The sequence below is a fragment of the Phyllobates terribilis genome, unplaced genomic scaffold (assembly GCF_046119375.1).
Source record: "Phyllobates terribilis strain yellow unplaced genomic scaffold, ASM4611937v1 Scaffold_2__4_contigs__length_985480577, whole genome shotgun sequence".
In the NCBI taxonomy this organism is placed as follows: domain Eukaryota; kingdom Metazoa; phylum Chordata; class Amphibia; order Anura; family Dendrobatidae; genus Phyllobates; species Phyllobates terribilis.
This window is the reverse complement of record NW_027362762.1, coordinates 885,447,044-885,591,222: the sequence shown is the minus strand read 5'-3', so window position 1 is coordinate 885,591,222 and position 144,179 is coordinate 885,447,044. Positions and strand designations below refer to the sequence as shown.

At 44.7% G+C, this 144,179-nt stretch overlaps 1 protein-coding gene across 1 annotated transcript; it reads right to left on the bottom strand.

Moving 5' to 3' along the window:
* Positions 1-55,250: 55,250 nt before the first annotated feature.
* Positions 55,251-138,672, bottom strand: PROS1 (protein S). Its single transcript, XM_073668180.1, has 15 exons — positions 138,419-138,672; positions 133,244-133,401; positions 131,686-131,710; positions 131,160-131,246; positions 128,087-128,209; positions 124,265-124,396; positions 94,223-94,348; positions 91,799-91,920; positions 68,931-69,049; positions 64,568-64,757; positions 63,102-63,266; positions 61,233-61,401; positions 60,985-61,136; positions 58,243-58,474; positions 55,251-55,628 (listed from the first exon to the last, which is right to left on the bottom strand). The coding sequence occupies exons 1-15, from the start codon at positions 138,495-138,497 to the stop codon at positions 55,486-55,488; spliced, it is 2,022 nt and encodes a 673-aa protein (XP_073524281.1). The 5' UTR covers positions 138,498-138,672; the 3' UTR covers positions 55,251-55,485.
* Positions 138,673-144,179: the final 5,507 nt, after the last annotated feature.

Sequence of the window (144,179 nt, the reverse complement as noted above, 5' to 3'; positions counted from 1 at the left end):
CAGCAAGGGCGGCGGAAGCTGTAGCCGACTTGCGAAAATGAGCTGACAGGCGGCGTACTTTCACGAGCAGATCTGGCAACTCGGGGTACGATTTAAGAAACCGCTGAACCACGAGGTTAAGCACATGAGCCAGGCATGGTACGCGTGTGATCTCACCTCGCCTCAGAGCCGCCACCAGGTTACGGCCATTGTCACACACGACCATGCTGGGATGTAGGTTCAGCGGTCTCAGCCACAGATCTGCCTGCTCTTTCACAGCTGTCCACAACTCACAAGCAGTGTGAGGTTTATCACCTAAGCTTATGAGTTTCAGCACAGCCTGTTGCCGCTTGGCGGAGGCAGTACTGCAATGCTTCCAGCTTGTAACTGATGTGGTGATATCTGAGATGGAGGCTGAACATGAGGAGGAGGATGCGCAGGAGCTGTACACTGTGGGGGCAACTCTGACTGACATAGGGCCCGCAATCCTCGGTATGGGGAGGATGTGTTCCGTCCCAAGGTCCGACTGGGTCCCGGCTTCCACTATGTTTACCCAGTGTGCCGTCAGAGAGATATACCGTCCCTGGCTACAAGCACTTGTCCACGTGTCCGTTGTCAGGTGGACTCTCCCAGTAACTGCGTTGTTGAGGGCACGGCAGATGCTTTGGGACACGTGCTTGTGTAGTGCGGGGATGGCACACCGGGCAAAATAGTGTCGGCTGGGGACCGAGTACCGAGGGACGGCCACCGCCATAAGATTGCGGAAGGATTCCGTCTCCACCAGCCTAAAATGCAGCATTTCCAACGCAAGCAGTCGTGAAATGTGCGAATTTAGGACTGTGGCCTGTGGGGCGTTAGCTGCAAATTTCCGCTTTCGTTCAAAGGTCTGGGATATGGACAAATGAACGCTGCGGTGGGACGTGGACATGGACGTTGATGCTGTTTCTTGAGAAACTGCCATAACAAGTGAAGACTGAGAGGAGGGGGCATCTTTACATGCAGTATGGACAGGGGATTGCCTTGCACACACAACAGGGGATTCTATTGCACGCACAACAGTGGAAGAAGCAGTGGTGACACCCGCTGACACTGGTCGTGGACCCTGGGTTTCGCCCCACAAAGTCGGGTGCTTTGCTGCCATGTGCCTGATCATGCTGGTGGTGGTCAGGCTGGTAGTTTTGTCACCCCTGCTGATGCTGGCATGGCAGGTGGAACATATGGCCTTTTTGGGGCTATCAGCAGAGTCTTTAAAAAAATTCCAGACTCTGGAAGACCTACCGCTTGTACTGGCAACGTCCCTCGTGTTGGTGTTACAGGGAACGGTTGCCTGCCTTCTGTCTACGGCCACCACACTGCTTCTTCCTGCTTGTTGGGGTACTCTGCCTCCCTCCCCCTGTGTGCTGCTGGCCTCACTCTGCATGTCCTCCTTCCACGTTGGGTCAGTTACTAGATCATCCACCACCTCCTCCTCTTCCACTTGCGCACCACGATCCTCCTCCTCACTTCCTGGCAATTGTGTCTCGTCATCGTCCACCTCTTGTGACAGATTGCCAACGTCGACTTCCTGTGGCCGTGGCTGTTCAAATATTTGGGCATCGCAACATGGGATCTCCTCTTCCACCACTTTAAGCGTATCAGGCGAGGGGCCCAAATATGGAAATGGACCAGTGAACAGCTCTTCAGAGTGTCCAAGTGTGGGATCACTTGCTGTCTGACGACACTCGGCATGGTGGGAGGAAGGAGCATCAGGGTGAGGAGGAGTATGCGGTCGAGACTCACGGCTACTAAGAGTTGACCGTGTGGAAGACAGACCGGAGGTGGTGATGCCCAGGTAACTGGAAGTATTATCTGCTATCCAATTAATAACCTGTTCACACTGATCAGTTCTCAATACTGGTGTTGTTCTGTGCTTCCCTAGTAATTCGGTCAAGAAGTGGGAGCGAGAAGATGTGGCTGTTGGTTGTGGCACATTTTCACCTTGGCCACGGCCCCGTCCTCTGCACGAACCATCACCAGAACGTCCACTTCCACGTCCCTTGCCACGCGCCTTGCCCATTGTAAATGAAGTAAAATAGCTTACACTTGCACTATCAATGGAAAAAGGGTAATAAAGAGTAGATTAGAACCGTGGAAGAGGAAAACCACAGTTATTGTTTACTGGGGTATAGCACACTTTTTTAAATAGAGATATTTGCGGCTGAACAGTGAGCGACACACTCAAACTGCTTTTTTTTTAGATACCAAAGGCCCAAAACTGGATAGTACAGCGATTTGACCCGTGGAACTGCGAAACCACACTGGGATGTCGGGCCTACACAAGACTATTTTCAACAGATATATTTTTGTGTCACAACAGTCAGGAGACACTACTGTTTTTCTTTACGGAAAAAACTACCAAAAGCTGAATAATAGAGATTTTTTACCGTGGGATGGCAAAACCACAGTTATTGTTTACTGGGGTATACCACACTTTTTTAAATAGAGATATTTGCGGCTGAACAGTGAGCGACACACTCAAACTGCTTTTTTTTTAGATACTAAAGGCCCAAAACTGGATAGTACAGCGATTTGACCCGTGGAACTGCGAAACCACACTGGGATGTCGGGCCTACACAAGACTATTTTCAACAGATATATTTTTGTGTCACAACAGTCAGGAGACACTACTGTTTTTCTTTACGGAAAAAACTACCAAAAGCTGAATAATAGAGATTTTTTACCGTGGGATGGCAAAACCACAGTTATTGTTTACTGGGGTATACCACACTTTTTTAAATAGAGATATTTGTGGCTGAACAGTGAGCGACACACTCAAACTGCTTTTTTTTTAGATACCAAAGGCCCAAAACTGGATAGTACAGCGATTTGACCCGCGGAACTGCGAAACCACACTGGGATGTCGGGCCTACACAAGACTATTTTCAACAGATATATTTTTGTGTCACAACAGTCAGGAGACACTACTGTTTTTCTTTACGGAAAAAACTACCAAAAGCTGAATAATAGAGATTTTTTACCGTGGGATGGCAAAACCTCAGTTATTGTTTACTGGGGTATACCACACTTTTTTAAATAGAGATATTTGCGGCTGAACAGTGAGCGACACACTCAAACTGTTTTTTTTTTAGATACAAATGGCCCAAAATGGATAATACAGAGGGTTGAACCGTGGAAGTGCAAAACAACACTTCTGTTTCTCTAGCCTACACCAGACTATTTTCAACAGTTATATTTGTGTCTGAAAAATCAGAGACACGCTTTCTTTTTGGGGGGGGGGACACACCAAAAGGTTAATAAGACGGGTATTTGTACAGTGTGAAGGAGGAAAAAAAAGGAGGATTTAGATGAAAAAAAAAGGATTTTTCCTTGCCCCCGACACCTGGTGCTAAGTCCAGCAATTTCAGCAACCGGAGCACACAGGACTGTAATGCAGCGTTTGCTGGTATAACCACTGTGTCTCCTATACAGCCTGCCTGCCTGGTATCTGGGATGTATATTAGTCCTGAAAAGGACTGTTTGTTTGCTCTGGAAGCCTTTACAGACCCTACACTAACTATTTTGCAGTTTATATCTCTCCCTAAATCAGCAGCGCTGTCCCTACACTGTCTAATCCGGAGCGACTGTGTCCAAGATGGCGGCGCCCGGTTTTAAATACTCGAGGTGATGCTGTGCGGCCAGCCAATCACTGTAATGCCAACAACCAACATGGCTGCAGCATTACAGTGACTGGCTGGCAATCCCTGCATGTTCATTGGCTCTGTAAAGAGCGCCAAACATGCAGGGCGGAGACCCAAGCTCCCGCCCGAGTAACCCGGAAATGCTCGGTGCTCGCCGAACATCCTGAGTAGCGTGATGCTCGGGCGAGTACCGAGCAGTGTCGAGCATGTTCGCTCAACACTAGTGATATGTCATAGCACCATTCTTCTAAAAATGTATTACACTGCAGCCTTGTATTGTTACAGAAGAAGCTTTGGACCCGTCCTTGGTGCTGCAAATACAAATTTGACTTACTATTTTTCTCTATTGTCATCAAGGTAAAAAAGGAGATGACAATTAGTAAATTGGGTTATTGGGTGGATACTATCACTGAGGATAATGGAATTGTCCATAAATAATAATAATTTTTATTTATATAGCGCCAACATATTTCGCAGCACTTTACAAGTACTTTAAGATAGTAGACGAGATATAGGCAGAAATCTAGTATCAGGGTCATAACTGGAATCTATAGGGTCCTACACCAATAGCCAGATAATGGGATGCCCACTTCATTTTCAGGAAACATTTTTGTCCAGCCAAAAAAAACATTTTAATTGAATCTGTTTTTTTTTAACATTGAAGTCTATGGAAAACGGATCTGTTAAATAGCCAACCGTTTTTCTTTTATTTGAAAGGAATCCATTTTTTGCTTACCGGATCAGTTTCAAATGGAACAATACGGATGGCTATTTGACAGATTTTTTTCCATAGACTTCAATGTTAAAAAAATAGATCCAGTTGAAATCATTTTTTTTTAACCAGGGCCAAAAAATTTTGTCTACACAACTTTTTTTGTCAACGGATGGCTGCTGGATCTGTCCTAATGGATGATTACCGGACGTATGGCAAATAGCAAAAGGTACTTGTTTGTGCAGTAATCAAATATAGAGTAGTTTCACTTAAAAGGTCTATGGAGATGTGGGCACTTTCATCATTTGCATTTTTTTCAAGTCACTTTCTTTTTTTGTCGTGTGGTATTAGTTGCCGTTTTTGGTGGCAAATTCATCAAAATGCCGCATGCGATGTATGAATCTGGCGCAAAGTCAAAAATAGGCTTACTTACTGGCTTCAACTGTATTTTGACTTCTGGAGCCAAAAGTCTAAAGCAATATGCCAAAATGTTGTGGTACTCAAAAATATGCCAGCAGAGACTTGGAGTGAAGTTGCTCCAAATAAATCAGAATAAATCATCTGGAATTGCTAGACTCCGCCCACAAAACAGAAAAAAAAGAGAGCGCCTATAAAATAGACTTCAAACAAGGTGCAAATAGAATAATGAATTAGGTGCAAGCAAAAAAAAAAAGGTGCAAAGCTTACAAAACTGGAGAAAAAACAGGTGTAAAGACAATGATGAAGTGGGACCTTTGTAATCCTATGTGGTAATTTGTAGGGCAACAATTTTGGGATATTCCACACTAGAAGCAATGATATCTGCATTCAGGCTCGGACTGGCCCACAGGAGAGCAGGAAAATCATCCGGTGGGCCCCTGTGCAGGAGTGGGCGACCACCCTCTTATATGAAGATAGGAATGATTTGTGGATACCTCCAGCGCAGCTGTGTATGGAAGAAGTCAATTTTCAGGGATTTATTCAAACATGTGGTTTTTATTCAATGCGTTCCAAATTGTCTAGCACTTCTTCTTCAGGAAATAACCACATACCAATCAAGTAAGTATAATCTGATAAATAACTAAAATTGTATGTCAGATAAGACCCTATTTGCGCTACTTTCTCCCTAGTGTTATCTTGGATTCACCCTCTTATATGAGCAGCACTTGGCACAATACACTAGATTCGCTATGTACAGACTAGTGATGGGCGAGCACTAAAATGCTCGGGTGCTCGATGCTCGGGTCGAGCAAATTGGAAAGCTCGGGTGCTCGACCCGAGCAACAAGCCCAATGTAAGTCTATGGGAAACGCGAGCATTTTTCAGGTGGCTCCCCCCGGTGGTCTGCAGAGGGCCTATTAATTGCCCAAATCGATGGGAACAGTGGTCAAATCACATGAGAACAGCATGGGGAAGACCCCTGGAAGCATCTCTGACTCCCAGATCACTGCTGTCAACAACGTTGTCAGAGTATTATGCCACTTTTACGGACTCACAATAAAACATACAAAAACTAAACCAAAATGGATTTTCCTGGGAAATATGTTAAGGAACATCCTTTCCAGGGTAATGACTTGTATATAAGGCAAAATAAATAACCAAAACCAAAAATACTCCTCCACACCTTGGGCTATGCTCACACGTTGTGTTTTTGATGCGTTTTTGCACTTTTGCATTGCTTTCAACCATGACAAATGCATTCACCGGGAAATGTCATTTTTTCACATTTTACAACTTTATCTGGCAATATGGTGTGTGACACATCATCAGACACATCCTATTTCATTTATGAAGGAGGGACTCTGAAAGTCACAAAGCCTATTTTTTTAGGGCCATCAGGCGGCCTTTACTATTCTTAAAGGGCCAGCAGTCGGCCCTCGCTATTCTTAGAAAGCCATCAGCCGGCTATGCTTTGTTGTTCCCATTACTAAAGATTGGGTCTCCTATACTGTTATTGCGTATGCAGTGAGTGGCAGGTCTGCCCAAAATTGGGACGCACCCCAATACCCCTTTGAAAATTTGGACGCACCCCAATACCCTTTGAAAAGACTTAGAAGAGGGCCTCCTGAAAACAATGTTCCCATTATTAGGAAGTGGGTCTCCCATACTGTTTACCTATGCAGTGAATACAAGGGTTGCCAAAAATTTGAAGACACTCCAATGCCGCTTGGAAGAGACGTGGAGGTCAGAGGACCTCCTGAAAACAATGTTCCCATTATTAGGAAGTGGGTCTCCCATAGTGTTGGCCTATGCAGTGAATTCAAGGGCTGCCAAAAATTGGGAGGTACTCCAATGCACCTTGGAAAAGACGTGGAGGAGGGCCTCATAAAAAAATGTTCCCATTAGAAACTAGTGGGTCTCCTATACTTGTAATGCCCATGCACTAAGTGTATGGGCTGACAAACATTTACCCCTGGGGGATATACATGAACATACTGTATAAAAAAAAAAATTTTTAAGGCCATCATAAACACCCTTTAAAAAATTATGTGGGTGTTGCATCACGGACCACGGTCACCCTGGTGATATAGTGGTAGAGGATGAGGAGAAGGAGGAGGACAAGAGCAAATTGCCAAAATCAGGAAGCGTATTCCCATGTGTGGGTGTGAAAAGGTGCATGGGAATACACCTCCCAAAAAAGAACCTGGATTTGAGTTTATGTTACGCTGCTATCATTCGGTGGTGTTGAGAAGTCTGGCCCAATCCAGCCCTTGGTCATTTTTATAAGAGTCAGCCTGTCAGCATTTTCAGTTGACAGGCGGATGCGCTTATCAGTTATAATTCCACCAGCAGCACTAAAAACCCGCTCTGATAAAACGATAGCGGCAGGGCAGGCCGGGACCTCCAAGGCGTAGAGAGCCAGTGTTACGGATCCGGGTGGTGGAACCTCTGTGCTGCGGTGCAAGGAGGGACCAGAGGGGCGTGACTAAGTATCTACTTGGCCCGACCAAGGTCGCACGGAGGATCAGTCGACTCTGTGAACCAGGGAGGAACCGAGCAGAGGGACCAGGTGCCACTCTGGGACCGACCTTGTATGAGAGCAGGTGACTCCCACGGGTCAGAAGGCAGGAACTGACCGGTACAGCGGATGAGCACAGCAGGCAGGCTGACGGGTGGTCCGAGTAGACAAACAGGCTGATTCGGCTGATAGCCAGATGGGTGCTCCGGGTAAGCAGGCAGGCGGGCACAACAGGTAACAGGCAGGTGCTTCCAAGTAAGCAGGCTGGCGGGCACAACAGGTAACAGGCAGGTGCTTCCAGGTAAGCGGGCTGGTGGGCACGGCAGGTAACAGGCAGGTGCTTCCAAGTAAGCAGGCGGGCAGAGCCCATAGACAGACTGGCGGACTGAACTGTAAACAGACTGTGGGGCTGGAGGGCAGTCAGACTGGCAGACTGGACTGAATATCAGACTGGCGGACAGGACTGACTTGCAGAGGACCTGAGGGCTGAAGCAAAGTAAGTTTCACAGAGCAACAACCTTGCACGGGCACCTCCATATTGGAGGAGGTGCCCTTTATAGAGAAAGTCCTCCGGCCATTGGCTGGGGACTTTTTAGGAAGGCGCGCGCGGCCCCTTTAAGAGGGAGGGAGCGCGCACGCGCCCTAAGCACAGAGCCAGGGAAGCTGCATGCACCATCAACAGCTGCAGGGAGGCCGGAAGACACCGGAGCAGGACAGTGGTGGTAAGGGGGACGGCGTCTCTGCCTGGCAGGGGGCAGAGACACCGATGCTACAGTCCCCCCCCACTTTACGCCCCCTCTTTTTGAGGCCAGCAAGAAATTCTTTAAGAAGAAGAGGGGCATGGATGTTCTCCCTGAGTTACAAGACCTCTCCTCCGGGCCAAACCCCTTCCAATCCACCAGAAAAAAAGGGTTTTCCTCTTACCCTTTTGGTGGCCTAAATGTTCTCTACCTTAAAGATGTCCTCAGCGGAGACTGGAGCTGGAGTGGTTCCTGGATCATCAGAAAAATAATTAAGAACAACTGGTTTGAGGAGAGATACGTGGAAGGAGTTGGGAATCCGTAAGGTAGCCGGGAGTTTTAGCTTGTAAGCCACGGGATTGATTTGCTTGAGAATCTCAAACTGGCCGATGAACAGCGGACCCAACTTATACGATGGTATTTTGAGCCGAACATGTTTGGAGGAGAGCCAGACACTGTCTCCCGGATGAAATAGAGGCGGATCCAGATGTCTCTTATCGGCATGTTTCTTCATCCGCTCAGAGGACTGAAGAAGTGCGGATCTAGTGTCTTCCCAAATAGTAGAAAATTCGCTGACCAGAGACTCCGCGGCAGGATTGTCCACAGAAGCGGAGACGGGAAACGGAATCCGGGGGTGTTGGGCGTAGACCACAAAGAACGGGGATTTGGAAGAAGACTCACTCTCATGGTTGTTACATAGTTACATAGTTTATAAGGCCGAAAAAAGACAAGCGTCCATCCAGTTCAGCCTATTTCTTGTGCACTGCAGCTATTCCGCAGCGTTGATCCAGGGGAAGGCAACAAAAAACCATGAGGTATAGGCCAATTTACATCACTGAGGAAAAATTCACTTCCCGACACCAATCTGGCAGTAAGATTAAATCCCTGGATTAATTAACTAAGCATAAGATGTAATTTTATTGTTCTCAAGAAAGGCGTCCAGGCCTCTCTTGAACTCTTTAAGTGAGTTGGACATCACCACTTCCTCTCCCAGAGAGTTCCAGAGTCTCACAGCTCTGACCGTAAAGAATCCCCTTCTATGCTGGTGCAGGAACCTCCTTTCCTCCAGACGCATAGTGTGCCCCCTCATCTTTGTCACCATCCTTGGTATAAACAGGTCATGGGAGAGATCTCTGTACTGCCCCCTGATGTATTTATACATGTTTATGAGGTCTCCCCTAAGCCTTCTCTTTTCCAATGTAAATAGGCCTAATTTTGACAACCTCTCTGGGTATTCTAGTCCCTCCATTCCCTTTATTACCTTAGTCGCCCTCCTTTGTACCCTCTCTAGCTCCAATATGTCTTTCCTGAGCACCGGAGCCCAGAACTGTGCACAATATTCTAAGTGCGGCCTTACCAGCGCTTTATACAGAGGAAGAACAATGTTCTCATCATATGCCCCTATTCCTCTTCTGATGCATGCCATGACTCTATTTGCCTTCGCAGCTGCTGCCTGACACTGGTCACTCCAATTTAATTTGCTGTTAACCAAGACGCCCAGGTCCTTCTCCATGTCAGATTTCCCCAACGGTTTCCCATTTAATATGTATGGGTGACTGCTGTTTTTCTTTCCCATGTGCATGACCTTACATTTATCGGCATTGAACCCCATTTGCCATTTTTTGGCCCAACTCCCCAATTTATCTAAATCCTCCTGTAGCTGTGCCCTGTCCTCATCTGTATTAACTACTTTACAAAGTTTAGTATCATCTGCAAATATTGCTATTTTACTATGCAACCCTTCCACTAGATCATTAATAAATATATTAAATAATATAGGGCCCAAGACAGACCCTTGAGGCACCCCGCTAGTAACCCTGACACACCCTGAGCTTACTCCATTGATAACCACCCTCTGCTTTCTATCACTCAGCCAGCTATTTACCCACTTGCACACATTATCCCCCAGACCAAGCATTCTCATTTTATATACCAACCTTTTGTGTGGCACGGTATCAAACGCTTTGGAGAAGTCAAGGTATACAACATCCACTGACTCTCCCCGGTCCAGCTGTGAGCTCACCTCCTCGTAGAAGGCGATCAGGTTTGTTTGGCAGGAGCGATCCCTCATGAATCCATGTTGATATGGAGTCAGACAGTTATTATCATTAAGATATTCTATAATAGCATCTCTAAGAAATTCTTCAAACAATTTACCCACAACAGACGTTAAGCTGACTGGTCTATAGTTCCCAGGGTCACTTTTAGACCCCTTTTTGAATATTGGTACCACATTTGCTTGGCGCCAGTCTAGTGGGACAGTCCCTGTCCATAAAGAGTGCTTGAATATAATATACAGCGGCCTGTCTATCACATTACTTAATTCTTTTAGTACCCGGGGGTGTATGTCATCTGGGCCTGGTGACTTGTCTATTTTGATATTATTTAGGCGTTTCTGAACTTCCCCCTGGGTTAGGTGGGTGATATTTAGCGGAGGATTTACTTTATCACTCTGCATTTCCTCCGATAAATTGTTTTCTTTTGTGAAAACAGTGGAGAAGAAGCTATTGAGTAGGTTTGCTTTACCCTCATCGCCCTCTATGATTTTACCCAGGTTATTTTTCAATGGGCCAACGCCATCAGTTTTAATCCTTTTACTGTTTATATAGTTAAAGAACAGTTTGGGATTCGTTTTACTTTCCTTGGCAATTAGTCTCTCTGTCTCCTCTTTTGCTATTCTTATTTGTTTCTTACAGATTTTGTTTTTTTCCCTATAAGATATTAGCGCTTCCTCGCTGCCTTCTTGTTTAAGTTTACCGAAAGCCCTTTTTTTGTTTTTCATTGCCCTCTTGACTTCCTTATTTAGCCACATTGGCTTCCTCCTATTCCTAGCCCTTTTATTCCCATAAGGTATGTACCTTCTACAGTGACTATGTAGGACTGTTTTGAAAATGTCCCATTTTCTATCCGTGCTCCTATTACTAAAGATACTATCCCAGTCTATAAGGTGAAGGGCATCTCTTAGCTGATCAAACTTTGCCCTCCTAAAGTTCAGTGTTTTTGTGACTCCCTTGCTGGGCACCCTACTGAAGCACATGTGGAATTGTATAATGTTGTGGTCACTATTTCCCAGGTGCCCCCCGACCTGCACCTCAGTTATTCTGTCTGGCCTGTTAGTTAATATTAAGTCTAAAAGGGCCGTCCCTCTAGTTGGTTCCTGCACAAGTTGTGACAAATAATTGTCTTTGATAATTGACAGAAACCTGTTTCCTTTCTGAGATCTACAGCTTTCGGTTTCCCAGTCTATATCGGGGTAGTTGAAGTCCCCCATAATAAGCACCTCATTATTTTTTGCTACTTCGTCTATTTGTCTCATTAATAGACTTTCCGTGGCTTCTGCTATATTTGGTGGTTTATAACAGACTCCTATGATAATTTTATTATTGTTTTTTGCCCCATGTATCTCCACCCATAAGGACTCGACCTCCTCATTTCCCTCCCATACATCCTCCCGTATTGTAGGCTTTAGACACGTCTTTACATATAGACAGACTCCACCCCCTTTCCGACTTCTTCGATCCCTTCTAAACAGACTGTAACCCTGTAAGTTAACTGCCCAGTCATAGCTTTCATCTAACCATGTCTCGGTTATTCCCACTATGTCATAGTTACCTGTAGATATTTCTGCTTCCAGTTCATCCATCTTGTTTGTCAGGCTCCTGGCATTTGCTAGCACGCAGTTTACACGATTTTGTTTTGTTCCAATCTTCTCCCTGTGGATTGTATTAGAAATTTTCTTACCTCCCTTCCAAGTATCTTGTCTTGGACCTTCTTTGTCGCACTTCATATCTTTCATTAGTATGTTCTCTGGTTGCATGATCGTGTCCGGCGTTTTTCTTCCCATCCCCTCTTCTTCTAGTTTAACGCCCTCCTGATGAGTGTTGCGAGTCTCCTGGCGAATGTGTGTTTCCCGGGTTTGTTGAGGTGTAGTCCGTCTCTGGCAAGGAGTCCGTCATAGAGGTAATTCACACCGTGGTCCAGGAATCCAAATCCTTGTTGTCTGCACCATCGTCTCAGCCAGTTGTTCACCTCAAGGATCCTGTTCCATCTCCTGACGCCATGCCCGTCTACTGGAAGGATAGAAGAAAAAACTACCTGCGCATCCAGTTCTTTTACTTTCTTCCCCAATGCTTCAAAGTCCTTGCAGATTGTCGGTAGGTCCTTCTTTGCCGTGTCATTGGTGCCAACATGTATCAGAAGAAATGGGTGGACATCCTTGGAACTGATGAGCTTCGGTATCCTATCGGTAACATCCTTGATCTTCGCCCCTGGGAGGCAGCATACTTCTCTTGCGGTTATGTCCGGTCTGCAGAAAGCTGCTTCTGTTCCTCTCAGTAGTGAGTCTCCCACCACCACCACTCTTCTTCCCTTCTTGGCTGTCCTTTTTCTTGTCGCTTCTGGGTGTTTCTGGGTGCTCTTTCCTTTTTTGCTTGCTGGTAGTTCCTCATCCTTAGGTGTGCCATCTTCGTCCTCCACTAGTCCTTGGAATCTGTTTCTCAGTTGTGTGGTTGGTGGTGTCTCCATGGTCTTCTTGCTTCTTTTGGTCACTTGCCTCCACTTGTCTGCCTCTGGAGGTTCTCTGATGCTTCCTTGACTTTCCGTGACCAGTAGTGACGCTTCTGTTCTGTCCAGGAAGTCTTCATTTTCCTTGATGAGTTTTAATGTCGCAATTCTTTCTTCCAGTCCCCGCACCTTTTCTTCTAAAAGAGCCAGTAGTCTACACTTCTGGCAGGTGAAGTTGGTTTCAGCTTCTGGTCGATCTGTGAACATGTAGCACATGTTGCAGCTCACCATGTAGGTTGTCACATCTGCCATGCTGCTCCTTGTCCCTGCTGACTTGATGTCTGTCTTCTTTCTTGTGATACCCTAGGACAAACAAATTAAACAAATTCGCGCGCCGTCAGGCGTGCGGTTTGGCGATGCTTTCCAAGCAGCTGGTCCCGGCTGTACCCAACGATCTTCTAGCTGAAGGAGACTCTTCGCTTTTCCCAGAAGGCACCTGGAATATGCAAATTGTCCTCTTTAAGCTTCAATCCCTGGTTTGGCGATGCTTTCTAAGCAGCTGGTCCCGGCTGTACCCAACGATCTTCTAGCTGAAGGAGACTCTTCGCTTTTCCCAGAAGGCACCTGGAATATGCAAATTGTCCTCTTCAAGCTTCAATCCCTGGTTTGGCGATGCTTTCCAAGCAGCTGGTCCCGGCTGTACCCAACGATCTTCTAGCTGAAGGAGACTCTTCGCTTTTCCCAGAAGGCACCTGGAATATGCAAATTGTCCACTTCAAGCTTCAATCCCTGGTTGTTATAGGAGGTCAACCCAATTGTTATGGTGAGCATTGACGAAATGCCGGAGAAAGCTGGTAAGGACCTGGTTGATACGTTCCACTTGACCATTGGACTGAGGATTATAAGCAGAGGAGAAATCCAGGGTGGACATCCAGCATCTTACACGTAGCTCTCCAGAAGCGCGAAGTGAACTGGACCCCGCGATCAGACTCAATGTGGAGGGGTAGGCCGTGGAGACGAAAAATGAGATGGATGAAGTCCTTAGCCAGCACAGATGAGGACGGGAGACCGGGCAGAGGGATGAAGTGGGCCATTTTAGCAAAGAGGTCAGCGACCACCCAAATGACAGTACAACCGGCAGAATCAGGGAGATCTGTAATAAAGTCCATAACAATGTGTTGCCACGGAGCGGAAGGTACGGGTAGAGGCAGGAGACGGCCAGCGGGAAGATGCCTGGGAACTTTGTTACGGGCACAGGAGGAACAAGCCGAAATGAAATCCGCAGCATCCTTGTGTAGAGAAGGCCACCAGTAATGCAGGGCGATGAGCAGGAAGGTCTTCCTCTGGCCAGCATGGCCGGCTAGTTTGGACGAATGACCCCAGAGAAGAACCTTCTTACGATCCGGAACAGCTACAAAAAGTCTTACCGGGTGGAAGACGAGACAGGTCAAACGGGGCCACAGTCATTACACTGGTGGGGTCGATGATATGCAGAGGCTGCTCCTCTTGGTCGGAGGACAGGAATGAGCAGGATAGAGCATCGGCTTTAACGTTCTTGTCCGCAGGGCGATAATGTAGAGAAAAGCTGAATCGGGCAAAGAAGAGAGACCACCGGGCCTGATGCGGATTGAGTCTCTGGGCGTTTTGTAAATAGGCCAGGTTTTTGTGATCTGTGTAGATGATCACCGGGTGCAGAGACCCTTCCAGCAGGTAGCACCACTCCTTCAGCGCCAATTTGATGGCAAGCAGCTCACGATCTCCTATGGAGTAGTTGCGCTCGGACGAGGAGAAGAGCATGGAGAAGAAGCTGCAGGTTACCATTCTCCCGGATGGGGATTTCTGGGTGAGCACCACTCCAGCTCCGGATGAAGAAGCATCAACCTCCAGGAAGAACTTCTTGTTGCAATCCGGACGGTGCAGCACTGGGGCGGAAGAGAAAGCTTGTTTTAGGGAGATGAAGGCCTCCTCCGCTTCGGAAGTCCATTCCTTGGGATTTGCTCCCTTACGGGTGAGCGAGGAGATGGAAGTAGTCCGGGAAGAGAAATGAGGAATGAAGAGGCGGTAATAATTTGCGAAACCCAGGAATCGCTGAATCGCCTTCAACCCTCCGGTCGGGGCCATTTTAAGACGGCAGAAACCTTCTCAGGGTCCATCCGAAGACCAGTCTCGGAGATAATATATCCCAGGAATGGAAGGGAAGTCTGCTCGAAGAGACGTTTTTCAAATTTTGTGTAGAGAAGATTCGGCCAGAGCCTTAGCAGAACCTGACGAACATTCCTCCAGTGTGAGGGCAGATCCGGAGAGAAGACAAAGATATCGTCCAGGTACATCACTACGCAAGAATACAAGAGGTCAAGGAAAATGTCATTAACTAGCTCCTGGAAGACGGCTGGGGCATTACAGAGACCAAAGGGCATCACGCGGTATTCATAGTGACCGTCCCTGGTGTTGAATGCCGTCTTCCACTCGTCTCCCTGGCGGATCCGGACCAAATTGTACGCCCCACGTAGATCGAGCTTGGTGAAGACCCTCGCGCCTTTAAGGTGGTCAAACAGCTCCGAGATGAGAGGCAGGGGGTACTTATTCTTGATGGTAATTTGGTTAAGCCCCCTGTAATCGATACATGGCCGTAGCGAGCAGTCTTTCTTTTTAACGAAGAAGAATCCTGCTCCAGCCGGGGAAGTAGATTTCTGAATGAATCCCCTAGCAAGATTCTCCTCGATGTACTCAGACATGGCCTGGGTTTCAGCCAGCGACAAGGGGTAGATACGCCCGCGGGGAGGTGAAGCGCCAGGTACCAGGTCGATGGGGCAATCATACGGCCTATGAGGTGGTAGTGTCTTGGCTTCCTTCTTGTCGAAGACATCCGCATAGGACCAGTAGGGTGCCGGCAGACCAGGTAGATTAGCTGGAGTAGACGGAGGTCGAGCCGGGCGAACCAGAGCCAGGCAGGTCTCATGGCAATCCTGCCCTCAACGGAGCAACTCACCAGATCGCCAATTCAGGACGGGTTCATGTTTCTGTAACCAGGGTAGACCTAGCAAAAGGGAGTGAGAGAGTCCGGATAGCACATGGAAGGAGATCCTCTCCAAGTGCAGCATTCCCTGAAGGGTTACAGGCTCTGTGATGAGCAAAATGGTCACCGAAAGGAGTTTCCCATCCATGGAAGTGACTGCCAATGGTTCGGCCAGATGTTTGGTGGGTATCTGATACTGCTCCACAAGGTACTGAGAAATGAGATTCCCAGCGGCTCTGGAATCCAGGTGGGCGGTCTCAAAGAAGCGGGTCACACCACTGGAGATAGAAATGGATAGAATCAAGGACAGAGAGGATTTACTCTTGCCTAGGATGACCTCTCCGAGCGGTCCTAGACACTGGAGTTTCCCGACTTCACCGGACAGGAACGGATCAGATGCTCCTTACTGCCACAGTAGAAGCAGCTCCCTTCGGCTCGGCGCGTCACTTGGCGAGACTTGATCATCTTGGTCTGGTCAATCTCCATGGGTTCGGGCGAGCGTGCCCGGGGAATTGCTGGTTGGGAGGCAGGTTTCTGGAATACAGGAGCGAGACGAGGAAATCTTCTCTCCCGGGTAGTCTCCTTAACTGGTTCCAAGAAACGGATGTCAATCCAGGTAGCTAGTGACACCAGGTCGTCCAGGGTGGAAGGAATGTCCCGACCGGCTAGCTCGTCCTTGACCCTCCCAGAAGGTGGATACTAGGGCCTCGTTGTTCCAGGCAAGCTCAGATGCGAGAGTGCGGAAATGTATGGCATACTGGCCCACGGTGAGACTCCCTTGGCGGAGACGGAGAAGAGAGAAGGCAGTAGAAGTTTTTCATCCGGACTCATCGAAGACCTTCTGGAAGGCAGTGAGGAAAGCCGAAAGATCGGACACCAGGGGATCCCCTCTCTCCCATAGAGGGTTTAGCCCTGCCAATGCTGCCCCGATGAGGTGAGACATGATGTGCCAGAAGTTCAAAGTGCAGCGTGCACTGGTTTAGAAAACCCCGACATAAGACGGGGTCTCCGCCAAAACGTGGGGTGCAGAGAGCCGGGGACCAGGGCCGGATACCATGGCACTAGCAGGCTGAGGCGCCCCCGAAGCGGGTGCCGCTCGGCTCAAGCCGGACACAGGTGGGATGGACAGCGTGTCCAAGTGGAAGTTGACAGACCGCAGGTAGGTCAGGATAGTTTCCTGTTGCAATCTCTGATGAGAAACCTCCTGGTACAGGTCAGCAAGCGAAGGAGCCTGGGGGCCACCGGGTTCCATGGCCCGTGCAAACAATAACGTATCCGGGTGGTGGAACCTCTGTGCTGCGGTGCAAGGAGGGACCAGAGGGGCGTGACTAAGTATCTACTCGGCCCGACCAAGGTCGCACGGCGGCTCAGTCGACTCCGTGAACCAGGGAGGAACCGAGCAGAGGGACCAGGTGCCACTCTGGGACCGACTTTGTATGAGAGCAGGTGACTCCCACGGGTCAGAAGGCAGAAACTGACCGGTACAGCGGATGAGCACGGCAGGCAGGCTGACGAGTGGTCCGGGTAGACAAACAGGCTGATTCGGCTGATAGCCAGACGTGTGCTCCGGGTAAGAAGGCAGGCGGACACAACAGATAACAGGCAGGTGCTTCCAGGTAAGCAGGCTGGCGGGCACGGCAGGTAACAGGCAGGTGCTTCCAGGTAAGCAGGCGGGCAGAGCCCATAGACAGACTGGCAGACAGGACTGTAGACAGACTGTCGGGCTGGAGGGCAGACAAACTGGCGGACTGGACTGAAGATCAGACTGGCGGACAGGACTGACTTGCAGAGGACCTGAGGGCTGAAGCAAAGTAAGTTTCACAGAGCAACAACCTTGCACGGGCACCTCCATATTGGAGGAGGTGCCCTTTATAGAGAAAGTCCTCCGGCCATTGGCTGGGGACTTTTTAGGAAGGCGCGCGCGGCCCCTTTAAGAGGGAGGGAGCGCGCACGCGCCCTAAGCACAGAGCCAGGGAAGCTGCGTGCACCAGCAACAGCTGCAGGGAGGCCGGAAGACACCGGAGCAGGACAGTGGTGGTAAGGGGGACGGCGTCTCTGCCTGGCAGGGGGCAGAGACACCGATGCTACAGTCCCCCCCCCCCTTTACACCCCCTCTTTTTGAGGCCAGCAAGAAATTCTTTAAGAAGAAGAGGGGCATGGATGTTCTCCCTGAGTTACAAGACCTCTCCTCCGGGCCAAACCCCTTCCAATCCACCAGAAAAAAAGGGTTTTCCTCTTACCCTTTTGGTGGCCTAAATGTTCTCTACCTTAAAGATGTCCTCAGCGGAGACTGGAGCTGGAGTGGTTCCTGGATCATCAGAAAAATAATTAAGAACAACTGGTTTGAGGAGAGATACGTGGAAGGAGTTGGGAATCCGTAAGGTAGCCGGGAGTTTTAACTTGTAAGCCACGGGATTGATTTGCTTGAGAATCTCAAACTGGCCGATGAACAGCGGACCCAACTTATACGATGGTATTTTGAGCCGAACATATTGGAGGAGGTGCCCTTTATAGAGAAAGTCCTCCGGCCATTGGCCGGGGACTTTTTAGGATGGCGCGTGCGGCCCCTTTAAGAGGGAGGGAGCGCACGCGCCCTAGACACAGAGCCGTGGAAGCTGCGTGCACCAGCAGCTGCTGCAGGGAGGCCGGAAGATGCCGGAGCAGGACCGTGGCGGTAAGGGGGACGGCGTCTCTGCCTGGCAGGGGGCGGAGACGCCGATGATACAGCCGGTTTATTCCACGTGTCCAGCTTGTATACCCAGTAATTATAAGGCACAGAGGAATCACAGAGGACGTTGGTACGGTCGGCAAGGTACTCCCTCAGCATCTTCCCAAACTTTGCACTCCTTGTGAGAGTACCCTACGCCTCAGGGCCTGTGTGATGGGAGGGGCTGAGAAAACTCTCCCAGAACTTTGACAGTGTTCCCCTGCCTCTGCTGGATTCAATTTGTGTCTCTCTAGGCTGTACTCCTTGATTGTCCAAAGAACTGTGACCTCAGCCGCCAGCTTTTTCAGATGGGAATTTTTTTTAATAGTTCCGCAACAAGGGCCTTCTGGTACTGCCCCATTTTTGTAGACCAGTCCGCCTCAGGAATAAGAGATATAAAGTTCTCCTTATAGCGTGGGTCTAGAAGTGTCACCAACCAGTAATGACTGTCACCCAAAATTTTGAGAACGCGAGGGTCATGGGAAAGGCAGCGTAACATAAACTCAGCCATGCGTGCCAGACTGCTAACAGGCAAGACTTCCGTGTCCTCACCAAGAGGATGACTGACCATGCTCTCCTCCTCCTCCCTGTGTTCAGGCCATCCACGCTGAACAAACGGTATGACAGTTGTGCAGGTAGTACCGCCTATAGTACATGAAACTAGCTCCTGTTCTTACTCCTCCTCCTCCTCATTGTCACCCAATCCATGTTGGGATGAGATGAGGCTGGGCTGGGCTGTGTGTAATCACCTTGTATGGTTCCTTGCTCCTTCTCATCATGCTCCGCCTGCAATGCATCCTCTTTGATTGTGAGCAGAGAGCATTTCAGAAGGCAGAGAAGGTGACGCTAATTATGGCGTCATCGCTGCCCACCATCTTGGTGGAGTCCTCAAAGTTTTGGAGGATGGTACAGATGTCTGACATCCATGTCCACTCCTGAGGTCTAATGTGTGAAGTCTGAACTGAATATCGACGGCTTTGTTGATGCTGGCAGTCAACTACTGCCCTCTTCTGCTCACAAATTCTTCCCAACATCTACAGTGTAGAGTTCCAATGCGTGGGGACATCACACACCAGTCTGTGAGCCGGAAGCTGCAAACACTGCTGAAGCACGGCAAGGGCGGCGGAAGCTGTAGCTGACTTACTAAAATGGGCACACAGGCAGCGTACTTTGACAAGCAGATCCGTGTAGCTTTTGAGAAACCGCTGAACCCACGAGGTTAAGCACACCTGCCAGGCATGCTACATGTGTGAGCTCACCTCGCCTCAGAGCTGCCACCAGGTTCCGGCCATTGTCACACACGGCCATGCCTGGCTGTAGGTTCAGTGGTGTCAGCTACAGATCTGCCTGCTCTTTCAGAGCTGTCCTCAACTCTTTAGCATTGTGCGGTTTGTAACCTAAGCATATTAGCTTCAGCACAGCCTATTGCCGCTTGGCCGAGGCAATGCTGCAGTGCTTCCAGCTTGTGACTAATGTGGTCATTTCGGAGATGGAGGCTGAAGAGGAGGGGGAGGCTGAGGAGGATGAGGTGCAGGAGCTGTAGACTGTGGGGGCAGCCCTAATTGACCTAGGGCCTGCAATCGTCAGCATCGGGAGGATGTGTTCCGTCCCAAGGTCCGACTGGGTCCCAGCTTCCACTATGTTAACCCAGTGTGCCGTCAGCTAGATGTACCATCCTTGCCCACAAGCACTTGTCCACGTGTCCGTGGTTAGGTGGACTTTCCCTGTAACTGTATTGTTGAGGGCACGGCTAATGTTGTGGGACATGTGCTTGTGTAATGCGGGGACGGCACACTGGGAGAAATAGTGGTGGCTGGTGACCGAGTACTGAGGGACGGCCACCGCCAATCAGCAGAGCGGTGTTTAAATTTGGAGCCAAAATCGCTGATTGGTCACGACCAATCAGCGAACCGTATTACTGAGGACTGGGCAGCGGCGCCAACCCTCCCTACACACTTGCCATCGGGAGATCAGCGGCCCAAGCAATCAACACATCGTATTTCTGAGGACCGGGCAGCGGCGTTGCCTGTGCGGGTACTTCCGCTGCGAAGAGCCGGGAGATCGTCGGCTGCTCGCAGCTGAAGTATCCCGACCGGCGGCGCCGCTCACCGGTCCTCCCTTCACACTTGCCGTCGGGAGATCAGTGGGCCAAGCCGCTGATCTCCCGACGGTAGCCGCATGGAGGTGAGCGTCGCCCTCCGTCCGGCAGATGAGCCGCTAACGGCCGCCATCTTTTTCTGAAATCCCGCGTCGCTGATTAGCCGCGGCCGGACCAATCAGCGACGCGGGATTTCCTGGACAGACGGACAGACAGACAGACAGACAGACGGGATAAGACGATTATATATATTAGATCCGTGTGATGGACAAAGCACAGTTTTAAATAGCTGGTCTGTAGGTAACTATTTTTAACAGCAAACCGGTGTCAATAGCTTCACTGACACACTGAAACAAAATTTTAATGGAGGCCAGAAATGGCAATATTTTCAGTGCAATTATATGTGATCCGTGTGACGGACAAACCACAGTTTTAAATAGCTGGCCTGTAGATAACTATTTTTAACAGCAAACTAGTGTCAATAGGTTCACTGACACACTGCAACAAAATTTCAATGGAGGCCAGAAATGGCAATATTTTCAGCGCAATTATATGTGATCCGTGTGACGGACAAACCACGGTTTTAAATAGCTGGATTTTTAGCGCTGTAATATGGAAAGGACCTGGCTGTATTCTGCACTGCCAACAAGCAAATGGCACAGATAAACGGTGTTCTCTGGCTTGCTTTTTAAGCAAATAATCAGGATTAAGATAAAAAAAATATATATTTCTGGCCCCTGATACCTGCGCCTCTTTCTACAAATATCTGTAAAAGCACCGGCAGACAGAACTGCAATGGACCCTCTTGCTATGTGCACTGCAGTCTGCTATATACACTGCCTGCCTGCCTAGCACTGATATCTCTGCAGATGGATTAGTCCTCAGAAGGACTGTTAGTTGAGATGGATATGTGTCTCTAATATAGTCTGGTATACCTACACTAACTAGAAACAAGCAAATCTCTCCCTAGCTCAGTAGCACCTCTCCCTACACTGTCTGATTCCGGAGTGACTGTGACGAGCATGGCGGCGCCAGGTCTGATACAGACCTGATGACGCTGTGCAGCCAGCCAATCACTGTAATGCCACAACCAACATGGCTGCAGCATTACAGTGTGTGGCAGACAATCCCTGCATGTTGATTGGTGCTCTAAAGAACGCCAAACTTGCAGGGAGTGGACCGTAACTCCCGCCGAGCAACCCCGGAAATACTCGACGCGCGCCGAAAAGTAGCGAGCATGCTCGCTCATCACTAGTAGAGACGAAGGCAGCATCTTATTTATTTAACAATCAATCTAGTTTATTGCTATAGGAATTTGTAAATGAGGATAAAGTCATATTTGCATGTAGCTGAAACATGGTGCCCTTGAGCTGATGTTACTGGTGGATCCTTGGTACCTGATTTAGACACTGGATTTATATGCATTCTAGGACCCTATAGAAGTCAGCTCTGTGCGTCTTTGAGGCTGCAAGAATTCAGCCAACCTTCAGTAAACAGCTTCCCGTTCACAAATAGTAATTTGATGTCCTGTGATTCAGGTTTTCTCAATGACCATGGAGTCAGGATGATTGTAAACTCAAGGCCCAGCACTGAGGGAGGTGAGAAAGTTTTCATGATCAGGGTTCACATCTGTCAGCCTGCTTGATTCAGAGCTCAGTATCGTGCCAAGACCAGGTGAGAACAGCATGCCGTACAGAGGAATCACACTGCTCCAGTATGTTGTCAGTCACATTTACATATCTTAATTTGTACTTTAATTAGGTGTTGGAAGATAAAAGTAGACTGAGAATAGCAACAGAGAAAAGAAGTCTCTTATGCCAAACCAGCCAATAATCAAACGCATGATCCCAACGATCAGCCTAACTAATCAGGCTGCCAATCACCCAACGAGCGAGCGTTTATACCACCTTACAATTATCATTATCGGCAGCACATAGACCCGTGATAACAAGAGATGTCCGGTGACTACATGATGCTCTATGTACACAGAACAATTGTAAGGTCTCTCTCACACTGGCGTATACGTTGGACGAGTGCTATGCAATGTTTTATCAGATAGCACTCGGCCCAATGTTATTCTATGGGGCACTGCAGATCTGCGTTTTTTTTCTCAGGCATGCTGCAAGTAACTCTGCAAATCGAATCATGCACACCCATAAAAAATTATGGGTGCATTTAAAACATTGGACTTGGATCCTAGTGCAGTCCGACATAGACAATGGAGAAAATGGAGAAATTAAGTTCTCTGTCTTCTCTGCACCTGTGATATTATTATCTCATGCGATAGAATCGGATCAGAATAAGATGACACTTAGATCAAACTCTGATAGAGTTTGTGCCACAAGTCATTACCTAATCAATCCAATTCTCTCGCATGAGAGAATCAACGCTTGTGTGACACCGGCCAAGTAGTGATCGTTCTGTGCACATAGATTGGTCGTCCTCAGGTCTAAACTGCCCAGGAAGCGAGTGTTGATTAGCTTGTATATAGCTGATTGCTAGTCATTTAATTGACTGGATCGGCTGGTGTAAGGCTACGTTCCAACGAGGAGCTTTTGGTGAGTTTTTGATGTTACAGATTTTCTGCACCTATTAGGTAAATTAGGTTACTTGCATTTTTTCATTGCATTTTTGAGAGAGTTTTATTGCATGCGTTTTTATCGCATACTTGACACTGTGTTATGTCTCTTATTGGGCTGCCATGTTTTAAACAAAGTTGCTTTGTTTTTGATACTTCTTGGTATTTGGCTTTGACAAAACTTTATTGGACCACAATGAGCTTTTGGTGAGTTTTTGATGTTACATATTTTCTGCACCATTTCTGCACCCATTAAGTAAAATAGGTTACTTGCATTTTTTCTAAAATACACAGCGTAAAAAACTCACCAAAAACTCATGGTGGGAACATAGCCTTGATGTGCAGATTACATTTGCTTTTTATATGTTTCCACCACGGAAAAAAAAAACACACAGAAAACTTAGCATACCCGGAAGCAAGATTGACTTGTTGCGGACTTGAAACACGCACTGCAGGTCAGTTTACACTGAGTAAAAAAAACGCAATGAATGAGATTTCTATAAATCCCATACACTTTGCTGGAACTGTAAGACGCTGCGCTTTCGAAACAGCGGAAATACGCAGGGTTAAAGACTCCCCAAAAATTCATCGTGGGTGCACAGAATAAAAGAACCATTTTAGGAGAAAATAAGCAATTCTGTCCAGTCCTCTAACTGAATACTGACCGGCTAGCTACTTCATTAAGAGCCAGCTCAGATGAGAGTCAATTTGTTCCCTGTGCTGTCCAAAAACACAATGAGCCAATTTAATTTGCAATGGACTTCACAGTGAAGTATATAAGTCAATGGGCCAGTTCACATGAACGATTTCCCACAAGGGTCTTTAATGCAGATATAACTGGTCCGAGAATTCACACATTCATAGGATCTTGGAATAAGAAGCATCCAGGCAGGTGCTGGGCAGTGACGTCACCTACTTTCTCTATTTATATAAACTGTGCTGATGTCTATTACAGACATTGTGCATTATATATTAGAAAGTTCTGAAGCTTTTGTAAAGGAGTGGAGAAGATGCCAACACTACTTGAAGATCTTAAGTTTATATAACGCATTGCTATGTTTTGAATGTTGTTTTATCTGGTTTGTGGTCTGCTACAGTGAGTTAGTTATTGGGACACACACAGGATGGGAGGAGTTAAGGGGGCAATAGGAACCTAGTTCCTGTTGTTAGTCAGATAGGGAAAAGTATTGAGAACTGAAAAATTCTATGGTTGTGCTTCTCGCAGACTTGAATTGAAAGAGGTGTTTGAATGTCAAGAAAGGGAGACCATAATCAGATAACATGTTCTAAAGGAAACAAGGACTTAAGCCCCCGTCTCACATAGCGAGATCGCTAGCGAGATCGCTGCTGTGTCACGGTTTTGGTGACGCAACAGCGACCTCACCAGCGATGTCGCTATGTGTGACACTTTGCAGCGATCAGGCCCCTGCTGTGAGGTCGCTGATTGCTGCAAAGTGTCCTGGACCATTTTTTGGTCGTTGCTCTCCCGCTGGTCAGCACACATCGCTGTGTGTGACCAGCGGGAGCAGCGATCAGGCTGGTAACTATGGTAAACATCGGGTTACTAGGGGCACACGCGCACTTAGTAACCCACTGTTTATCATGGTTACGAGCCTGCTAAAGTGAGCGTTAACCTCCCGCTCACCGTAGCAGAGTGGTAACCATGATAAAGAACGGGTTACTAGGAGCCCGTGTGCCCCTAGTAACCCGATGTTTACCATAGTTACCAGCCTGCTCCTGCTTCAGCAGGCTGGTAACCAGGAGCAGGACATCGTGGAAAGATTCTTTCCACGATGTCGCTGCTCCCCTGATCGTTGGTGAGCCTGCCTGCTTGACAGCTCACCAGCGACCACATAGCGACGCAGCAATGATCCCTGACAGGTCGTATCGTTGTCGGGATCGTTGCAGCGTCGCTAAGTGTGACGGGGCCTTAAGTGGCAGAAGGATTCCATATTTCTATGAGCAGGTCTCCAGGTCTTAAGCAAACATTATCTATACTAGATAAGAAGAGTATGTCATCCACACAGTCTTCTTCTGTGCAGGCATACTTCTCTGCCCTGTCAAGGACAGAGCAAAATACTGCAGTGTGCATGTGCTAGAAAAGGTCAAAGAGCCCCGGCGCATGCACACTACAGTACTTTACTCTGCCCTGCTCAGGGCAGAGAAGTACGTCTGCGCAGGAGCATGATGGCCGGGGAGATTGTGTGGATGACGTACGACGTGTCATCCACACGAAGCAAGAAGGAGGATGGTATTGCAAGGAGAAGGGAGGCGCCGGACCAAGACAGGCGACCGCCCCGCATGTGATTATAATAAAACGTCTCTTTATTGTCTTGCAGGCCAGTTTGGGGGCACATATACAGCATTTTCTAATGCTGTATATCAGGGCTGGAAGGTGGTAGTCTTACCTCATATGGTAAAAACCTAATGACAGGTTCGCTTTAACACAAACACCTGTTTTTAACAATAGGTCATTTTATGACGATATCTTCCCTTTGAGGTAAAAATGACTTTGTAAATCTGGCACAGGGCATTTTTCTTGGTTCTGGAATGAACTAATTATTTTATATGTGAAATGTGAATCATTTCTTACCCCACTTTATACTGTATATGATATATATTGCTCTCTATGAACGGGAGACAATATTAATGATGAAGAGGGGCAGCTTGTGAAGGTCACCCCCTTACCTACAGAAACAAAGGGCATCAATAGCATAGTGACCGTGGCGGGTAGAGGTTGCTCCAGGCTCCGTGCTCAGAGGGGCCCACCCAGAGCTATCGTTACTCTTGAGTGTATAAGGGTAGCCACGCATGCCAGTACAGTTACACTCTGTGGTAGAGCACGGAGACATGATCTCCCTGCACTACCACTTTCCGTTCTGTAGACCATAGGTCGCTTTAAGCCTTTAAGCCTGCAGTCTATAGAATGGCAGAGTTACGCAGAGAAAGAAGCACAGGCGCACAGACAGGACATCAAAGTCCTGGCGCAGTGACTTCAAAACGTTAGTCCGCCCGGTGGACTTACCAGGTTCCTGGATTAGGAGAGTATATGAAGTTTTTATTTTACTTAAAACTTTTCTGTTCGTGTGACTGTGGGTGCATCATACAGTGTGGTAGATACTTATACAGTAGGGAGTGGAGTCCACATACGTTATAGGGACTACTGTGGGAGCCATCCAACAGTATGGGAGCTAATGTGGTGGCAATCATACAGTATGGAGGGCTAATGTGGGGGTCTTCATACATTGAAGGAGCTAATGTGAGGTCCCTGATACAGTGTGTGGACTACCGTGAGGGGACCTTCATAAAGTGTGGGAGCTAATGTGGGGGCCTTCATACAGTGTGAGGGCCCTCAATGTCTTGGGACTATTGTGGGGGCCATCATAAAGTGTGGGGGGGCATTATACAGTGTAGGAGCTAAAGTGAGGGCCATTATACAGTTTGGGGACTACCGTGGGGGGGGCCTCAAACAGTGTGGGGACTACCATGGGGGGCTTCATACAGTATGGGAGCTAATATGAGGGCCCTCTGACAGTGTGGGGGCCAACATAAAGTGTAGGGCCCACAAAGTGTGGAAACTACTGTGGGGGCCATCATAACATGTGTGGACTATTGTGGGGGCCATCATATAGTGTTGAAGCCATTATACAGTGTGGGAGCTAATGTAAGAGCCATTATACAGTTTGGGGACTACTGTGTAGGCAATGATACAGTTTGGAATCCTCAAAGTATATGGAATACTGAGTGTTCCATCATACAGTGTGGGGGCTACTGTATGGGTCATTATACAGTGTGTGAGCTAATTTGGTGGCCATTATACAGTTTGGGAGCTAATGTGAGGGCCATTATATGGTTTGGAGAATACTGTGAGGGTCATTATCAGGGCTGTGGAGTCAGTAAGCCAAACCTCCGACTTCAACTCCGACTCCTCAATTTCCAGAACACCGACTCCAACTCCCACTCCCACTCTGACTCAACAACTCCGACTCCGACTCCCTCATACATGGCTCATGTTTAAGTGATAAATTTACTATAGCACAGATTCATCTCAGCTAAAAGTCTAGACCCTTAGATCACGAATAGGACAGATATTTATAGAACATTTCATAACTTTCCCAAATTCTTATGAAAAAAATATTCCCCACAAACTGCATTGAGCTACTGTACCCAATTTATTATATATTTTAGGAGTCAGAGTTGGTCCATTTAATACCGACTCCGATTCCACGACTCTGACTCCACAGCCCTGGTCATTATACTGTGTTTTGGGGAGTAGTGAGGAAATCATGCTATGTATAGGGGAGTTGTAGAACCATCACGATATGTATAGGGAAATTGTGGTCAAATCATACTGTGCATACGGGAGCTGTGGGCTTATCATACTCTGTATAAGGGAGCTTTGGGTCCATCATATTATGTATAGGAGAGCTGCGGGCCCATCTTACTGTGTTTAGGGGAAATGTGGGCCCATCATACTGTGTAAAGGGGAGCTGTGGGGGCATTATACTGTATATAGGGGAGCTGTGGGTCCATCACACTGTGTATAGGGGAGCTGTACATGAGGGGACTCAGGTGACATTATTAACTGTTAAGTGGGGACTTAAGCATTATTGTTGTAAGGGCACTCGTTATAATTACCGTAAAAGGTGCATACGGGAGCATTACTCTCTAGGGGCAAAATGTGGACACTTTTCTACAGCACTTGCGCACTTGCACAGGGCACTAATAGTTTCTAGGGGGCAATCTTACCACCTAGAGGGCACAAAGAGGGTATTTTACTTTGTAAGGGGCACAGTGGTGGGCATTATTATGTGGGGTACTAAGAGGACCCCTACTTTTGTGCCAAACAAGTGCAGTAATAGGGACACATATGGCAGCAGCATTGGAGTATCAGAAGGATGAGGGGGTTGTGCAGGCTGGGAAAAGATGGGGATGGGGCTAAAAATTTGAGAAGTCAAATTTTTCTTTGTTGTAATCTCTGTTGACGAATCTTGGGTGGAAGAAGATGTTATGGTGGCCTGGGCCAGATGCAAAAAGACGGGAAAAGTAGACGAAGTCACAATCTGTAACTGTATTGGAATTTCTTATATGTTCTGCCGGACTGATATCTGCAACTGTATGGTCACCACATGGGGTAATACTGGTGCTTGTCTTTGTATAGAGAATAATTTTCAGTAATGGCCTGGTCATCTGCTGAGGTTCACCTATACCCACGATTAGGGTGCGCCACTGAAGCTGTAATCAGGGTTACCGATTAGGGGCCTGCTCAGATGTCGTCCCCCACCCCCTGGAGCTGAACCACTATTTACGCCACTGAAAGGCATAGATTTTGGAAGCATTGCCTCATTCCTATCCCCAACTACAAAATGTTGGCGCAGATGTGAGGGGTGTGTGGAGAATATCTGCTTCACTCCCCTATGGAACTGTACTGTTTTAATAACCTTTATGGTAGTTGGGGGCACATAGAGGGTTAGCTTAGGATGGGCCGGGCTCAGTGACAAGGGGGAACTGAGGGATCTCTGGGAGTTTAGTTTGGGCCATCTGAGTTCAGTAGTTGTTCAGGGACAGTGAAGAGTGGAGACGTGTCAGGAGGACACAGGAACATGTACAACAGAGGGTGTGTGTGTGGTTCAGTGAAAAAGGAAGCAAGTGTTCTCAGCAAAACCACAGAGTGACAGTGTTCTCCCGGACACAGGCAAGTTGGGGGACCTACAGTGAGGAAGAGACGTTTTTTGGAACCTTTCTAAGAGAGCTGGTGGGAACGGCCCTAGTGCTGGATAGGCCCAAGAGCTGCAGTCAAATGGACGCAGACAGCGAGGTCTGGGCACGTATTGGAAGAAGATAGTGGGAGAAGCCCCCTTACTTCTGTTCCCTAGGAAAGATTGGTCTGAGTGCAGTTCCACGGCGAAACACATCGACCAGGGTGGCGCTGCATTAGTAATATGGAGGTCCTCTGCCTGAACTGTGAATTGCCAGTAACGTTTGCCACAAGTATTGTGCCGTCGCCGCCAGTAACCGCCAAGAACGTGCCTCTGTTTGGTGCAGAAGTGAGTAAGTGTGATTCCTGCTATCCTTTGTATGCTGATTGTTTGACAAGTAAAATGGACTTGGTTTTTATCAAACTGTCCGGTCTCCTCCTTCTGAAGGCTGAAAGAGTCGACACCCGGGATGGCGGGTCAGAAGTGAGTATGGAGGTTCCCTCCACAGAATCACCACAGTACACACACACCCAGGGAATCTCAGAGTCCCCATCATCTGTAGCGGGCCAGGGTGAAGATCCAAACACTGAAACTGACATGCAACTCGCCACCGACTGCCACCCGTTACATTTGGCGTAGTCGGCAGGATGCGAGTACCTCGCATGAAGAGAGCGGGGTAGAGAAGACCTGTGGCTCAGATGAGAGGGCACCTGAATACATGTGGCCCAAGATGGTGGCCAAAAGCATGGACTCCAAGATGGCGACGGCGGCGGTGAGGAGAAGAAGAAAGACCGCCTATCAGCCCCGGACTGGGGTGTCTGGGGCCCACCAGGGAAATTGACTGCAGGGGCCCACCCACCCGGGCCAACCCACCCGGGCCAACCCACCCGGGCAAACCCAACCTTCAGCTATTTGCAAATACCTGTTAGCCATTATACCCATTACATTATATTGGCGGCTCCTGCCCATCACTGTGCGCTCACCAGAAATGCGATGTACAATTACTGTAGTTTGCATTAAAGGGTTTTTATTGGTGAAAACAAGTTATCAGCGATGCACAGGTTGGGAAGGTGATCACTTATTTATTGGTGGAATCCGCACTGTCAGAAGATTGTGGCACTTTGAGTATTTGGTGAGATTTTTACCTCAGTATTTATAAGACAAAACCAGGAGTGGAGCAATCCGAGGTAATGTTTTATGCATTTCTCACCCACTACTGGTTTTGTCTTATAAATACAGAGGTGAAAATTCTCACCAAATGCCAACTTGCTTTCTCTGGTGAACCTCTGTAACTGCATCTCTGCTGCTGTGTAATAGTCACAAGACATGGAGGGGTTAAACATCCAAGTATTTAATATCTATTGGAAATAAAGAGGTTTCCCCTTATTGATATCAGATAAAACAAATGACCAACCACAATCCACTCTACCAAGACCAATATTACTAGATAGAAGGCAGAAATACTACCACACCGTGACCAGATCACATATTATCACCACATAGTGCCCAAATAATGCCACATACAAGGCACAAATACCGCCACACCATGACCAAAGCACATAATACCACCACATAGTGATCAAATGCTACCAGATACAAGGTATAAATACTGACACACCATGAGACCACATATTACCACCACATAGTGACCGAATAATACCACATACAAGGGACAAATATCGTTATGTCATGACCAAAGCACATAATGCCACCACATAGTGACAAATAATACTAAAATAATAAAAATGTAAAAAAGCTCTGTATATTGGGTCAGTGTACAGGTTATACAGTGATCACCAGTGACATTATACACAGGAGCTCTGTATATAGTGTACAGGTTATACAGTCATCACCAGTGACATTATACACAGAAGCTCTGTATATAGTGTCAGTGTACAGGTAATGCAATGATCACCATTGATATTATACACAGGAGCTCTGTATATAGTGTCAGTGTGTGTGTATAGGTACTACACATACTCACAAGTTCTTTATCTGTCGCAGACCGATATCACATCTTCTATACAGGACTTATCTCTGCAGAAAATAACATAGTTAACTATAACTGATCACTTCCAGAGCACAATCCACACTTTTCCCAAGACTTCTACACTACATGAAATGACAAAAAAGCAGCATAGTGCGGCACTACACAGTAACAGTGCTCCAGGGTCATTCTGTGCCTGCTCATCTGTCAGCAGACATATTTGTCTGATGGCAAAGATGTAGCAGAGCTGAAGACAGAAGACCTATGGATTACGTTGGAGTGAGGATTTTTCTTTATTAAAGATGGAGTCCCTAAATGTGTTTTATTTTTAATAAAAAAAAATATTTCTGTCTTTTTTTTTTCTGTTTACTAGAAATTCATGGTGGCTATGTCTAATTTGGCATGACACCATGAATTTCGGGCTTAGTACCAGCTGATAATACATAGCTTGCCTGGTACTAACCCTATTATTACCCAGGGTGCCACTCACCACCAGGGCCGCTGGAAGAGCCGGGTAAAGCACCTGGAAATGGTGCTATGATGAATGTGCCATTTTCAGGGGTGGCTGCGGGCTGTGATTTTCAGCGTGGGGGGCCAAGAACGCTTGGGCCTTACCATGCTGCGAATTCCAGCCCCCCGCTGCCTTGTTTTATCTGGCTGGCGATCAACATATGGCGGGAGCCCACGCATTTTTTTAAAAAAAAGTTAAATAAGTTTAAAACAAATATTCGGCTTCTCTGTCTTTTGATCGCCAGCCAAGGTAAAGCCAGGCAGCTGGGGGTTGCAGGCCGTAGCTGTCTGCTTTATCTGCGATGAGAATCAAAAATTCTGCGGAGCGCTACACCTTTTTAAAAATTTATTTTCACACTTCTATATGTGACAGACCCAACAGCCAATCGCAGATGCTGTCAAAGAGGATGGGCGTTTGTGATTGGCTGTTCGAGTAATGTACAATCAGCCCATACATTCTAGTATGGTACTATGTATGGGCTGCTTTCAGGTTACTCAAGCAGCCAATCACAGACGCCCATTCTCTGTGTCAGCGTCTGTGATTAGCTGTTGGGACTGTCACACATATATAAGTGCGAAAATAAATAAATAATAAAACAAAAATGACATAGCGCTCCGCAGAATTTTGGATTTTCAGCGCAGATAAAGCAGACAGCTACGGGCTGCCACCTCTAGCTGCCTGGCTTTACCGTGGCTGCTGATCAAAAGTCAGGAAAGCCCAATGTTTTTTTAAAATTATTTTAAAAAATAATTTAAAAAAAAAATGCGTGGGCTCTCGCCATATTTTGATCGCCAGCCAGGTAAAACCAGGCAGCTGGGGGCTGGGATTCTCAGCATGGTAAGGCCCAAGCATTCTGGGCCCCCCAAGGTGAAAACGGCAGCCCGCAGCCACCCCTGGAATTGGCGCATTCATCGTAGCGCCATTTCCAGGCGCTTTATCCGGCTCTTCCAACAGCCCTGGTGCGGGGTGGCATGCTGGGTAATAATGGGGTTAGTACCAGCTTTGTATTATCAGCAGATACTAAGCCTGAAATTCATGGCGTCACGCCAAATTAGACATGGCCACCATGAATTTCTAGTAAACAGAAGAAAAAAAAACACAACACAGAGAAATTTATTTTTTAATAAAAATAAAACACAAAACACTTGTAGGGACTCCATCTTTAATAAAAAACAAAATGAGCAATGGGCATGCATGATGGTACCACCAGTGGCTGGCAGGACATGCTGGGCATGATAGTACCACACAGGCTGACAGGACATACTAGGCATGATTCATGCCTTGTATGTCTTGCCAGCCTCTGTGGTACTATCATGCCCACCCGGCATGTCCTGCCAGCCAGCCACTGGTGGTAGTAGTACTAGCATGATAGTACCACACCACCACCAGTGGCTGGCAGGACATGCCAGGTGGGCATGATAGTACCACAGAGGCTGGCAAGACATACTAGGCAGGCATGATTCATGCCTAGTATGTCCTGCCAGCCTCTGTGGTACTATCATGCCCACCCAGCATGTCCTGCCAGCCACTGGTGGTAGTACATGTTGCTGGGCATAGTACCAGTAACCAGAGGCTGGCAACAGGACATGCTGGGCAATGGGCATGATAATAATCATGCCCATTGCCCAGTAGTATTTACTGCCAGCCTCAGCCAGGGGTCCTCCCAGTCACTCCCCCCCCCCCCGCTTTCCATACTCACGCTTCGAGATGAGCTGAAGGCCTGCAGCCGCTGCCTGGGGCGACGCCGAGTCCGTCCTCCACAGTGCGCACAGGACACATGATGTCATCGCCATGAGACTGACCTGCGCACGCGCCGGCAGTGTCGCGCTGTGCAGAGGAGGCAGAGGGGCACTGCGGCAGCAGGCAGAGCAGGGAGATCGCTCTCCCTGCTTTGCCGCTGCAGAGGACCCATCACTAATCATATCGGCAGTGCTGCCGATATGATTAGCGAACCGGGGGGACCCTCTGTTCTCTGCACAGGGCACAGGGGGTAGGGGGCTGGTCTTTGGGGCATGGCCATCGGGACCCGGGGCCCACCGGGGGTTTTCCCGATCCTCCGGTGGGCCTGTCCGCCCCTGCCGCCTATCGTGGGCGTGGACGGCACCTGAGAGCGCAAAAACGTGTCTAGCCCTTAAGTGTGTCGGCCAGAAGGATATGCCCTGCAGCTAGTATCCAGCCCGGAGTGGGAGGTGCGTATCTAAGGAGGGAGCAGCGCAGTGCGAGGCGCAGCCTGCCAGGTGGAATATGGCGGATGCAGGAGGCGTGGCCGAAAGCAGAGTCGCCAGGAGTGAAGTGTGACGCAGCAGATGCGTCAAAAATCCAGCCAAGGAATCGGCAGAGGCAAACTCACAGGAAGCATGTGTGGAGGAAGGAGCTTATGAGAGGAGCTCTGGCAAAGATGGCTGATATTGATCAAGAGGCAGTTGAGCAAGTCAAGGCCAGCAATGAGGTGAAGGGGTCAGTGGTCCTGTGCAAGGAGATGGGGCATGAGGACGTGATCCGGATCGAAGCCCCAAAAGTCGCAGCAGCAACGAAGGCTAGGAAGGCGGTGGGAAGAGGCCATGGAGAGAAGATGCAGACGGCATAGTGGTCCGTGAGTACTGCATCTACTACTGGGGTGATCAGAATGTGCTGGAGGAGGAGCAAATAAGGATTCATAAGACTGATGAGCTGAGCAATGGAGAGTTTGGGGGGATCCTCTCAATCCGAGACCCAAGAGGCCTGTGAGGGGGAAAACAGAAAGTTCCATAGGCAATAGTTCCTCTACAGTTTCCCCAAGTTGGCTGAATAGCCAGGAAAATTGGTCCAGTTGGAGAGACCAGTCGGGTCTTAAGGACTCAAGTTTGAGGTGTCCCGCCTCTATTTGATTGCAAGAAGAAGAAAAAAAGGACTGATGGAACCTTTTTGGCCAGAAGGCCTGTGTGTTTGTTTGTTTTTTTCCTAAAAGGAATCGGAAGAACTGTTTGAGATACCCTCTAGGCCAGGTGGGCCTGTGTTAGCCGCGGATGACTGATGTTGTTTGTTTTACTTCCTTACTGATTGGAGGATGTTGCAGCTGCGAGAGGGTTGCACACCCTTCACCGAGGACTGTGCCCAATCCCATAAAAGGACGTTGCCCCCCAAGCGACTGTGTGCTTGCCACGTAGGCAGGTCTGTACGGTGAAAGTACCGAGACACTGGTCCTAACGACTGTTGTTGGGGGAGGTGTGAGGGACAAACTGATGTTCCAGCCAGGTCAGGAACTTTGAGGACTGTGCCCTTGGACAGGAAGGGCTGCTACAAGTCTCGTCAGCCAAATATGGACTGCATATTTGTTTCCAGGGTCCTCACCAAGGAGGACCGGTTCCAGCTCTACTTTAAAAGGGACTGTGTGACCTGCTGGAAGACAAATGTGCTGTTTCTTGTTTACAGGTTCCAGGGCCCTTAACCGAGAAGGGCCGACGTCGGAGAGGAGAAGACGTCGAAGACGTCAAAATAGTCACCTGTAGTTTTAAGATGTTTTAAAACTGTTCTAACCCTCCATTCTTTTTATAGGTCCGTATTGCTGGGGATGGCAATGTTTAAGAGTGGGAGGATGTGAGGGGTGTGTGGAGAATGTCTGCTCCACTCCCCTATGGAACTGTACTGTTATAATAATCTCGTGTATGTTTCAGTCATCGGAAAAACTGAGGGGGCACATAGAGGTTTAACTTAGGATGGGCCTGGCTCAGTGACAAGGGGGAACTGAGGGATCTCTGGGAGTTTAGTTTGGGCCATCTGAGTTCAGTAGTTGTTCAGGGACAGTGAAGAGTGGAGACGTGTCAGGAGGACACAGGAACAAGTACAACAGAGGGTGTGTGTGTGGTTCAGTGAAAAAGGAAGGAAGTGTTCTCAGCAAAACCACAGAGCGACAGTGTTCTCCCGGACACAGGCAAGTTGGGGGACCTACAGTGAGGAAGAGACGTTTTTAGGAACCTTTCTAAGAGAGGTGGTGGGAACGGCCCTAGTGCTGGATAGGCCCGAGAGCTGCAGTCAGATGGATGGAGACTGCGAGGTCTGGGCATGTATTGGAAGAAGATAGTGGGAGAAGCCCCCTTACTGCTGTTCCCTAGGAAAGATTGGTCTGAGTGCAGTTCCACGGCGAAACACATCGTCCTGGGTGGCGCTGCATTAGTAATATGAAGGTCCTCTGCCTAAACTGTGAATTGTAATGTTTGCCACAAGTATTGTGCCGTCACCAGTAACCGCCAAGAACATGCCTCTGTTTGGTGCATAAGTGAATAAGTGTAATTCCTGCTATCCTTTGTATGCTGATTGTTTGACAAGTAAAATGGACTTGGTTTTTATCAAACTGTCCGGTCTCCTCCTTCTGAAGGCTGAAAGAGTCGACACCCGGGATGGCGGGTCAGAAGTGAGTATGGAGGTTCCCTCCACAGAATCACCACAGTACACAGACACCCAGGGAATCTCAGAGTCCCCATCATCTGTAGCGGGCCAGGGTGAACATCCAAACACTGAAACTGACATGCCACTCGCCACCGACTGCCACCCTGCCCCCCGTTACACAGGAACCAGGGACTCCTGAATTACAGCATATTTCGTATATTTCCCAGCTCATAAACCACTATATAATATAGAACACAGTACATAACATTACATATATCTTTCCAGTATTGGTGGAATGGGCCTGATTCGGTGTTGTCTCTCATAGCTCCCCTTTCACATATTATACTCCTCATTCTCCCCTGTGTTTGCCCCTGTGGCTCATTGCTTACTCCTGGAAATAAGAAACAAGAACTGTCTTGGAAATATCTCACACAAGACCCATTTATTATATAGAAATATTTCTATTCCCGTATTCATCATCAGTGGAGGAGATCAGGAGCCGGAGAGTGATTCTCGTCCTGTGTTACATGTTCTGTTAAGGGCTATTACATCAGTGCACTGATACTTTTCTTTTATTACATTCAGCTATAACATGTTTACATTTCTTATTCCATGGCATGCGAAGTTCAGGCCTTTTGGTGGGAAAATGAGGAGGCAAAACTTCCGACACAGTGCTATAAAAGAGAGACAGATATGAGATCAATCCATAGATAGATAATTAGCTGCAGTCGTTGCAGCTTGCACCTGTTCACACTTGCTTAATTCTGTTTGAAGGTGCTGATCAGTTTTTTTGTTTTTGTAGTTTACTATTGGAGGTTTTGACTGCCTCCTTTTCTGACTGAGCCCTTCTCTCGTCAGCCAAAAGGCTCGTGCAGACGACCGTACTTTCGATCTGAGTGCAATCCGACAAATCATCGGTTCGGACTCGGACCAATGTTATTCTATGGGGCCGTGCACATTACCGATTTTTTCCTCAGACCGAGTCTGTCAAAGGAAAACATTGCAGCATTCACAATTTGCATCCGATATTCTTATCACACTTGGCCACGCCAGTCAAAGAGTCCATGGAAAACATCGGACCGCACTCGGATGACATGGAGAAGATGGAGAATTTTTTTTCCATCTTCTTCTTATCCGAGAAAATCGGATCAAACTCTGGTCACAGTGTGATTAGCATAATCAAAGCAATTTTCTCGGCTGAGAGAAAATATGGTGGTGTGACACTAGTGTATGGCTGTTTTTCATCAGTGCTGGATCCTACCTGCCCTTTCCATTTGTAGGCTTCTAGCCCGGAATATTTGTAGACGGACGAAAGGATGGATGGACAGAAAGATTTGTAGATAGATTCTGAAATTCCTTTTCTTTTTCTCATGTAAATTCTATTAAAAAACCACAAGCAAACAGAAGCCAAACAAGATGGAGCATACAGTTACATTTCTTTCATACATAAATTACAGGGATCATCTCTTTTGTGCATATGGTTATTGGGAAAAGTCAAAGAACGTACGGAACAATTCATCATAGGTGATGGCACTGCATTACTGTCTCGTCCTAATCACATTGGTCCCCTCGGCGGGGTGAGGTGATGTATAGGTTGACGTATGACAAACACATTCTGATGGATGTCTCTCTGCCATAATGTAATAATAATGGGGCTTTATATGCTGTAAATAGGTTATATGGATAAGTAATTCACTGAGAGGATTATTGACAGGTGAGATGGATGGATGTGGTCCGAGTCTGGCTCGCTCCCTGACATACATCTCCTGCTGCTTCCTGTGAGCTTGTAAAGTCATTTTGTCACCTTTGTTTAGCATTATGATTAACTGAAGACAGATACGAGACCACGATATATACCAGCAGGACGAGATGTCTTTCCTGGATTTATATTCACCCATGTGCACCATCTAACCATCTTCAGTGCTTGACTGTACAAAGCCCAACTGTTAATTCTAAATATGTCTAATATCAGAGGAAGGGGGATTGCACCATGTGCAAAGGTCTGCAGCACGCCAACAAATCATGACAGCGCGCGCTCCTCATGCGGTCACGATTCCACGGTATTCCCAGCAGTCACGACATCACATGCATATGATTTGCATATTTGTAGTCACATGCCAACTAGAATAGAAGAGAACTGAAAGAAGCCAGATGAGTCTAGTTGGCAAGTGACAGCAAGTATGCAAATTGAATGACCGTCGACTACTAAAGGGAATACTGGGGAATCACGATAGCGTGCGCCTTGATTCGGCAGTCTGCTGTCACTTAGAGTGGCTGTAGTAGACTTTTGCCTCAAGCCAAGACAAACCTTTTCAAACTTGCTGAATACCACAGGGGCACTCACAGGTAGCATTGTTTATGGAGCCACTATTTGGCTGCACTGTGTTATGGGGGAACTCTCTACCTGTGGTCTTTCTTGGGGCACTATTTCTTTGGCACTTTATTGTGAGGTGATTGACTGTGATGTTTTATATGAGCACTATGTCTAGGACTGTATTGAATAGTGTGTGCACTCTCAGGCTGGAGCTGTGTTATGGAGTCACTGACTGTGTTCTTTTTATAGTGACATTTACTGGCTGCACTGTTTTTTGAGAGCACTACGGCTGGCACTCTGATATGGAGTCATTGGTTGGACTATATTATGCTGGCATTGTGGTTACATACTTAGGCCTCAATTCATCAAAGTGATTATACCAGAATACTGGAGTAAATCGCTTTGAAAAGCCGCAACATTTTCAAGCAATGTGGAATTGCACAAAAAGTTTGCTACTTTTGTCGTTTTAACATCTGCTTCCCGAAGCTCTGCCAAAATGGGAAGACCGGGGTGAGATGGGTGCATGACGCTATAGCTCGTATAATTTTTGATGAGTTGTTGCGTTCCTTACTCCAGAAATCCTACTCCAGTCCCTGCCTGGAATAACATTTGTGGCAAGGTGCACAGAGCCTCACGCCTACTTGTCAGACTCTCCTGGTTCATTAAAAGGCATGCGCCTCTTAATGAATCAGGAGCATCTGGCTCCAGCACACCCCATCATCAATACTGACGTGAACATCACCAGTCATGATGAATCTGAGTCGGTGTTTTAGTTGTAGTTCTGGGAAACAGAAGGGTGAACAAAGATGAGTGGGCACCACCTAAAATATAAATTGGGAGTGCAAGTAAAGCATACAACACAGCAGATAAAAGCATCTAAAATCCCCAAATGATGTGCACAGCTGAACATACCAAAGTCCAATGTAATGTATCACAACCATGTCCCCTAAACTATACCCCTGGATCCAGATACTGATTCATCCCAAAATGGCCAATAATTGATGCAATACGCATATAAAGTAGTGAAAAGTTTGATATAAATCTACAAGCAGTGAGCAATACACATACTATGTCAAATTGTAGTGTAAACCTGCAAGGGATGAACAATGCAGTAGAATATGGTATAAAAAGAAATGCTATAAGGTTCCCAAACAAGGTAGTTGTGGGCGAGCTGTAGCCCATGCTTTGGCACCCTACAGACAAAGTGTGTCCTCGTCCTGGTGTGCTGCTGTGTATCTGGTGCTTTCCACTTACTTCTGGCCTGCAGGCCTCTTCTGACTCCAGGAATCCCTCTTCTGGAACCAGGGCAGCAATCAACCCACAGGACACAGGGTTCATAAAAACAACCAGAACCCGATCTAGGTGAAGCATCTCTGTTGCTTTCTTCTCTAACCCTAGAGAATCTTCCTCACCAATGACAGTATATTGGGATACCATCTCACTCCGCCTCTGAGTACTTGAGTCCTGACTTCTTCTCAGCCTCGCAGGCAGAATAAGCCCCCAGGCCCCTGATGACTATTTCGAGGATCCTATGCTGGATAAGGGGTCTCTTGCAGAGGGATTCTTTGGCAATCCACTCTCTGGGATACTAGGCCCACGTCTACCCTAGCAGCCCCTATAGAGCCTGCTCGTTTCTGCAGTACTGCACACTACTGACTGTGGTCATTTACTGCACTTGACTCTAACACTCAGTTACAGGCCAAACTGCAGCCCCAGAGGGTTCTAACTTCAGGAACGCACTTTTAACCGTTTTTAGTATCAGGGGCAGACTATTACCTCCACCACTACTACACTAGATAGAAAAATAAATGAACAAATGTGACATCCACCATATGCAGGGCAGGCAGTGGTAAACAGAATATGTACAGGCCAACCATATCTGGAAAAGGGGAGCACGTGTTGTCATACACAGTGGCTGTGTCAGGAAGTGTGGGACAAGCTGTGTCGTTATATCTACCCAATAGTAAGAGACAAAAGAAATAAAACATGATGGAGGGCAGCAAAAGCGGAATTGGAGAGGCAAGGTATACACAATGGTTGTAAAAGATGAAACAACCGATAAAGTAGATTAAGCCACATAGTACCTGCAATCAGATTCAAGAAATTGAGAGACGTGCGCAACAATAACTGACATAATAGGCCAGCAACCCATGTAATTCAGCAAACACAACACATATAAGCATGTGTTCACTGCATTGCAGCACATCCCAAGGCATTGAGGAGCAGACGTCGTCGTTGTGCAAGAAAAGTCATAAGAGAATGGTCCATCCACATGCAATAACATGAATATATGCAGTATGTATACAGTAGCTTAAGAAATAATGAATGTGCATGCGTCATACAAAAAAGACATCAGCAAAGCCAATGGGAACGGCGCAAGCGCACAAATCGAGGTTTGAAGTATGGGCAAAGAAACATAAGCAAATTTGTCTAAAGTAATTGTAATAAGTTTGTCATATATAATGCTGAAATAAGAAAGTACCGCATGCACATAAGTGCAGCAAAGCTATAGTATGTATCAAACCGAAACCACGCATGCGCCAAAATATGCAGGAAAGACAAGAATCATAGGCATAGAAAGCGTAAATGCAAAGTGAGGCTGGAAAAATAGGAGCATATTTATTATGACATGTAACATAGAGAGATATTTGATACAGAGGCCACGTCAATTAGATGGTACGCATGTACCCAATTAGGAGCATTGTGATCACACGCAAATAAAAGGATACAGGGTATATTCACATGTAAAGCTCCATGGAATTAATGGCACAATAATAATAAATAATAATATAGCTCAAGCCGCAGGATGATGTGCATGCACTCAAGAAACAAGGAGGAATGCCATCTCAAAGAAAACAGAAAACAAACAGAAAATTAATATCATAGAAGTTGGAAGTGATGAGTGGTGGGGGGACTAAGTGTTTTTTAACTTATTTTGAAAAGTCAAAAACTATTACAAGTCTTACAGGGGGATGCAGCTCTCTTGAAATTGCTAAGATATCGGGACGTGATCTCCGAACCATCAAAAGTTTTGTTGCAAATAGTCAACAGGGTCACAAAAAAATGTTGAGAAAAAAAAGCAAAAGATTTGAGAAGAATCAAACATGACGAGACCAGGAAGCCCTGCAACCTCCCTGGAGGCCCAGAAGTGCAAGGTGATCAGTGCTCAGAGACATGACCGAGGGAAGGAAGGCTCAAACCCATCCACCACTGAGCAAGAAGGTGAAATGTCAAGAAATATCTGAAGATGAGATGAGAGTGACGCTTCATGACTAGATGGATGGGCCCGTGACTGGATCGGTAATGGGCACAGACTTCCACTTTAGCTCAGATGCCAGCAAGGTGGAGGTGGGGTACTGCTGCGGGCTGGTATTAATAAAGATGAGCTAGTTGAACTTTTTCGCTTTGAAGATGGACTCAAAATCAACTCCAAACTTATTGCCAGTTTTTAGAAGACACTTTCTTCAAGGAAAAAGTCTGCATCTTTCAAGAAAACCATGATTTTTTATGCAGGACAATGCTCAATCGTATCCACTGTTGGCAGCCAGTAAAGGACGTAAAGGGAATCTGTCACCAGGTTTTTGCTACCTCATCTGAGAGCAGCATAATGTAGGGACGGAGAACCTGATTCCAACGACTTATCACTTTTCTGGGAGCAACAGTTGTGACACAATCAGAGTTCTTAGATGTAGGATGCAACAGAGTTGGAAAAGCTGCCCCTGCCCACATCAGGCTCTGTATGTACATAGTTTATTGACAGTGATCACAGGAGGGGCGGAGAAGCTTGTCACAGTAATGATGTCTTAGTGATAAAACCTTCATTGTAAATAAACAACAACACACAGCCTCATAAGTGACACATAATTGAATTGAGTGTTTTAGCCCCTATCTCGTGCTGTCCTCAGATTATATAGCAAAAACCTGCTGACAGATTCCCTTTAAAGATGAAAGAATAATGACACGGCCCCTTTCTCATCTGACCTAAACCCTATTGTGGGCTCTTCTTAAATGTGAGAATTACAGTGAAGAGAAACAGTCACCTCTCTGAGCAGTGTCGGGGAGACTGCGGTAGGTGCTGTCCAAAAAGTTGATCGTCAACAGATTAAGAAACTGTCAGACTCCATGGATGGAGTTTATGATTGTTATGGAATAGAACGGCGGCTATATCAGTCACTGATATTTTTTTGAAATATGAGAATTGTATTTTTGTACATTGAGTTGTTTGGTTATTATTCTCACTGAAACAGATGAAAATAAACAACTGAGATGGAAAATTTAAGTTTTTCATTTAGTTGTATAATAATAATTCTGCTCACTAATAGCTGCCCAATAATTTTGCACACAGATATTCTCCTAAGGCCATGGCCTTATCAGTATTCGGTCAGTATTTTTTCTCAGCAGTGGGAGCCAAAACCAGGTGAGGAACAATCAGAGAAAAGGTATAATAGAATCAAGTCACCAATTCTGCATTTATCACCCACTCCTGGTTTTGGCTCCCACTCGTGAGAAAAAATACTGACCGAATACTGACCAAATAATGATATTGGGACCATGGCCTAAGAAAGACAAAACCTCACTTTCACTTCCTTAAATATTCATGTTTCTGGTTTATCAACCTCTTGTTCATTAATAAAATTAATCATCAAAAAATACAAATTGCCTAATAATTGTGCACACAGTGTAAATCACATCGCTGGGGATCCTCCGACACCCGGCACGCCCATCAATCAGCTGTTATCAGCTCCGGCAGAGACAGGATATAAAGTCCACGGAGCCGGAGCCGTGCTCTTACTGCCTATTCAGACCCTTCTAAAAACACCTTCCCTTTGACATGAAAAGATGAATGTACAAGCTATGAATAAAGCACAGACTAGAGGTTCTGCATCTATAACCTTTATGAAAAATTGCATTATTACTAAATAAAATTATTGCTGATTTATCTTGGATCCCTGGTGTAAAGTTATCTACATAGATTAAAATTCTACATTTTTTTATTTGAATATATATATATATATATATATATATATATATATATATATATATATATATATATATGTGAGCTCTTCGACGAAAGAGAGGTAAAAGCGGAAATGGAAAACGAAAAAAATAGTCCTAAAAGAATTGAAGTCAATTTTAAACCTTTCTCCTCTCCTGACATGTTACATTGTGTAGGTTGTAATTTCACTGCCAATGATGATGGATATTGTATCTACTGTATATTTATTATCACATTGGTGATGGAGATGTTTTAAAATTTACTTGCTTAAATAGATTGATCATTAAGGAACTCGGGTTCTCTTTGTCTAAAGCGACATTTTGTTTAACGCTCATAATTAACACATTTTTGGTAAAGCAGACATGTTATTTACTAAAAATCCGGTAGCGCCACCTAGTGGAAGCAAACCTGGTACTGATCAAAAACTACAAAGGTAACACAGAAGTGAGATGGAAGTAAGGAAATTGTATCTACACCATCAGCATGAAATAATAATATTGACCCGCTTACATATAGCTTTGGGTTAGTAGTTAGCTGGCATTGATGAGATGAAGACTGTATCCTTGGACAGACAGAGAAAAAGATCCTGTGTATGGACAAAAGTAATGGGACACACGTCTTAATCACTGAATTCAGGTTTTTCATTCAGTCCCATTTCCCTGTGTAACATCCGGCCCCTCGCTATGTCGTCTGCCATTACTAACATTTGTGATAGAATGGCTCATTCTGAAGATCTCACCGATACCGGTGTGGTCCTGTAATAGTAGGTCACCTTCTCTACTAAATACTGCATCACCACAAGTTTCCCACAATCCACCTGGGGCTCTGCTAAAACAATCTTTGTCTCCTGTGACTGTGTTAACCCCTCTAGTTGCGGGATGCTTTGGAAGCAACAGCACTACTTCTGCATGTCACACTCTTCCCTCCTTTTGAATGTCGTCCTCGACATTCATCTTAATTAATCAATCTGACCAATTCTGAGACAGTGGTTAAAGTTGAGTAACTTTATATACAAATTGACATAACATTTATAACAACCTATTCTACAACCTTTTTCTTGTAGTACTCCTGTAAGAAATAAACAATTAACACAATTAACACAATCAGCGTCTCTTCAGCTATAGCTTTTCGTACATCTTCAACCAGCTCTCTCTCTATATGCCTTAACAGTTCTTTGTTTCTGCAAAGTCTTTTAAGGAAAATCAAAGCATGAAAATAAGTCTTTCCACCAGGCAACATCTTCCATACTACGGTGAATAACACTCCAGTGGGCTTACCTAGTCCGTAGGCAGAGATACCTGTCTCCAGTCGCAAGTCTTTGGCACTTGACTTGGTTCACCAAGTGTCTCATACGTCGGCATCATGGGCCTCCTCACTTCTCTAGTCGCCATCCTCCTTGTGGGTTGTTCCTTAGATACCGCGGGTTCTTCGGTCACAGGAGTTTCTTCTGCCGCACTCATTTCCCGTGCTTCCTCAGACGCTCCTGGAACTGCCTCTGTAAGTTCTTGTACTTCTCCGGAATCGCCTGGTTCCACACAGTCTGGTAAATCCGCTTCTTCTGAGTATCAATTGGTCTCTCCAGTGACCGGTGTTCGATCATCAGATCTGAATTGGACTTCATCTGTACTCCTTGGTACAAACTCTGGAGTCTCGGGACTTAGTTCACTCTCCTGAGGATGATACATCCCTCTCCCTGTCGGTTCGAGAAATACAAAGGTGTGCTCTTCTTCAATGAAACTTTCAAGGTCACTATCCTCCATCGGAGCTTTAATCTGTGGTGGTCTCTTTGTCGATCTTGGTCGATGTCGGTCTGCTTCTGGGAAGTCTTGTTGTGGTGGGAGATAATCACAGGGTAGTAATAAATTCCAATGGACTATTCTGGTTTTCTTGTCCCCTCTTTCCAATCGGATTTCATACACTGGACTGTCATTGGCTTTCCTCTTTACGACCACATACACCTTGTCTTCCCAGTATGAACAAAGTTTTCCTGGACCACCTTTCTCACGTACGTTCTTGACTAGCACCCGGCTTCCCTGTGCCAATTCTGCTCCATAACATTTTCGATCATAGTACTCCTTACTCTAGCTCTGTCCTTGCGTAACCACTTTGGACGCTATGTTGTATGCCTCTGCCATCCATTCTTTCCATTTCCGAACATACTCCGGATACGTTCTGTAAGTCTCTGACACCGGAGTATCGAACATGATGTCGATTGGCAGTTTTGGTGATCGTCCATACAATAGGAAGAAGGGTGAGTAACCCGTTGCATCACTCTTTGTACAATTATAGGCATGTACCACTTTTGACAGAAAACTCTTCCAGTTTTTCTTCTCGTCAGCTGTTAAAGTGCGCAACATCGACACTAATGTCCGGTTAAAACGTTCCACTTGTCCATTACCCTCTGGGTGATAGGGCGTTGTGTGGGATCTCTGAATTCTACAGTACTTTCCTAGCTCAGCTCTCAAATTCTCTTCCATGGTTGTGGTGTAACCTCGTAGGGAACCCAAACCTCAAAGCAAAATCATTGAAGATCTTCTCTGCCACTGTTCGACCAGCTTTATTGGTGGTGGCATATGCTTGGGCAAATCGAGTAAAAGGGTCCATTACCACCAATATGTATTCGTAACCACCCTTGCACATCTCGAGATGTAGAAAGTCTATTGAGACCATCTCAAACGGATACTTAGTTTGGATGTTGGCCATAGCTGCTCGGGTTGATGTGTTGGGACGTTTATCTTTCAGACATCCACACTCCCTGGTCACGTACCTCTCAATATCTCTCTGCATGTATGGCCAGAAGAAACGTTCACAGATCAAGTTGGTTGTCCTTTCCACTTCTAGGTGTCCCATGTTTTCATGGAGTTCTTTGAAGACCAACCTACGGAATACTCTGGGTAGTACCAACTGCCGGTTTTGTCCTCCTTTATGATACAGGATGCCGTCTTCACTGAGGTAGAGCTTCGTCCATTCTTTAACTAAAACGGATACTGCTGGTGACTCATTATCTCTCTCCCATTTACTTGGAAACCGATTTTGGTCCACATAAAGTAGTATTCTACCAATTATCTGATCTTCCCGTTGTGCTCTATGGATTTTTATTTTTGGTATTTGTTGAACGAACAGGGGGTGACCTTGTTCTCTCGCTTTTATGGTGGTTTCCACTGTCAAAGGACGCCACAATGGTGTATCTTCCTCTTGATAAGCTTGCACTGCTTGGGTAGTGCTCTCAATTGCTTCCAGACTGACTTCCTCCGAGCATTCTTGCATGAACTCCTCAGGCTCTAGTGGCATTCTCGACAATCCGTCAGCATCTGCATTGCATTTTCCTGGCCTGTACTTGATGCCGAAATTGAAGTCAGCAAGTTCAGCCACCCATCTTTGACCCGTTGCATTCAGTTTGGCTGTAGTGAGGACATAGGTCAAAGGGTTGTTGTCAGTGTATACCTCAAACTCTTTGCTGTAGTAGAGATAATTTCTAAATCATTCAGAGATAGCCCATTTCAATGCCAGGAACTCCAATTTTCCGGAATGTAGATGGTAATTCTTCTCGGGGTCTGTCAACGTTATAGAACCGTAACAGATGACTCTCAATTTTCCATCTTGATGCTGATACAGGGCAGCTCCCAGTCCAACTTGAGAAGCGTCACAATGAAGAACAAATGGTAAGTTGAAATCAGGATATCCCAAGATGGGTGGTTTTACCAGGTAGTCTACTAGTTCTTCCAATACCTCCTTGTGGTCTGCTGTCCAGAGAATGGGCTGTTGGGACGAAACGGCATTGTTTCTTTTAAACTCGGTCCTACCCGCGTTCTTCTTTTTCTCCGTGGGTGTTGTTGACTCTTTTGCCCCCCCCCAAGAGGAGGTATAGTGGGGCAGCAATCCTGGAGAAGTTCCGAACGTAAGTATGATAGTAGGAGAGGAATCCTAAGATGTGCCTCAACTCCCCGACAGTAGAGGGCCACTTGTCTTTTAAGGCCAGTACCAGAGCGATTTTTGCTGGGTCCATGGTATATCCTTCTCCGGACACAATTTTCCCAAGAAATCGGACTTGCCTTTTGAACAGTTCACACTTCTTTGGGGTCAACTTAACTCCGTATTGTTGATACCGATGTAATACGGTCCTCACGTGTTCAACGTGCTCCTGGAGGGTTTTGCTGTGTACCACATTGTTAAGTACAGCTGGCAGATATTGTCCCTCAATCATTCCAAACAGGTCTCCATGCTCCTCTGAAATTCTGCTGGAGCTGAACTGAGCCCAAACGGTATGCGGATCCACTCATATAAGCCCCACGGTGTGATGAATGCTGTCAAGGGTCTACTGGACTCTTCAACATACCCTTGATGGTATGCTTTACCCTGATTGAGGACAGAGAACCAGGTACTTCCTGATAGGCTATCCAGCATATCTTGAATCTTTGGTATTGGGTGCCGATCAGGTACTGACTTTCGATTTAGTTCTCGGTAATCACAGCAGAGTCTCAACGTACCGTCCTCCTTCCTAACACAAACAATAGGAGAGGAATAAGACGACTTCGACTTTTGGACCCAACCTCTGTTGATTAGATCTTGTAAATACTCTTTCACTTCACGGTGTAATGGTTTCGGCACAGATATGTAACTTCTGGTTACTGGGGTCGTGTCTTTCAATTTGATTTTCAATTCCAACTATGGGATACAGAGTCATCTTTAGAGAATGCATGACACTCTTCTCTCAGCATCTGTTTTGCTATCACTATATGTTCAGAACACAAGTGTTCCAGGGATACTGGGGGATTCCAGGTCCCTGAGGTGGGTTGTGCAATTTCCTCCCCTAGGTAACTCGTGATCCTTGGTGGGGAGACTGAATTCACGGTAGACTCCTGGGCGGGTTTCACATTGGCTGGATATACCATTTTAACGGTTTCAATGTGACCTAACACAGTCTTTGGATCCAGTCTAATTTCGTGTTTTGTAGTATTCATCACCGGTACTGTCACTTGAGCAAGCCCACCAGTAGGAATCGTAAGCACAGTCTCACCTTAAACTAGGCCTTCCGGAAGTTCTGAGGAGTCTTTTGGCACAAAAAGTATTTTCTGGACTTTTCTTCCCGGTTCTACCTGGACTCCACACCTCACTCCCACCATTTGGTTTGCAGGGATGATGGTTGGGCGCCAGCCTACCTTGAATTCTTTTAGGTCCATTGTATTCTGTGCATTCTTTACTCTATGAATCACATTTTCCGCCACGGCGTTGGGTATGGCAAGTGATGTGGCAATTGCATCCATCACCAGCATCCCTGACTTGTGTTTCGTGATGACCTCACTGATTACATTATAACCCGGGATAGGATCCTCTGCCACGTTCTGATCACTGGTCACGAGAAAAAGTACCAAAAGCTCAATGGTGTTGCTGTTCTTCGTGGCCCTCAGTTGGAAACTCACTTCCACCCAGCCTATGAAAGGGATTTCGGTCTGGTTGACAGCTTTGCCGTGGAGGCAGGTATGTAGCAGGTAGCACCTTCTCCATTCTTCATTTAAGGCTCCTGTGTCCCAGAGTGCTTTTACCAGGAGTCCATCTAGCTGGCACTGTATAAAGCACCTTTCACCGATTAGGCTGATGAGGCTATCTTTACTGACCGAGGAATCCTCCTCCCAGGAGTACATGGTTTGACCTCTGCACTGGGCATTAAGTAACTGATGCCCCTGTCTCTCTTGCAGCTGTTGTAGACGGGAACACACTTGGGCATAGTACTGACGCAGGCGTTTTTCTCATGTGCCGTTCTGGGGTTTGGTGAGATTTAAATTTGGTTCTGGGGCCTCCTCCGTATCGTGGTTACCAGTCGCCCCGCACTGGCAACCTCCTGTCTTTTAACCCAAACAACCATGACCATTGGCATTCCTTGGCATAATGTCCTTCCTCACCACATCTTAGACAGTGGACACACACCATACTCTGATTTGATGAAAGGCACGCTTCACAAGCCAGGTATCTTCTGTTTTGGACCCCACTCCTGGGTCTGAGGGATACAGGTTCTGGCCTGGAATGAATCAACTTTTTAACCTCAACTCGGCTCGCAGTTCTCCTATTACTTCCTCCCAGTCAGCGCTGGCGGTCCTCTCTTTTATTGGTGATTTAAGGTTCCCTCTCGGAGGTGGCACTAGAAAGTCTCCATGATGATCTTCGGACTGGCCACCGGGGGTCTCCAAATTCAGCTGACTCATTTTGGTGATTTTAGGAGCATAGTCTTTAACTTCTGTTCGGTCTCTGACTCCAAACTAGCTGCCTCATTCATTTTTTCAATTAAGACTTCGTCCAGAATGCCAGGTTCTTCTAGGTATTGTTTCAGCTGCAACTTGATGTTTTTGCTGATTAACCCCATTCCCAATGATCTCAAGAACTTCTTCTGGACTAGTCCAGAATCAAACTTCTCCTCCACTTCTACATCTCTGGATGCAAACAACAGTCTATCCTTCAGTTCAATTGCTCTGAAAAATAAACTTTGGGGTGATTCATTATTTTTCTGTGAGAGGTTAATGAGTCGGTAGAACAATTCTGAAGTACTCTCTTCTTTATAGTGCCCTTTTAAAATCATCTTCAGCTGTTGCAAGGTCAAGTGACTCTTCATTTCTAGCATACTTCGGAGGTTCAGTCCTGGACTGATCGCTTTCACCACCCCCTTAACGATCTCATCTGGCTGGTAGCCTTTCTGTAAGCCTGCATCGATCTGGTGCAACAAGTTCATATAAGACAGTTTCTCTTTCTGTTCACACTCTCCAATCTGTCCCAGGATCTTGAATTTTCCTTATGGTGATTTGTGGTGTTAGAGAGGACTGTCTTCCTGATTTATCTAACCCGAGCAGAGTAAAGGTTCTGTCTGAGTCTGTTACCCGTTCAGAGGTTTTGGTTGATTCCTGAAGGGCTGTTGTTAGGACTTTGAATTGTTCTTTCAATTCCTGTAGTTTGCCTGTGGACAGAGATTCACGCTTTTGGTAATTGGTGTCGCCCCTCCATCCTCCAACTTCAACCTGGTTAGAAACTGTGTTAACTCCTGGAGGAACGTCCCCATGACGTCTTCAGCTTCTTTCTCCCCCAGCTCATCCATTTTTGCATTAATGGCAGCTAACAGTTGCCTGCGGTCGTGTGCTTTAGAAATCTGTTCTTCTGACATCTTTTATATTTTCTGCTACTGTTCTCAATTCTTCACAGGTTAACTTAAGAAGCAGCTCACTAATTCTGTCCATTTGTATTTCCATCTCCATTTAGGCTAGTGAGTTTTCTTCAGGGTTGGTCCCCTTTAACTGGTGTAGCAGAGTTGGATTGAGGTACTGTGCTGCTGTGTTTTTCCAGACACTTTTCTTCTTCTCCCTCTACATGCTAATTCCCGCTCAAGATTCCCCGTACGGGCCACCAATGTTACACGCACGCCGCTAGGTACAGATAGGGCGAGACGGGTTTCATGAATTCTTTGGAATCCTGGGGGAACCGTTACTCAGGGCGACCATAGGCTGTAGCTTCTCTCAGGCACACGATAGATTCAATTGCTGACCAGACACATCTGACAAGAGTCTTTTTCAACAGTTTAACAGTGGAATTTAATCTGAAGCACGGCCAGTGCAATTCAGGGATATTACAGCAACAATATTCATTACAGTACAGTCTGCGTTTCTTGAGCAACCGGCTCCAGTAACAATACAGTAGTTTCTTCACAAGGTTCAGTATTACAGTCTCTTCAGTAGCATAATTCAGCATAGATTAGATCTCTTAGCAGCACACTTCTGTGCATACACAGCCACAGGCTTTTCCTTCATAAGGACACAATAGTACACAGAATTCTTTATCCTGCATGGAGATGTAGGGGGAGGGTTTGATGAGGGAGATGATCCCTGTGACACAATTCCTTCCAGTCCTTATCTTCCTGCCCGATAATACTCTGCACTGTTAGTTCAGGAAGTTTATCTGACCTGTGTTTAGTTTCTCTCCTGATCTGAATCCTGTTCATTTGCCTTCTGTCAGATCCAGATAACACACCATCTTTCTCTTTGGTTTCAGCCAGACTACAATAACAAGTTCCCTACAGTCACCTGGGGCTCTGCCAATACACTCCCTGTCTCCTATGACTGTGTTAACCTCTCTAGTTGCTGGATGCTTTTGAAGCAACAGCACTACTTCTGCATGTCACACATGAGAGTAGTATTATTGAAAGGTGGATCATTTAGGAACCCCAGCCATTTAGGAACCACAGCGACAAAGTGACAGATCATGTAAAGTTACAGATCAGAGTCACTGAGTGCTGAGGAGCAGAGGGCATAAAAGTCACCAATGCTCTGCTGACTCCATAACTGCAGAGTCCAAAACTCATCTGGCATCAGCACGAAACCTGTGCACCAGAAACTTCATGAAATGGGTTTCCATGGCCAATCAGCTACATATAAGCCTTACATCACCAAGCACAATAGCAAGTGTCAGATAGAATGGTGTAAAGCAGCAACCACTGGACTTTGGAACAGTGGAAATACATTCTATGGCACTTCCAAAATCTTGTAGAAAATCTTTCCAAGAGAGTGGAACTGTTATATCTGCAAAGAGGAACCAACTCCATATTATTGCCAAAGGATTTAGAACAGGATATCATAAAAGACCTGCAGGTGTAATGTGTAGGTGTTCTGAATCTATATGTGCCTTAGGGCTGTATACATTAGATAAAGGAACAAAAAGAAAAAAGTTAATTTTCTCCTGATAGCCAGGCCTTCAGTATAGCAGTGGGGAACCTTTGGAACTCAATTAACCTGTGTACTAACTCCATATCTGCAGGTTAATAGTGTTTTGAGACGTGACAAGTTTCCTATAAGTGTTTTTAGATCTCTTAGATGTTTCTACCGTTACTGTAATACATTTAGAAGCATTTCATAAGTTTAACTTTTTTTACAAATTCATCAAGTTTAAGTAAAGACTTTTTCCCTTCTCCCTTTATTTTTTAGGGCTTCTTTCCTTCCCCCTGGCAGCTGGATATCAGCCTCTGGGCCAAATCATGACTGATGACAACTTATTCTTGTCAATTAGTGTTTGGAGTTTACCACAATTTCTGTTTTTGTTTGTCCACCCATTTTTTGAGGGTGGACCTTGGGTTGTTAATAAGATTGAGATCTGGAGAACTTCCTGGCCATGTACCCTAAAATTCAATGTTTTGCTCACAGAGACACTTAGTTATCACTTTTGTCTTGTCATGCTGGATAAAGCATTGCTCATCACCAACTTGCTCCTCGATCGTTGGGAGAAAGTTGCTCTTGGAAGATATTTTGATACGATTCTTTATTCATGGCAGTGTTTTTAGGCAAAATTATGAGTGTGCCCCTTCATATATGAAAAGCAACCCCAGGCATGAATAGTCTCACAATGCTTTACTGTTGACATTACACAGGACTCACCTTTTTTTTTTCCAAATAGTCTGAAGGGGGCTTAAATCAGAGACAATAAATTTACCTCAGTCTTCTGCAGTCCAATTCTGTTATTCCTGCCGAATGTCAGTTTGTCCTTTATGTTTTTCTTGGAGAGAAGTGACTTCTTTACTGTTTTTCTTGACACCAGGTCAGTCTCCAGAAGCCTTTGCCTCACTGCATGCAGATGCACTGACACCTGTCTGCTGCTATTCCTGAGCAAGCTCTGCATCAGTGTTAAACCTATCCCATAGCTGAATCCTCTTTAGGAGACAGGCCTGGCACTTGCTGGACTTTCTTGGGCACCATAAAGCCTTCTTCACAGCAATTGAACTTCCTGTTTGAAATTCTTGATGATCCAATAAATGGATGATTTAAGGGCAATCTTACAAGCAGCAATATCCTTGCATGTAAAGCCCTTTTGATGCACAGCAATGATGACTGCCCGTTTCCTTGGAGGTAACTGTGGTTAACAGAAGAAGACAATGATTTCAAGTACCTGCCTCCTTTTAAAGCAACCAGTCTGGTCTTATAATTCAATCAGCATGACAGAGTGATATCAGCTGCCTTGTCCTTGTTAACACATTCTCCTGAGCTAACGAGAAGATCACTGAAATTATGTAAGCAGGTCATTTTGTGACAAGGCTGAAATTCAGAGGAAAAGGGATCTTTCTGATTAAGTTAATTTTCATGACAAGTAATAACTTTACAATTTTTTGCAATTCATCTGATCACTCTTCATAACAATCTATGTAACATCTGTGTCTGGCACCCCTGCTTGGTTTCCCTCCTCCCTCCATGTGGGGATACCGGCATACTCACTACTCCCGCTGCTGCAGCATCCGCGTGATCCTTCTCCTTTCCTGTGCAAGCCGCACTGTGTTTCGGCGGCACGCCTAGTGCACACCCTCTCTCCACTTCTTAAAGGGGCAGCTTGCACATATGGTAAAATGCCCCCAGCTAATAGCTGGGAGGCATTTAGTTAAAATGAACATCTGCACGATGTCTCCCAACCAAAAGCTAGAAGGCATCTAGTGTAAAAGGCACCCTTCCCAATAGAGAGGTGCTTGAGCAACCCCTATAGTTTTGTATAAGTGGTGTTTGTGTGTGCAACTGTATGTTGCCAGGTCCCCCCGTCCTTAGTCTGTTAAAGATATTCCCATATCCTGTGTTCCCATTAGTCTAGAATAGTTTGTCCATGTTCCTGTGACTGCATTGGTGTTACCTATACCCAAATCCCTAGTCCCTGTGCGGCCAGTCTTGAGTCCTTAGTCCATGGTCCTAGTGCTGCCAGCTCCAATACTGTTTCCCGATAACTGTGTGTGAGAACAAAAACCTATCTTCAAGATTCAAGTTGTCCATACAGTCAGCCTATCTCCGTATCCTGCTAATCAGTGAGTCCAGTCACGTCTCCCCATGTCAGTGAACCTGACCCCTGGGATCGGCAACTGCAGTACCGGCGACTGTCTAGGAGTGGTACCTGCAGCTACCTGCAGCCCAGTCTGTCTCCACCATCAGGAGCTCCAGTGAACACATGGTAGCCACTTAGCTATGGCCCTTCCTAGGAAGGCCAGGCACTGTGCCACAGTGGGTCTACGAACCACGTGCACCACCTGCGAGCATGATAAATGCAAACTGCCACTATAAAAACTGAAGCAGAATACTTTGTGAAAACCAACATTTGTATCAGTCTCAAAACTTCAGGCCACGACTGGAAACTTTTGGCTGGCAGTTCAAGAAAGAACTACATTTTTTATTTTATAGATATGAATATGTATGTATTAAAAATAAGTGTTATGAAAGATTTGTGTTCTGCATCCACGTCTTACAGCCACTACAGTAGTCCACAGACCTGTGCAGCTTGACCTTGTCCTCCTCAGTACTATATTTCTACACTTTTTTTCAATTCTATTTTCTTGAAGTGAATGAGCTGACTTGTTGTCTTGTGAAGATCACTCCACTCATTATTTTTTTAATTTGTCGAATTCAGCATTGCAAGCCTGGATAGCTGACGTCATTGCCCTCTGACTACTGACCTTTTAATAGGACTGCTGTATTACATTCTAATATAGCCCATGTGAGCTTTTTTATGCCAGTGCAAGTATGGAGTCCCATTTGTCCAGAGCACATTTTAGCACAGGTCCAAGATGATTTGCTGCAACTTATTGTTCTTCAATTGTTAGTGTGTTAAAGAGGTGGTCCACTACAATCTTTATTCTACACATCAATTTAAATATTATTATTATGAAATAAGTATTTTTTCATATTTGCCTGTGAATGGAGCTATTGCTGCTCGCTCCGTGCCGATCCCGCGACCCCCGGCTGCAGCCGCTGCTGATATCCGGTGATGTCACGTCAACTTCTGGACTCTGGAAGTTGAGGTTGCATCACAAAGGCGAGACCCAGTCTTATGCAGACTGCGGCCATTCCCCATGATTGACTGGGCTTTGGACATTCCCCCTGATTGACTGGGTTGTGGGAAGTGTTTCACCGCACAGCACAGCCCAGTATCGAGCGCACTGTAGAAGATTTTCCTCTCTCCTTCTCGGCTTTCATTGGCACACACTTGTGAGGCTCTGCCAATGAAAGCAGAGTAGGAGAGAGGAAAGTCTTGACATATTAACAGCCATCATCTGCCAGGAAAGATGCAGGTTCGGCGTGCGAGCACCCATCAAAATCGGTAACATGACATATGACGTAAATGAACGTCGTATGTCATGAATGCGTTAAAGACCCGTTTAGAAGAAGTGATAACATGATCATTCTGTCCCCATATACAGCACATAATCTGCAGCACATTCACTGTTCACAAGGAGTAATGTGCAGCCAATAATGATGATTTTTATGTTGCAATAAAAATAAAATCACCCAACCAATTAGCATTTTGCTATTTCACCAAAGTGAGATGATTGGGGCTCTGACTGCTGGGCCGTATAGATGCCAAGAATGAAAGTGTTGCAGACCCTTTCTTGGTCATAAATCATAATAGATATAACTGAAAATAAGAAACAAAAACAAAAAATCTATAAAACGTTTAACTTGGTATAAATGGAATACTACACATTTTCTTGTTTTTTTTCTTGTGATATTGATAAAATTGAAAATATAAAGTAATTATGATCGGCACACGATACAGTACAGAGTATTAGAAACAGCACACGCAATTCTGGCACATCGCTCGTCAGTCACGGAAGTTTGGTAATTCAGTAGTAGATGCTACAAAAATATAAAAATACTGTATGACGAGTCCCTCTATGAAATTAAAGGACAGGAATGTGATCGAATGTCATTTTGCTTGAGCAGAGCATCATCCAGGTCAATCAGATTTCCATTAACGGTGACGTCCATGCAGCCGAAGTAGAAGGCAGAGACTGGAGTAGCCGTAACTGGGATATCTAACAATAAAAGACACGGTGTTATTGACATAAAACCTAAGTGATAATTCCACTTCTGCAACCCCTCTTCACTATTAAGCCTTAACAGCACATCCATATGGCACAAACGCTTAAATTTAGGATGGTAGTTTAGAGGAAATGTTTGTTTTTCAGCAATATATCCTTTTTAGATTGATTATGCTGTGCACGATGGACAAAGAAACATCAAGATCTCTGGAGATGGACTTGTCACCTTGAGATTTTTGATATTGTTCAACAATTTTGGTTCTCAAGTCCTCAGACAGTTCTCTTCCTCTCTTTCTGTTCTCCATGCTTAGTGTGGCACACAGACACACAATGCAAAGATTGAGCCAACTTCTCCCCTTTTTATCAGGTTTCAGGTATGATTTTCATATTGCCCACACCTATTACTTGCCACAGGTGAGTTTGAACAAGCATCACATGCTTGAAACAAAGTTGTTTAACCACAATTTTGGAAAGGTGGCAACAATTTTGTCTGAACTATTTTTGAGGTTTTGTGTGAAATTATGTCCAATTTGCCTTTTTTCTCTCAGTTTTTTTTTGTGTTGTTCCAATACACACAAAGGAAATAAAACAAGTGTATAACAAAACATGTGTAATTGCAATAATTTTCTAGGAGAAATACTAAATTTTCTGGAACAATTTCAAGGGTACCAAAACTTTTGGCCATGACTGTATATTCAACAGGAAGACCCACAAATTACCCATCTAACCTAGTACCAATTACAATGCAATCAAAAGTTCACATATTCTGTATGGAATGAGGGCTATCGGAATAATTGAAGGGTTATTCTCAAGCTCTTTAACAGGTAAAATTACAAAATACTTGCAAAAACAAGCAAATTTGCAATTTATGTCTTATTAAAAATTCTCTCCATTTTCGAGAATGTTGTGATTTTTCATTTTAATAGTTTACTGCTTCTTGTTTAGGTTACTGCCCTACGCTATCAGAAGTGGCTGATTTCCTAAGCAAGGGGCACAGAGCTTATTAACTCTCTTCAAAGGAGCTTGTAAACGCTGCTCGAAGGCTGGCCAGATTGATGGATTTGATCAGCTTCAGTGCTCCTGTGCCCCTCTGATGCTACAGAGGTAAATCTTCACCTGCTTGCAAGCAATTGGAGAGCACACAGTCAAGGCAGAGGCGCAGACATGCCTTTTTTACAAACTGTCAATCATCAACAGCGTAGCAAGCAAGAAGCTGGGCGGCCGGGGACTGTTGTGCTCCTGAACTGCAATCCCTCTAATCCCGCTGGGCTCAAGCATTCCAAGCATGACATGGATAATTGGGCAGGAGATGTTTTGCAGGTGATTGGTGATACTCCAGATAGTAGTAAAATACCCAAAACTCCAGAAAAATAGACAATCTGGCACCTCATCAGTCCCAGTCAACTATCCATTTTAGTTTTTCTTTTCTCTACAAAAAATGTTGACTTATAATAATTTTTTAAAGATGACATTTACTAGCTAAATATAATATTACCAATATTTCTATTTCCAATCTGTCCTTTTAGAATCATATAGAAAAGGTCTAAAAGTGCCTCTCCTTCAACAGCTGTAGGTCAAATGCTCATTTGCCTGACAGATTTATCCCCATCCACCTTCATACATATGAAAATTCAACTTGGGCGAGATTTCATGTGTCCTGAATGTGGGGAGGGGAATAAGCTGCTGGAAGACAAATATGGCAGTGACTTATCTTCTCTGAGAACAAAAAAATGTAACTTGCTCGATCCTTCTTTTCCCCCAACATCATCTGTGAGATCGACACTTTCTACAGACTTTCTTTGATGCCTTCGAAGAAATCACAGGTATATAGAAGCCATACGAGATAGGAAACTACAAAGGGCAATGCTGTTATCAACTGCAAATTTAAAGGGAATCTGTCAGCAGGATCAACCCTCCTAGGCCGTCTATATGGGCATTAAGGGCATAGAAAGCTGAATATAGTGATACCTTGATATGTGCGATCTGATGTTTTATTATGGAGAAATCCACGTTTTTCTTATATGTAAATGAACTCTTCCAGGCTCTGGGGAGGACACTGACCGGAAGGTAACTCTGCCTCCAGAGATTATTATACATGAGGTGGAGTTACCAGTGTGAGACAAGTAACTAACACAGAACAGGAGAAATTAAATTTGTCTTCTTGCAAACACATTTTTTGCAGCTCTCTGAGCTCTGCTGTACTGTAACAATATTGCAGCCCTGTCTGCTTGTGAGATGGAGGCTGCAGCTGAGGGGAGCCTGCTGATGTGTCAGGTATAATCACACATAGCTCTGCAGTGAGATCAGGACGGCAGAGGGCGGCCATCCCACATCACACTGGTAACTCCCCCTTCATGTAAAATAATCTCTGGAGGCAGATTTATCTTCCAGGCAGTGTCCTCCCCAGAGCCTGGAAGAGGTCATTTATATAAAGTGATAAAAGATGATTTCTCAACAACAAAGCATCTGATATGAGACATACAGGGATCACTCTCCTCAGCAGTCTAAAACCTATATGCCCTTATTAATAGTTTAGATAGGTCAAATGTGGAACAGATTTCCTTTAAAGGAAATTATCCGCAATGTGGGTGCAGAGCTATGGACATACCAGGAATGCCTCCTAAATATGTATCCACTTGGCCTCTCATTGACTGGTCCAAAATATCTAGCTGCTTCTTCATTTCTTCCTTGCCTATGTAACTAATGTCAGTATAGGAACTGGAGGTTATTTCCATAGAGGACTTTGTTGCTGTAAAACTTATGGATAGAGTCTTGTCAGTACATATTCTTTTGGTTGTGAGTCGCGCCACTGTAGTGCTCTGAATGCTGACAATGATATCCTGCAGGGGAAAATATACACAGTATCTAAATTAAAGGAATATATTAAATAAGAGTATTTAAATAGATATATCATGCTGCCCATGACCTGCCATTCATTCCCCAGGACCTGTGTCAGTGATTGTGACAAATTTTTATCACATGCTGGAGTAACAGAAATTCTGTATCACCAGGTGCCAACTTAATGAAATTTTATGGAATAAATGTATTATTATTTTTTTTTTTATTCTGTGGTTCATTAAATGGATAAAATATACACTGCTCAAAAAAATAAGGGGAACACTTAAACAACAGAATATAACTCCAAGTAAATCAAACTCCTGTGAAATCAAACTGTTCACTTAGGAAGCAACACTGATTGACAATCAATTTCACATGCTGTTGTGCAAATGGAATAGACAATAGATGGAAATTATTGGCAATTATCAAGACACCCTCAATAAAGGAGTGGTTCTGCAGGTGGGGACCACAGACCACATCTCAGTACCAATGCTTTCTGGCTGATGTTTTGGTCACTTTTGAATGTTGGTTGTGCTTTCACACTCATGGTAGCATGAGACGGACTCTACAACCCACAGAAGTTGCTCAGGTTAGTGCAGCTCATCCAGGCTGGCACAGCAATGCGAGCTGTGGCAAGAAAGTTTGCTGTGTCTGTCAGCGTAGTGTCCAGAGGCTGGAGGCGCTACCAGGAGACAGGACAGTACACCAGGAGATGTGGAGGGGGCCGTAGGAGGGCAACAACCCAGCAGCAGAACCACTACCTCCACCTTTGTGCAAGGAGGAACAGGAGGAGCACTGCCAGAGCCCTGCAAAATGACCTCCAGCAGGCCACAAATGTGCATGTGTCTGCACAAACGGTTACAAACCGACTCCATGAGGGTGGTATGAGGGCCGGACGTCCACAGATGGGGGTTGTGCTCACAGCCCAACACCGTGCAGGACGCTTGGCATTTGTCACAGAACACCAGGACTGGCAAAGTCGCCACTGGCGCCCTGTGCTCTTCACAGATGAAAGCAGGTTCACACTGAGCACATGTGACAGACGTGACAGAGTCTGGAGACGCCGTGGAGAGCAATCTGCTGCCTGCAACATCCTTCAGCATGACCGGTTTGGCAGTGGGTCAGTAATGGTGTGGGGTGGCATTTCTTTGGAGGGCCGCACAGCCCTCCATGTGCTCGCCAGAGGTAGCCTGACTGCCATTAGGTACAGAGATGAGATCCTCAGACCCCTTGTGAGACCATATGCTGGTGCGGTTGGCCCTCGGTTCCTCCTAATGCAGGACAATGCCAGACCTCATGTGGCTGGAGTGTGTCAGCAGTTCCTGCAAGATGAAGGCATTGAAGCTATGGACTCCCCGCCCGTTCCCCAGACCTGAATCCGATTGAGCACATCTGGAACATCATGTCTCGCTCCATCCACCAACGTCACGTTGCACCACAGACTGTCCAGGAGTTGGCGGATGCTTTAGTCCAGGTCTGGGAGGAGATCCCACAGGAGACTATCCGCAACCTCATCAGGAGCATGCCCAGGCGTTGTAGGGAGGTTATACAGGCACGTGGAGGCCACACACAATACTGAGCCTCATTTTGACTTGTTTTAAGGACATTACATCAAAGTTGGATCAGCCTGTAGTGTGTTTTTCCACTTTAACTTTGGGGGTGACTCCAAATCCAGGCCTCCATTGGTTAATAAATTTGATTTCCATTGATGATTTTTGTGTGATTTTGTTGTCAGCACATTCAACTTTGTACAGAACAAAGTATTCAATGAGAATATTTCATTCAATCAGATCTAGGATGTGTTATTTGAGTGTTCCCTTTACTTTTTTGAGCAGTGTATTTTTAAAAGGGCTCAGAATAGAGTTGATGTGTATCGATTTACAGAACATCGTCCATCAAGCACGTGAGTAATCTATGGCCGACGGACGGGAGCCATAAGAACCGCGTCCTAGATCTTGGCATCCGCAGCTCTTCTTTTGATTAGCTTGTCTGGCGTGACGACACATGTGTGTCACACCGCAATGGCGATGTGTCACCAGGCCGGCTAATCAAAAGAAGAGCCGCGGTTGCCGGGGATAGGAGGTGGTTCTCAGATCTCTTTTACAGCGGCCACAGATTATTCACCTAGCTGATGGACCAGGTCCTGCAAATTGATTCGCAACAACTCTAGTGACAACTTGTTAAAAAAGGAAAGAAATAATACTCACTCTCATGCATCCTAAGAGCTCCCATTCCACTCTTACCTGATCCTCGCTGGTCTCAACTTTTTTGGTCCTGTTTTAACACACTGGAAATGGCGGTTCATAAAATCACTGGCTGCATCAGTGATCGCCTCAACTAGAAATTAGCTGAATGGGTATTTCCTCTTTGTTGAAACAGAAGCAGAAAGTAGAAACTAGTGGAGACTGGAAAACTGTTATACAGAAGCAGCGATGGATCATGTCTAAACCCTTCTAAAGCCCAATCCTACCACCACAACACGAAATCTAGAACTATGTAAGCTGAATCTTACTTGTACAATATCCAGTGACTTATCTTCAATAGCTAATGCTAGAGGGACAGTCTCCTCTTTAACCAGGGCAAACATCACCCCAGTGCTGGTAGATGATCGAATGTTCAGGGTAACATTTACTAACCAATCTCCTTCAGCTGATGTGTCGTCAGCTGTAGAGAAATATAAGAAATTAAATATATTATTGAATTGCTACAAACTCTATAGCATTCCTCATGGTTCCTAATCCTGCACGTTTAATTACTTACTGTAATTTACATTAACCTGGGCCACTCCTCCACCCGGATAATAAGAACCTTCCTCCACTGAAACCAGACAGTGCTTGCTCTGCTTTTCTTGAATAACTTCTTTTACCCCCAGGGCTCCTTGATTCATCAAATTCCATCCACGAATGCATCCATCTAATCGAGGGTTAATCTATAACAGTATGATTATAATAAGAAGAGGTGTTGTCCATCTATCAGTGGAGGTATTTGGCAGTGTTACTGTGACGCAGAGTCACAAATGTGACGCTGGGTCACTACTCACGGACAAGCCATGAGACAGGGTAGTTAAGAGGTCCGGGATCAGATACCAAGAGACCTAGTCATAAACAGAGGGGTAAGACAAAGTTTTGACATATGGATGGTCAAAGGCAAGGTCCAAGACTGGGCAGCAAAAGATCAGAAACAGAGCATTGAAAAACAAAACTGTGTGGGGGGCTACTAAGGGGGCCATCATACAGTGTGGAGGCTACTATGAGGTCCCTCATACAGTGTGGGGTTACTGTACAAGCCATCATACAATGTGTGGGCTACTGTGCAGGCCATCATATTAATGGGGGCTACTAGGAGGGCCATCATTCAGTGTGGAGGTTATTAAAGGGGCCATTATTCAGTGTGGGGGCTAATATGGGGACCATCGTAGAGTGTGGGAGCTACTAAGTGGGCCATCACACAGTGTGGGGCCCATCATACAGTGTGGGGGCTACTGTGGGGCTCATCATACAGTGTAGGGGCTACGGTGGGGCTATCGTACAGTGTAGAGGCTAATGTGGGGCCATCATACAGTAAGGGGCCACGATACAGTGCGGGGGCTAAGAAGGGTGTCATAATACAGTGTGGAGGCCATCATACAGTGTGGGGGCTATTAAGAAGCCATTATACAATGTGGGGGCTATTAAGGGGCCATCATACAATGTGGGGGCTACTATGGGGTCATCATACTGTGCAGTGGCACTAAACAGTTTAGAAGGCATTACACTATGTATAGAAGAGATGTGGCCCATCATACTCTGTAAAAGGAAAGCTGTGGGCCCATCATACTGTGCATAGGGGAGCTGGACAGGGAGGGACTCAGGGGACATTGTTAAATGTTAAATGGCACTTATTGTTATAGTGTCACAAGGGGGGCATTATTACTTTCTAGGGGGCAAAATGTGAGAACCATTTTCTAGGGCACTTGCAGAGGGCATTAATATTTTTTTTAACGGACACAGTGGTGGACATTATTATGTGGGGTACTAAAAGGAATACTGTTTTTGTGGCACATAGCAGGTGCAGCAATAGGGACACAGTCAGCAGCAGTGGCTCAGTATTGGACTGTAAGTCACCATATACAGTTGCATTGTAATCTCTTGTATGTTCTGCAGAAATGGTACCTATCACTGTATGGTCACCATGAGGGGGTAATATTGGTGTTGGTCTTTGTATGGAGATTTATTTTCAATAACAGAATGGTCATCTACAATTAGGGTGTGCCACTGTGGTTGTAAACATGGTTACCTGGTTAGTGGCCCACTCAGAAGTTTTACCCACCCCTTGAGCTGAACCTTTAGCTACGCCTCTGGTGCAGTCGTATTCCTCTTGTACATTTGCCCTCTTTTCTACTTTTTGGAGATTAATAGGATCATTCAGCAGAGGGAGAGGAGTTATTGAGATGCTTTTTATAGTGCAAACTAAGAGAGCAAATCCATCATACTTTAGCATACATGAAGGACATGGAGGCATGATATCAGTTGGGTGATCAGGTGGCTACCATGGCTTCTGAGGGATTTCCAGCTCATTTATTTTTGGTATGCCGTCAATTAAGTTATTTATAATTAAGAGGATTACAGTGTAGACATTCCTTAAAATTACCGGTTTAATGAGATTTTCTACTTTCCGTGGTAATCCTGCAATGTAGACTTTGGTTTCCAGAATACCATTTATGGGTTTAAACAGATATTTGGGGTTGTTGATATTCATAACAGCTTCCTTTGCTATCTTAACACTGATGCTGTTTTCCAATTCCTCCACAGACACCTAGAAAAAAAGGACAATAGGTGAACGGAGAAGTGAATATACTATAAATGTTGATGACTAAGGATATAGCACAGATCGAGAGCTAATGTCTGAGGGTCAAGTTTTGCCAAAATTATGAGCAGAAAACCATGCTGTAATTTAGCGTATACATGATGAGAAAATGCCTTTATATTTTACGGTCTGCTTTCTTTGGTACTTATAGGGGATATATGGAGCTGGGATAATCCGCAGGTGGAAAAGTCAGCTGCCTTGAACATGACTGACAGGTTTGGGAGGATGAGCAAAAATGATTTTCCTAAATTTCTTTGCACAACCAATTGGAAGTTTTTGTCTATGCCATTGCTTCCCAAACTCCAGTCCTCACAGCCCCCCCCACAGACCATGTTTTCAGGATGTTCATTAGGTCCAACATCTAACACCCCCCACCAATCATTTGCTGCAGCTGGAAAAAACCCTGTACGTAGTGGAACAGCACAGCTCAGGGCATGGTGTAGTGGCTACTGCTGGGTACTGCAGATCAGCTCCTATTCAATGGCAGTTCCAGAGGGCCTGTGATCGGCTGCAGAAAGGTGAGGTGACTAGAAAAGTGCATCATGAGATCTTTCTTTGCGAATGGACCAGACATTGCTTCCGGAGCCTAGGCAGATCTCTGGAGTGACAATTGCTGTATCCGCAAATGCGCTGGAAGGAGATTATGGCTCAGTTTATGATTTTAATTCTGTCCATGCCTAAAAAAATTATTGTGGTGTGAGACCACCCATTTAAAATTACACTTTAAGAGTCAACTTAAAATGAATATTTCTTTCCTAGTGTAGGTAAGATTCCAAATTGCCAGACATTTTGCAGACTAAATTCAACTATACTTTTAGCTAATCTACTATATTCAGGTTATTTTTTCACTCACAGGCTGAGTGATAAATGCAGTTGTAGAGTAGAAAATAAAATCTGTGGGGTCTAAGACCCCACTAATGCCGTGTGAGGGGCTCTTGGTTGTTGGAAAAGTACTTGACGCCTGAACTGTAAGGGCGTCTCTTTCGTGAATTGGCAGATGGAAGGAAGGCGACATGATCAACACAAGTCGTTACAGAATATTTACAGAAGAGCCAACATGACAAGTCCGGCAATACCACAAGCGATGAGATAACCAGGCCGGTGTTCAATAATATAATACTGCACATGTAGAATCAAAATGTTATGAACGTACTAAAAATATAAATGAAAAAGTCAAACTATTTGATTATTTTGCATTCCATTTTAATAGTAACTAAAAATTACTAAATATCAATAAAGATCTATCTTACTATGTGCCACTGTCCATTATTGATGGTTTTCCCACCGGTTGTCACTTTTGTCCATAACTCGTTCTTGAACTGAATCTCAATTTTTCCATCCCTCAGAGCCAATAGAAACCACGAGGTGCTGTTGGCAGCCTCAGCATATAGAATCACTCCTTCTCCATCGTACGTACGGAAGTCAAACTCTGCCGAAAACCTAAATGGAAGGTGAATTCCTCAATGACAAAGTGACAAAAGTCCTATGAAAAGATCAACGACACTTTCTAATTCATTATCAAGTTCAACTCAGTATCCTATATGGGCAGGAAACTACAGTATATTGCAGATATGCATCCCTAAAGAAAATAACTGAGCCCTGTAACCTTTGGGTATCCGGCTGTGGAAGAACTATAACTTCCAGTATGACCTAAAAAAAAAGTCACCATACAAACTCAAGGTTAATTAATGGCTACATTAGCGGATGTCCACATGTTTGCTGCAGACTTCATTGGAGAAAGTTCAGCAACTGTCCCACTCACTGAAAATCATGTTCATTCATCTGAATGATGTTTTTACATCACAGAAATTTCTGCAACATCTGCAGATGTAAAATTCACTCTTAGGGTTTTCCCATTACTTTTTGACCTCCTTTCATATGTACCAATTCATCAAAACAATCCACTATGTAATATAATAGTATTTCCTGCGCTTCTTCATGTGCAGATCCTCCTTCCTATGCTGTTTCGCCCAATCCCTCCTTCTTCCTCAGACAAGGCATCAAATCAATACTTCACCAACCCCAGTAGGATTGTGACATGATCTTCCATTTCTCTCCAAATCTAAAGACTAGTGATGAGGTAGATTGGACAAAACCAAACAAGAAGGAGGAACAGAACATCAACATTACACCAAGTGACCTATTGTAAGATCTGCTCAAAGAAGGAACGCATTGAATTAAAGCAGATTGCACTGATGAGTTGGAACATATGAAGCAGATCAAGAAGTTGTGGAAAACCCCAGAGAAACTATACCTATTTCTTTATATACATATACAGTATATATATATATATATATATATATACTAGATAGTGGCCCGATTCTAATGCATCGGGTATTCTAGAATATGTATGCGGCCGACAGGGAACAATCAGCAGAGCGGTGTTTAAATTTGGCGCCAAAATCGCTGATTGGTCGAGGCCGGCAACCGTGACCAATCACCAAAGCGGTGTTAAAATTTGGCGGCTATATTGCAGATTGGTCACGGCCGGCGGTCGCGACTAATCAGCAGAGCGGGGTTTAAATTTTGCGCCAATAATGCTGATTGGTCGCGGGCAGCGAACGCGACCAATCAGCAGAGTGGGGTTTAAATTTGGCGCCAATAATGCTGATTGGTTGCGGCCGGCGGTCGCGACCAATCAGCAGAGCGTTATTTAAATTTGGCGCCAATAATGGTGATTGGTCACGGCCGGGACCAATCAGCAGAGTGGTGTTTAAATTTGGCGCCAATAATGCTGATTATTTGCGACCGGTAACCGCGACCAATCAGCATAGCGGTGTTTAAATTTGGTGCCAATATCGCTGATTGGTCGCGGCCGGCCACCGCGACAAATCAGTAGAGCAGTGTTTAAATTTGGCGCCAATAATGCTGATCAGTCGCGGCCGGCAACCGCGACCAATCAGCAGAGCGGTGTTAAAATTTGGCGCCAATATCGCTGCTTGGTCGCGGCCGGCCACTGCCACCAATCAGCGAAGCGGTGTTTAAATTTGGCGCCAATATCGCTGATTGGTCACGGCCGGTGGTTGCGACTAATCAGCAGAGCGGGGTTTAAATTTGGCGCCAATACTGCTGATTGGTCGCGGCCGGCAACCGCGACCAATCAGCAGAGCGTTGTTTAAATTTGGCGCCAAAATCGCTGATTGGTCAAGCATGGCGGTCACGACCAATCAGCAGAGCGGGGTTAAAATTTGGCGCCAATATTGCTGATTGGTCGCGGCCGGCAACCGCGAACAATCAGCAGAGCGGGGTTTAAATTTGAAGCCCATATCGCTGATTGTTCGCCGGGGAGCGGCGCTGCCTGTGCGGGTACTTCCGCTGCGAGCAGCTGGGAGATGAGCGGCTGCTCGCAGCAGAAGCATCCCGACCGGCGGCGCCGCTCCTCCGTTCACACTTGCCGTCAGGAGATCAGAGCGTTGTTTAAATTTGGCGCCAATCTCGCTGATTGGTCGCGGTCGGCTGGCGGCCGCAACCAATCAAAAGAGCGTTGTTTAAATTTTGCGCCAATCTCGCTGACTGGTCGCGGCTGGCAGCCGCGCCCAATCAGCAGAGCGTTGTTTAAATTTGGCGCCAAACTCGCTGATTGGACGCGGCTGGCGTCTGCGACCAATCAGCAGAGCGTTGTTTAAATTTGGCGCCAATCTCGCTGATTGGTCGCGGCTGGCGTCCGCGCCCAATCAGCACAGCAGTGTTTAAATGTGTCGGCAAGATCGCTGATTGGTCGCGGGCAGGGTCCGCGACCAATCAGCACAGCAGTGTTTAAATGTGGCGCCAAGATCGGTGATTGGTCGCGGCCGCTATTTAAATGTGGCGCCCACATCGGTGATTGGTCGCGGGCAGCGGCCACGACCATTCAGCAGAGCGGTGTTTAACTTTAGTGCCAAGATCACTGATTGGTCGCGGGCGGAGAGCGGGACCAATCAGCGAATCGTATTGGTGAGGACCGGGGAGCGGAATCGTATTAGTGAGGACCGGGGAGCGCCGCTGCCTGTGCGGCTACTTCCGCTGCGAGAAGCTGGGAGATGAGCGACTGCTCGCAGCAGAAGTATCCGGACCCGCAGCGCCACTCCCCGGTCCTCCCTTCCGCATGGAGGTCAGCGGCGCCGGCGGTTGGGGTCCTTCTGCTGCTACCGGCCGGGAGATGAGGGGCCGCTCGCAGCAGAATTATCCCGACCCGCAGCGCCGCTCCCCGGTCCTCCCTTCCGCATGGAGGTCAGCGGCACCCGGGATCGAGGTCCTTCTGCTGCTACCGGCCGGGAGATGAGCGCCTCGCGCCGGTCATCTCCCGGCTGCATCTCCGTCCCGCAGATGAGCCGCTAACGGCCGCCATCTTTTTTCAGAAATCCCGCGGAGCTGATTGGCCGCTGCCGGACCAATGAGCGACGTGGGATTTCCAGGACAGACAGACAGACAGAAAGACAGACAGACGGGATAAGACGATTATATATATAGATATATATATCATATCTTCCCCTTGATAAAGCAAGACCATAATTATGCGAAATGCGTGTCGGGGACTGCTCTACACCCGATTTTTTTTTCAGCCTGGGCTCCCAGCTTACATTTTGGTAAGATGTGGCACATTTTCATTTGATACACAGGACTGCCACTTGGCGCTTTATATATCTGAGTCTCTGCCTGTCTCTATTTATTATTCATAAATGTCCAAAGGGGTCAAAAGATACGCTAGACACTATAATGTCAATAATATCCACTCCATCCCATGTAGCCTAATATTGTGCTGCCAGGATAACAGAGACTCTTGCTTCATTAAAATTACATTTTTCTTAAATATATATTTCATTAAAAACAACAATAAGGTAACAAGAGTAAAATTAAAAATCGGGACAGGAAACCTCCAAATACAGAGAGATGCACAGTAAAGCTGGGTTGTATAGCAATGTAATACCTACAGATAACTCACACGTAAATAGAACTATCAGCAGAGTATAATGAAACTTAAGAATGTATAGTGATATCCAAATGAAATGTGAACTTCAAAGTGCCACTAGTGCAACCATAGAAAATCTCTCTCAGGTGAACCAACTACATGCCAATAAATGTCATCAATTCATGTATAAAGTGCAAAGTGCCTATAAAAATAAATACCAAAGGTCCAAAATACCTGTGGTTATTGGAGTTAAATAAGTAGAAAAACAACCCTTTGGTGTAGCTTGACCTCTCAAACCCCTATGCCGTTTCGCACCACGCTTCTTCCGGGGGTGTGCCACTTTGCACTTTATACATGAATTGATGACATTTATTGATATGTAGTTGGTTCATCTGAGGGAGACTTTATATGGTTGCACTAGTGGCACTTTGAAGTTCACATTTCATTCATACAATGTTAATCAAGAAATGATTCTCAAAGTATTTCAATTTGTCTGCCATCCAACTCACATTGTAAGGTCCCTGCAGATCCTTGATTTTTAAGAAAAGAGTGATGGCATAAGTGCAGTCTACTTTTTCCTTAAGTCAAAGGGAGAACAGAAATCCATAAGAGCTTGGTAATGTGACAATACAGGATACTGTCATGTTTTTAACAGAATCAAGAAGAAGTTGCTGGGACCTAAATCCAGTAATGAAAATGATAAATCAGTAGTTTCTTTTACTTACCGAGTAGCATCAGGCAGTCTGAATCTCAGATATACTACAGGTATCCCTGTGAATTGTTCAGCCAGGTACAGAAGTTCATAATTGGTCTCCAGATTGAGTGGAACACAAACAGGGATGCGCTAAAGTACAAAAAAACAGAAAGCAGAATTCATATATAAATATCATTATTATTAAAGGAGTTATCCAATATAAAGAAATGTTTTTAAAATAATTGCTAATATTGTAAAATAACAAAAACATCACTACTCAACTAATCTCTCCCCCAGTGATCAAGTGCTGACCCTCCTGCAGCATTACTGGGCTTTTGTCATGGTTCAGTTTCGGGATTCGATCCGGTGACCTTTTGCTGCATGGTTGGTTTCCCTCTCTACTGGACTACAGTCCTTTTCATCTCTGTCCAAATGTTGATGGTTTCTTTTGTCTTGGTTTTCTGTTCTTGTTTGGCTTCTCTCCATCTCTCCAGGTGTTTTCCATTTTCCCTTTTGTCTCTGTCTTCTCACATTTTGGGATGGACTTTATAGATTAATCATTCACTTATTTCACTTGCTGGCTATACTTCCATTTAGATAGGTGTTGGAGCTCCAGCTCCTTAGCTAGAGGTTTACCTTGTTCGATAAGCCCCAGTTGTTTTTCCTGTTGCAAATCTGTGAGTTTTTCTCCATGTTTTCCATGTTTAGGGTTCTGGAAGGTTTCACATATTCTGGTTATCCCTGTCTATTCTTTGTGAATGTGTTTTAGTTTCTCACCCTGGGTTCTCCTGTCTTCCTGCACGCTTTCCTCTACCTTTGTTGGATTTGTGTTGCAGTCTCCCCTCTGGTTGCTCTGTAGGTACGATAAACCCCTTGGCAGCCTTTTAGGGAGCCAGCTCCAAGGAGGTGTATTTAGCTGTGTGGCTAGGGCTTTTATAAGCTGTACAGGGACCAGTTGGGTACAGTGGCTTCTCTTTGGTAATTCTTCCCCTCCTCTGTTACCGGTGTGAGTACAATCATAACAGCTTTATTCACATGCATCCGACACATGACTCTTGCTCCTAATCAGTGGACAAAGCGGTCAAACACCGTACTACTACTGATATCATGGCTCCTAATGCTGGGCAGACTTCAACACAAATTTTATAGTGAGTGCCTATCCTGATGATAGGCCACCAAGTTATTCAGTGGATAAACCCTTCAAATACCAGGCTATACCAATTATGTGCAATAGTTTTACATCTAATATAGTCACGTCACTGTTTTGAAAGATTTGAAAGCTTCATACACCTTCGCACAGACTACATTTTAGATTTCAAGTCCTTTCTAAATGTAAAGTTAAGGAGTTTTCAGAAATATTTTTCTACCACTTTGCTGCTGTAGAGTTTCTGTAAGTCTTTTATCTAGTTGATTTATCTGCAAAAATATTTTATCTGCTCCTGACTACTCTTTCTGCTCTCTCATCCCTTCCTTCAGTAATAGCAGAAGGGAGGGAGTTGTTTCACAGATTTTCACAACATGGAGAAGGAGGAGAAAGTATCTTGTGAGGACAGAGAAAACAGGATAGAACATAGAAAAAGGAGGACAGCACAGAGAAAATAAGTGCAGGATAGAAGCTGTACTGTTATCTAAAGTAATGAAGACAGCGGCACCCTGGATTTACATGGAACTCACATCCAGCCTATATTACAGGGACAGATACTCCCACAAGAGAAACATCTGAAGATTGTATCAAGCTGTAAACTACATATAAGGGCGTCTGAACATGAATGAATGAAGATTGCAGACTGATACTTAGTGCAATTTTATAATCTAAAGATAACCACTAATATATGCAATAATCATGTTTTCAATGTTAAAGTTGTCTATAGCCTTTACCTGGTTTTTGCTATATAATCTGAGAGCAGCACAATATAGGGCAAGAAAGACTGATTCCAGGGATGTATCACTGGGCTGCTTGGTGCAGTTTTGATAAAATCCATGTTTTACTGATGTAGATGTAGCAGAGCTCAGACTTTTGGACTTTGTATAACCCCGCCCACACCCCTTACTGGCAGCTTACTGTGTATAACCCCGCCCACACCCCTGACTGGCAGCTTACTGTGTATAACCCCGCCCACACCCCTTACTGGCAGCTTACTGTGTATAACCCCGCCCACACCCCTGACTGGCAGCTTACTGTGTATAACCCCGCCCACATCACTGACTGGCAGCTTCCTGTGTATAACCCCGCCCACACCCCTGACTGGCAGCTTCCTGTGTATAACCCCGCCCACACCCCTGACTGGCAGCTTCCTGTGTATAACTCCACCCACACCACTGACTGGCAGCTTACTGTGTATAACCCCGCCCACACCCCTGACTGGCAGCTTCCTGTGTATAACTCCACCCACACCCATGACTGGCAGCTTCCTGTGTATAACCCCGCTCACACCCCTGACTGGCAGCTTCCTGTGTATAACCCCGCTCACACCCCTGACTGGCAGCTTCCTGTGTATAACCCCGCTCACACCACTGACTGGCAGCTTCCTGTGCATAACCCCGCCCACACCCCTGACTGGCAGCTTCCTATGTATAACCCCTCCCACACCTCTGACTGGCAGCTTCCTGTGTATAACTCCACCCACACCCATGACTGGCAGCTTCCTGTGTATAACCCCACCCACACCTCAGACTGGCAGCTTCCTGTGTATAACCCCGCCCACACCTCTGATTGGCAGCTTCCTGTGTACACTGTGCATTGTCAGCAAGCTGCCAATCAGTGATGGAGGCAGGGTCACACAGCTTAGCTGGACTGTCGTGCACGTGAGAAATAGTCCCCTAGTGTAAATCTCCTGCTAATAAAATACCCATTGCACTGGAAACTACAGCACACAGCCTAATAAGGCAGCGTGCCCACGAAGCATTTTCCAAGCGTTCATGCTGCGGAATTTATGCTGCGTAAATGCTTGGGAAACGCTTGGTAATCTGTCCCCCATGGTCCCCAATGACAAGCCGCAATGTCAATGCCCATGCTGTGGATTTTTCCGCAGCATTTAGGCTGCGCTCAAAAATCTGCAGCATGTCCATTAATTTTGCGGACACGCAGCATAATCGCCGCCATTGACTTGCATAGGACTGCGTGACATCCGCATCACTGCATCTGCATAAGCGAATATCACACGGTTCAATGTACGGATGGTACCCAGGTCTGGAGGAGAGGAGAGTCTCATCCAGACCTGGGTACAATAGAAACTGTAAAAAAAAGAATTTAAAATAAAAAAAAAAGATTATACTTACCTTCCGATGTTCTCCCGGTGTTTTCTCCCCTTAATCTGGTCTGCATGTCACATGACTCAATGACGACACCGCAGGTCCTTCACACCACCGCAAGCAGTGCAAGAGACCGGATGCAGCGGAGAAAACACCGGGAGGACATCGGAAGGTGAGTATAATTCTTTTTTTTTTTTTTAACTAACTTGGTCACACTACTATAAATCCATGCCGGCTGCATGGATATATATAGTGTGAACAAGTTGTCAAGCACTTTTCCAGGTGATGCTAAAATCACTTGGAAAAGCGCTTGATAACCCGCATACAGAAATGCATGTGAAGAACTCTTGACAAATGCTTCTACCTGGCAGGAAAACGCATGTACAATCCGCATGTGTTTTTCCTGCCAGGGAGATGCGGAAAAAATCTGCAGCATTTCTGCATCGTGGGCACTTAGCCTAAAGTGACACATCCCTAGAATCAGGCTCTGATCATGCTGCTCTCAGATTAAATAGCAAAAATCTGATGACAGATTCCCTATAAGGCCCCAATACACCTTAGATAATAGTTGGACACATACCCATTCAACCATCATCTGCCAGGGAAGAGTTGTGAGGCCCTTTTACACGTTAGATGATCAGCCGATTTTGCGGAAATTGGCAGGTTAGACAGAATTTTATCTAATGTGTATGGAGGCCTCCAGGGATTATTTTTCGAGGGCTGAAAAAAGGTTACTGAATTTAAAGGGGTTGTGTGGTACTTTTAAAAAAATGCCAGTGTGTTTTAATGATAAATACAACCTTCATTCTAATTACCTTCCGCTGCTAATACTGCCTGTGAGCGGCGCTATCTGTGGCTGCTCACATGCAGCACGTGACCCCCGGCTGCAGCCGAGGGTCCATCTTCCGCGTTCCACCTGTGGCTGCTGGGTTGTGGGCGGGGTTATTCCCCTGCGTCACACCCGGCATCCACTGCGCGATCTCCCTGTCCTCATTCACTGGGAAAGCGTGCGGTGGATGCCGGGTGTGATGCAGGGGAATAACCCCGCCCACAACCCAGCAGCCACTGCGGAGACCCCAGAGCTGAGTCACGCCTCAGTTGTCGTGACGTCAGAGGGGGGTCACGTGCTGCCTGTGAGCGGCCACTGATAGCGCCGCTCACAGGCAGTATCAACAGCGCAAGGTAATTACAAAGAAGGTAGTATTTATCATTAAACACACTGCCATTTTTTTAAAAGTACCAGACAACCCCTTTAAAAAAGGTGCTATAGTTCCTGTATCTTTTCACATGGGTGATACAGGTAAATGTATTCAAAATTGTGTTTGCGCCATCTGTTAATACAGTTTGCGTAATAAATATGCAATCTTACTATAATACTAGGTACATATAGATAACAAATGAACTTCTGCGTGGAAATATCTATACTGAGAGAGATACTGAGAGCTTGGACAGGAAGGCTTGTTTCAGTACCATCTCCAGTTCACACTTCTCTGGTTGTTAGAAATCAGATAAAAGTTCATACACGTTCGCCTTCAAAGTTGTGGCTGTAAAAGCAAGCAGCAGGATCAGCGGCCGCGTGCAGGTGCAAAAAACACAACTAGGTTATTGCTCTCAGCACATGGGAGAAGAATAAAAACAGGGGATGATATCAATAATTGAGAAGTGCGGACTGTGTGTTATCGTGTTCAGCAACTGATTGACTCTGCACAGTAGGGCTGAGAAGATTCACCCCCCCAACTCCCGGCTCACTTCTTCTCATTACAGATGTGCTGCAGCCAGAAAGATGAAACGCGGCACGGAAAGTACCCCAGGGTGATGCTGCCAGCCTCACTAATGCACAACACAAGACGGCAGGTGGAAAAGAAAGAGGGTTCAGACAGTATTTTCTAGTAAAAAAAAAGAGGGGTTGCTATCGGAATTCTGTTTTTAATAGTTAAAGGGATTTTCCTATGAAATATTTTAATGCAATATCATGTACAGTATGTTTGACTCTAGAGACCCATTCCACAGTAGGGTATCCTCGGTTCACCGTTTTCACCACATATAGGCAATCATCATCCAAGGCTGTACAGATCCTAGGATCAAGATAGCAATTTCAAGAGCATTGCTTACAGAACTGCCCCCTAAAAACAGAACGGTTTATAAGGTTCCTAAAGTGTACAGCATGTTGTCCAGTGTCTGAAGCAGCACATATGGCTAAAGGGAATCTGTCACCAGGATTTTTGCTATATAATCTAAGAGCAACATAATGTGGGGCAGAGACCCTAATTACAGCGATGTGTCATTTACTGGGTTGCTTTTTTTTCAATACGATTAGTGTTTTATTAGCAGAGATTATCACTACAGGACTAGCTGCCTCGTGATTCCTAGTCCAACCAAGCCTCCAACACTGATTAGTTGCTTTCTGTCACTATACAATGTACACAGAAAGCGGCCAATCAGTAGAGAGGCTGGGGTTATATAGAGCTCCGCATTCAGAGAAAACTGTGATTGTGTAACAACTACTGCAGCCAGTAAACTAAGTGATACATCTGTCCCTACATCATGTTGCTGTCAGATTACATAGCAAAACCTCCTGACATATTCCCTTTAAACAATAATGAAATTGGGCCAAAGATGTGCTAAAAGAGGTGAGGTCACCTAAAAAAACATTTGGGGCCAAAATCCATCTCCCACAATGGGGCATTTTTATCAAGTTAACTGCACCAGAAGGTAAATATGCCATATCTTTCATGACTTGCACCATACTTCTGATGAGTTTTTGACACTTTTTAGGACTTGTCTGACAAGGGACCTTTACCTCGCTGAAAGGAGCATTGCTTATCAGAAAGGGGTGTAGGTTAATGTGCCAAAATTGTGCCAAACTAAGTTCAAACTAAGCCATATATATTCGCCTCTGGCAGTCAGAGATTGCCAGTGTTAGTTTCATACTGCCTGGTGTGCAGTTAGAGGTGTTGGTTGCTTGAGGAGGCGTTTGGTGTGTTATTCTACAGACTGTTGCTTGGTAATTTGTCTGTGTGCATAACCCATCCTCTCCTATTTGGTTTTTCCTTCCTATACTTCCCGGTATTCCACTTTGTTGTTTGTGATTCCATATTTGAATGATTGGTATTTTCATTTATTCCTGAACGTCTTCCCTTGTTATTCTGGTTTGAGTATTCTTATACATAACAACTCCCCACTTCCCTGGGCAGGAGAGAGGACAGATAAGGGCTAGTTTAGCAGCTCAGCAAGGCACGTGGCCCCGGCGTCTTCACCATTAGAAGTTATCCAGGGAGCAGGGATAGATAGGGTGCCACTAGCTTTAGGGATAGGGAAGGAGCCCGTAGCCATGGGATATCTGACAACAGAGCCGTAACACTTAGACTAGATAGTCTTAAAATCAGACAGACGTATCAAACAGCATGAACCATAGTGATAGATTTGATGCATTTCAAGACAACTAGTCTAAGTTTACACAGTTAGAAAATAAAAGTTTTGATAAATAAGCCCCAATATGTGATTGGCATATCCGTCACCTACGCTGCTGACAGATGGTTTACAGAAATGTGTACAGTGCGCCATTGGCATATAACATGCTGCATTGAGTCAATATGATTGAGAGTTCACAAAGCTGTTTAGCAAAAGAAAATGCAGCTTGTATTGAGGTTTTGGTCAAAATTGGGACATTATATGTTTTTTTACTTGAAGGAGTAAAATTAAGAATAATGCTGCCTCAATAGTAGATAAGAGTACCACCAAACAGTGGCACTACAAGAAGGCTATGAAATGTTACAATAGTGCCAAACAGTAAAAATATAATGTGAACATAACATTACTATTTAATCCTCAAATAATAATAGTTAAAATAAAAATAATACCCGAGTTGGAGTAATGTCAAAGTTTAGGCCTTGGCGGTTGTTGGGTGTCATAAGCCTCTAACTGATGATGAACTAGGGACATTTGTCCCATTTGGTAAAATTCAGCACTAAGCAAATGTATCCATTGGCTTATGTCTGTATCTCATAAATGCCCTAATTAAAGGGAATTTGCCATAATATAAATGGAAATTATCTGCAGCCGTAGTGCTAATCTCCAGGTAGGTCGGTTTCTAATTGAAAATGCGGCTGCAAGGAGAAAATTAAGTTATTTTCTCCCTGCAACCCTTTGCTTCCAGTCATCGGGGCAATGACTGGATCCGTGAATAGTCAGTGCTCACTACACAGTGTCTCCTCATCTTCAATCTTCAGGAGCGCCGCTTTCCCCGGTTTCCTGTTTGCCAAGTGGTGGTGCGCTCCTTATGATTGACAGTTTGGACCGACGGCATGAATAGTGAGCTCTCTGATGCTGATAGCAGAGGCAGCTTGCAAGTGCACGCGCCTTGACTAGGAAACCGACCACCTCTGAGGTGGCCGGTGAGCGGTGACCTTAGCAATGAGCTGTAAATTGTAAAATTAAAAATCCCTCCTTCCTTCATAACATAGAGCATTTTTAATAAGCTGTAAATTGCAAAGTTGCTTCATTTGCTATATGCACATGCTCTGGAGTCCGAGGTTTTGTGCATGTTGTCAGTGCGCACGTCTGGGGAGCCGGTTGTCAGCGCGCAGGTGTGAGCTTTCCTCCGTGATTGGCGTGACATTGTGGCCATCCAGGCTATCAATTACACTGCGTTGGGCATGATTACTGTCCAGAGGACCGTGACTGAAACAATATGCAGCACCACCCATATGACTGAAAGCCGGGGTCTGGTAGGCAATTGCGTAAAGATTAAAAGTGTTTTTTTCACTTGTATACTGGGACGATTAGCTTGAGAACAACATGATAGTGATGCACATTGTGTGACCTGTAAGATATTAGGGGCAGTTTAGTAGGGATAAATTACGTGACAGGTTCCCTTTAAAATTAGCTCTGGAGGCGGTTTCTCATGGAGATCTATGTCCAGCCCAGAGATCTTAACAACTCATTTACATATAAAGAAAAATGTGGATTCCTCTGGAATAAGACATTGGATCGCAGATATCAAGGTATCATTTTATTCAGCTTCCTATGACCTACGTTCCCATATAGATGGCTCAGGAGGGTTGGTCTAATTCTCTTTAACATAACATTCACTACTTCACTGCCAGTGTAAATCCAGCCAGAAATCAAACGCAATATTATCAAGCCAAAAACAAAATCATAGATGCTGTGTCAGGATCAGGAGGGGGTACGTACGGCTGAGAACAGTCTAAGTGCCTAGAGAAGAAATCCTCCCAAACAATATGGCAGAATTACCAAAAGCTGGGTTCACTCCTGGATGCATGCAGATAAGCTCATACATTGTCATTTACAGAGTACGAGAAATTCAAATAAATGGAGAGAAAGCAGGGATTCCCAGCTCATGCATGTAATCATACACAGATATTGGAGGATTAGCACAGCATGACGCGGGGAAGCAGCAAGATGATGGATGGAGGCGGATAGGGGTGGGATAGTTACAGAATCCTGGGCAGACGGGGGCATTCAAGAGACAAGTGACATTAGTATAGGAGCTGTGTATGTATGAGGAACGCGCAGGCTCCGCACAACGTTACCCCACCACTGCTCTGCCCGGCACGCTCCTCATTACAAACATGCGTTATACCGAAAATATCAGTGTCCATATATTAGTCAACCGGCAGCAGAAATGCAGAAATTAGGTTTTATTTTCTTACAGAGATATTGACATTTTTCTACACAAAAGTGACAAAAGGAAGAGCAGTCACATTGATTGATTGAGCACCCTGGCACAATGACAATCATTACCTTTCTCATGTCTTGTAAAAAAAAAAAAAAAAGCCAATTTCTCTAAAAGTAAAACCCTATGAGCAAACTTTGCCGTTTTAACTTCTGATTTACCAAAATATGGTCATCGCTTGGGTATTTTCTTGCAATTCTTTTCTTTTTTTTTTGCTTCCCAATTAAATCTGAAAAACACTACATAACAATGTGTTTTGGTTTGTAGCATTTTAGGGTCAGTGGCATTTTTTCTATAGCCCTTTAAAAACCATTGCAATGCTATTACCATCCCCAAAATTGCCGCTACAACACCTTTAGAAGTTCGGTTTGCAAAAAAAAAATAATTTTGCAATTATATGCACTTTATAAATTTATTAACGTATTCTAGAATATACCAGACACCAAGACTGTAAGGATTCGGTCTTAGAGATGTTATCCAATGCTGTCCAGTGCCGCTCCCTTCCGCATCAGTGGCCATGATGTTGAGACTCCATGCACCTGGTGAAATGACTGCACAATTGGCAGGTATTGTGCACGTGTCTTGTTCATGAGAATAGGACGGGTGCATAACTCCTGCAGACGTCTCAGCGTGTGTGTGGGGTCGGCACGTCATTAGCACAGATTTACCGATGCAGAAATGAGCGGCGCTTGACGACATTGAATTAGTCAGATGTATGGAACAGATTTTCCCACCAGCCGCATTTGGACATAGTGTTACCGTGCCGTACAGAGGCACCATATGGCAGGACAAGAAGAGTCTACGACTTTATACTCTGTTGTGTTCCTGGAGCCTAAAGGGCCACATACACATTAGATATCTGTTGGCCAAAAGATTGATCGTCCGACAGCTATCTCTCCCGACTTCCATATGTAGGAACACTTGGCTGGACGCTCCTCGTGTTTTCTACCAGAGAACCATCGCCAGACTCCAGGTGGCGGCTTATCTCCCAGGAAAAATAAAGGATCAGTTGTCGGAAATCCAACGAGTGGGATCCTTCTCTACTCCAACAATAACTGTCGCTAGGTCTCCATACACATTAGACAGATAGGTTTGGCTGACTTTAGTCTAATGTGTAGGTGGGGGGGGGAGGGTGCTAAAGATTTCCACCAAAAATATAAAATCGTCCATATATTAGTCAATCAGCAGCGGAAATTAGGTTTTATTTTCTTACAGGAATGTTGACATTTTTCCATACAATTGCAGAAAAACGGAGGGCAGTCACATTGATCGATTGAGCACGCTGGCAGAATGACAATCATGACCTTTCTCATGTCACTTTTGTAGGGGAAAAAAAAAACAATTTCACCAACAGTAAAATCTTATCAGCAAACTTTGGCTACTGATTTAACTTCCAATTTACCAAAATTTGGTTGATACATTATGATAAAAAAAAATTGGAGTTTTGATGGCAGTTTGGACAGGGGCTTTTCTTGCCTCTGGGTGAAATAAGGAAAACAGTGTATAAGAAAGCATTTTTTTTTAGAAGAGCAATCAATATTTGAAGCTGCTTTCATCTCATAATATATAAATCTATCTATATCTACATATATATCTATATATATAGATAAATAGATATATATATATTTTTTCTATATATACAGTACAGACCAAAAGTTTGGACACACCTTCTCATTTAAAGATATTTCTGTATTTTCATGACTATGAAAATTGCACATTCACACTGAAGGCATCAAAACTATGAATTAACACATGTGGAATTATATACTTAACAAAAAAGTGTGAAACAACCGAAAATATGTCTTATATTCTAGGTTCTTCACAGTAGCCACCTTTTGCTTTGATGACAGCTTTGCCCACTCTCGGCATTCTCTTGATGAGCTTCAAGAGGTAGTCACCGGAAATGGTCTTCCAACAATCTTGAAGGAGTTCCTAGAGATGCTTAGCACTTCTTGGCCCTTTTGCTTTCACTCTGCGGTCCAGCTCACCCCAAACCATCTCGATTGGGTTCAGGTCTGGTGACTGTGGAGGCCAGGTCATCTGGCGTAGCACCCCATCATTCTCCTTCTTGGTCATATACCCCTTACACAGCCTGGAGGTGTGTTTGGGGTCATTGTCCTGTTGAAAAATAAATGATGGTCCAACTAAATGCAAACCGGATGGGATAGCATGCCGCTGCAAGATGCTGTGGTAGCCATGCTGGTTCAGTATGCCTTCAACTTTGAATAAATCCCCAACAGTGTCACCAGTAAAGCACCCCCACACCATCACACCTCCTCCTCCATGCTTCACGGTGGGAACCAGGCATGTAGAGTCCATCCATTCACCTTTTCTGCGTCGCACAAAGACACGGTGGTTGGAACCAAAGATCTCAAATTTGGACTCATCAGACCAAAGCACAGATTTCCACTGGTCTAATGTCCATTCCTTGTGTTCTTTAGCCCAAACAAGTCTCTTCTGCTTGTTGCCTATCCTTAGCAGTGGTTTCCTAGCAGCTATTTTACCATGAAGGCCTGCTGCACAAAGTCTCCTCTTAACAGTTGTTGTAGAGATGTGTCTGCTGCTAGAACTCTGTGTGGCATTGACCTGGTCTCTAATCTGAGCTGCTGTTAACCTGCGATTTCTGAGGCTGGTGACTCGGATAAACTTATCCTCAGAAGCAGAGGTGACTCTTGGTGGACACTTTCAAAGTTTGCCCAATTTTTCGGACTGACTGACCTTCATTTCTTAAAGTAATGATGGCCACTCGTTTTTCTTTACTTAGCTGCTTTTTTCTTGCCATAATACAAATTCTAACAGTCTATTCAGTAGGACTATCAGCTGTGTATCCAGCAGACTTCTGCACAACACAACTGATGGTCCCAACCCCATTTATAAGGCAAGAAATCCCACTTATTAAACCTGACAGGGCACACCTGTGAAGTGAAAACCATTTCTGGTGACTACCTCTTGAAGCTCATCAAGAGAATGCCAAGAGTGTGCAAAGCAGACATCAAAGCAAAAGGTGGCTGCTTTGAAGAACCTAGAATATAAGACATATTTTCAGTTGTTTCACACTTTTTTGTTAAGTATATAATTCCACATGTGTTAATTCATAGTTTTGATGCATTCAGTGTGAATGTGCAATTTTCAAAGTCATGAAAATACAGAAAAATCTTTAAATGAGAAGGTGTGTCCAAACTTTTGGTCTGTACTGTATATATACACATATATAATAAAAGTATTCTGTACAGTCGGTCTGTGATGTGTTGCACAGACTGCAGCCTGTTACATTCTCATTTCAGGCAGAACAGTGGAGTGACTTATATATCCAGCAGATGGCGCTGTGGTACCTTTCCTGAATTTCTACTGTGAAAAGCACATTTTATTTTAGTTTAAATCAACAGGAAATTAAAGCCGCGTCCGATGTCATATTTTTCAGCACTAATTAGAATATGGCGATCATTATGTCTGAAACAGCCTGAAGATAATGCTAAACAAGTACATATTAAACTGATGAGATGCATTTTCGGATACTGTCATGAAATCGGTATGAAAAAGTCAGGTTATCTATTATTTTCTATGGTTATTAGCAGATGAGAATAATATATCTATCAACATGGTTCCTGGATGTGTCTGGAAGGAAGCAGCGGGTCATTTCTCTGGACTTTATTACATTATTTTTCTCCATTGTTGTTTTTATGGGCTGACGATGGCTGGATGTGGCGGTGGCACCATATAATTGACAGTGATGCCTGCTCGGCGGTGCTTTGTACAGACCGGCCACCATTATAATACAATATAAGAAAGTTCCATCTAGTTCACTCTATTATTCTACAGTTTGTTTTTTTTAATCTTGAAGAAATAAAATCCAAATGAGATAATTACCGATTCCAAACACGAGAGCTTACAAACCTAAAAGCAGTAACTTATTATATTACAAACAAGAGAAAGATTATTAAAATTGTATATCACTGCCCCATAGCACTTAATTAGCATGAAAACACACCTATATCCAGTAGAGACAAAACTAACATATAGCAATACAGGGGATCCCTATGATACCCCAGTACAGGGTTGGACAATTGACTTATTGATGTTTTGACCTGTGCAGAAGGATCGCTTTTACTACTCATCAGGCTTTTCTAGGGGGAACCATAGAGGAGCGGGAGCACCACATTGAGATTTAGGGTGGCAACTTTGGGATTAGGAAGGGATAGGTCCATAGGGATCTAGACAAAGATGGCTCTTTTACTAACACTCTCCCCCTTTCCCCTTCTGGATTGGCCATTTACATATATTGGGAAATATACACTAAATATTTCCTTTTAAGCACTAACCCTTTTTAAGAGTTTATATCATAGCTGCTCAAAGTATATATATAACTCCCAACCATCCTGGATCCAGTGGGACAGTCCTGAATTTGGGGAGCTGGCCTGCTGTACCGGGAGGTTGGGGGGTATATTCCGACTTCAAATGTATCCGTGCCCTCAGGACACAGGTACTGCTGAATACAATGGCGGAGCAGAGAACCATTAGACCAATACTCCACCATTCAATCTTGACAATGAAGGACCTTTGGGTCACGGGACATTCTCAGATCATGTGACTGACAGCAGAGACCGGCTGTGATGCTAGGGTGAAGGTATCATATTGTATGGGGGCATCAAACTGTATGTGTGGGCTATGGGGGAATAAACTGTTGGGGCATCATACAGTGTGTGGGGGCATCATACTGTATGTGGGTGGTTATATGGGAATAAACTATTCGGGCATCATACAGTGTGTGGGGGCATCATACTGTATATGGGTAGCTATGGGTGAATAAACTGTTGGGGCATCATACTGTGCGTGGGGGGCTGTGGAGGCATCATACTATGTGTGGGAAAATATAAAGTAGAGGCATCATACTGTATGTTGTTGGCTATGGGGGAATAAACTGTTGGGGCATCATACTGTGTGTGGGGGGCTGTGGAGGCATCATACTATGTGTGGGAAATATAAAGTAGAGGCATCATACTGTATGTTGTTGGCTATGGGGGAATAAACTGTTGGGGCATCATACTGTGTGGGGGGAGCTGTGGAGCTATAATACTATGTGTGGGGAAATATAAAGTAGAGGCATCATACTGTATGTTGTTGGCTATGGGGGAATAAACTGTTGGGGCATCATACTGTGTGGGGGGAGCTGTGGAGGCATCATACTATGTGTGGGAAATATAAAGTAGAGGCATCATACTGTATGTTGTTGGCTATGGGGGAATAAACTGTTGGGGCATCATACTGTGTGTGGGGAGCTGTGGAGCTATAATACTATGTGTGGGAAATATAAAGTAGAGGCATCATACTGTATGTTGTTGGCTATGGGGGGATAAACTGTTGGGGCATCATACTGTGTGGGGGGAGCTGTGGAGGCATCATACTATGTGTGGGAAATATAAAGTGGGGGCATCATACTGTATGTTGTTGGCTATGGGGGGATAAACTGTTGGGGCATCATACTGTGTGGGGGGAGCTGTGGAGGCATCATACTATGTGTGGGAAATATAAAGTGGGGGCATCATACTGTATGTTGTTGGCTATGGGGGAATAAACTGTTGGGGCATCATACTGTGTGGGGGGGGCTGTGGAGGCATCATACTATGTGTGGGAAATATAAAGTAGAGGCATCATACTGTATGTTGTTGGCTATGGGGGAATAAACTGTTGGGGCATCATACTGTGAGTGGGGGGAGCTGTGGAGGCATCATACTATGTGTGGGGAAATATAAAGTGGGGGCATCATACTGTATGTTGTTGGCTATGGGGGAATAAACTGTTGGGGCATCATACTGTGTGGGGGGCTGTGGATGCATCATACTATGTGTGGGAAATATAAAGTAGAGGCATCATACTGTATGTTGTTGGCTATGGGGGAATAAACTGTTGGGGCATCATACTGTGTGGGGGGAGCTGTGGAGCTATAATACTATGTGTGGGGAAATATAAAGTAGAGGCATCATACTGTATGTTGTTGGCTATGGGGGAATAAACTGTTGGGGCATCATACTGTGTGGGGGGAGCTGTGGAGGCATCATACTATGTGTGGGAAATATAAAGTAGAGGCATCATACTGTATGTTGTTGGCTATGGGGGAATAAACTGTTGGGGCATCATACTGTGTGTGGGGAGCTGTGGAGCTATAATACTATGTGTGGGAAATATAAAGTAGAGGCATCATACTGTATGTTGTTGGCTATGGGGGGATAAACTGTTGGGGCATCATACTGTGTGGGGGGAGCTGTGGAGGCATCATACTATGTGTGGGAAATATAAAGTGGGGGCATCATACTGTATGTTGTTGGCTATGGGGGGATAAACTGTTGGGGCATCATACTGTGTGGGGGGAGCTGTGGAGGCATCATACTATGTGTGGGAAATATAAAGTGGGGGCATCATACTGTATGTTGTTGGCTATGGGGGAATAAACTGTTGGGGCATCATACTGTGTGGGGGGGGCTGTGGAGGCATGATACTATGTGTGGGAAATATAAAGTAGAGGCATCATACTGTATGTTGTTGGCTATGGGGGAATAAACTGTTGGGGCATCATACTGTGAGTGGGGGGAGCTGTGGAGGCATCATACTATGTGTGGGGAAATATAAAGTGGGGGCATCATACTGTATGTTGTTGGCTATGGGGAAATAAACTGTTGGGGCATCATACTGTGAGTGGGGGGAGCTTGTGGAGGCATCATACTATGTGTGGGGAAATATAAAGTGGGGGCATCATACTGTATGTTGTTGGCTATGGGGGAATAAACTGTTGGGGCATCATACTGTGTGTGGGGGGCTATGGAGGCATCATACTATGTGTGGGGAAATATAAAGTGGAGGCATCATACTGTATGTTGTTGGCTATGGGGGGATAAACTGTTGGGGCATCATACTGTGTGTGGGGGGCTGTGGAGGCATCATACTATGTGTAGGAAATATAAAGTGGGGGCATCATACTGTATGTTGTTGGCTATGGGGGAATAAACTGTTGGGGCATCATACTGTGTGGGGGGGCTATGGAGGCATCATACTATGTGTGGGGAAATATAAAGTGGAGGCATCATACTGTATGTTGTTGGCTATGGGGGGATAAACTGTTGGGGCATCATTCAGTATGTGGGAATAAACTGTTGGGGCATCATACTGTGTGTGGGGGGCTGTGGATGCATCATACTATATGTGGGGGAAATCTAAATTTGGGGGCATCATACCGTATGAGCGGCACTATGGGAGCATCATACTGTGTTTGGGGGTACTATTGGGCTATTTCAAAGTTAGGAGGTATTGTACATTTTGGAGACAGGTGTAGGTGGTGATATTTCATTGTACAGATATCAAGCTCGTCTAATCATGCTATATCAGTTTGAGAGCTGAAGCTCATATTGTCAGATTTGTTCTATTGTAAAAAAAATATATAGAGAAAAAAAATTGCATCCTTAATGGGTTAATGCTTTGGATCCATAGGTGGCAAAAGAACAAGTGGTTGTTTGAGAGAAATAGCCTCTTTAGATGCTTAATATTGGTAGCCATTAATAACCAATAACTACTAGGTCACACTCGCCCGTGCCCTTTTATATGTAAGTAGCCTCTTTCTATGCTGCCAACACATTCATGGCAGGTATAAATCTATCATTAGGAAAGGGCCAATCCTGCATGGAAACAATGTTAAACACTGTTATTCATAGAAACTAAAGCTGGGTCGCTGGAATACTTCTTTTTTTTTTGCAAGCGACACCCCAGGAGCTTTCAGAGGATTAATCAGGATGCGAGATGCTGGCACGTTCCAGCCTCAATGCCAGGGCTTAGAAGGCATTATACAATATTGTAGCCTGCTGGGTGTTCATTGTCTGCCAAGTCACTCTTAAAATGTGCCAAGTATTTGAAGCATTCTTAACACAAAAGCCGCAAAGCACGGGGGAGAATAACTAGAGGAAAAATAGAGATAAAAAATAATTCCTTAAAAATAATAATAAAGCGAAAGCGACACGCCGACACCATTTATAAAGAAGTATTGTAATCAAGCGTCGTAATAACAGAGAGGACGGCATAGATCATCGCCTGCTTGAGCCGCCTGTAATAAAACATACCGAGGACTTTATAGCCCGAGGCGATGGGGAGTCAATGCTGATTTCAGAAATTACTCAAGAAGAAACTCCAACACATTAGGTTTCCTCTCAGTGACCGGTGGTAGCACAAAATAACACCTGTAACTGGGATTTCTACTCAGATGAATAGAGGCTATGCCTCATGGAGACTTCAATAAGTGACAATGGCCTACAGCTGCATGCTCCAGCACAATGTGGTCAATGACCCCTGCAACTCCGCGCCATTATTCTACAAATCGTGTTACTAATTTGCTGCTTCGGTCCACGTATGGAAGAAAGAATGGCTGGGCTAAAATCTAGTTTGGTGGCGGGAAGATGATGTGATATGTAATGACAAATTAGAAAGATACTTAAGATTGAACTGAAAGGCAGCGAGCAGCTTGTGGGTTTATTAGCACCTTCCATCTGCTTGTCTAGTTGGTGGAGAGGAGTCCCGGTGTGGGCAGCTCTATTACACAGATCAATCATGATATTGGATCGCATCTCTCCCCACATAGAAATGGATGTCCATTACTTCCCCTACAAAAGCCTTTAAAGGGAATACGTCAGCATATGTTTGCTACCTCATCTGAAAGCAGCCTGATGTACACAAAGAGAAGCTGAATCCAGCGATGTATCACTTAGATTACTAGGTGCAGCCGTTCTTATACAAACAGAGCTTTTAGATTTAACAAAACAGCAGAGCTGAGGAAGCTAACCCCGCCCACACCTGGCTTTGTATATACAAGGTCCATAGACAGTGAGGTGCTTATTACAGAAGGGGAGGAGTCGGACTAGCATGCACGCACTGCAATGATAAACTCCTGGTGCTAAAACAATCATTGCAAGCAAATAAAACCACTGAACTTGATAAGAGAGGCATCTCTGAAATCTGTGTTTTATACCCTACACATGCTGCCTTTAGATTACATAGCAAACACCTGCTGACAGATTCCCTTTAAGGAGGAAAGTATGATATTACCCCCTCCATGATGAGGAAGACTTCTGTCTGTTTCCATGTAATTTTTACAACGTTTTTAGTAATAATCTAAATTCCAAGTACATACTGATAGGGAAGTTAGATTGTGAGCCTCATTGGGGACAGTGATAATAATGTCTGTAAAGTGCTGCAGAATATGATGACGCTACGTAAGTAAGAATAATAATAGTTAAAAACAGTTTGATCAGAGTGTGGTCTAAGTGTCATGGATTTTTCTCATATGTGGAGAAATATAAAAAAAAAGTTTCTCCACCTTCTCCATTCTGATAGTCGGTGAAACTTTACATGGACCCACTTGTTAAATTATCAGAAGTACATTTTTAATTTAGAAGCATGGCAGGAGAGGTGAGGAGTCCTATAGCAAGAATTTGGATGGTTGAAAAGAATTTGGTAAGAGAATTTTGACAGACAAAACTCCTAGCTATGCCGATTCGTTCACAACATCCAAGTGACAGCTCAGGACTCTCCTCCACATTGTCCTTTTCAGTTGGATGCTATTCAGAATATAATGACCTGCAAATGATATGGCGGTTGATGTTGCATTGAGGTACGTACTGTGTGCACTGTATTAGGGGTCATTATATCCGCTACAGTTTATGGTTCAAGGTCACAAACCACTCTAGCAGTTGGCACTGTGGTGAGCCTGTCTGTGTGTGTGGCATATCGGCAGGACATGTTTAAGGGGCTGATAATGGCATTGTCCTTCATCAGAAAGGAAAAACTGAATAATGCAAACCTCAGCTCCCCAAGGTTCTCTTTATCCAGATGAAGGGGTCAGTGACTGACATGAATCTGTCTCTTTATTAGGAGGTTCTGGAGCAATAGGGGTTTGTATTATACAGTTGTTGCTGCTGTAGCAACTCTTAGGCTGTGTGCCCACTATGCGCTTTTCAAGCATTTTTGCCGCGGAATTTCCGCAGTGAAAACGCTTAAAAAACGCTTGGTAATACGTGCCTCATGGTCCCCAATGATAATCTGCATGTGCTTTGCACATGCTGCGGAAATTTCCGCTGCGGATTATCATTGCAGAAAAATACGCAGCATGTCCATTAATTTTGCGGACACGCAGCGTAATTGCCGCCATTGACTTGCATTGAATCACATAATATCCGCTTCACTACATTTGCACATGCGGATATTAAGCAATTCAATGTGCGGATGGTACCCGGGTCTGGAGAAGAGGAGACTCTCCTCCAGACCCGGGTACCATAGTACCTGTTAAAAAAAGAATTTAAAATAAAAAATAAACATTATACTTACCTTCCGATGGCGCCCGGTGTTTTCTCCGGTGCGTCTGGTCTCTTGTACGGCTCGCGATGGTCTAAAGCAGGGGTCTCAAACTCAGCTGGGTATATGGGCTGCACACGGAAAAACATTTAATTTGGGGGGCCGCATTATTTGCAGAACAAAGTGACATTTTTAGGGATACCATTTTTTTTTCTATACACCTTTTGAACAGGTCCCCATATTGCAAACATGTCCCCCATCCAGGTCCCCATATTGCAGACAAGTCCCCCATCCAGGTCCCCATATTGCAGACACATCCCCCATCCAGGTCCCCATATTGCAGACACGGTCCCCATATTGCAGACACGTCCCGCATCCAGGTCCCCATACTGCAGACACATCCCCCATCCAGGTCCCCATATTGCAGACACGGTCCCCATATTGCAGACACGTCCCGCATCCAGGTCCCCATATTGCAGACACGTCCTCCATCCAGGTCGCCATATTGCAGACACGTTCCCCATCCAGGTCCCCATCCAGGTCCACCCCACCATATACTGCGCACAGGTCACCCCCCCCATATACTGCGTACAGGTCACCCCCCCATATACTGCGCACAGGTCACCCCCCCATATACTGCGCACAGGTCACCCCCCCCATATACTGCGCACAGGTCACCCCCCCATATACTGCGCACAGGTCACCCCCCCATATACTGTGCACAGGTCTCCCCCCCCACATATACTGTGCACAGGTCACCCCACCAACATATACTGTGCACAGGTCACCCCCCCCATATACTGTGCACAGGTCCCCGTCCCCCCATATACTGTGCACAGGTCACCCCCCCCATATACTGTGCACAGGTCACCCCCCCATATACTGTGCACAGGTCACCCCCCACATATACTGTGCAGATCCCCCCCCCCCATATACTGTGCACAGGTCTCCCTCCCCCCCATATACTGTGCACAGGTCACCCCACCAACATATACTGTGCACAGGTCACCCCCCCCATATACTGTGCACAGGTCCCCGTCCCCCCATATACTGTGCACAGGTCACCCCCCCCATATACTGTGCACAGGTCCCCGTCCCCCCATATACTGTGCACAGGTTCCCCCCCCCCCATATACTGTGCACAGGCTCCCTCCCCAGGTATTTCACATAGAAATGACAGAAAAAAAAAAAAGATTATTCTCACCTGTCCTCCGTTCCCTCGGCGTCGTTTCTGCACCTGTGGCCCGCAGGCACATAGACCCCATAACGATCGCGGCTCTCTCCAGCAGCCGACGCCAGCAGCGCTGTAGTGCAGTGTATTGCCGCGCAGAGACCGGCTCTCTGCACAGCAATACCAGTGTCAGCCGCCGGCCTATCAGAGGCCAGCAGCTGACATCTGCGCATGGCAGTGACGTCACACGCCGCTGTGCTGGGACGCAGACGTCAGCTGCTGGGGTCTGATAGGCCGGCGGCTGCTGGAGAGAGCCGCGATCGTTATGGGGTCTATGTGCCTGCGGGCCGCATGAAGCAGCCGGAGGGGCCGCATGCGGCCTGCGGGCCGCGTGTTTGAGACCCCTGGTCTAAAGGGACCTGCGGTGACGTCATTTAATCATATGATAGGTCCATGCCGGTTGCATGGATTTATATAGTGTGACCAAGTTGTCAAGCACTTTTCCAGGTGATGCTAAAATCGCTTGGAAAAGCGCTTGATAACCCGCATGCAGAAATGCATGGAAAAACGCTTGACAAACGCTTCTACCTGGCAGGAAAAATGCATGTAAAATCCGCATGCGTTTTTCCTGCTAGGGAGATGCGGAAAAAAATCTGCAGCATTTCCGCATCGTGGGCACTTAGCCTTAAGGTATATTCACACTAAGCATTTTTTCAACATTTTTTTTCCTGCAGCAAAACCTGATCTCTTGGCAGGAAAGACGCTGCAGAAAAAAATGCAGGTTTTGGTGTGTTTTTTGGTGTGTTTTTCAGGATCCCAAATTTCATCTTTGCTTCCACCACAGAAGCATGAACACAGATCACCAATGTCAGTGCATTTACTTACTTTCACACTTTGGTCTGCCATTGAGTTGCTCAGGCATTCTTCAATTTCACATTTTTGTCAGCCACAGTTTGGATTAGTACAGTTTAATTGAATTAGTGATAAACAATGACCAACCAAGATGTGAGATTGAACAATATGTGGTCAGCCAATGTTTACTTTGTACTTATCACTAATTTAATTAAACTGTACTAATCCAAACTGCCATCTCAGGTGACGAAGACAAGATGGTAAAAAAAAAATCACAAAAATAAATGAGTTTCACATACTGCTGTACTTGCTTTTTTTCATTAAAAACACAGCAAAACCTGATGGCTACGGTATGTTCACACTAGGCTTTTTTTTCAGTGCTTTTTACCACCCATTACTTTCAATGGGTGAAAAACGCTGAAAGAAGTGACATGCTCTATTGTGCAAAAAAACATCCAAAGCACAAAATACTGGTGACACAAAAAACAATGTGTGTTTATGAGATTTCTGAAATCTCATAGACTTTGCTGGTACTGAAAAACGCAGCTGAAAATTTGCATAAATAAAAACGCTGAAAAAACACCTAGTGTGAACATACTCTTAGTCTATACCTCAGCCGCTGCACAGACTCATATTGAAGAGGGATTTATGGAATTTAGTAGTTGACATAAATCTCCTATTTGTTCCTTATTACAAGGTTCTGCAGCAGCTGAGGAGTTACAATATCTATATAATATTGTACTGCACACAGTCTATACATTTTACACTCACGTGGTACAATTTTTTTAATTTAGTTTTTTTTTTTTTTTATTTGCACAAAAAATGTAGTGTTCAAAAACATGAGTTATTTATTGGTGTTTTCCAGCAGCAAAGAGTCAAACTTTATAGTCTGGCCTGTGTGCTGCGCGGTGGGACTGAAGGTCGAACAATTAAAGGTTGTACCCAGTTACACTCCCAGATCGCAGGAAACAAACTAAATGTTGTTTTCCCGAGTCCAAGCTCTATGTTTACTTACCCCAAAATGACATTTTGAGCTGAGCGTCTGATGGTAGACTGACCTGATGCACATTGAGTGTTGCAAGAAAGGATCTGAGAGTATAATAAACTGCTGCTGTGTAGATGTGACGAGCATCAGATATTTATTTATTTAAAAAGTCAATATTGACTTTTAGGATCGCTGCTTCCAATAGGTGGAAGTTCTAGTCCACTTCCTCCTCTCTGAAGATACAATTTGCATATTATAGAAACTGAAAACAGGAAATAAGAACCCAGATGTGGACCTTGTCTAAAATATTACCCATGAGTGGGAGCCAAAACCAGGTGAGGAACAATCAGAGAAAAGGTATAATAGAATCAAGTCACCAATTCTGCATTTATCACCCACTCCTGGCTTTGTCTCCCACTCCTGAGAAAAAATAGTGACCGAATACTGATAGTGGAGCCCGTGGCCTTACATTTATATTCATATAAAAAAGGGCTGCCTAAACTAGATGAATTTTTTTTAAAAATCAATATTTTAAGAAAACAGTAGTTCCAGTCATTTACAGTAATATAGAGTTTTCTTAGGAATCTATAGAGGACTACAGCGATGTGGTCTACTTACTTCACATGACTTCTTGTCCCGAGCAAGTTTTAACTTCTTTCTTCCTTCACAGTAGCATTTGTAACTCCCGGGCGTATTAACACACACTTGACTGCAGATATCATCTGCACATTCATTCACATCTAAAAAATAAGAGATAGGTAGGGATTAGTGATGAGCGAGTATTTTCTGTTAACCCTTTCGGCAAGCATGCTCGGGTGCTCTTCGAGTATCTTCAGCGTGCTCGGCTGTTATGTTTTAGTCACTCAGTGCTCATGATTTGCGACTGTTTAACAGCTTTAATACATGTGAGGAATGCCTAAGAAACAGGCATTCCTCACATGTATTAAAGCTGTCAAACAATCGCAAATCATGAGCATGGAGTGACTAAAACATAACATCCGAGCACGCTGAAAATACTCGGAGAGCACCCGAGCATGCTAATAAATCTCGAGTAATGAGCATGCTCGCTCATTACTAGTAGGAATGAATCGAGACTAAGGGTAAGTGCACACGACGCCTCTTAGATGCCAGCATACCCGCTGAGTTTTGGAAAAGGAAGACTGTTCAGTAAAACCGTGGCTGTGTTTTTCCTGACGCGTCTTTTTTTTGCCATCTTGGTCATTTTTGCGGGTTTTTTTACTTACACATATAAAATAGTGAGCGGATTTCAAACAGAAGCCGCCTGAAGAACGTTCAGGTCTCTTCTTTTAACCAATTCACGTTTAAAAACTTGGAGTGGTTAAAAGAAGCTGAGAGAAAAAAAAACAGAACATAAGCACAGCAAGTTGTTTTTACTTTGCAGTGCATATGATCATTTGCTTGTGCATTTATTTAGCGCATTTTCAGGCAGGTTATGGAACGTGCTCGCCTGAAAATGACGTCATGCGCGCATACCCTAAGAAGTTTCCCTAGCATCCACAATATGGAGACCAGATGTAGCTGTCCGTTGAGTCCTAATCTGAGCTGAGCAAACCATATGTTCAGCCTCTTCAATATGCACAAGGGTCCTAGAGGCAAGAAGCCGACTGCTACGGTATAAGAAAATTAACGAAGCCTCTTGCTGTCTGTGGAAGTGTGAACGCTACTAAAAGGAAATCCAAAGCTCACACTTAATAGGTTGGTGGCAAACTGGGGACATTCGTGCAGCAGATGCATGGAGGATGTGCCCTTTAGTCCCCAGCTTGCTCAGCAATAAACTGCTGAAGAGTAAGGCTAAGTTCACACATCATGGTTTTTTCAGCGTTTTTTTCTGCAGCAAAACCTGATCTGTTGCCAGGAGGTTGTTCAGGATTTTTCTTGCTTTTATGCTTGTTTTTTGGTGCATTTTTGGTGTGTTTTTTTCAGCCTTTTTTCACTGTCCTTTTGTCTCTTTTATGAATAAAGTTCAGTGAAAAAAAAAAAATCTCATTCTGATTTTGGCACAAAAAACGCAGAAAAATCTGACACCTGCATTTTTGGTACGTTTTTTTCAGCATTTTTTTCAGCGTTTTTTTCACCACCCATTACTTCCAATGGGAGAAAAAAATACTGAAAAAACGCTGAAAGAAGTGACATGCTCTATTTTGCAAAAAAAAAAAACCACACAAAGCACAAAATCCTGAACAAAAAAAAAACCATGATGTGTGCATGAGATATCTGGAATCTCATAGACTTTGCTGGTGCTGTAAAAGGAAGCTGAAAATTAGCATAAAAAATGCATGAAAAACGCTGAAAAAAAACCCATGATGTGTTAACATAGCCTAAACATATCATGTTCTTGCACTTGGAAATCGCTCTGCTGTTGTTCCCAAAGACATTGGATTGTTGCCTACCATCATAACCACCTCCATCTTCCATTATTCCAATGTCTACTCTATGCGACTAGATTATTCTGCACCGCGTTTAAAGGGAATCTGTCAATCCTCCTAAGTTGTCTATGTGGGCATGCAGGTCATAGGAAGCTGAATACAATGATGCCTTCATACATGTGATCCGATATTTTATTTCGGAGAATTCCATATTTTTCTTAGTATGTAAATTAGCTGTTAAGATCTATGGGCCGGACATAGATCTCCCCAAGAATTTGCCACCAGAGCTTATTTTAAATAAAAAAGGAGGTGTTACCAGTGTGAGACTGGTATATAAAGAGAACAGATAGTCAGTCAATACATGTCTCACACTGGTAACATCTCCTTTTATTTACAATAAGCCGTGGGGCAGATTCTCAGTGAGATCTATATCTGGCCCATAGATCTTAACAGCTCATTTACACATTAAGAAAAATGTGGATTTCTCTGGAATAAGACATTGGATCGCAAATATCAAGGTATCTTTTTATTCTACTTCATGCCCATGTAGATGGTTGATCCTACTGACAGATTCCCTTTAACATAGACATAGGCAAAACCATCCCCATATATACCGTCACCAAATTACACAATGTGCCCACTGAGTGTTACTTACCTTCACAAAACTTTGATGATGTGTTAAAGCGATAACCAGCATCGCACGCACATTCATACTTTCCTGGCGTATTTCTGCATTGCGCCCCTCCACAGATAACTGGGCTCAACTCACATTCATTTCTATCTATTGAAGACAAAGACATATTACATATTGCATACAACAATAAGATGAAGTTAATTTGCGGCAACTAGTGATTAAATGGCCTGTCTTGTTTAGAATATCAGGGTATTTAATATCAAGAGTACCATAAATACTCTGATTGGCTGCAGCGGTCAGATATTTGTCCCAATGGAGCAGGAAGCATAGAGACAGGCGGGAGTCCCTGGGAAAGTGTCAGAATGAGAGGACCAAAGGATAAAAAAAGTAATCCTGAACTTAGTTATTAGTTTACAGTACTTTGAGAGTGCTTTTTAAGGAAATGAATGGAGAGTTCCATTAAACAGGCCTGTCACCTGACATCAATTTGTAATCTTAACATGGATAAATGAAGCCCTTCTGCATCTGGTGCTGTTTTTTGGTTCCTGCACCTAACCATTCCAGAGAGATTGACTGTATACAGGTCTTGTCTTTTTCAGCCAACCTGGCATAGGCTTCAAAAAGACGCCCACATAGAAAATGGTAGGACCACACCTACTTGGCTAAAAGATACAAGATTTACATATAAGGAAGAGAGGGCCATATGTCAGGGCCATATGTCAGGAATGGAAAGGCGCAGATAAACAATGCCAGATTCATAAGAGGAGTGACATTTACAACAGGTAGAAAAAGCATACCTATGGCAAACGACAGGCCGTCTTTAATGAAGGAGGATCCTTTAGTCACAATCTCCATAAATTAGGCAAAGCAGAGAGTGACATCTGTCGCCCTAAAGGACCCAACAAATCCGTGCAGCAACACACAAACAGCTTCTGTTAGTTTCGATGATTACCATGTAATGCTTAATTTGCTTCAATTAAACACTTGCAGTCAGCTTCCCCTGTAGAGTGCGACTGATTGCTGAGGAACTGTGCATTGAGATACTACTCTCTGATCTTATTGTCAGTGATTTCTAACCAAAACTAACATGAATCAGATGAAATATGCTACAGTATGTGGTAGATAAGTGTATTATCGACAGAAAAACCTGTCATTAAAGGGAATCTGTCAGCACGCTTTTGCTATGTAATCTGATGACAGCATGATGTAGGGGTTAAAAACACTGAATTCTGTGATGTGTCACTTATTAGCCTGTTTGCTGCTGTTTACTTACAATGAATATTTTATCATCAGGACATAATCACTATTTCTTTCAGGATATACAAATGTAAAAAATGATAAATGATCCTTAAAGGGGTGGTTCTCTTTCAGTAAATGAATGCCCCCATTCCGCTGATTATTATAAAGAAACAAACCATGCTGTACACACTATCTCTGGATTCACTGGTGAGTCTCCAATGCTGCTCCCAATGGCAGGCACTGGCTGCGGCACTGACAGCACATTGACAGTGTGGCAGGCAATCAGTGAGCTCAGCGTATCTAAAGGCTCTTCCATCTACACTGGTAGGGTCGCTTAGCTCACTGATTGGCTGCTGTGCTGTCAACGTAATATCAATGTTGCAGCCAATGTCAGACACCAATAGTAGTGGCGGAGACTCGCTGGTGGACCAAGGGAAGGTGTGTACAGCACATTTTGTTTCTTTATAATAACCTATAGCCGAGGGCATTTATTTACAGAAAAGGAACAATTCCTTTAACTGCATAAAAACTAAAAGACTCCATACACATTAATAGCAATTGAAACTGAACCATAATATGTGTAGAGGGGGGGACCCCTTAACTGCTCTGACCGATAATGTCGTGTTAAAAAAAAGATAATAATAATACATATTCTACAGCACTTTACAATTCAGAGGGGACACGTACAATCAATATCAGACATAATTTAACAATTCAAAAAAGGAATGAAGACCCTGTTCACAAGAGTTTACAATCTATAAGGAAATAGACACAGAAGATAAAGAGTGCTTGTAATGTACGGTCCAGCCATCTTTATAGTATATAAGGGTATTCGTGTAAAGCTGCACATCCAAACACAAAGTGTTACTGAGTGCACGGAGCGTGTGGTATCAGATGATAGAAAGGAAAAAAACAGATGGGGATAAAAACAACACTTAGTTTAGTAAGGTGATATGATAGACGAACCTGAACAGATATGTTTGTAAGGTACTCATAAAACTGTGGACATTGTGAAGTAATCAGATTCTCTGGGGTAGTGCACATCAGAAAAATGGTGCAGCACCAAAAAAGTCTTGGAGACGGGAGTGGGAGGTTCGGGTTATGGAGGATGCTAGCCTTAGATCATTAGCAGAAGAAAGACCATGACAAGGTGGTAGACAAGGATGAGGGAAGATACCTAGGAGTGCAGCACTGTGCAAAGATGCGTGATAACTTTATATTGTACTCTGTAGCTAATGGGCAACCAGTGTAATGACTGGCACAGAGTGTAGGCATCGGTGTAGCAGCTGGACATACAAAAGAGCTTGGCAATTGCATTAAATAGGCTTTCCACTACTAATTTCACCCCGTTATATATCCTAACTATCAGTTTTCTAATATACACCTATTACCTGCCCTGCTCCTGTAAGCTCATCTCTGTGTGGGTGATATAGTCTTTCGTTGGGATCCTGGCTCTGCTACTTCCGGTCTGGAAATCGGAATCAGATGAACTGAGCAGCGCACATCATTGGTGGGCCCGGGGCTACCTCTCAGTGAGTGACAGCAGTCTGAGCACGCATGATCAGGTCAGATTTCACTCTCCACCTCTGCAAAGATCCTACTGATGCTTTGGCGTGCTCTACCTTCAGCTGTGATGTGCTGTTTGTTATAAGAAAGCAAATTATACGGCCTCTCAGCTGAAGGGACGGCACTTTAAAGCTTCAGCAGGACCCAAGCAGAGGGGAGAGTGAACCCTGACCTGATTTCGGTCATGCATGATGCAGACTGACTCTGCCGATGCTTTGAAGTGCCGTGCCTTCAGCTGACAAACCCTGTGATATGCTTGATAATGAGCCAAAGTCACGGTGCTTCAAAGCATTGGCAGGATCCAGGCAGAGGAGGGAAGTCTGACCTGAGCATGCGTGCTCAGACTGCTGTCTCTCACTGAGACGTAGCCCCGGGCCCACCAATGATGTGCGCTGCTCAGTACGTCCGATTCCGGTTTCCAGACCGGAAGTAGCAGAGCCAGAATCCAACAGAGTAATATACAGATTATATTAGAAAACTGATAGTTAGAAGAGTTAATACATGAAAGGGGGTAAATTAGTAGTGGAAAACGCCTTTAAGATTAGATTGGGATGGGTGAGAGTTTAGTGAAAGGAAGACCAATTAGTAGAGTTAAGCAGTCCAGACTAGAATGAATTAGGGTAGTAGAATAGAACATATCAAATTTCAATGCTAATTCTTTTTTTCAGGGTAGATAAGCCACCATCAGAGATGTCTGGCAGTTGTTTACTTTCATCTTCCAATACGAAATACATCCATGCCTGGTCAAGCTGAGCACTCATATATATGGAAGGGTCAAAAGAAATAGCTGTGGGATGAAGAACTATTGAGAATTTTTGGGCACCCAAAGTGTATTAAAGAGAATCTGTCAGCAGGAATTCACCCCCAAACTATTTATATGTGCATGTAGCTCTTTGAAAGACATGTCCTTCAATACCATTACATGGATGGTCCGTTCCTCCATTACTGGGACATCAGTGTTTGAACTGATATGTAAATGAGGCTGAAGAACTATTTGTAGGTCTGAAGCTTCAGTCACTCCAGCTCTATTCCCCACCCAGCGCCGCCTCCTCCTTCTTATTTGCCAACTGTTCTTTTGCCTGAATTTACACAGCACAGAGGGCGTCAGTCAGGAGGAGAAAGTGGTGCTGGGCGGGGAATAGATCTGGAGTGACAGAGGCTTCAGATCTACAGACTCATTTGCACATCAATTCAGACGCTGATTTCTCAGTAATGGAGGAAAGCAAAGGACTGGCCATGCCTTTGAAATAGCTTCATGGGTTGGGCGAAATCCTTCTGACAGATTCCATTGAAGGCTTACGTATTCATCAATCTTTGCTCTCTGTAAATCTTTGGTATAGTTTCATAGAGTAGGAAATCACATTTCTTCATATGTACTGTGCATTCACATGCATATGTTTTGTTTGCACTTAGCACAATATTTGCATTTGTTCGTATGAAGCAGTATCCCACATAACAAAGACAAGAGTCAGAGAGAGCAATAGGTAAAAACACAATACTGTTTTGTGGACTGTCAGGGGACACGATAAAATAGATGAACAAAACATATTTTGATAAAGTAGATGCCGGATGATGTCTACTTGCTGTCAGGGGATGGGAATAGCACATACAAGATTTATGTAAGGCTGTTTGCGGTGTCTTCTCTTGAATTCTCAGCAATGAACATCAATTGATTACAGTGATGTAGTGCCGAATCTGTTTCTCTTCGATGCCCTAGAAGACTGTGGAGACTCCCAGATATGGATTGACTTTTTAATCACAGAGGACCAGCTCTCTCAATCGTACAAAATTAGCTTTTTAGGGAGTAGAAGTTATTTTATGAAGCCGTTCTTAGCAGTGATAAATGCCTCCCGTGAAGCCAAGAAGAGAAGTGCACCAATGTTTTACATTGAATATCGAATTTGAAGATTTCATTCAAGCACAGGGTGTTAAACACTGCAAACAGCAGTGAACTTCCCATGTTGTCAGTGTGATAAAAAGTTTGTAGAATTATAAAAGCCATAAGGGCGACCCCGGTTGAGAAGTCTTATTAAGGGCACAGTCAGACGACAGTATAAATTGGACAAAGATGGGAATGCACTGCACGGACTGGTCGGCAGCTCTCCCCACCTGAGCCCGACAGCTGCATAAAAATACATCAAGCTGTCACGCTTGGGTAGGGAGAGCCGCCGACCAGTCCATGCCCTGCGTTCCCATCCCCGTCTGATTTATACAGCCGGCTGACTTCGCCCTAAGATATACTGACATGAGTCTTCACATGAAACTCCCCTCTATGAGTCAGAATAGAGAGCTGCTAAGTGACTGGCATAGAAAGCTACATCCCCCTGCAGTCGACACGGCTGACAATAGTGTACAATCCAAGGTGGCTTTTCCCTTCCCCCACAATAACTTGATCAGCAGGGGCAAGAAAATAATGTATCTAAAAATGAGGAATAGGTTGTGCTACAGCATTTTAAGCAGCAGGGAGGAGGGACACTGAGGAGTAGACATGGGTGAACCCAAAAATACAAGTTACTTAGTGTCCGATGAAAAACGTCGAACACTTCCGGGGGAAGTGAGAAAGAAAGAGAAAATCTTCTAGTTTCAAAGTTCAGATCCCCATTGTTTTCAATGGGGTTAGGGTTCTGCTTCAAGTTCGGGTACATTTCTGGTACCCGAACCTGAACTTACATGGGTCCGCTCATCCCTACTGAGGAGCTATCAATCAGGCTAGGTAGGCAGAGACTGAATATGAACTTTAATAAAAAAATTATGTAGCTATTCTTACATGGATTACCACAATAAGTACACCAGCCCCATCAGGTCAAACAGCTATTTAATAAAGTATGCAGTTTCTACTGTGATATCAAGAGCTAAACTAGAAGAAATGAACTGGAGTACAAGTTGGTATGACTGCAAAATTGGAGCATGTTCACACTGGCCATCAAAAAGACAAAACCCAAGACAGAAACAAAATAAATAAATACCCTGATACAAATAAATAAGTAAAAGCAATAGTGCATACAAATAACATTGGGTACTTAGTAAACACAGTTTTTGATCATAAAAAAGCGTAAAAGCCATCCCGCCAGCGTCAATGTGGTGACGTGTACCCAAGTACGGGATGGTGCTAACCTCTAATATATATAATATGAAACCTTACCATGCGTCATAGTGACGTCCTGTGTGACACTAGCTGTGTATCCGTGTTTGGGACTCGGTCCTACTCGGTCCGACTCAGTCTTTATTTACACAGGACATAAGGTTTTAATATTAGAGGTTAGGACCATCCCGATTTGGGTACACCTTGACGCTGGTGGGATGGCTTTTACCTTTTTTTTATCTACAATGGTGTTTACTAATTAGTTACCCAATGTTACTTATATACACTATTGCTTTTTATTTATTTACTTACAGCAGGTTATTTGTTCATTTTGTTTCTAGCCCCCGTCTCACATAGCGAGATCGCTAGCGAGATCGCTGCTGTGTCACGGTTTTGGTGACGCAACAGCGACCTCACCAGCGATGTCGCTATGTGTGACACTTTGCAACGATCAGGCCCCTGCTGTGAGGTCGCTGATCGCTGCAAAGTGTCCTGGACCATTTTTTGGTCGTTGCCCTCCCGCTGGTCAGCACACATCGCTGTGTGTGACCAGCGGGAGCAGCGATCAGGCTGGTAACCATGATAAACATTGGGTTACTAGGGGCACATAAACACTTAGTAACCCGCTGTTTATCATGGTTACGAGCCTGCTAAAGTGAGCGGTAACCTCCCGCTCACCGTAGCAGAGTGGTAACCATGATAAACAACGGGTTACTAAGTGCGCGTGTGCCCCTAGTAACCCGATGTTTACCATAGTTACCAGCCTGCTCCTGCTTCAGCAGGCTCGTAACCAGGAGCAGGACATCGTGGAAAGATTCTTTCCACGATGTCGCTGCTCCCCTGATCGTTGGTGAGCCTGCCTGCTTGACAGCTCACCAGCGACCACATAGCGACGCAGCAACGATCCCTGACAGGTCGTATCGTTGTCGGGATCGCTGCAGCGTCGCTAAGTGTGACGGGGCCTTCTGTCTTGTGTTTTGTTTTGGTGATATCAAGAGAGGCTCGATTTAATAATAAATCAGTATGCAATAAGCTCCCAAACACTGGATTTAAATCAACTAAGGGCAACATTTTGTATATTTTCTCTTTGATTGCATGAGTTTTCTCATGAAAAAGGTTTTTCGCTTTTTTTCTTGTTTTTTTTTTTAACATATTCAAAGAATTTTTGGCTCTTTTTGGTAGTACTATGCAATTATAAACTAAATACAGAATATTGTGCTTATACCAGCAGTCAACAGTTAGAGAAAAAACTTCTAAATGGCAGATTACTGTTGTAAGATTACAACTTGCTGTAAAAAAAATCTTATGGTAATAGTAAAAGGAGAATTGGATTGACAGCATCATAATTCTTTTGTTCTCTTAGAATGCAAAGGAAAACACGGCCTAGACAGACAGAGGCTATGACAAATAGGTTTAAAAATAAAATACAGCAAATGGACATAATATTCAAAAACATAGCAGAACAAAGGCAATACCAGGACCGAATGCACTACAGAATGCAGCAATCGTCCATAATAAAGGCAGAGGCAGCACAGGTGCAAAATACTGATGAAACAACCATTTGTTCACCTACCAATTCATGGAGGGGGAGGTTGGCTGGTATAAAAAATGCACACGGGCAAGGCTTGCATAGGGCGCCATTCACACAGATGTAGTGCACAGTGTCTGACTTACAGCCTATTAGTGATGTCCATACTATTAAATCAGTGCTACCAAGCACTATGTACTATGGCTTGCGAAAGTATTCACACCCCTTGGCTATTTACCTATTTTGTTACATTACAACCGGTGTTTAAATATTTTAGCAATCCTATTTGTGTGTGATGCATCAGCACTAAATAGTCTAAGTTGTTGACGTGGGAAAATATATGCATAAATTAAATTTATGGAATCAAATAACTAAAAATTGGCATGTGCATATGTATTCACCCCTTTTGCTATGAAGCAGCTAAAAATTTCTGGTGCAAGCAATTACCTTCATAAGTCATATGCTTAGTGAAAGGAAGTCCACCTGTGTGCAATCTAAGTGTCAGAGGGTCTGTCAGTATATACACTTTACCTTTTCTAAAAGGCCACAGAGGTTGAAACACAATAAAGCAAGAGGCACCCCTAACCAAACAACACCATGAAGACCAACCAAGGAGATCTCCAAACAAGTCAGGGACAAAGTTGTTGAGAAGTACAAGTCAGAGTTGGGTTATAAAAAATATCTCAATCTCTGATGATCCCCCGGAGCACCATTAAATCCGTTATCATCAAATGGAAAGAACACAGGCCGCAATACTAAACTGCCACAATTCTGGACTGCTTGCTTGCACTTGAAATGTTGCCTTTTAGGTTTACAACCTCATAACGGCGGCCAGGTGTCCATACTCGGTTCCCAGCCGCCACTATATGTCCCGGTATCGTCTCCGCCGTCCACAAGTGCGGGTCCCAGAATATTACCCGTGCCCTACCCAGTGCACTTACTGGGAAGGACTGCCTAACCACAAACAATTGGACAGGTGAATGTGGCCAGGGACGGTGCAGAGCCAGTCCACAGCTTGTCAGTGAGAGTTGTATTTCACCACAGCCATATTTTTGAGCTCGGTGAAAGGACTGACTTTGGGAAACCATATCTACTACAGCTGTCATTTGTCCCAGGAAGTCCTCTATTGCAGCTTGGTGCATAAGCAATGGCAGTAGTGTTGAGCCACCCCCGTAGTGTTCGAGTTCGGTTCGGTTCGTCGAACACCCGTGTGTTCGCCGAACTGTTCGTCGAACTGTTCGTCGAACACCTTCGAACACCGTTAAAACCAATGGCAGGCAAACAAAAACACATAGAAACACATAGAAAACACCTTCAAAGGTGTCCAAAAGCTGACAAACTGCTCAGAAGACATAACTAACACATGGAAAAGTGACAAGTACATATAGTCATGCGAAAATAAAAGAGGTGGAGGAGTAAAAGGAGGGAGAGACACAGATATAGGCATGTCATGCCCTTCTAAAATCCAAAAAGTGAGAAGCCGACACGGCCAGTCCGCTCCTGCTCGTGTCACCTCCGTGTCGCCGGGTTTGTGCCAGAGCCGCGGTGAACCCTGACGGCCAGCCCCCCTCTCCCAATACTGGTGCCTGTCCGCTGGTGGGTCGAGCGAGCCCCCCTGTGGTGGAGGCAGCTCTAAGCTTTTTAATTTAAATTGTCTCTCTAATTTGAATGAATACACTTTAAATCCATTTACAAGGATCTATTGGAGGGCAAGTCTCATGCCAGCAGCCGCGGTAATTCCAGCTCCAGTAGCGTCCACTAAAGCTGCTGCAGTTAAAAAGCTTTTATAAGGATCGAGCTCGGCTGTCCACCGCAAGGCATTCTACTGCCAGTCCCAGCTCCTATGCCTTGGGGTGCCTCCTGATGCTCTTCACTAAGTATCCCATGGTCCCGAAGCATTTCCTTTGAAAAAATTAAGTGTCTAAACTACAGGTGGTGTAGCTTGCTTAACAGCCGGGATAATCCGCTGACTAGCAGACACTGCTACTAGGCACAAAGTATTTCCTGGGCTAGATGCAGTTAAAAATTTGTAATTAGATACTCTCGTTGGATGCTGAGAAAGCATTCCATAGAGTCTCCTGGCACGCCATATATGATTCTCTTAAAAAGCTTGGGGTAGGGGTCTAGGGGACCCTTTTATAGCCAAAATCACGGCCCTGTATCGCAATACGTCACCTAGGCTGAAGATAAATGGAACTGTAGCACCCTGAGGGCTCGGTTGCTACAGACGTATTGCACCTCACCCAGAGGTGTGATATCTCACTCTCAGGTAAGGATGGAGTGTGGATCAGGACCCGACACCTGCATGCATTACACCACATTGCCGTGGGGCAGGGCGACCAATATGCCCCTGAGATGGGCACGACAGTCCCTGTCCCTGGCTGGAGTGGGGGGAGGGAACACTGAGGAAGGGGAACCCTGTAGTGCAGGAGCAGGGAGGAAGCAGTTCCTGGGTGCATTGAGAAGGGCGTATAAAAGGTGGGCACCATCTTAGTTCAGTGCAGAGAAGTCTGAGCAGAAGTGGCAGGGAGCAGGGGCTCTGCATGAGCTCTGCTCCGGAGGCGGGCCTAGTAACAGAGGCCCAGGCCTGGAAGAGGGAGAAGGAAGGAAGAGGAGCGGAGAAGGCTCCAGGAACGAGGAATGAAGGGATCCAGGGGTGCGGACGGGCGAGTCGCCACCGCACGCCCGAATCCACCTGCGTGGAGGGGTCAGGCCAAAGGGGGAGACCGGTCCCCGAACTAGTGGAGGCAGGAAACGACCCTCAGCTAGAAACCGGAGGCTCTGACATTTTATGTGGCGCAGCCCCTCGCTACACCCGCTAGGAAGGCACCACATAGGGTCAGGGAAACTGGCGCCAAGTTTACCAAGAGGAGGCCCGAGGCAGCCGGACAGAAGGGTTGGTAAGAAAGGCCAGACAAAGGACACACAAAGGGGGTCCTGTGAAGTGCTCCAAAGTTATCTGGGAGTTGTCTGAGCCCCTCACCTGGAGAGCACAGTACGACGTGGGCAGCCGTTACCTGCAGACGTGGTCTGGATAATAAGAACTGTGAGTAAAGGCCCTGGACTGCATCACTGACTCCGTGTCGTTACTGCTGCTGCCCTGCACCATCACCCCCATCCTCCGCATACACTGCCCTGAGGCTATACTCCTCCCGTGGGGAGTTATGCTACGCTCTGCTGCACCCACAACACCAGCCTCAGCGGTCTGCCCTGTAGCGGCGGTTCACTCTGACCGCAATCCACGGGTGGCGTAGTCGGACATTTAAACATCAAAACCACATAAATAGTTCCGCCACTGGTTTGACCGCCCTGAGCCACGGAACCGGGTCGCCGCCACGAAGACTACAACCACCAGCATCCACCAAAAAGGGTCCGGCTCCAGGTGTCCCAAGGCCCAGGGGGTGCGTCAGAACATTTTCATCACCTTTCACAATCACCAATGGGACAAGGCAGGGATGTCCTCTGTCCCCTCTCTTATACATCCTAGTGACGGAGCACCTGCTCTCATCAATTCGCCATAACCCCAATATTAGGTGGATTGAGGTGGGAGGCACCGAGTACAAGTGCTCTCTATTTGCTGATGATGTCCTAGTATATATCACTCAATCACATATATCCATCCCTGCTGTTATGGCTGAAATAGATCACTTTGTTACATGGTAAAATTTTAAAATCAATGCAGCGAAGTCTGAGGCCCTCGATGTCTCCCTCCCCAAATCCATATAGGATTCCATCCAGTCCAACTTTCCCTTTGCCTGGCCCTCACAGGGTATCAAATACTTAGGAATTCCTATTCATAGAGACCTCTCCCATCTATGTTATCTTAATTTTGGGCCCTTTATTGAACAATTCCATACAGACCACGGTTGGCAAGTTAGAACTGTAAGATTCACTACGCGAACCACTGGTGTTTTGTGGAAAAGCACATGTACACTGCGTTCCAAATTATTATGCAAAAAGTGTTTAGGAGTGATAAGGGAAGAATTTGTTTGTCAGTTAAACTCATTGATGGTGATGTGTGTCAGGGCTCTTTATATCACTGTAAGCAATTGCAGACACCTGTGCTAATTAGTTTGGCAGGTGTGTCCAATGAAAGGCAAGACTACTTAAGAAGGCTCTCTCACATTATTAAGCAGCCTACATTTTCTGCCAAAATGGGAAAGAAAAAGGATGTGTCGGCTGCTGAGAAGCAACAAATTGTGGAGTGTTTAGGTCAAGGCATGACTACAATCAACATTGTGCGATGATCAGGATGAAGTGTCTTGGCAATCAAGAAGTATGTAGCTGATTCACAGTACACACGTGTGCGTGCTGATAAAGGGGAAATTGAGGACTCTTTCCTACAGGCAATTACGTCAGGTTGAAAGAGCAGCGGCAAAAAAGCCTTGTCATAGCAGCAGACAAGTTTTTGAAGCTGCTTGTGCCTCCAACGTCCCCCGAACAACAAGATGCAGGGTCCTTCAGAGGTTTGCAGCTGTGCATACGCCATCCTGTCGACCTCCTCTATCCACTTCACACAAGCAGAAACGGCTCCAGTGGGCTAAACATTACATGAAGACTGATTTCAAAACTGTTTTGTTCACGGATGAGTGCCGTGCAGCGCTCGATGGTCCAGATGGATGGAGTGGAGGATGGCTGGTTGATGGACACCCCACGCAAACACGGCTACAGCGCCAACAAGGAGGAGGTGGAGTAATGTTTTGGGCTGGAATCATGGGGAGAGAGATTGTCGGCCCCTTTAGGATCCCTGAAGGTGCTAAAGATGAACTCCATAATGTATGTGGATTTTCTCAAACAGCACTTCCTGCCATGGTTCAAGAAGAAGAACCGTGTATTTCACAGCAAGATCATTTTTCTGCATGATAATGCACCATCTCATGCTGCACATAAAACATCTGCATCTCTGGCTGATATGGGCATAAAAGGGGACAAACTTATGGTGTGACCCCCATGCTCCCCTGACCTCTACCCCATTCAGAACCTTTGGAGCATCATTAAAAGGAGTGTCTATGATGGCGGGAGGCAGTTCACATCTAAGCAACAGCTCTGGGAGGGTATTCTGTCCTCATGCAAAACAATTGAAGCAGAAACCATCCAAAACCTGACAAATTCAATGGACGAGAGAGTTCAGAAGCTCCTTTCGAACAAGGGGTCCTATGTGAAAATGTAACATCACCTAGAATAAAGTTTTGAGTTGAAAACTGTTTGATTTCAGTTTCTAACAACCTGCTAATGCTTATAATTTCAAAAATGACCATTTTTTTGGTCTTTATTAAAATGAAAAGGTTGATCGAAAAGTTTGGGGGATCTAAGAGTGTGGCAACCCAGTAGTCATGATTACTTCGAATTCTGACAATATGAGGGTCATGCTGCAGGTAGTGCAGCAAGAAGGCACTTATGTGTCTTGCGCATCTCGGAGCCCCAAAATTATTTTCCGGGCTAGATGCAGCTAAAAATTATTTTTAATTTTAAATCTGGTGGAGCTTATTATAGATGGCCTAATAGGATCAGTGCTGCACACTGCTACAAAGCCCAAATTATTTTCCAGTCAAGATACAGATAAACATGATTAGTAATTTGAAAGCTTAAAACGGTTGGTAGGGTGATTTTAACCAATCATCAAGCTTTTACTCTCCCCAGGATGACACAGGGGTAGAAAAGTCGTTTCGGATCCATGATTTGTTCATCTTTATGAACGTGAGTCTGTCTACATTATCAGTGGAGAGCCGCGTGCGCTTATCTGTCAGCACACCACCAGCAGCGCTGAACACACGTTCAGACAGAACGCTGGCTGCGGGGCATGACAAGATCTCCAAGGCGTAAGTGGCTAGCTCCGGCCATTTATCCAGATTGGAAGCCCAAAAAGAGCAAGGGTCCAGTGACACAGTCGTGGCTTCAATGTTTACTTGGAGATACTCCTGTACCATCGTCTCTAGGCGTTGACTATGTGTCAGACTTCTTGTCTCCTGTGGCCTTGTAAAGGATGGGCTAAAAAAGTGGTGAAATGATTCCGCAAAATTGATGTTACCAGCAGATACTGTGGTTCTGTTACGGTTTGAGTGCTGAACACTTGACGGTCCCACGGTTGGCAAGTTGGAACTGTGAGATTCACTACGTGCACCACTGGTGTTTTGTGGAAAAGCACATGTAAGATTCTGCAACAGTCTCTGCTGATACTCCTGCATGCGTGCATCCCTTTCTATGGCAGGAATAATTTCTGCAAATTTACTTTTGTACCGGGGATCTAACAGTGTGGCAACCCAGTAGTCAGGATTATTTCTAATTCTCACAATTCGAGGGTCATGTTGCAGGTAGTGCAGCAAGAAGGCACTCATGTGTGTTGCGCATCCAGGAGCACCAAGTCCCTGTTGTGTTGGTGGCGAGGTAACAATCATGCTTCCTTCCTCTGTCCTCTCCCCCCAACCTCGCACAACAGAAATGTGATCAAGGTCTCCCTCATCTGATGAGTCTTCCATCAGTTCGTCCTCCACTTCTTCCTGGGCTCCTGCACCTTCCTCACTAGTTTGGCTGCTACCATGCGCCCTGGTAAAACCATCTCCCCCACCCTCACATGCCTGCCGCCTTGGTGCTGCCGACCGTCTGGACCTTGCAGATGTTAGCCCTTCCGCATACAACTCCTCCTCCTCTACTTCCTCCACCTCCTCTTGTGCCACCACCTGACTCCGAATTCTGTTTAACATGTGCTCCAGCATGTAAATGTAAATCAGCGGAATAGTCATGCTGATAATGGCATCATCAGCACTAAACATCTTCGTCGCCATTTCAAAACTGTGCAGAAGGGTGCATAGGTCCCTGATCTGAGACCACTCCTCCAGCATGATTTGCCCCACCTCTGGATCTCGTTGGCCCAGGCTATACGTCAGAACGTATTGCACCAGGGCTTGTCGGTGCTGCCACAGTCGCTGCAACATGTGCAGAGTTGAATTCCACGGGGTAGGCACATCGCATTTTAGCCGGTGAAGTGGCAGGCCCAACGACTTCTGTAGAGATGTAAGTCGCTGAGCTGCGGGATGCGAACGGCGGAAGGGAGCACACAGCGACCGTGCCCTCTGCAGAAGGCCATCTAGTCTGGGATAGTGGGCTAAAAATTGCTGGACAACCAGGTTCAACACGTGAGCCATACAAGGCACGTGTGTGACATTGCCCCGGCGAAGGGCCGCACCCAGGTTTGCAGCATTGTCGCACACGGCCTTCCCTGGTTTCAGGTCCACTGGAGACAGCCATTCATGAAATTGGTTCTCCAGAGCTGACCACAACTCCTCAGCTGTGTGACTCACATTTCCCAGACATTTCAAAGTAAAAACCGCCTGATGACGTTGAGCCCTACTGCCAGCATAGTAAGGAGGTGTGCAGGATCCCTTCTGCGCAGTTAGAAAGCTTGTGGCATGACCAGACAGGCTTTGGGTGCAGGTGGAAGACCGAGAGGAGGTTGAGGAGGCAGAAGCAGTGGAGGAACTTTGACATAAAGAGGATTGACGCACAACTCGTGGGGACGGCAAGACTTGGACAGCAGCCCCTTGTCCTGCTGTCACCATAGTTACCCAGTGCCCAGTCAGCGACATGTAACGCCCCTGTCCATGCCTACTCGTCCAAGTGTCTGTGGTGAAATGCACCCTGTCACACACAGAGTTTCTCAAAGAAGCGGTGATGTTGTGTGCGACATGCTGGTGGAGCGCAGGCACATCTTTCTTTGAGAAGTAGTGCCGACTGGGCATCTGGTACTGGGGCACTGCGACGGACATAAGGTCTCGAAAATCCTCTGTGTCCACCAAGCGGAAAGGCAGCATTTCTGTAGCCAAGAGCTTGCAGATGGTGAAATTCAACCTCTTAGCTTTCTCATGGCTAGGAGGAAATGGTCTTTTACTTGTCCACATCTGAGGGACCGAGGGCTGGCTGTTGTGCTTAGACGGGGTTGATAAGGGTGTCCCCGGCAAACTGCCGGTCTGTGAGGAAGATGCAGGCGGACATGTTAGGTTGCCTTGATCCAAAGGTGGTGCTATCGATGTCGGACAGCGCTCAACACCAGCTGGTGTTACCACCTCCAAAGAAAATGATGACCTGCCAATCACGCTGGCTGTTGCGGGTAAAGAGGTGGCAGGTCTGCGCCCCAAAACAGGTGTGACTGCTGTCCCCCCAGTCACAGAGGATGAAGAGGCCGCGGATGCACAAGATATGGCAGACGGTGGTTGGCCCGGCCGGCTAGGCCGCATTGTAGCACACTGAGCTTCCCACTGCAACTTATGCTTCATGTCCATGTGCCGGTTCATGCATGAAGTACTCAAACTATGTATTTTTTGGCCTCTACTTAGCTTTTGCTGACAAATGTTACAGATAACACGAGTTGGGTCATCTTTATTGATCTGAAAAAATGCCCAGGCTATGCAAGGCTTAGCACCCATGCGACCTGAAGAGCCACCACGACTTGTGGTGAGAGGCAGAGTTGTGTTTGAGGATGCAGTTGTTGACGTGCTTCCAGTACTACGTCTCTGTCCAGGAAGGCGCAACCTGACCTCGTCGTCACTAGCATCTTCCTCCACCTCCTCTGCTGACCTCATCTCTTGGCTGACTGTGGGTTGACAGTAAGTGGGATCTCCAACCTCATCATCATCACCCTGTGTGTTATCACACCCGTCGTCCTCAGAGCCAACCTGTTCCTGCCCTGACAAAAAACTAAAGTTGTCGCTCCAATCAGGTATTTGAGTCTTATCATCGTCTTCCTCATTGTCTCCACCAACAGGAGTTACAGTTTGGGAATGAGGGTCTACATTATGGTCAGACCTTCTGCGTCTGGTCCTGGATCCGACTCATAAAGATTCTGGGCATCAGTGCAGATCATTTCCTCGTCTGGATTCACAGAAGCGCTGGAGTCGACCTCTGATTCCCAGGCTATAGTATGAGTAAACAGCTCTGCAGACTCAACCATCTGTTCTACCTCATACTCAGACGGGCAGCTGGAGATTTGGGAGCTGTGAGGAAGCAAGTGCGATTTGGGTGACACCTTTGAGGACTGGAGTATTTGTGATGTTGAAGTTGATGTGGAGGAGAGCCCACTTAAAGGAGCACTTGATATCCGTTGAAGCACCTGCTGTTTTTGTGCCTCATCTGGAATTTGTAGCGATTGGCGTGGCCGTAAGAAAGGGATCTTATCACATTGTCCGCTAAAAGAAGTAGACATTTTAGTTTGGCTGGAAGATGGTCTTTCTTCTGCAGATGTTACTGTTGCTTTAACACCTACCCCACGGACACAACCTTTTTTCCCCTTCCCAACATGCCTATTCCCCTTTCCACCAGCAGCAGGCCTTTTTCCACTCATTTTGGTGGTTAACTAATTCACAACTCTGGAGTTGTTTGCACAAAAAAACAATGGATGGTAACCGAGCAGAGCTGAGTGGCCAAACTGTGGTATTAGGCCAAAACTATTGGCTGGGTTAGATGCAGAAAAAAATTATACTCAATTTGCAACCTGATGGAGGTCAGTATAGATGGACTAATACAACAAGTCCCACACACAGCTAGAAGCCCAATATTTTTTCAGAGGTAGATGCAGAAAAAAATATATTCAGTTTGCAACCTGATGGAGGTCAGTATAGATGGACTAATACAACAAGTCCCACACACAGCTAGAAGCCCAATATTTTTTCAGAGGTAGATGCAGAAAAAAATTATATTCAGTTTGCAACCTGATGGAGGTCTGTATAGATGGATTAATAGAACAAGACCCACACACAGCTAGAAGCCCAATATTTTTTCAGAGGTAGATGCAGAAAAAAATATATTCAGTTTGCAACCTGATGGAGGTCAGTATAGATGGACTAATACAACAAGTCCCACACACAGCTAGAAGCCCAAATATTTTTTCAGAGGTACTGTAGATGCAGATAAAAATTATTTTTAATTTGCAACCTGATGGAGGTCAGTATAGATGGACTAATAGAGAAAGTCCGACACACTGCTAGAAGGCCAAATATTTTTTCAGAGCTAGATGCAGAAAAAAATTAGATTCAGTTTGCAACCTGATGGAGGTCAGTATAGATGGACTAACAGAGAAAGTCCCACACACTGCTAGAAGGCCAAATATTTTTTCAGAGCTAGATGCATACAAAAAATTATTTTGAATTTGCAACCTGATGGAGGTCAGTATAGATGGACTAATAGAACAAGTCCCACACACTGCTAGAAGGCCAAATATTTTTTCAGAGCTAGATGCAGAAAAAAATTATATTCAGTTTGCAACCTGATGGAGGTCTGTATAGATGGATTAATAGAACAAGACCCACACACAGCTAGAAGCCCAATATTTTTTCAGAGGTAGATGCAGAAAAAAATATATTCAGTTTGCAACCTGATGGAGGTCAGTATAGATGGACTAATACAACAAGTCCCACACACAGCTAGAAGCCCAATATTTTTTCAGAGGTAGATGCAGAAAAAAATATATTCAGTTTGCAACCTGATGGAGGTCAGTATAGATGGACTAATACAACAAGTCCCACACACAGCTAGAAGCCCAAATATTTTTTCAGAGGTACTGTAGATGCAGATAAAAATTATTTTTAATTTGCAACCTGATGGAGGTCAGTATAGATGGACTAATAGAGAAAGTCCGACACACTACTAGAAGGCCAAATATTTTTTCAGAGCTAGATGCAGAAAAAAATTATATTCAGTTTGCAACCTGATGGAGGTCTGTATAGATGGATTAATAGAACAAGACCCACACACAGCTAGAAGCCCAATATTTTTTCAGAGGTAGATGCAGAAAAAAATATATTCAGTTTGCAACCTGATGGAGGTCAGTATAGATGGACTAATACAACAAGTCCCACACACAGCTAGAAGCCCAATATTTTTTCAGAGGTAGATGCAGAAAAAAATATATTCAGTTTGCAACCTGATGGAGGTCAGTATAGATGGACTAACAGAGAAAGTCCCACACACTACTAGAAGGCCAAATATTTTTTCAGAGCTAGATGCAGAAAAAAATTATATTCAGTTTGCAACCTGATGGAGGTCTGTATAGATGGATTAATAGAACAAGACCCACACACAGCTAGAAGCCCAATATTTTTTCAGAGGTAGATGCAGAAAAAAATATATTCAGTTTGCAACCTGATGGAGGTCAGTATAAATGGACTAATACAACAAGTCCCACACACAGCTAGAAGCCCAATATTTTTTCAGAGGTAGATGCAGAAAAAAATATATTCAGTTTGCAACCTGATGGAGGTCAGTATAGGTGGACTAATAGAACAAGTCCCACACACTGCTAGAAGGCCAAATATTTTTTCAGAGCTAGATGCAGAAAAAAATTAGATTCAGTTTGCAACCTGATGGAGGTCAGTATAGATGGACTAATAGAATGATGCTATGCCCAAAAGATTTTACTTCACTAGGTGCAGTAAAAAAATTGGTATTCTATACACAGGTGGTATATCTTGCAACACAGATAGGCTACTCCACTGACTAACACACTCTGCAATAGGCCAAAAAGGATTAGCTTTGCTAGATTCAGCCAAATGCTGTGAAAAAAACTTGCACAGCACTGGCACAGACCTGCCTGGCAAAAACTGATAGGAACTGATGTAACCTAGTCCTGAAAAGGACTCCAATTACAATTAGTCTTTACTCCCACAACCTATCTATTTAAGAGCACAGACCTGCCTGATAAAAGTCGTAGGAAATGCTGTAACCTAGTCCTTAAAAGGACTGCAATCACAACTGTTCCCTACTCCCAAGCTATCTGTATATTTGTGCGAAAATTGGCTTGAAATTAACAAGGTATAGCGCACACAGCAACAGCGGTGCCGTCTAACACGCAGCTGCAGCAGTGAGAAAATGGTGGCGACGGGGAAAATGGCTTGGTCTTATAGGGCAAGGACATGTGACATACACTGCCAATGACACATGCCCTTGCTTGTGTGAAAAAAAGCACTTCGCTCCGTGTGTGCGCTGCTGATAGGCTGACAGATTGCACCTCCCCACTGTAAATGCGGGAAAGAGAAAAAAAAATGGAGATCTTCATTGTTCCTGCAGAGATCCATCCCCTGCCCCTCCCCCCACCCCGCTGTACACTCAAACTGCGTATTAACATTAATTTTCTTCATTACTGAGAAAAAATCCAATTATGATTTTGGTGCACGAACAGTTATCGAACATAACCTCGAACAGCCGAATTTTTCTCAAATTGTTCGTGTTCGCCGAACGGCTCGAACACCGCCCAAAACAGCTCGAATTTGAGATTGGCGAACAGTTCGAGTAGAACAACGCTCATCTCTAAATGGCAGCAGCCCATCCAACATCAGCTCGCACTTGTCGGTGGTGCTTCGACACACAAACATCTTTCTTTGCCCTTTAATTTCATGACTACAGAGTTGGGCAATGGCCTGAACTGCAATGCAGTTTCAGAAAAAACATGCAATTAAGCATGTCCAATCCACATTAAAAAAAAGCAACCATAGAGTGTCCGGGAACCTTCCCACACACTGTTCTTAGCCAGGGCTGTTTCTCAAGGTTGGACGGGCCGACCAGAGAACCGGAGACTCCTCCAGTGGGCCCTGGCTTCTCTTTCGGGAGAGTTCATAGTGCCGAGGTGAGGCCATGATGATGATAGAGGCCACCATCTGCTTAGTTTTCTGTTACTTGGAATGCAAGCACAAGTATGCAGCCAGCCACCCACTCAACCACAGGCCGCAATAGTAAACTGACAGATTTCTGGGCAGCTGCTTGCACTTGAAATGTGGCCTTTTAGGCTCGTGGAGGCGGAAGCTTTTTACAACCTCATGGCGGTGGCAGCAGCCGGGTGTCCATACTTGGTCCCCAGCCGCCACTATTTCTCCCTGTATTGTCTCCGCCTTCCAGAAGCAAGGGTCCCAGAACATTACTGCTGCTACTTTTCTGTGTGAATCTGCTTACCTCCTACCAGCCTGGAATATTTCCAGTGAACTATGGTACGACTCCATGGTATTAGCACTGCCCCCAGTACCAGTAGCGAAGCCATCCCCAATTTCCTTCTCAGGAATTCTATTTGGTAGACTGAGTGGCTGCCCAAATACATTTTCTCACAAAGGAGCTGAAGATAGAGTGGCAGTAGGTGCAAGTTTCTCCAGCATGTTACATATCAGAGAGTGAACGGCGGCACATTGGCTCAGTGGTTAGCACTGAAGCCTTGCAGCACTGGGATCCTGGGTTCAAATCCCAGCAAGCACAACATCTGCAAGGATTTTGTATGTTCTCCCCATGTTTGCGTGGGTTTCCATCTCAGTAAAAAAGAGCCACAGAGTGTCCGGGAACCTTCCCACACACTTTTCTTAGGCAGGACTGCTTCTCAGCAGGGTTGGAAGGTCCCACCAGAAAATCCTCGGGTGGGCCCTGGCTTCTCCATCAGTAGAGTTCATGATAGCGCAAACTTTGCAGCAGCTATGGGGCTCTTGAGCGAGGCAGAAAGGTGGGCCCTCCGAATCAAATCCTCTGGTGGGCACAATGTTTTTCAATCTGAAACAGATTCTCAGTGGGAGTTGTATTTCACCACAGCCATATTCTTTAGCTCGGTGAAAGGACTGGCATAGAGGGAAACGGTATCTACTCCAGCTGTCATTTCTCTGTCGCCAGGTTCTGCCCATTGTCACACACGACCATGCCTGGCTGTATGTTCAGCGGTGAGAGCCACAGATCAGGCTGCTGTGTTACAGATTTCACCAAATCTGCAGCAGTAGGCGGTTTGTCACCTAAGCATTAAGCATGTTATCTTCAGCACAGCCTGTTGCTGCTTGGCCAAGGCAGTGCTTCAGTGGTTTCAGCTTGTGACTGATGTGGTCATTTCAGAGATGGAGGCCGAACCGGAGGAGGAGGTGTAGGAGCTGAACAATGTGATTACATTGAGGTTACATTGGCGAGTCTGGTTTTTATACTAAACAAATATCCTACTGTGTTTTTATTTTTTTCATTTTTTTTTTTTAAGACAAATGCATTCACCGGGAAATGTTATTTTAACATTTTACAACCTTATCTGGCCATGTGGTGTGTGACACATCATCAGACACATCCTGTTTCATTTATGATGGAGAGATTTATATAGGGTCATTAGGCGGCCCTTACTATTATTAAAGGGCCAGCAGTCGACCCTCGCTATTGTTAGAGAGCCATCAGCGGGCTATGCTTTGTTGTTCCCATTATTAACGAGTGGGTCTCCTATACTGTTATTGCGTATGCAGTGACTGCAAGGGGTGCCAAAAATTTGGATGCAACCCAATACCCCTTTGAAGAGACATAGAGGAGGGTCTCAGTAAAAAAAAATGTTCCCATTATAAAGCAGCGGGTCTCCTATAGTGGTAATGCCCATGTTGTGACTGCAAGGGTTGCCAAAATTTGCGAAAAACCCCACTAACAATTTAAAGACACATAGAGCTGGGTCACAGTAAAGAGTATGAGATGTTCCCATTAGAAAGGAGAGGGTCTGCTATATAGTTGTATGGTATGCAGTGAGTCCAACGGCTGTCAAAATTTAGGAAAACCCCACTAACAATTTAAAGACACAGAGCAGGGCCACAGTAATGACATGTTTCCATTACAAAGGAGCGGTTCTGCTATACAGTTATAGGGTATGAAGTGAGTCCACAGGCTGCCAAAATTTAGGAAAAACCCCACTAACAGTTTAAAGACACAGAGCAGGGCCACAGTAACGACATGTTTCCATTACAAAGGAGCGGTTCTGCTATACAGTTATAGGGTATGAAGTGAGTCCACAGGCTGCCAAAATTTAGGAAAACCCCACTAACAATTTAAAGACACAGAGCAGGGCCACATTAACGACATGTTTCCATTACAAAGGAGCGGTTCTGCTATACAGTTATAGGGTATGAAGTGAGTCCACAGGCTGCCAAAATTTAGGAAAAACCCCACTAACAATTTAAAGACACATAGAGGTGGGCCTCAGTAACGACATATTCCCATTAGAAAGGAGCATGTCTCCCATACTGTTTGCCTATGCAGTGACAGCAATGGCTGTCAAAAACTTGAAGGCACTGCAATGCCCCTTGCAAGAGACGTAGAGGTCAGAGGGCCTCCTGAAAAAAATGCTCCCATTATTAAGAATTGGGTCTCCATACTGTTTGCCTATGCAGTGAATGCAAGGACTGCCAAAAATTTGGAGTAACGCCAATGCCCCTTGCAAGAGACATAGATATGTTCATATGGTACATATGGTGGTTATATGGTGGGGGAGGATGAGGATGCGGAGAAGGAGGAGGACAAGAGCAAATAGAAAAAATCAGGAAGCGTATACCCATGTCTGGGTGTGAAGATAGAGGAGCATGGGAATAGAGTTAGACCTCCCCAAAAAAAGACACTGTATTTGAGTTTATGTTACACTGCTATTATTCGGTGGTGTTGAGAAGTCCGGTCCAATCCAGCCCTTAGTCATTTTTCTAGGAGTCAGCCAGGCAGCATTTTCAGTTGACAGGCGGATGCGCCTATCGGTTATAATTCCACCGGCGGCACTAAAAACCCGCTCTGATAAAACGCTAGCGGCAGGGCAGGCCAGGACCTCTAATGCATAGAGAGCCAGTTCATTCCACGTGTACAACTTGGATACCCAATAATTATAAGGCACAGAGGAATCACGGAGGATGTTGGTACGGTCGGCAAGGTACTCCCTCACCATCTTCCAAAACTGCTTGTGAGAGTACCCCGCGCCTCATGGCCTGTGCGATGGGAGGGTCTGAGAAAACTGTCCCAGAACTTTGACAGTGTTCCCCTGCTTTTGCTGGATTGCATTTGTGTCTCTCTCGCCTAGGAATTTTTTAAAATAATGGGGCCTTCTTGTACTGCACCATTTTATTAGGCCTGTCTGCAAGGGAATAAGAGACATAAAGTTCTCCCTATAGTGTGGGTCTAGAAGTATCACCAACCAGTAATGACTGTCACCTAAAATTTGGACAACTCGAGGGTCACGGGGAAGGCAGTGTAACATAAACTCAGCCATGTGTGCAAAGAGGCAAGACTTCCGTGTTCTCACCAAGAGGATGACTGACCATGCTCTCTGTTACGCTCGCACCCGGACGGACTGGCGTGAGCGTGGTTAGTGATCCCACTGGACCATGAACCGAGAAGTGCCTGGAGTGGCGTGACTAAGTATCAACCCATTCAGAACAAGGTCGCAAGGCGGCTCAGTCGACTCCGTGAACCAGGGAGGAACCGAGCAGAGGGACCAGGTGCTACTCCAGGTCAGACCCCGGTCACAGCTGTTGACCCACACCGGGGAATGCAGGAACAGGCAGGTTAGACTGGCATATAGACAGGTGGGTACTGGCAGGCACGGCTGGTATGCAGACAGGTGGGTATTGGCAGGCACAGCTGGTATGCAGACAGGTGGGCACTGGCAGGCAAGGCTGGCATGCAGACAAGTGGGCAATGGCAGGCACGGCTGGAATGCAGACAGGCGGGTACTGGCAGGTAGGAACGCAGGCAGGATAGGGACCAGTACAGACTGGGATACAGGAATGGAGCCGCAGGTGCGGTAGACAAGCAGAGCAGAACCCGGAGGTGCGGGAAACAAGCAGAGCAGAGCAAAACCCGCAGGTGCGATAAATAAGCAGAGCAGAGAAAAACCCACAGATGAGGTGAACAAGCAGAATAGAGCAAAAACCCGCAGATGAAGTGAACAAGCAGAGCAGAGCAAAACCGCTGGTGCGGTGAACAAGCAGAGCAGAGTGAAACCGCAGGTGCGGTGAACAAGCAGAGCAGATCAAAACCGCAGGTGCGGTGAACAAGCAGAGCAGAGCAAAACCACAGGTGCGGTGAACAAGCAGAGCAGAGAAAAACCGCAGGTGCTGTGAACAAGCAGAACCAGATACACACAAGGTACTTACAATGAAGTAGCGAGTGTACATAAAACTCACAAACAGAAGTTCAGAGACAACGAGTTGGAGTTAGGTGCAGGTTCAGACACTGCAGGAAAAGGGAAGGTCCGGACATAGAGACAAACAGGTAACGGGCTAGGACAGAGTTCAGACAGGAACTGAACCAGGAACAAGATACAGGAACGAGTCTGGGAACTCAGCCCCCAGGGTGGCAGAACAGACTAGAAGTCACAGATACAGGCAACAGGCCTGGGTATACAGCCCCCAGGGTGGTGGAAACAGACAAGATACAGGACAGGACCTGGCAACTCAGTTGCACAGAACACACTGAATGAAAGTGTTGCTCAGGCACCCCCTACTGGGTGGAGGGGGTTTAAGTATCCAGTGACTCACAGCAATAGGCTGGGGAGGCATTAGGAGTGCGCACACAGTAACTATAAGAATCAGGCAGTAACCACGCCGCCGCCCTAAGCAATCAGACACGAGACACAGCAGGTACTGGAGCAAAGTGTGCAGCCTGGATTGAGAGGCAAAATGGCGGTCTTGCATGGTGGTAAGCCATGCCAGCACGCCGCCAGGGATGTTACACTCTCCTCCTCATCCTCCTCCCTGTCCGTAGGCCATCCACGCTGAACAGACGCTATGACAGTTGTGCAGGTAGTACCGTCTATAGTGCAGGAAACTAGCTCCTGTTCTTCCTCCTCCTCTATCTCATTGTCACCCAATCCACGTTGGGATGAGATGAGGCTGGGCTGTGTGTAATCACCCTGTATGGTTCCTTGCTCCATCTCATTGTGCTCTGCCTGCAATGCATCCTCTTTGATTGTGAGCAGAGAGCATTTCAGAAGACATAGAAGTGGGATGGTGACGCTAATTATGGCGTCATCGCCGCTCACCATCTTGGTGGAGTCGTCAAAGTTTTGGAGGATGATACAGATGTCTGACATCCATGTCCACTCCTGAGGTTTTATGTGTGGAGTCTGACATGAATACCGACGGCCTTGATGATGCTGGTAGTCAACAACTGCCCTCTTCTGCTCACAAATCCTTCCCAACACCTGCAATATAGAGTTCCAATGCGTGGGGACATCGCAGATCAGTCGGTGAGCTGGAAGCTGCAAACGCTGCTGAAGCACGGCAAGGGCAGCGGAAGCTGTAGCTGACTTAATAAAATGGGCACACAGGCAGTGTACTTTGACAAGCAGATCCAGCAGATTCGGATAGGTTTTGAGAAACCGCTGAACCACGAGGTTAAGAACATGGGCCAGGCATGCTACGTGTGTGAGCTCGCCTCGCCTCAGAGCCGCCACCAGATTCCGGCCATTGTCACACACGACCATGCCTGGCTGTAGGGTGAGCGGTGTCAGCCACAGATCTGCCTGCTCTTTCAGAGCTGTCCACAACTCTTCAGCGTTGTGTGGTTTGTCACCTAATAATATCAGCTTCAACACAGCCTGTTGCCGCTTGGCCAAGGCAGTGCTGCAGTGCTTCCAGCTTGCGATTGATGTGGTAATTTCAGAGATGGATGCTGAAGAGGAGGAGGAGGTGCAAGAGCTGTAGAATGTGGGGGCAGCCCTGATTGACCCAGGGCCCGCAATCCTTGGCATCGGGAGGACATGTTCCGTCCCAAGGTCCGACTGGGTTCCGTCTTCCACTATATTAACCCAGTGTGCCATCAGCGAGATGTACCGTCCCTGCCCACAAGCACTTGTCCACGTGTCTGTGGTTAGGTGGACTTTCCCAGTAATTGCGTTGTTGAGTGCACGGCTAATATTGTGGAACACATGCTCGTGTAATGCGGGGACGGCACACTGGGAGAAATAGTGGCGGCTGTGGACTGAGTACCGAGGGACGGCCTCTGCCATCAGGTTGTGGAAAGCTTCCGTTTCCACAAGCAAAATAGGCAACATTTCAAGAGCAAGCATTCGCGAAATGTGTGAATTTAGTAGTGTGGTCTGTGGGGCGTTAGCTGCATATTTGCGCTTGCGTTCCAAGGACTGGGGTAGGGACAACTGAACGCTGCGCTGGGACAAGTGTGTGCAACGACAGGTGCAGGGCGGGAGGCATCTTGGCATGCGCCATGGACAGGGGATGGGCATGCACGCACAACAGCGGAAGAAGTAGTGGTGCCATCCGCAGACACGGTTGCTGGACCCTGGGGTTCGGCCCACTTAGTCGGGTGCTTTGTTGCCATGTGCCTGATCATGCTGGTGGTGGTCAGGCTGCTAGTTTTGCTACCCCTGCTGATGCTGGCCTGGCAGGTGGTGCAAATGGCCTTTTTGGGGTTATCTGTACAGTCTTTAAAAAATAACCAGACTTGTAAAGACCTAACAGTTGCACTGGCAACTTCCGTCGTGTTGGCGTTATGAGGAACGCTTTCCCACCTTGTGTCTACAGCGACCACACTGCTTCTTCCTGCCTGTTGTGGTGCTACACCTCTCTCCCCCTGTGTGCTCCTGTCCTTGCTCTGTGTGTCCCCCTGCCAGGTTGGATCAGTTACTATATCATCCACCACCTCGTCTTCCACTTCCGCACCCTGGTCCTCCTCCTGACTCTCTATCAATTGTGTCTCATCATCATCATCATCCACCTCTTGCGATAGTAATTGCACTTTACCACCGTCGCCTTCGTGTGACCGTGGCTACTCCAATATTTGGGCATCACTACATGCGTTCTCCTCTTCACTTACTTGAAGCTGGCCGGGTGAGAGGCCCGAATCTACAAATGGAAAAGTGAACAGCTCTTCTGAGTGTCTAAGTGTGGGATCAGTAGTCTCCGGGCACTCGGCATGGTGGATCTGGGTGAGGAATATGCGGTCCAGGCTCATGGCTACTGAGACTTGACTGTGTGGAAGACAGGGTGGAGATGGTGGTGGCCAAATGACTGGAAGCATTATCTGCTATCCAACCAATAATCTTTTCACACTGCTCTGTGTGCAATAGTGGTGCTCAGTGGTCCCCTAGTAATTGAGACAGGAAGGTCGAGGGAGAAGATGTGGGTGTTTGTTGTGGCACAATTTCACCTTGCCCACCGTCACGTCCTCGGCCTCTGCATGCACCATCACCATCACGTCCACTTCCCCGTCCCTTGCCACGCACCTTGCCCATTTTAAATGGAGGACAATATTTTCCACATTCACGAGAAATGGTTGATTTTGGAACACAGTTATATGTGATATGTCTGACAGAGAACCACGGCTTTAAATTGTAGGCCTGTAATTTACTATTATTATTCTACACGGAGACCTAGTGTGAATAGCTTCGCCGACACACTGCAACGGAATGAAAATGGAAAAAATGTATGATTTCAGAATTCTTTTCGGTGATATATCTGACAGAGAACCACGGCTTTAAATTGTAGGCCTGTAATTTACTAACATTATTCTACACGGAGACCTAGTGTGAATAGCTTCACCGACACACTGAAACAGAATGGAAAAGGAGGCCAATATTTTCCACGTTCAGTTCAAATTTCTGGATTTTTATCGCTGTAATATGGAACAGATCTGGCTTCATTCTGCAGTGAGCAGAAAAATGATGTATTCTGGATTGCTTTATAAGCAAATAACCAGGATTAAGATAAAAAAAAAATTTTTCCCTGGCCCCTGATATCTGGGGCTATGTCTAGAAATAGCAGTAATTATTACAGCAGTAGCAGACAGGACATTCAATGGACCCTCTTGTGCTGTATTATAGACTGCAGTCTGCCACATACACTGCCTGCCTGCCTAGCTCTGATTATATGTAGCTGGATTAGTCCTCAGAAGGACTGTTAGTTCAGATGGATATAGATATATGTTGTGGAATAGCTATACTAACTATGAACAAGCAAATCTCTCCCTGACGCAGCAGCAGCTCTCCCTACTCTGCCTGATTCCGGAGTAGACTGTGACGAGCATAGCGGCGTCCGGTCTTATATACACCTGATGACGCTGTGCGGCCAGCCAATCACTGTAATGCCCACAACCAACATGGCTACGGCATTACAGTGCATGGCAGGCAATCCCTGCATGTTTATTGGCTCTCTAAAGAGCACCAAACATGCAGGGAGGGGACCCGAGTTCCCGCCCGAGCAACCTGGAAACCTGGAAATACTCGCCGAGCATAGTGATGCTCGGGCGAGTACCGGGCAGTGGCGAGCGCATTCGCTCATCACTAATTACGACCTGTTATTGGCAAACATGGCTCCCTTTTGCTGTTATGTTTTTGACAAATTATTTTAGTGGCTAAATAAAATTCCAAACAGAAATAAAATGTTGGCTTCTTTCAACATTTTCCAAGACCCATAATATTTTATTTTTCCATCAATGGAGTGGTATGAGAATTTTTTGCGCAGAGTTGTGGTTTTTATTGGTCTGATTTTGAGGCACATACAACATTTACATAGCTTTTTATTTTATTATTGGGGAGAGGTTCAAGGCCCAAAATATTTTTACATTTCTAGTTTTTCTTTCTTTGCAGTGTTTCCCTTGTGGGTTACAAATTTGTATCTTTTGATAGATTGAACTTTTACGGATGCAGTGATATATATGATAAACATGCTTATTTTTTAATTTCTTTTTGGATGGAGAAAATCGGGTTGAATTGAATTTTTAGTATTTTAAAAGAACTTTTTTTTTTCTAGCTCTCATTGAAGTTTTTTGGTTCCCATAGGGGACTTGAATCAGTGATCATTTGATGGATGGATTTCACAGGAGTATAGGGCAATGAGGGGCTTCAGTAGATCCTTGGCTGACATGTCAACTCATTAGCATTCCAAGATCATATCACTGAGTGGTCCAATGGCACCCAGGTAGTCCCAGAATATTGAACCTAACTTTACCAGACAAAATTCTAGTCTCACAAAGTAAAATCACTGAATTATGGTCCAGCTTTTACAGTTGTTAGTGGCAGTCTTAGAAACCACTGCGGAGTAACCTAGCTTTCTCAGATCTTATCATCGCAGAGCTATGTCCAGCTTTCCCTGTGTCAGCAGCAGTCTCAGGACACATCATATGGTTAAAATCCAGCTTTCCTAGTGTCAGCAGCAGTCTCAGGAAATATCATTTGGTAATAGCCCAGCTTTGCCAGTGTCAGCAGCAGTCTCAGGAGATATAATTTGGTAATAGCTCAGCTTTGCCAGTGTCAGCAGCAGTCTCAGGACATATAATATGGTAATAGTACAGCTTTCCCAGTATCAGCAGCAGTCTCAGAACATATCATTTGGATTAGCTTGTAGTCCAGATTCCCAAAACTCTTTAAGTTGAAAGAATTTTTTTTTTCAAAATATGTAATTTGCTGTTTTTTACTGACATGAAAACATAAGATAAAATGGTCTTTTTATGCAGGCCGTTGTTCGGCAAAACTACATTTTATAGGAACGCTAATTTCTTCCAGATTACTGGACATATTTACAAAAGGAACAACAAGCCGACAAACAAGCAGTGATAGTAGGTCAGCAAATTGCATTTTTTTTTTATAAAGGATTAAAACCTTGTAAAGAGATATGTGCTGCCGACAATCATGCAAACTGTATGGATAGAAATGATTGCCATTAATAAAATGTACTTTCCATTTCGTCAGAGCTTGTTCAGGCATTTATCTGCCAGTGTAAATAGGCAGAAAAAAAACCCTTTCCATTCATTCCTGCTGATATTTTCTACTTAATATCTCTGGCTGTAACATGCAGATAAGATGACAGGCATTAGGCTGTATTTTAGTAAGTACCATCTGAGTTTGCCACGGCAAAGTAAAATGAAGATTGTGATATAAAAACAGGTATAGAGCATTTACCGTTACAGGTGTGCTTATCGGGAAGCAGGTAGTAGCCGTCGTCACAGGCACAGCGATAACTTCCAGGCATGTTCACACACCGCTGGTTGCAGCCGCCCTTCACTTTTTCTGGATCCTCACATTCATTAATGTCTGAAATGAAAATCAAATATTTTAAGGGAATTACGATTAGCGGCACTCATCAGTCTAAGGCGTGGGTCACACTCCGCATTCTCTCTTATCTGAGAAAATAGGTCCGATTATGCTAATCACACTGATCGGAGTGTGAGCATGGTGTGATCCGATTTTCTCGGATGAGAAGATGGAAAAAAAAATTCTCCAACTTCTCCATTCTGACAGTCTGTGGAAATCGGACCACACTCGGATGTCATGACTTGCATGGCCAAGTGTGATCGAATATCGATGCAAATTGTGCATGATATAAGATTTTCTTCGGAAAAAAATCGGACACGTGCACGGCCCCGTAGAATAACATTGGTCCGATGTTTCGTCGGATCGCACTCGGACTGAAAATACGGTCGTCTGCTCCTGCCCTAAAATGTTAGACCTTTTCAGGAATATGTTTGCTCATTTCTGAAGTTATGGAAGTTATTCTTCTTCTTACCGTGCATAAGGCCAGGTACCTATATACAGTATTTCTCTACTGTATGTTCTGTATAGATTTAATTTGCAAAAAAAAAGATAAAACTTATTTCATTTTATGACCTGTTAATTAGGAGTTCCATGGTCCAGATCTCCCCTGAGGCCATGGCCCCACTATCAGTATTTTTCTCAGGAGCAGGAGCCAAAACCAGGAGTGGGTGATAAAAGTAAAATTGGTGACTTGTTTCTATTATACCTTTTCTCTGATCGTTCCGCATCTGGTTTTGGCTCCCACTCCTGAGAAAAAATACTGACCGAATACTGATAGTGGGGCCGTGGCCTAATGCTAAGAACTGGGGGCTCTAAATCCCTGCATAGAGCCGATCCTATAAAGCAATGGATGCAAAAGAAACCGTCAAGACATGAATACCCAAACTGTGTCGTCATATGAATGCATGGAAATTAAGAAATAATACTGTGTAGTCTACGTTTTTTTTTTTTTTTTTTGCAAGATTCCTGTGCATAAAAAAACACTTATCTACACAGTAAAAATAATGCAGAACTCCATATATCAGCCTGGCGGAGGTCAGTAGGGGACTCGGGATAGGGGCTACAGGTATGTATGTAGTAGATTAGACAGTGGCATTGATGGGTGCAATATACTAGACAAGTCAATTCTTGAAGTTGATGTGTAGGAAATAGAAATAATGGGAAAACATAAAGATCTGAGAGACTTCGACAAGGGCCGAGACACTGGGTCAGAGCTTTTTCAAAGCGGCCGGCCCTACACAATGCTAGACCGGCCCTACACAATGCTAGACCGGTGACTGCAATGTTATGGCTGTCAGTGTTCATCTGTACATGTCCCTATACTGAGTCATGACATTCAGACTGAAAACATCCATTGTTTATATTGCTGGCTGCAATTACAGGGCTAGAGGACATTGCACAAGAGCAGAAAAGGGTTATACAAAAGAAAACAAAACATTTCTTTTTATTTTCACGGCTAACCAGCATTATATCTAACAAAAAAGGGAAAGGAGTTTTTACAGAAATTATTCAATAGAAACAGATGAGCCGCTTCAGAAAAAGGCCCACAGCTTCTAAACCAACCCAGTATTCAATCTTATGCAAGGAAATAAATCATCTCCTATAACCGACTGGAGTACAACTAGGATTACAATTTTTGGATTACAAATAAGCGACAAATTTGTGGTCATCAGATTCTCTGGGTTATAACTCAAGGCAGCAATGGGCACTATTTCAACCATTTCTTTTGGGTCCTCAAAACCAAAATTTTTTCCCCATCTGAGTCAAAACTGCATTTCAACCCAGGCAAAAGTGCACAAGAATATAAGCAAAGCGATACATGTTTGTCTTGTTACATATTAAGATTTGAGAGTCCTCAGTGGTTGATACCTTTTAATGGCTAATTGAAAAGATGGTAACAAATTGCAAGCTTTCGAGACTACACAGGTCTCTTCATCAGGCATGGATCAAGCCTGATGAAGAGACCTGAGTAGTCTCGAAAGCTTGTAATTTTTTACCATCTTTTCAGTTACCCATTAAAAGGTATCAACCACTGAGGACTCTCAAATCTTAATATTTTGCTATCTACTGGCTAACACGGTACAAAAATATATATTTTTCCTGTCTTGCAACACTAACATGCTTTTTCCTTTTTTTCAATATATGTAACTTAAATAAGCTATACTATTTTTGAAAAATGCTACTTCTAATTCACTATTCCATTGCATGCTTGCCTTTTCACCTGTCTTTACAGGTTCTTCCCCATCTTTTCCTCCTTTATTATCAATTTACCCTATTAAAGTTGTCACAGGTGTGTCAGGTGTAATAGACAGTCGCTCTGGATCTAGCTGTAGAATGTCACTGCGCTTGGCATTGCAGACACCTTCTTAATCCTTCTTGCTTTAAGACCCAGTGGCGAATGCCCTCCTGCTGCTGACTGACATACCCTTGCATGGGAGTTATAAACCCTCAGTTTGCTCCAGGCAATCGTCGGAGACACTTATATGTACAGGCTGGGAGAACTAGCAGTCTGCTAGCTTCTTCTCTGGTGCCCTTGGAGGACAGTTGGTGTTACTCCGCTGGTGTTTGCTCAAGTTAAGCAAATCCCCTTTGTTTGTCTACCTTGTTGTCTTTAGTTTGAAGTGGGGCCTGACCAGTGCTCACCCCTACCCCTCCCTATCTAGGGCCAAGCTCTACGGTCATCCAGGGTTTAGGGTCCTGCTCGGCGATAGGTGTGGAACCTATATAGGGACGGCAGGGTAGGCAGGGTGATATTAGATCTGCCTAGGGGTCTCCACTCGCCCTTTCCTTAGTGTTTGGGCTTCCTCCCCCTCTTTCCTTCGTGTTGCAATTAGTCTTTCCCACACCTTGCGTGACAAAAGTTTATCCTTCCCTCCTTTCCCTAATGTTCCCAACATTTGTTTATAAAAATTCTCGTGTGTATTGTATTCCCCTCCCTTTAAAAATCAATAAAAATAATCGGATGAAACATATGAGCTGTGTCTTAAACAAATCTATAAACCAAATTTCTAGATTACTTAGAAAACTTAAGTGGTTCCATGCGATCCGCAGAGTATAATCCCATTTGGGATTGTAGTTGTGACCCCCTTATTCAGAGTACTGGCTACTGTTCTTCCATTGGACATTCTCACAAGCGCAACATAATGTACCTCCTTGACATTTATGTAAAACCCCTGTCAGGCTGCTCACCCACTTATTAACCGCAGCGTAATATCTCATCACCTGACTTCAAGGACCCCTCCTTAAAGGGACTTTCTAGACTTAAAGGGGTTTTCCACAAACAAAGTACATTTTAATCAATAGATCTTGGAATAATAATAACTTCCACAATTGGATGTGCTTAAATAAAATGTTCCTGTGCTGAGATAATCTTATAAATGTGCCCATGCTGTGTACTGTGTAATGGCTGGGTCTTAGTGAACACGAACATGGTCGGATCATATCACATCTCCTGGGCAGGGGAGGAAGCAAAAGAGTGTACAGACAGGACAATATGGGATCACAGAAAGAATCAGCTGCTATCCCCTGCTGTCCTGTCTGTGTACTCTCTTTTGCTCCCTCCCTTGCCCAGGTACTGTATATTATTATTACATTTACTCAGGAATTTCATCTTTTTTTAACAAATCATATTTTACTGTACATAAAAAAAGCCATGCTTATGAGGAGAGCGAGACAGAAAGTGTCACTGACCTTCATCACAACGCACTCCCCGCCAGCCGGGTTTACAAACACAGGTAAAATCTCCTTTTCCATCCTTGCATTCCTTATATCCATCTTTATTACATGGTAACGGCTTACACTGGTCTGGAAGAGCTATAAAATAAATGTGATACACAAATAAGAAATAGTGAGTCAGAATGAAAACTTGAAAGAGTAATCAACATTTTAATGTTTTTTTTCATAAATCGATATCCCGTCAAAATAAGCAACTTTGAAATATATATTATCAGAGAAATCTGCTTCTTTCGCCACTTGAACTGATGTTTCATTCTCAAAATTCTCAATTTTTTTTTTAAAGTGGTAAAAGTTAATGCTTTTAAAGTTGTATGAAGTTCTATAAAGTTCTATAAAGTTCTATGAAGTTCTACCTGTCATTTCAGAAGAACTTGTAGCGGAATGTCTGTGTCTGTTTCTAGTTCCTCCCTCCTTCTCCCCCCTCCATAGAATTTTATAAGCACCAACTGTCATCTCCTATCTAAGTAATGGGAAAATTTGTCTTCCGTGAATGCAGATTTTACCTGTGAACTGACAGTGAATGATCAGTCCAGGAGGAGAAAGAAGATGATCATTCGGATGAGACGTGTTACAAAGTTTCTTATTTTCATGTGTATTACTGATTTATGAAATAAAAATGAACGACGGTTTTAATAAAAGGGCGGCTTTCGCTATAGCGGACACAGCTTCCCTATGTATAAGATTAAGTTCCCCTGATGAGTTTCTGGTGAGTTTTTGACGCTGCAGAATTTTTTTCGCTGGGCAGAAAAATGCATCATCTTAGGCAAAAGTATGTGCATATGTTGAGCATTTGGATGCAGAAATTTCTTGGCAGGAAAAACACAGCGGCAAAAACGCACTGTGTGCACATGGCCCTAAAGAAATCTCAGGTCCACTGTGCTGTGCGTAAACTGACCTGCGGTGCGTGTTTGAAATCTGCAAAATTTCAATTTCTCTGGTGGGTACGCTGTCTAAATAAAGCCTCAACAAAGCCAAATACCAAGAAGTATCAAAAACAAAGCAGCTTTATTTAAAACATGACATATCAAAACAAGATACTGATTGTGGGAACTTAGCCTAACATCATCCATTTACTTGAAGGGCTGGCATGTAATACTGTATGCAACAGCCACCGCAGGGGAAATGTATGGCCTGACAAGGCTTTTCTGGGGACAAGGGCTTTTATTTCCTTTTATCTTAAATACTGATGACCTATCCTTAGGATATTTTCATCAATATCAGACTGTTGGGGTCTGACATTCGAGACCTCCACAATCAGCTATTTGCAGGCCCTGCAGCGGCAAGAAGTAGCTATTGTACAGAGCAGGGAAACCACAACATCATACCTTGTGTAGTAGCTTTCTCCAGTACTGCAGCTCAGCTCCAATTCACTTCAATAGGAGCTGCACTACCCATGAACAGGGACGTAACGATTGCGGTCACGACCGGGCCCATGTGGGTGGGTTATCATGCAGGTGAGGGGCCTGCCGACGCCAGCAAATACTTCAGTTGGATGTATGCCCTCGGACGCACATCCAGTTGAAGTGTATTGAGGTGCACAGACCCATTGGGTTCATGTGCAGCAATACACACTGCCGGCCAATCAGAGGCCAGCAGCTGATGTTGGCGTGCACGTAACTTGCACGCTGAAGTTTGCTGCCGGCTTCAGAAGAGGATGCCGCGCGGCGGGGGAGCGGAGGGAAGGTGAGTAGAAATGTTTATTTTTTTTGCAAGAATTAAACAACAGCAGCAGAACGGGGGACATATACAAAAGGATGGGGGATATATACCAGGATTGGGCCCAGGATAAGGGACATCTATACCAGGATAAGGGACATTAATACTGGGAAGGGGCCCAAGATGTGGAATATATATACCAGGATGAAGCCCAGAATAAGGGACATATACCAGAATAAGAGTCATATAACAGGATGGGGGATATATATATATACACCAGGGGCCCATCGGATTCTAATTACGCCACGGCTCATGAACATCCTTTATTCAATGTACGGAGCAGTGGTTCTTAACTCCATAAACTACTTATTTCTGGCCACTATGGGACATGCAAACAGCTGATCAATGGTATAAGGTATCGGACTCCCAGCGACCTGATAGTGATGACCTATCCTAAGAATACAAGAAAAAAATATCTTTGGATGGTGTTAGCCTGTCGATTGAATAATAAAACTTGAGAGTCCTCAGAGGTGATACCTTACAATGACTCACAGAAGAAGTGATGACATCCTCTTTTCAGTTAGCCATTAAAAGGTATCACCTCTGAGGACTCATTTTTATCTTTATTCTAAGGATAGATCGTCAATGTCCAAGTCTTGTGACAACCAAGTTTTTGTCATACTTGGTTAATAGCACAATACTTTGATTAAATCCTGTGTATAAGTAGACATATTTCCTTTTCAGATTCATGATCTCTTATCCTCCATTTATTCACTTACTAAAACAATTCTTTTAAACTTCTATCAGTCATCCTTTAAAAAAACAGCAGCTCTGTGTCTATCCATAAGGCTGAGTTCACACGAGCTTATAAAAAAAATAACCGATTTTCAACCAGAAAAAAAGGGACGCTAATCATCTCCATTGTTACCCATATGCAATCCGTATGGGATCAGTATGGGATCCATTTTATACATCAGCAGTTGTTAAAATTTACAAGACCAAATAAAGTTTCCAATATTAAATAATTACAATGTATCAGGTTGAGCCCTATGGGATCTGATTTTTTTTTCTGCATCCATAGACCTGAACAGTTGAGTCTCATCCGACATACGGAAGAAACTAGCGCACGCTGTAGTTTTTTCACGCGCAGATTTGGTCCTTGAAAAAAAAAAAGTCCAATTGAATAATATTGGACCTGGTGCTTTTCATGGACGGCACTCGGATTGAAAATACAGTTGTGGAAACTTGGCCTAAGGAATAGGAATTATCTGGAAATACTGTGCGGCCCCATAGACTTCTATGGATGGATTATTAGGACCCCGTACAACCTACATCATGTGTACTCCGTTAAATAAAGAAATAATATACAAACCATTAATGCAAGATCTCAGATCAGCGGGTCCATCAAAATTCAGGTAACTGGTCTTATCATCTTTATCTCGATAATTTCCAATGCAGGCTATAAAAGATAAAATGCGTATACTTAAAAAAATGAAATAAAATGTTACATTTTAATAAAAACTATATAAACTGCCTAAAAAGTTACAGAAAATGGGCCATTAATGTGTGCTTCACCTCTCAGTATCCTTACCTTTAGGCCATGTTCACACGTTCAGTATTTGGTCAGTATTTTACATCAGTATTTCCAAGGAAAAACCAGGAGTGGGTGAAAAATGCAGACGTGATGACGTGTTTCTATAACATTTTTCCTCTGATTGTTCCTCTACTGGTTTTGTCTTATAAATACTGATGTAAAATACTGACCGATACTGATAGTGTGAACGTGGCTTTATGGTGATCATTGTAGTAGTATTAGAAGTTGCATATACCATCAAAGTTATTTTCCACACATAAAAACATTAACATTTTAATGCACCTTAACTGTTAGCCCTACTTACCCAAATATCTTGGATAAAAATATTCCTAAAATTTAAAAAAAATAATATATTATTATAAACATTTTTTCATATGACAAAACAAAATAATATTTTTGAAACTCGGACAACCCCTTCTGCATTACCCTATTCCCCCATGTAAAATAAAAGCCTATACTCACCTCCGGTGTCGGTGCTGTTTAAACCATGACGGCATCTGTTCTCCCGTCACTCGCGTGACATTGTTATGTCCCATGAGAACTGACCTCAGGAAGAAGTGGGAAAGCAGCAGCAGTTCTCACTTTGGATGTCGCCTGATGCTGCCTATTAGTGGCACACAAGCCCCGGGAGACAAAGCACCGACGTCACTAGAACCGTGCCGGCACCAGAAGTGAATACAGGCTGATTTTATTTTACATGGGGAGAATAGAGTAGTGGACAATCCCTTTAACTTTTCAAAATAAGCACTTTTGAATTGAGGAGAGCAGTAAAGGATATACCATAGCCTAGCCACAGATATCCAGAGGTAAACACTGACGCACTGCTGAGCTGGCTGTCAGTCAAAGTGCTGGGGCGTGCTTACAGCACACCTGCTTGACTGAAAGCAGGCGGCTTCAGAGAGGAATAAAGTTCATTTTCTCCCAGGAGCCGCACTTTCAGTACGGAAGCCGGGCACCTTTCTAACACTATTAACCTGAAGATTTACCTTATATCTGCAGGTTAATGGAGTTATCCGTTGTGACAGGTTCCCTCTAAGGATGCTTTCACATTACGTTCTGTGTCCCCGTTGGGGCATACGTCCGAAATCCCCCTCAAAATGGGGTCCGGACATATGCGCCGATGGGGTCATAGACCGTAATGATGACGGCAGAGCAAATGTGTGCTTTGCCGTGCATCATTTTCAGGTGTTTCCACCTACTGGAGGTGGATACTCAGATGTAGTAGACTGAGTGTAGTCGTAGACTCTCGAAAATGGTGCAGATCAGTGCGCATTTTCGCTCTGCCGTCACCATTACAGTCTATGGCCCCGGTGGCGCATACGTCTGGACCCCGTTTAATTCATGCGCTACCATCACTCTGTTCAAAGAAGGGCACGTCACAGCCATGTTCTCTGGATCAGATGGAGTCACAGAGGTGGGACCCCCAGCAATTAGCAAGTTGTTACCTATCTTTTCTAGACCAGATTTATCTGTGACGGATTTACAATTTATATGTATATTGGCAGCTTCAAATTTTTCTTTACAAAACAATATTGACCACAGTAATGCAATATTTAAATAGAGTCTGCCAGCACAAAATCACTGCTCAAATCAAGCCCAGGCACTTGATGCACCCCTGGGGTGGCCAAACAGTTGAGTACACCTTCACATCTTTTCCATTTATCTCAGCCCTTCTATGACCGAAAAGTCATAGCTGAAGATGGGGCAGAGAAAAAAACATTTAGGTAGGAAGGTGCACTGAGATGTTTGGCCACACCAAGGGTTCACCAAATGCCTGCACTTGAATTAAAGGGAGTCTGTCTGCACAAAATAACTATTCAAAACATCAGGGGAAAAAGTGCAAAAATAAGAACAGACCTTACCGTCTCAGGGTTATTCTCAAAAACCTCCCGGGCTTCTTCTTTATTACACAATTCTTCAACACATTCTCGTTCAAGGTCCCCAGCTTTACTCTCTTCAAAAAATGAATTTGCTCTCTTTTTCCGTATAAGAAATTGTGATGCAGCCTGAGGAGGCAAAACTGTGTCCAGAAAACTAAGTTACACTGAACTTTGAAGAAGCTATTAAGACATTAGAAAAATATGTCTGATGCTATGATAAGGCTTTGTTCACATTAACCTCAGAGCCTGGGTTGCCAATTCCTTCAAATTCGAGAAGAAAAACATGGCGGCCTGCAGCAGTATTATTCCTGTCAACACTTCACTCTACCCTAATGTCACCATTAGGGCGCCGTTAGACGACCGTATAAATCAGACCAAGATTGGAACGCAGTACACAGACTGTCCGGCGGCTCTCCCGACCCGAGCGTTACAGTAGCATAGAAACACATGAAGCTGTCAGGCTTAGGTCGGGAGAGCCGCCAGCCAGTCCGGGTACTGCATTCTGATCTTGGTCCGATAAACTACTGTCTTAAAAGCTTCCAAGCCAACTCTCCCACAAAGTCCAAAAGGCTCTCAAGAAAAAGGGAAGACTTATTGGACTCATAGAAAAGTTGGAAAATCTTCCAGAATCTTCCCAAAAACTCTTGGAAGCTGAGTGCTTTTTGTATGTCTTCTTTGGCACTGAGATGCTCCATCCAGATGCACATGATGGGGCAAGAAATAGGGCATGGATGGGGCATAGCCTTCAAAAAAATGGATGTGGTTTTGCAAAAAGAAAAAAACTTCCCATATGAACTGTCCTAAGAGTTGACAAGTATAGTTAAAAGTGTATGTATTTAAAATACAAGTACAGTATATCTGCTAATAAATCATAAAAATACATGTAAATAGATAGTGAGTCTACTTCGAAAACCATCCAACAAACGACTATAATTATACTACAAAGCAGTCACCTTGTAGCCGCGGCTATTCTTCATTCATGCACAGCTTTTGCCTGACTGCTCAGAAAAGTTTATAAATTGGGAAAAAGGGTTAAGACAGTAGGGAAAAGTCATATATGGCTGCTGGGCTGATGAGCTACAGATAGGAATGCTGACACTTCTGCCCTAGAGTGTCTTCTGCATCTTCTACACCTCCCTCCTCTTGTCAATTAAGGATCTCTGAGTGTCTTCAGAGGGTTGATGTTATTAGTTTACACTGCTTGGAGCCCCCAGCATGTGTGTTATTATGCCAATGAAGTCCTTTAGAAGTGAGTCTCTGACCCAGGACATTTTAGCTATTAGTATGAGGGGAACATGACTACAAAGAGAGTCCCTCACTTAGGAGCACCTTGAGGAGGAGCACCCTGAGGAGAGGCACCCTGAGGAGGAGCACCCTGAGGAGGAGCACCTTGAATGTTTATGTATGACACAGACAATACACTGATTTTGGAACTGCTTTTCTTTCCTCTTGATTGCTCAACAGTGAAATGAAGCATTTACTGGCAGGTTCACCCCCGGTTGACCGCTCGGGGTCTTAGCAACAGGACACTCTGTGATTAGCTTATCTTCATGGAACCAGAGCTGCATTGTCCAAAGAGGACAAAATCTTTAAAAAGAACCTGACAGCTGATTCATGCTGCCCGAATCATGAGTAGCATGATTTAGATACCGGCGCTGTTATTGCAGCCAAGTTTTACTCTGAAACACTACAGCCAAGGATGATGCAACAAGTCCAAAAGCAGGATCCCCAGAAGCTTCCACCTGCCCCCATACGCTTTACTCTCAGGTCTCATCCAAAACCCAAACAAAGGGAGAAACCTGTCAGTCAAGGGCAATGGGCCAGGGAGAACCAGCCAGGGACCTTCTTAGACTAGTCATTTGAGATGCAACGCGTAGTCCCTGCCCAACTTAATAAGTATGTTTTCTCTGAAACGTAACAGAGTAAAACATACACATCTCCAATAACACAGCCGGTCTCTGATTCATGCTGATTGTGGTTCATGTTGCTTTTAGAGGGTCTTCAGTAGAGATGAGCGAATTCGAACTGTAGAGTTCGGGGTTCGTGCCAGACACCTAGTGTCCGGCGCGGAAGTCCAAACACGGACTTCTCCTGGAAGTCCGTTTTACAGTTTGGGGAGGAGAGACAGAGACAGAGAGAGAGACAGCTCCAAAGTTCGGGTCCCCATTGATTTCTATGGGGTTCGGGTTCAGGTTCAGGTACAGTTCTCACCTAGTGTCTGGCGCGGAAGTCCAAACACGGACGTCTCCTGGAAGTCCGTTTTACAGTTTGGGGAGGAGAGACAGAGACAGAGAGAGAGACAGCTCCAAAGTTCGGGTCCCCATTGATTTCTATGGGGTTCGGGTTCAGGTTCAGGTACAGTTCTCACCTAGTGTCTGGCGCGGAAGTCCAAACACGGACGTCTCCTGGAAGTCCGTTTTACAGTTTGGGGAGGAGAGACAGAGACAGAGAGCGAGACAGCTCCAAAGTTCGGGTCCCCATTGATTTATATGGGGTTCGGGTTTAGGTTCAAGTTCAGGTACAGTTCTGGTACCCAAACCGAACTTTGGACTAGAGTTCGGTTGAACCTGAACTTCCACAGGTCCGCTCATCCCTAGTCTTCAGTGACAGATATCCTTTAAACAATCATTGGGCCTGATATGTAGATTGTGAGCCCTCGCGGGCAGGGTCCTCGCTCCTCCTGTACCAGTCGCTGTCACATTGTGTTCAAGATTATTGTAACTGTTCTTGTATTATACCCCTTTTCACATGTAAAGCGCCATGGAATAAATGGCGCTATAATAATAAATAATAATAATAATAATGTTTTAAACATGTCAACCCCAAACAAATTACATTAAAGTTGGCCTAATCTGTCTATATCACCAAACCATCTAATTTGTATGGAAAGAAGAAGGTTATCAGAGCAAAAAAGGATCCAGCATGTTAAATTGCAAAGTCTGATCCTTTTGTTTTTCTGGGAGATAAGTTGCGATGGGGTCTGGCTACAGCTTAAAGCATCAGTTCGAAAATGGACTATGATGCATGGACAGGCCGCAGTTCTCCTGACCCAAATTTGGCAGCCTCATAGGTATATACATACACAGGCCATGTATTACAGACATCAGACTGAGGCTTAAAGTCGATATCGTCAGGATACAAGACATTCTAATGTGTATGGTGGCCTCACAACTCTTCTCTGACAGATGATATTGGGGGAGAGAAAAACACGGTTGATAGAATTTCAACGGTGGGTCCTCTTGTTGTGCGCTGAGATATGTCACTTGCCAGATGAATCTGTCAGCAGCTCTCTCATGGAGAACACAGGAATGATCGTTCAAGCCTGTGTCTGGAGGTGAAGGGAAAAATAGCTGCCAGCCAAAAGATAGTTTGGTAGTCAGCTATGGGGCCGATATTCCAAAAATATGCATCATTGGCCGAGGTGAGTGTGCACGTGTATGGAGCAATAGAGTGTGCATGTGTATGGAGCAGTAGAGTGTGCACGTGTATGGAGCAGTAGTGTGCACATGTATGGAGCAGTAGAGTGTGCACGCGTATGGAGCAGTAGAGTGTGCACATGTATGGAGCAGTAGAGTGTGCATGTGTATGGAGCAGTAGAGTGTGCACGTGTATGGAGCAGTTGACTGTGCACGTGTATGGAGCAGTAGAGTGTGCACGTGTATGGAGCAGTAGAGTGTGCACGTGTATGGAGCAGTAGAGTGTGCACGTGTATGGAGCAGTAGAGTGTGCACGTGTATGGAGCAGTAGAGTGTGCACGTGTATGGAGCAGTAGAGTGTGCACGTGTATGGAGCAGTAGGGTGTGCACGTGTATGGAGCAGTAGAGTGTGCACGTGTATGGAGCAGTAGAGTGTGAACGTGAATGGAGTAGAGTGTGCACGTGTATGGAGCAGTAGAGTGTGCACGTGTATGGAGCAGTAGAGTGTGCACGTGTATGGAGCAGTAGAGTGTGCACGTGTATGGAGCAGTTGACTGTGCACGTGTATGGAGCAGTAGAGTGTGCACGTGTATGGAGCAGTAGAGTGTGCACATGTATGGAGCAGTAGAGTGTGCACGCGTATGGAGCAGTAGAGTGTGCACGCGTATGGAGCAGTAGAGTGTGCACGCGTATGGAGCAGTAGAGTGTGCACGTGTATGGAGCAGTAGAGTGTGCACGTGTATGGAGCAGTAGAGTGTGCACGTGTATGGAGCAGTAGAGTGTGCACGTGTATGGAGCAGTAGAGTGTGCACATGTATGGAGCAGTAGAGTGTGCACGTGTATGGAGCAGTAGAGTGTGCACATGTATGGAGCAGTAGAGTGTGCACGTGTATGGAGCAGTAGAGTGTGCACGTGTATGGAGCAGTAGAGTGTGCACGTGTATGGAGCAGTAGTGTGCACATGTATGGAGCAGTAGAGTGTGCACGCGTATGGAGCAGTAGAGTGTGCACATGTATGGAGCAGTAGAGTGTGCACGTGTATGGAGCAGTAGAGTGTGCACGTGTATGGAGCAGTAGAGTGTGCACATGTATGGAGCAGTAGAGTGTGCACGTGTATGGAGCAGTAGAGTGTGCACGTGTATGGAGCAGTAGAGTATGCACGTGTATGGAGCAGTAGAGTGTGCACGTGTATGGAGCAGTAGAGTGTGCACATGTATGGAGTAGTCGGTAAAGATATGAGGCTGACTTTATTTTTTAATGCATTCTTCCACTACTTTCACATCACGTTTATAAGTGCAGCATAACTTCAGAAAGATGATTCAACATAATAGTGCAATAGTCACAGGAAATGAGAAAAGAAACTAAAAAAGCTAAATACATTGTAAACAAAAGCATCAGTAATAAAAAACCAACAAAAACACAAGATGCAAAGAGATGATAAACAACAGGATGTAAAAGAACAATAAAGGAACAGGCTGGATACATGGTGATCTGTGTTTACAGGCCACACACTGTCGGCTCGTAGCCTGGTATCCACTTAGCCCTCAGCATATACAAATGTACTTTGGATTGTATTTCTGTCTGAGACTAAGATGCATGTAATGCTCTTATATCTCTGACTCCACAGTTCCTATTAGAGATTCCTGGATGATTCCGAAACTCTTAGTATTTATCCCTATTATTACTGTGTTGCACAACATATAGTAGAACAAGATACAAAGGGAAAGAATGAAAATACTTACAAGTGCGCCCTTCACACAGAGAAGTAATGAAGAGAGAGGAGGCCAGCAGGACCAGACTCAGGGAGCTCATTAACTTCATGATCCGTTAGCAGCACAGAGGAGCCAGCTATGGCCAGGCCTGCACAGCGCTGTCTGTGAGCTCAGCCCAGCCTCTCCTCCACCACACTGGCTGGGGGGAGTTCAGATGCAGAAGCTGGAGAAAGGCCCAATGGCTCCAGGGCTTTTCCAGGAAACATCCCTCCCCTGACATGACAAGTACACAAACACCATGGGACCAGGTCTCCACATGGACTCTTCTGACTTATGGGAACAGTGGGAATTGCAAAACATCTGGGTATTTGTATTAAGCAACTCTCCCAGTTAGCGCAGGGAACTCGTGTGGATAAACTGATTACATTGACTTTTATCTTAAAGGGGTTCTGCGGGATTAACATTCACGGCCCGATCCATTATTGCATTTGCACCTGTTTTTTTCAAAAATGCCTGATGAAGAGGCCTGAGTACTCTGGAAAGCTTGCAATTTGTTACCATCTTTTCAGTTAGCCATTAAAAGTTATCAACCACTGAGGACTCTGAAATCTAAATATTTTACTATCTACTGGCTAACACGGTACAAAGATATATTTTTACTGTATTTTTCTTCAATAAATTTTTGTGTTTTTCACCAGCGCCTTATTCTTCTTTTAATTTTTGCCTTTTTTAAAGTCTTTTTTATGTGTAACTGCACAAAAATAGGGCACACGGATACCAGCCGAAAAAAGGGTCAAATAGATATAATGAATATAAAACAAGACAAATAGGTGACAACAAATTGGGACAGACTCCAAGTCTACTCCAGAAAAAAGTTTAGCAACAATGAAAAGTTATGTGATAATTAATCTATTGGAACCGGTGCCAGTCATGATTTGCAAGGTGTGCTAATAAAATATACAATTCATATAACCTAACCACTAATAACATATCAAAAAAGGTTAAGATAATTTTTAACTACATTATTGCTGACTGGCTGAGTGTCCCTTCACCCAAGCGTTTCGCCCTTCTTCATCAGGGGGTGTGTTGGGGAAGACACAGCTTATAATGAATGTATCAGCCAATAGAATCATGCGAAGACAGTCATGATGGATGGACAATTGAATTATACCTGATTGGTTGAGCCCGCTTTGTATTAGCGGCGCATGACACGTCAACACCTCGTCCAATGTAAAACTGGTCTTCTGGTTTTTGGATAATGCAACACAGATGCAGCATAGGTTCCATGACTAAGGTCAAATGTGGCCACAATCAGCCCAGACCATATACTACCTGCTAAACCGGGAGGTACGCTGACAGAAAATGTGCACACTAGAGCATCCGATACTTAGACATAAGATACATTCACAAATAAAGTTACATATTACAGTTATATATGCAAGACAGATGACAGTAAAAGGCAATTCAGCTGTATATTAAGTTGACCTACCAACCCATGAGAAGATAATGAATTAGCACTACAACCACTACAAAATAATGATATACAAGTGCTTCTCACTAAATTAGAATATCAAAAAGTTAATTTATTTCAGTTCTTCAATACAAAAAGTAAAACTCATATATTATACAGAGTCATTACAAACAGAGTGATCTATTTCAAGTGTTTATTTCTGTTAATGTTGATGATTATGGCTTACAGCCAATGAAATCACAAAAGTCATTATCTCAGTAAATTAGAATACTTTATAACAACAGCTTGAAAAATGTTTTTAAAATCCGAAATGTTGTCCGACTGAAATGTATGTTCAGTAAATGCTCTCAATACTTGGTTGGGGCTCCTTTTGCATCAATTACTGCATCAATGCGGCGTGGCATGGAGGCGATCAGCCTGTGGCACTGCTGATGTGTTATGGAAGCCCAGGTGGCTTTGATAGCAGCCTTCAGCTCGTCTGCATTGTTGGGTCTGGTGTCTCTCATCTTCCTCTTGACAATTAACTTTTTGATGATATTCTAATTTAGTGAGAATCACTTGTAGATTATGAACACTAAAGCGCTAAGAGTCTAATATATAACTAATACAACATAGTGACAAAATGTGCATAAGTAAAAATATCTGCATATGAAGTAAAGTATATATGATTAAAAGAGCCCTTTAACCATTTTGAACACTTTAAACTGGCCACATCATTGAAGAGTTACTACACATTTGTCTCTGGGGGTGTGTACTTCTTCCCATGCATCCAATCATAAGCAGGCAGAGTCATGCAGGGAAGAAAAGAACACTCCTTCCTCTCCAGCTACTGATCTATGCAGCTACTGTATAGCGGTACAGCAGAGCTGAGACATGTTTCATTATAAACCCTTACAGATCTCATCTCACATTACTGTCAGTTCTCAGCCTTCCCCCACACTGACTGTTGTGAGATGAATTCTGGAAGTGTTTGTAATGATACATAACTCAGCTGTGCTGTATATCTACACAGTAGCGGCAGAAATCAGTGAGGAGAGAAGGGAGTCTTCTTTTCTCCCCTGCATAACGCTGCCTGCTTATGATTGGTCAACTTCATACAGGGGAAGAGGTACACACCCCCAGATACAAATCTCTGGTAACACCTAGTTGAACTATAACATAAATTACAAACTAAACTTTACAAGTTATTATCTCTGTAACAGAGATCAGAAATTAAAAAAATAAAAACTACATTTTACTTAGCTCTGCAGCCGCTATTTCATGATATTGCCAGTATAACTATAATTAATTTAATAAAAAAAAGTGTATGAAAAAATCAGCATTGTATAATTACATATATTCTGCTGAATATTAAAGTGACGTGTTGCAGAGAAAATGTTTGTTTTTTAATATTTTGTTTAAATAGGCATAAATAAAGAAAAACAAGGATAGTAGGATAATAGCAACACTATGAATAAAGTGACAAGTGCAGAAAACATCAGTAATTTACTAATACGATATGATTATACTATAAACAACATAATAATAAAGTGCAAATAAATACAAATAAAGTGCAGGATTATAATACCAGTAGAATGCAAATAAGCTACCGGATCAAAGAATAATTAGTGGTATACAGAATTTTCGATAATTATTATAACAAAAGACTGGACATGTGAACAGCAAAGTGGTTTTACAATAAAAATGGATAGGCAGAGTCTTTCAAGTAATTTTGAAGTGCTTTTTTTTTGGTAATTTAAAGAGCAGACCAGTTTAAAAACAATCTTAAAAGTGCACATAGGTGAGAATTTCTCAAGGGTTTTCAATTTATCAAGTATTTTGCGGTAAATAACATGAATTTTTGCACCACTTTTGTAACATTTAAAAAGTGGGTGTAATCTGGACACTATTCAAATAAAGTTTAAACCAGATTTATGATTTGCAACTTTTTTTTTTTTTACTACATTTCAGGAGTAGACTAAAACACAGTACAGCGCCATTCAGTGCTTAGATCGGTCCCCTGCTGGGGCTTGTAACAGTTGATCGATGGGGGCGCCAAATGTCAGATCTCCACCGATCTGATATTGATGACTTATCGAAAGGGTAAGCCATCTTGTGACCGAACAAACCTTTTACGAAGCTGTGGCGATCAAAACACTAACCATGGATGATTATGAAAGACTTTTCTGATTGGAGTTCACTGAATCCGATCACAGAGTGATCTAGTGAAGAGTTGTCAGGTGATACAGGAAGAAACGGGCGGGAAATCAATATGAAGCCGAAACTTATCACCAGGAGACATGCGGTGAACAATTTGACAGTGTCAATCTTTTTTGCATTAGCCACAGCGGCAGCCAAATTGAATTTTACGTTGATGCAGATATTATGTATGTCATAATAAACGCAGTTCAAAGCAGGAAGTTGACTTTTTGGAACGATTGGTCGCAGAAAACGAGGATCTCGCCTGTACACTATGACAAATGGAGAATTCCCAGAAAACTCAGAAACTGAATCGTTGTGAGCAAGTTCGGCAAAAAGAAGAAATTAGCCCAATCTTAATTTTTCTCCGCCTCCCAATAATGGGAGTTGGAGAAAATTTATAGGTATTGCTTCATGGACTGATAGATTCTCTCAGTTTGCCCATTATTTTTAGGGTGATAGGCTCATGAGGAGGCTAAGGAAATTAAACTCTTTCAGAGTACCCATCAGAACCTGGAAACAAATTGCTCACCAAAGTCAGACACTTTGTAGAACATGAAACCAAAAAACTTCTTTAACCCCTTTACCCCCGAGGGTGGTTTGCACGTTGATGACCAGGCCAATTTTTACAATTTGGACCCCTGTCACTTTATGAAGTAATAACTCTGGAACGTTTCAGTGGATCCCACTGATTCTGAGACTGTTTTTTCGTGACATATTGTACTTCATGATAGGGGTAACATTTATTTGATAAGACTTGAGTTTATTTGTGAAAAAATCGGAAACTTGGAGAAAATTTAGCAAATTTAAAAATTTGAATTTTCATGCCCTTAAATCAGAGAGATATGTCACACGAAATAGTTAATACATAAAATTTCCCACATGTCTACTTTACATCAGCACAATTTTGGAATCAACATTTTTTTTGTCAGGGAGTTATAAGGGTTAAAAGTTGACCAGCGATTTCTCATTTTTACAACAAAATTTACAAAATCATTTTTTTAGGGACCACATCACATTTGAAGTCACTTTGAGGGGTCTATATGACAGAAAATACCCAAAAGTGACACCATTCTAAAAACTGCACCCCTCAAGGTGCTCAAAACCACATTCAAGAAGTTTATTAACACTTCACGTGCTTCACAGCAATTCATCGAATGTGAAAGGAAAAAATGAACATTTAACTTTTTTCACTCGGGTAACAGGAAAAATTAGACCCCAAAAGTTGTTTGTACAATTTTTCCTGAGTACGCCGATACCCCATATGTGGGGTAAAGCCACTGTTTGGGCGCACGGCAGGGCTCAGAAGGGAAGGAGCACCGTTTGACGTTTTCAACGCAAAACTCGCTGGAATTGACAGTAGACACCATGTCGTGTTTGAAAAGCCCCTGCTGTGCCTGAACAGTGGAAACCCACCACAAGTGACCCCATTTTGGAAACTAGACCCCTTAAGGAACTTATTTAAATGTATGGTGAGCACTTTGAAACACCAAGTGTTTCACAAAAGTTTATAATGTAGAGCCATGAAAAAAAAAATCACCTTTTTTACACAAAAACGATCTTTTAGCCGCAATTATTTTATTTTCACGAGAGTAACAGGAGAAATTGGACCCCAAAAGTTGTTTGTACAATTTTTCCTGAGTACTCCGATACCCCATAAGTGGGAGAAAACTACGGTTTGGGCGCACGTCAGGGCTCAGAAGGGAAAGAGTTGCACTTTGGAATGAAGACTTTGATGGAATGGTCTGCGGGCGTCATGTCACGTTTTCAAAGCCCTTGATGTGCCTAAACAGTGGAAATGCCCAACAAGTGCCCCCCTTTTAGAAACTAGACCCCCAATGAATTTATCTAGATGTGTGGTGAGCACTTTGAACCCCCCAGGTGCCTCACAGAAAATTATAACGTTGAAAATAAAAAAAATCACATTTTTTCCAGAAAAATTTTATTTTAGCAAAAAAAAAATTATTTTCACAAGGATGACAGGAGAAAGTGGACCTCAAAATCTGTTGTGCAATTTCTCCTGAGTACGCTGATACCCCATGTGTGGGAGAAAACTACTTTTTGGGAGCACGTCAGGGCTCGGAAGGGAAGGAGTTACATTTCGGAAAGCAAATTTTGATGGATCGGTCTGCGGGCATCATG

Coding starts and splice junctions, on each gene's coding strand:
- PROS1 (XM_073668180.1), bottom strand. CDS start 138,497: ATGAAGTTAATGAGCTCCCTGAGTCTGGTCCTGCTGGCCTCCTCTCTC. Junction 131,247..131,685: donor TTTTTATCCAAGATATTTGG/GTAAGTAGGGCT, acceptor TATCTTTTATAG/CCTGCATTGGAAATTATCGA. Junction 63,267..64,567: donor ATAATGGACAGTGGCACATA/GTAAGATAGATC, acceptor CTTTTTTTCTAG/GTGTCTGTGGAGGAATTGGA.